The 144,179-nt window shown below is 36.0% G+C and overlaps 3 protein-coding genes across 4 annotated transcripts; 2 read left to right on the top strand and 1 right to left on the bottom strand.

Annotated features, from left to right (window-relative positions):
• Positions 1 to 31,640: 31,640 nt before the first annotated feature.
• Positions 31,641 to 45,563, bottom strand: LOC114180309 (FH protein interacting protein FIP2). Of its 2 annotated transcripts, XM_028066602.1 has the most exons (11): positions 45,365 to 45,563; positions 45,118 to 45,227; positions 44,247 to 44,381; positions 40,853 to 41,008; positions 40,646 to 40,729; positions 40,181 to 40,227; positions 40,028 to 40,101; positions 37,671 to 37,729; positions 33,616 to 33,675; positions 32,761 to 32,841; positions 31,641 to 32,022 (listed from the first exon to the last, which is right to left on the bottom strand). In XM_028066602.1, the coding sequence occupies exons 1-11, from the start codon at positions 45,411 to 45,413 to the stop codon at positions 31,969 to 31,971; spliced, it is 909 nt and encodes a 302-aa protein (XP_027922403.1). In that variant the 5' UTR covers positions 45,414 to 45,563; the 3' UTR covers positions 31,641 to 31,968. The 2 variants fall into 2 exon arrangements, with proteins under 2 accessions (XP_027922403.1, XP_027922404.1); XM_028066603.1 differs by lacking the exon at positions 33,616 to 33,675.
• Positions 45,564 to 60,835: 15,272 nt separating this feature from the next.
• On the top strand, positions 60,836 to 114,137 carry LOC114181179 (valine--tRNA ligase, chloroplastic/mitochondrial 2). Its single transcript, XM_028067540.1, is given in 28 exon segments — positions 60,836 to 61,094; positions 61,245 to 61,335; positions 61,665 to 61,791; positions 62,200 to 62,283; positions 63,410 to 63,504; positions 71,267 to 71,358; positions 71,751 to 71,804; positions 78,996 to 79,048; positions 79,146 to 79,207; positions 85,919 to 85,994; positions 86,512 to 86,595; positions 86,906 to 87,054; positions 87,137 to 87,254; positions 87,542 to 87,617; positions 87,620 to 87,657; positions 93,313 to 93,533; positions 94,787 to 94,876; positions 97,237 to 97,348; positions 102,659 to 102,769; positions 102,865 to 103,002; positions 107,406 to 107,456; positions 107,532 to 107,644; positions 107,746 to 107,899; positions 111,229 to 111,333; positions 111,463 to 111,564; positions 112,702 to 112,774; positions 112,905 to 113,071; positions 113,567 to 114,137. Coding segments are annotated over 28 exon segments (3,054 nt in total). The 5' UTR covers positions 60,836 to 60,925; the 3' UTR covers positions 113,816 to 114,137.
• Positions 114,138 to 126,814: 12,677 nt separating this feature from the next.
• LOC114181186 (serine carboxypeptidase-like 26) lies at positions 126,815 to 130,741 on the top strand. Its single transcript, XM_028067559.1, has 9 exons — positions 126,815 to 127,227; positions 127,317 to 127,412; positions 127,702 to 127,794; positions 127,882 to 127,967; positions 128,063 to 128,326; positions 129,802 to 129,929; positions 130,013 to 130,108; positions 130,221 to 130,326; positions 130,414 to 130,741. The coding sequence occupies exons 1-9, from the start codon at positions 126,873 to 126,875 to the stop codon at positions 130,642 to 130,644; spliced, it is 1,455 nt and encodes a 484-aa protein (XP_027923360.1). The 5' UTR covers positions 126,815 to 126,872; the 3' UTR covers positions 130,645 to 130,741.
• Positions 130,742 to 144,179: the final 13,438 nt, after the last annotated feature.

The following is a 144,179-nucleotide window of genomic DNA, read 5'->3' as shown; positions in this document are numbered from 1 at the left end:
AGTCATTTACCTATTCAAATCAAGAGTAACCATTTAGAATGCATGGAGCCTCTCATTTATAGTAGAGAGACACTCTTTAAATGTAATTGATGAAGGACCGTCTCGGATTTGGGGGGAAATTCGTCTGGAACGAAAATTGGTATGAACCCTAAAACGAAAAGGGGGAAAAATGGAAGATGTCGATTTTAGGGTTTTCGGAACGGGAGGAAATGACGCCACTTGGAGGAGGTTCCAAGATAAGTGATGAAGATCCGCCAGTTTGAATCAGAGATTCAAAGATAAGGATCGGTGGTTCTGAGGAGAACCTCGAGACTTGAGAGAAAACTCAAATTTTCATATAACTCAAATATGGATACAAATGTGTCTCACAATGGCTTATATACTGTGGGCCGAAACACCAAAAGGCCTAACACAACTAAAGGTCCGATAAAGCCCAAACAAAAACATTACAAAAATTATAAAAGAGTTCCTATTCTACGATCTAAAGCTAATCTGAGATCGCTCTCTAAAGGTCTTGGGCATGATTCCATCAACTGCTCTGACGATGCCGAGCCACGCCTCCATCATTGCCTCCAGGTTGGATATAATTCGACCTCGAATTTTAGCATTTTATTACCTACAACCAAACACACATACATAAGTGCTGAAAGCACACAAAACTAGAATAGTCTAAAGACAAAAATAAAATGCTATAAAAAAATGAGATTGGAATCATGGAAGAGGCCAATCTCTTATGATCAAGGTGCTTGCAGGTTGTCCTTCGGGATCAAAGATAAACCTGCGGAACACATCAAAGAGTTTCAACACAACTATACTATCCACAATGAAACAAAAAGGAAAAGAACCCCTAATAACTAGAACAGAAAAAGAGTATCCCTGAAATCCCTTAGGATTTTCATGATAGAACAAACAGATAAGCAGATGATTAAAGTCAGGTTCATGTTTTGTCAATGTTGTTGCCGCCTTTTCTATCATCCTTTCTTCACCCCATTTCTTATGCCATTGCTCCTTAATGTTTACGTCTTCCCTAGGCATTAAGACAAAAAGAGAGGGGTTAGTAAGTGTTCCCAATGAAAATGAAAAATCATGATGTGAATGGGAACAACAATTTAACGCATTATCATCCCCCTTTAAGGATTTCATCTCAACCATGCATGTTAAGGGTGTGAGGAGAGACTCCTTCTCGTGTTTCTTTCTTTGTTCTTCTTCTTCCTTTTCTCGTCGCTCTTTCTCTTCTCGCTCTTTTAGCTCTTTGTCTTTTCTTTCTCTAATCTCTAGGTCTTGTTTCTCTTTTAACTCTCTCTCTTGTCTTACCCTTTCCCACATTTCCTTTAGTGTTCTTTTCGCCTTTTCACGTTCCCTTTTTGCTTGTTGCTCTTGTTTGACTTCGAGCTTTTTCTTAACACTCCTTTTCGTCGCTTTCAAGTATAAAATGTAATCTTGGAGTTCCTGAAGAGTCATGTACTTGGCATTCCAATTAGGACATTGATAATTTTTGTGTCCATAACCTTCACACCTGGTGCACCTAATAGTACTTGTTGTCCAAACAAACTCTGCACCGAATCAAACAAAATTCTGCTACTGTGAGGATAAATAAGAGGCTGCCAATAATTGGAAACGTTGCCTCAACCAAATTATGCACATCAAAGCTACCAAAATGCACTAGAATCACGGCTTTGGTCAAAAAGACCTGCACCAACACATTCCAAAAAAAATTATGCACCAAATGGCCTAGGCAAGTTGCGGTCATGAAAATGTGGCTGCAGGGGCTAGTTTTGGATCAGCCTACGGTTGGCAACGCTGCTCTTCTCCGATTAGATCAAATGTCCGCATCAAACCTCAAATCCAGCAGCTTGGTAGGCACCGCTTGGACTTAAGAAAAAACTTCACGTTGGACTCCTAGTGCTAGCCAATTTGAATCTGCCAACGCTACACTGCAGAATGGAGCACTAAAAGACCACAATTGTTTGGCTAGAATGTATTGGAATGGACCAATGAGCGTGGATGTTGCCAACTTTACTGCACACAATGGTTGTTATAGTGTGGAGTTTTGGTTTCCAAAATTCACTAAGTGCTGCTCCAAAATCCACCACCGAAGGAACACCGAAAGAACTAAAGAGGTGTTACACCAAATTGTGCCGACAAAGAACAAAAAGAAGTCTTCAATTTGCTAATGACCACAATGACGCACGTGGCAGCTTAAACAAAACTGCACTAGGATTTTAGAAATCACTAAGTTACTGCCACCAGGTGAAATAAAGAAAGGGTTCTTGCACTACACAAAATTTATGTTTTCTCACCAATGCACCAATACAAGATATCCAATCAAAGCTTCTAAAAGATTAAGCCAATCCAACCAAAATTCACGTGAATTTAACCAATGAACCAGAAAAAAAAAACCTACTATCACCGCTTGTGAAAAAAAATTTTGCCTGCTGTTCCAGCTGCATCGTTTAGCTATCTTAAGTAGTCCCTCCTTTAACATCACTCACCAATCTGGTATGAAGTTTAGCTACAAGAATCCAAACTACATCAAGAATTCCAAAAGCAAAGAAATAAAATGTTGTAACCAATGAATCCTTACTGACTTTGCTGCCACAAGGTGGTTCTCGTTGCTACCACTTGGATGATGGGGCCAATCACGAGACAACAAAACCATTGCACCGCTTAGATGAATGAATTTTAGCAGCAACACAGGCTTGCTGCACAAAAAGGCCCTAAATGTTTGGATGTGCCAGCTAATTGCAACAAGCCAAAAGATGCTTTACAAAACTATTTTCCTCTGCCTCAAATAGCAACACGCTCACCACTAGAATTCAACACTTAATTTAGCCAATTGATGTTGTCCTATGCAACAAAATTTAATCCAAAGAAGGTTTATACTCTCATCGCCACCATGTTCTGAATTGCCACCTCCACCTTGAATATGCACTACTTTGTTATTGAGTAAACCAAAAATGTCTCAGTTGTTGCGACCACTACAAACAATTGCCAATGCCTACTTCACATGGGATATAAATCAAAGAATCCTATATCCAAAACTTCACTGCACCGAAAGGTTGCTGCCCCAAAGAATTATCTGTACCAGTTGTTCCACTTCAAAACTGGTCTAGTGGTCGACACCACATGGATCACACAAACACTGCTCCAAGGATTCAGAATAATAATTAGTTGCTACCAACTGAAATTATGCACTAGCTCTGCACTAGTTTATTGCCAAGAGCACTTGCAAAACTCAACATCAGAACATTCTATGATGCGTCCAACTCAGAAAAAAAAACTCAATCAATGCATTTAAATGAGATTGGGACACCTACAACAGGGTACCAAAATTACGAACTCCACTTTCACCAACTCAAACTGAATCCACACCTAAATATTGATTAGTTTTGATTGCCACCGCTTGAGTCAGATTCTTTGTTGCTATCTATTTAGAACTTGCTTTTAGCATCCAGGCTTGGAAATTCAACAAGCAACTTGTGTTGCCACTACTTCAAGTAACATAAATTCAAACAACTTATGTGGCATATTCGAACAGAACTCCACTGCACCAAGAATTCCAATCTGCTGCACCAATTGGACCAAAAATATTTGATGTGAAGGCACCACGATTCATAGTACAGTCACTCAAACTCCAAGCTACCAAAAACAAAATTGATTATTGTTGCTTGATGAAGTCAGCAGAAGAGAATAGATGTTACAGCAATGTGCTTAATTTGTTTCTTCTTTGCACCGTTTTGTACCCCTTGGCTTGAAGATTCCAGAAGTTTGTCTCGCTTCACTTCACTTCGGAATCACCAATAACAACATGCCAATACAATATTTCAAAGATAAGGATCGATGGTTCTAACGAGAACCTCGAGACTTGAGAGAAAACTCAAGTTTTCATATAACTCAAATCTGGATACAAATATGTCTCACAAGGGCTTATATACTATGGGCCGAAACACCAAAAGGCCCAACACAACTAAAGGTCCGATAAAGCCCAAACAAAAACATTACAAAAATTATAAAAGAGTTCTTATTCTACGATCTAAAGCTAATCTGAGATCGCTCTCTAAAGGTCTTGGGCATGATTCAATCAGTTGCTCTGACGATCCCGAGCCACGCCTCCATCAGTAATGAACATGCACGACTAAATGTAAATGAAATGCAAAGCTAAGCAAGGTTCATGCATCTAGATCCGTGAATGGTGGATTGGATGACATGTGGCAAGTCATTCTTCCCATGCTTTTCTCCCATGTGTTTAATAAGTGAAATGTGCTCTTTAGGAGGAGCTCTCGAACTAGCTTGCAAGGTGGGCTTGAATTGGCCCAATTTGAAAAACTAAAGACAAAGTACTTTGCAATTTATTTAGAAAGCAAGGCCTAAACAATTGGCCCCCTTGAAATCTACTCTACGACTTTAAATTAAGCCAGTCATATTTTTATGTATTCTTTAGCCCAAGAAAATAGCATGTGAAGCCTATAAAGCTTATTGGACTCTTGATGATCTAGGCCCTCTTGTATCTTCTTCATCATACTTCTAGTAATTGGTCCTTTGATTGAACTTGGGCCTTGGATTGGGCTTGAGCCTGATTCATCATTTGGTGAGACCATTGTGCATGGTTTTCTTGTCAAATATCCAAGGTCTCCCCAATAAGATATGATAGGCTTCCATAGGTACTACATCACATAGCACACTATCTTCATACTTCCCTATGGAAAGCTTGACATTCACTTGATGATTAACTTTCAAATCCCCATCTTCATTAAGCCAATGAAGTTTGTTAGGTTTTGGATGAGTGATAACGTTGTCGTTGACGCGTTCAAATTAATACTACTAAACTATAGCAACTTCAGTATTGCTAAGATAGTAGTAAACAAAATAGAAAGGGTAAAGTAACCCAAAGTCGTCTCCCAACAAACACGGAATTGATTTTTAACAAATTAGTTATTATAAAACTATATAGAAGAGTTAGTCAGTCAAATAAAATAAAAAATATAGGGGATTAAGATAAACAAAGATAGAAATAAAATTTAAAAGATAAAAAGAAATAAAAACAATAGTAAAGAAAATAGATTGATTCCATTGCTTTTTCAAAATAGATTCATCATCGGTTATCTAAAGATTATTGCTCAATTAATTATTGTTGTAGATTTGCAAATTAATCAATGTAGAGTCTCAATTAATTTGTTGGCGTTCTCACTTTTAACCAAAGTACAATCTCAATTAAAAGTGAGAACTTTTAGATTATCCATAGTAAATTCAACCAAAGTACAGTCTCAATCAAATTTACTATGCCTAATCATGTCTATTCTTTTATCTCCTCACCAAATAAAAAGCTTAATTAATCAAAGTAAAGTCTCAATTAATTTTTGTTAGAGTAAATACCTTTAATCAAAGTAAAGTCTCAATTATTGGTAAAAACTCATTTAATCACATGAAAGTTTCTAAATAAAATCAAAGTAAAGTCTCAATTAGATTTAAAAACCCTTGTACTCATATGATCAACATGCATATAGATTTAAAATCATTACTTTTTATGTGATTCAAAGATAAAAGACATAGATGAATGAAAACGTTAACAATAATAAAAAGAACGAAGAATTATTTCATTCTAACCTCAGAATCCATAAAGAAATTACAATGGAAGCAACCCAAGAAGTTTAACAATCCATAGAATGCAAAATAAAGAGAGAAGAATGGAGAGCAGAAAAGAGAGAAAAAGAAATTAGGCCCCCCTAAGGGTTCCTAAATTCCGACGTGCCGAGCTTGTCGTTTCTGTTTCTCCCTTGGTCTCTTTATATAAGAATTGGACTGGGCTTTTCCGTTGTTAAAATCTCTCAAATATCTTTAAAAATAAAGATAAAGATAAATATTTAAAAATATTTGGAGAGATATATACTATTTGACAAATATAATTGGTTGATAATATCAATATCTAATATAATTAAATTAATTAATTAATTAAAGATATATGATAAATTATCACCAATTAGTATTTGTATCAATTTTCCAAATCAACCCTTTGCAATATCCTTAAATTATCTTCTAAATAATCCAATATCTTCAAGATATATTTGTTTGTTGTGGAACTAAAAAAATTCAAGAAGATATTGTCATATTTAAAAAGATTTGGTAGTAATTATCTTTTAATATTTTATGATATAATTAAATAAGATAATTATTTAAAAATATCAAATAAAATATCTAAAGATATATTTTTCCCAAATTATCTTCTATCATAAAGATAAAGAAAACTGCAAGGTCCAATTTTTTTTTGTTGCTCTCTTCTTTGTTTAGTCAAACTACTTCACTTTTTCAAGTTTTTCTTGTCGTCTTCATGCAATGCTTGGCTAGGATTTTGTGCTTTTGATAATTTCTTATTCTTGGATTTATCTTTGAGGTGTCATGAAGCTTTAAATAATTTATTTCCACACCTCCATGAGTTCAACTTAGCTGCAAGTGCACTAACGCACCTCAAAATATCCAAAGAATATTTATGCAACTAAAAACCTATTTTTAACATGTTTTTGTATCTCATGCTCAATAAACCCAATAATAGAAAATCCCAATTAAATCAATTTTTAAACACACAAATTCAATTAAATACCCAGAATTAAACACTGAATGAGGGCAAAAATACGCATTCATCAATGAGGTAAGACAATTAAAGATAACTTGTCAACCAACCTAATGTTGCAGTAGTTACAACATGATCAACTATCCACAATTACAAAACAAGTGTTTTTCAAAATTTTACACCTTGTGTGATATATGTTTTCTCTTTGTGTTAGTGTTTGTGGACTAGGTTGATTGTTGAGAAGCTCAACTCTATCTCTTATACCAAGGTTTAAGCCACTTAATAATTTAGAAATGGTAATGGGCTCTTCCTCAATTATCCCCACCCTCATGATAAGTAACTCCATTTTCGGCCTATACTCTTCTACAAACACATTTCTTTGATGGAGTCTTTGGAGCTTGTTTATGAGCTCCCTATTATAGTATGAGGGATTGTGTCTCCTCCTAAGGGCTGACTTGAAATCATTCCAATATTCAATTGAAAGCCCATTACTCCTTAGCCTCTCTTGGACTATAGAAGTACACCAATACATAGCATACCCTTGAAAGCTTAGGATTGTTAGAGGCATTTTTCTTTCTTCATTAACTTGGTGGAAAGCAAAGAGTTGCTCTACCTTCATCTCCCAATCCAATAAGCTTCAACATCATCCTTGCCTTGAAAGTAAGGTAGATCCACTTTAACTTCTCAAGGAGTAGGGTTTCTTCTTTGTCTCCTAATGTGGGAAGGTTGTTAGTAATACTCTCCTAATCTTAACCCTTCCTCTTCTTCATAGATTGAAGCACCACTTCTAGACCCTTGCTAGAATTATTCCTGCTTTTGAGCTTATTTTGAACTTTCTCATCTCTTTTGTTTAAAGCTTTGATTTGTTCCTCCAAGAGAGCAATTTGATCATCTCTTTCAAGTTGGTGTTTCACTTTGTAAATTGCCTCTTGTTGCATCCAGTTCAAGTGATTTGATTTGTTGAGAAACATGAAGCTATGAATTGAATCCTCATAATCACTTGCACTATGTAGGGAGGGTTGCCTAGCCATGATTACTACTTTTGGAATCTTGATTTTAAAGACTAAGTCTAACTAAGAAACTCTAAAGTAGAAGTAGATAGCAAACTTCTTGAATTCTCTTCTAGGAAAGAGAGGTGAATCACTTAGATTGCTTAAGTACCCAATCTTTCCTAGCCAAAGGAATTCAAAGAATGTTGCACAAAACTTCTAAAGTAGAATTAGACACACATTAAACAAATTAAGAAAAAACAAGAATTAAATCTAAGTTATGCGGCCTAATTGGTGAAGCTTGTTGTTATAAGACACACTCATCGTCTACAAGTGCTTTTACTATTATTAGAAGTTGTAATTAAGAGATTAGAGAAAACCTAAGACACTTAATTAGTCCAAAAAGATACAAGAAAGAAAGCTTGAACAAATACAACTCAAATGAATACAATCACAAATTTGCACAAACTTTAAAGGTCTTCAGCTGTTTAACTCCATTCTTTTTCTTTTGGCTCACTCAAGTGTTTTCTTGGATTTCCCTTTGTTAACTTCACTTCTAGCTTGGATTTCCACTTTAGTTTCCACCTCCTAAGATGCTACCTTGAGTATTTGGTTACCTCCAAAGAGAACTTCCACGAACAATGTAACATCAAACCAAAGAAGCCAAGAAGGAAAAGCAAGAAAAAACTTAAATGAAAGAATTGTTAAACTCAAGTGGAATATGTGTGAAACATACTCACAGATTTAGCAAAGAAAGACAAACAAGAAATAAGGTAAGAAACAAGGTAAGCACACAAAAGATTTTTCCTAAAGATAGGTGCTTGATGAAGGCATGACCACCTCCTTAGAAGCTCCCTCAAGAAGGATCACTAGAAGCATGTCTAGAGGGGAGTCTTCTATTCCATCACCTTTATCTTTGTTTTGCATTACTTTAGTTTGAATTCCCTAAGTTGGATTCTAGTTGATTTATTTTGGTTGACTTGTTGACTTTGATCCAAAGTTGACCTTTGACCAAGATTAGATTAACTTAAACCAACATGCTAATCCTTGTTTGTCTTGTTTTGTAGGTAATTACGAGAAAGTAGAGCATGGCTAGGTGGCACTTGGTGATTGGAGCACTTGGATGAAGTGGAAGAGAGAGGAAAGCAAAAAGCATAAAGCATAAAGCAAAAGCAAAAGTAGACATGTACATTGTCTCCTTTTGCCTTTGTGGTTTATGCCTTAGAAGGTCACTTAGTCTCCTTCCTCTTTTGGCCTAGAATCCTCATCGGAATGCCTCCACCAATCATCTCCCTTCACTTGGCCAAGACTCACTCTCACATTAGGTTTAGGGTTTGCTAGTTAATCCTTTTTCATGTTTTTGTATTTGCTAAAGGACCCCTATGAACTCCTATTTAAAGGGTGCTCCTTGTCTTGTAAAAGGGTTGATCATTTTGTTATAAACTTTGTGCATTCAACCACCAATTTTCGTGAGCTCTCCTTCCTAGAAGTGAACTCACCTTTGCCTTATCTTGCTTGCAAGTGGCGGCACCATCACTCATCTCTAGGGCTTGGTTGGCTTAGATCCCCCCCTATGAGTGGCGTGCTTCTTCCATGCTTCATCTTCTATGCTTTCCATTTTTATTGTTTCTTCTTTCATTTTGCTCTTTAGTGTTGTTATTGTCGTGTGTGTTTAAGCTTGAATCCAACTTTCTTCTTCCTTTCATGAGCTTGAGAAATGAACCTTCACATCTAGATAGCATGCTATCTTAATATCCAGTGGGAATTTTCAAAAAGCTTTCTTAAACAACTTCACCATATTCATAACTCTAAAAGGAAACAAGATAATCCTTCATCAGTGCTAGAATGGATTGACAAATTAAAACAAAAAGCAAAATGTAATAAATTGCAAATAAGCTTGTTTTAATCTCAACATTGGACCCAAAACAAGTGAATTTATCCACCTTCATTAAGGTTAATTGAAAATAGCCTAAAAATGTACTTTAGTATGATTTTTCACAATGTTGTCAGACACAAAATGGAAACACATGCCTTCACTTCAACTATTTATTATTTGTTCATTGTTCAACATTTTTCTTTAATTCTTCTTTTTTATTTGTATTTTTTGTGAAGGTCTTACACAATTATAGTTCAAACAGTTCTGAATTTTCACATCTCAATTAATTATGATAAATTAAACAAAATAAGTGCGCAATTTAAAATAGATTACTGGATAAGAAAAAAAAAATGCAATTGCTAGTAATGATTCTAGTTCACAATTTTGGCCACTTTCTCTTAATCTTTTTGCACATTTCGTTTGGGCACTTTTTCTTTGCTCTTTTAGTTTGTTTTTCTTTCTTTTATATATTTTTATAATAACACTTTTAGGCACTAAAACAAAATCATCACTACCAAAGCTTCATCATGTAACATGTAATAAGATAGAAGGAAAGTTAAGGAAGAAAAAATTAAGAGTAACAACATGAAACAAACACAATAGAAACCTAACCTTTAGGAACTTGCTAAGAACTAATTAACAAGTATGAATTCAAATGCGAAAATTAAAAGCACACAAAGCACACTAGAAACAAAAAATGAAACTTATGTGATTAAGCAAGCACAAGAAAAATTCCCACCAGACCAAGGTTATATAGATGTGAATGTGCATTTACAAGGCTCCAAGGGATAAGAGAAGGTGTATTTTAGAAGCAAAATACTGCAAGAAAATAGAATATAAAAAAGCATAAATTGAAAGGCTAAAACAATGGAAATTAAGACATAATTGGACTAAACATGACTCTAGACAAAATACATAGATTAGAAAATTAAAATGACTCAAAATAGATGAAATAGAAGATGAACAAGACTCGAACAAAAATGTAAAAGACACATAAATTCACCATGGTTGAGCTCTTAGGCATAATGGTCGAACATTTCCAAAGGAACAATGGTAAGAACCATATAACCAATGAGGTGAAAGGAAGAAAACAACAAGACAAGCAAGGAAATTAATGGAAAACACGAAAATTGAAAGAAAACAAAAAAATGAACTTATGTCTCGAAGAGAAGCTTGATCAATAAAAGCTCTTAATACCACATGATGAATCCATCTTCAAAAGGAGAAGGCTTGAACATGAAATGGTGAAGACTTCCTTGGAATAGATGGAGTTGTAGAAGCTAGGAGAAAGGAGAACGGGGTGGTTTGGCTATGGTGTTTGGAGAAGTTCTCAAGTGAGGTTAGGCCAACACTAAAGGAAGGAGGCTAGAGGAAGCAACTAAGGGGAACTCTAACCTAAGTTGATTCATAAAAAGAGAGGTCTTTGGAGTCATCTCAACAAAGTATCTCTACTATATTCATGAATCAATTTACGATGGTCCTAAGTTCTTTATTTATAGCACCAAGTTATCTTAAACCTAGATGAGCAAACCTATAAAAGAGTCATCTTGGAAAACTTGGAGAGTAAGCTAGAAATCATCTCCAATGAGAGGTGGACATGTGGCTGCTACATGAGAGAATTCTCTCCACTTACGGAATGACACATGACCACTACTCTAAGCAAATCCTCTCCATTAGGAGAGTGCCACATGGCCACTACTCCACTCATGTCTTGCTCATCAAGTTTCAAGATGGGCTTGCCTAAGCCTAAGCCCAAATGCATCAACAAGCCCAAGCCCACCTCGAGGCCCAATCACTAGAAGCATGATGAAGAGGATCCAAATGGGTTTGCCTCAAAAGGATCAAATTCATTATGGGCTTTATATGTTGTTATCATGGGCTAAAGAAGACATCAAAATATGAGAGCATACATTATTGGATCATTAGAATAGATTTCATTTTGGGCCACATGTTAGGCCATGTTCTAGAATAAAAATACTAAGTACTTTGTTGTTTACTCTTCAAATTGGGCTAATACAAGCCCAATTAAACCCTTTGACTGAGAATGTGCTTGGAGGCAAGGCTTGGTGCACCTTTGTGCATGTAAGGAGAGTGTGATTGTCACATGGCATTAGATCCCTTCCTCATTTGCATCACACGACCCACCTTTGTGCTTCTTCTACAAGCTACATCTCCATTTCATTTCATGCTACATTTATCATTTCATTTGGCCAGCCATGATTCCTATAAATGGGGTCATTCTACTCTTGTATTTGGTTACTTTGGATTGGTAATAGACTAAGTGTTGAGAGTACTCCACCTATTGCCTCTAGAGTCACTTTGCTATACTAGTTTCTACCAAGAACTCCTCTAGCCTCCTTCCCTAGAATAGAATTCTCTTCTAGGTTTCCTCTATATTTCACATTCATTGCTTCAAGAGCCTCTAAGCTTGAATCCACTCGTCCATTCCAACTTCATTTCCGTTGCAACCATGGACCTTCCTCTCTCCATTTTCGTGCTTCAAGGTCCATCAACATGCCATCTACTTCAACTTTTGTGCCTAAAACAACCAAGCTGAGTATGTAGCTCTCTTTGTCGAGCTAGGCCTGGCTCGGGAGCTGGGAGTGAAAAAACTTTGCTGCCATAGTGACTCTTAGTCACGAACCTGGTAATAGGAAGCTACAAATCGAAGGAACTCTCCCTGCTCAAATACTATCATTTGGTGCGGAACCTTGCCAATCAATTTGACGAGTTCACAATCCATCATGTACCGAGGGAGGAAAATGATAGAGCAAATGTACTGTCCAAGCTAGCAAACACCAAGAACTCTGCCAACACCGGGCAATCATCCAGCAAACCCTCTCCAGCCCAAGCTAGGATTGCAAAGACATCTTGGAATTATATACACTAACATAACTCCTCTTTTATTTTCTATTCAGTTATCAACATCATACCACACCAGCCATCAAAGAATCATCATCATCATACACAAACTCTCGAAGGAGGCATTCTTTCTCACATTCGGCCTCTCCAACACCGGCCACTAACCAATTTTGCACAAAAATAAAATGTACATCTTTCTCATATCTTCATATTCCCTCGACATCATTTCAACCTGCATCCAAAAAATAATAATAAGACAATGACAGATGCTCATTACAATAATCTTCATTGTCATTCCTCCCTATCATCTTTCTCAACCCACCCCTAGTTAGAATAAAGAAACGAAAGAAACAAAGAGCTACGTGGTTCCTTATTTTCCATTATGGATGGAGATATGTAGGACTTAGGTCAATCCTTGTCGGGTTCGTTTCCCAACAAATCCAAATATTTGAAAAGAATTTTTCAAACAATTTTTAAAAGAACTATGTAACCCTAATTTTTTATGTTGAATGACAATACGTAAGAGCAAAATTAATCCTTGTTTGGCCTAAAAGACCAAAACCATATTTTTGTCTATTCTTTTCTTATTTCAGTTTTGGGGAAAATTATCGTTTTGAAAACCACATCAACTTCGTACATTTGTTTATAGGTATCGTCTTCAAACATATGCACTAAGATGTTAATACCTTCCCTACGCATAACTAACTCACTCTTGGACTCAAATTTTCTAAAATAAACTATGATGAGCCTCCAAAGTCTCTTTTAAAACCCATTTCTTTCTGGTTGGTCATCCTATTACGGTTTTGGTTGTGATAAGCTTTTAAGTGGTGCTAACTAGATTGTATTTAAAATAGTGTTATTGTATGTTCTCCTCTGGTCAAGTAGTCTTTACAGTGTCTTAGTATTTGTAGCTTCTCAGAAGGTCAAATCAGTGATTAATGGAGTAATGAATATGTACCTTTAATTACTGGGGTCCACGTCTATTTATAGAGCATTAATTATGTCTAGTTATTCTATGGGTCGGGCCTTGGCTTGGGCTTTGGCTGTTCATTATACTGAGTTTATTGGAGTGGTCGGCCTAGGCTTTAATCTACTTGAGTAGTCGGTCTAGGCCGGCTACTGACCTTGACGGCTTATGTTGGTTATATGAGGTGCAGGTTGTTCCTCTAGATGTTTAGGTTAGAACTTGGTAAAACTTGGGCTAACTCGGCCTAGGCTGAATACTTGACTGCCTTGGTATATATATATTGTTTACTTATTTGGTCGAGTTTGGCTAGGTGTGCTACATCGAGACCAGCTGAGGAGATAGCGGACTACATGGATAAGGTGACGCTTGTGCCTAACTTATCTTGTTTGTTCTCTGCAGGAACAATTGGCGCACACCATAGGGCACGAGACGAACACCTTTAGTACCCATTTTTCTCTGAAGATGGTTTCAACTCGTAGCAAAGCTATAGTGAACAAGCAGGCAGATGCTGGTCCCTCAGGACCTGCTGACATCACCCCTGACCTGGCCGCCATCCTAGACGGCCAAGCGAAGATGCAACAAGAGCTGGCAGATCTGAAGAAACGCAGTGCTGACGAGATGGAGGCGCTGCGACAAGAGAACTCTCGCCTTAGGCGAAAGATCAAAGTCGATCCCAACCTGAAGGGAAAATCCAAGGAAACCTCTGAAGCTACAAGGTCCCCGGCCTTCCAGCCCACAGAGGAAGAAAACGAATACAACCCCACTCCTCATACCTTCACCACTACCCAACAAACACCCCTCCCTTCCACCCATCCCCATACCGCAGCCCTAACCCCTGCCGCTACCCTCCCTACCACCCAGATCCCCTACAACATACCCACCACCCTACACACCACACATGTTCCACCATACAACCCACAATACCCTCCAACAAGCCATATCCCGCCTCACAACCTTACTTCCACCTTCCCCGCTATGATCACTCATCCCATCCCACCCCATCTGCTCCCTCCCCACCAGCCCAGACGCCGTCACCCCTTCACCGACTTCATCGCCAACACCCCTCTCCCCACCCAGTGGTAACCTTTCACCCTGGACCGCTATACTGGTGAAACCGACCCTGACGAGCACCTCAAAGTCTACATCACCCATGTCGCCCTGTACACGTCCCAAGATGTAGTCTTCTGCAAGGCCTTCCCCACCACCCTCAAGGGCCCTGCCCTAGAATGGTTCACAACCCTTCCGCCTTACTCCATTGACAATTTCGACGTCCTTTCCCACATGTTCTCCACCCATTTCGCTGGTAGCCGTCCACACCAAACTACCACAATCTCCCTCCTGGGCATTAGACAGGAACAAGGTGAACCACTCAGAGCGTTCATAGATCGCTTCAGTAAGGCAGCTCTTCGCACCCCACACCTCAACCAGGAGATGATCCTCTAGTGCATGGCACTTACCCTGCAACCTGGCCCTTTCGCCAACAACGTCTACCTTCACCCATCTGCCTCTATGCACAAACTCAAATTACGTGCAGCTGACTATGTCCGCATGAAGGAAATGCAAACCCTTCACACCAAATTCTGCAATGACTATGCAGCTACCACCGCCAACCCTACCTTGCAACCTCCCTGCCCTGATACCCGCCCGCGCGAGCCCCGCCAACCTCACTTCACAAGCTATGCCCCCCTTACCGTAGCTCGCTCCCGCATCCTCGATGAGGCCCTACAAGCTGACCTAATTCCTCCACCACGCAAGACAACCACCCCTCCTAACGCTAACATGACCAAATATTGCCGCTACCACCGCAACCATGGTCACACTACAAAAGAATGCAAAGCACTCCAGGATAAAATAGAAGAACTGGTTCGTGCTGGCCACTGTCGCCGTTTCATCCGTAGAGACGACCATTCCTCTTCCTCTCGATCCCGCTACCCCCCTCGATCCGACCACAGACGCCCTCAACATGACTCCCGTCACGACAGACCCCCCACCCAACCCACCAACCAAGAACCCAAACCGGCCCGCACCGACATCACCCCTGCCGACCCCCCCCCTACGCGGCACCATTAACACCATCTCTGGTGGCTTCGCTAGTGGAGGATCCACTTCTTCTGCCAGAAAAGGACACCTCCGCCATATCCAATCCATCAACCATATCACCCAATCCCACCACAGACACCACATGCCTCCTATCATCTTCACAGAAGACGACTTTCATGGCCTCGACCACCAAAAAGATGACCCCATGGTCATCACGGTTGAAATCGAAAACTACGCTGTTAAGAAAGTCCTTGTTGACCAAGGTAGCTCCATTGACATCCTCCACTGGGGCACCTACCAAAAACTCCAACTTTCGGACACCGCTATGGTCTCGTATGATGAACCAATATATGGCTTCTCTGGCGAACAAGTTTCCACCCGTGGCTACATCAACCTCCACACCATCTTTCGTGAGGGAACCCAAACCAAAACCATTCCAATTCGCTTCCTCATCCTTGACGCGCCAACATCCTACAATGTCCTCCTAGGCCGTCCTTCCCTCAACACCCTTGGCGCTGTCGTCTCAACCCCCCACTTGGCCATGAAGTTCCCTTCTCCTGCCGATGACATCCTTGCCATCCACTGCGACCAACGATTGGCACGCGAATGCTACATGGCCAGCCTGCGCCCACAACTCCCTATTCAACAAACCAACCACATTGAGCGACCACCTGGCTCCGGCATCGCACTGTCAGGCGAAGACCTGGACCCTAGAATAGGTCGAGATGTTCGTCTCGAGCCAATTGAGGAGACCTCCCCTTTAGAGCTTCCCAACGGCCACTCTATCAACCTAGGCACCGGTTTGAACTCTGACGAGCGTGTCATCATCACACTCATCCTCACCAGCAACACAGACCTTTCCGCCTAGTCAGCCGCTGATCTACCTGGGGTGGACCCTCTGGTGGCATCCCACAAACTATCCATCTATAAAGAAGCCCGCTACATATCCCAGAAAAAACGCAAACTTGGTGAAGAATGCCGCCTAGCAGCTAAGGTTGAAGCTGACAAGTTACTGAATGCAGGATTCATAGAAGAAGCTCAGTACACCACTTGGCTTTCTAACGTAGTCTTGGTGAAGAAAGCCAATGGCAAATGGCGGATGTGTGTAGACTACACAGATCTAAACAAGGCTTGCCCTCGCGATGCCTACCCTTTACCCAACATCGACCGACTCGTTGACGGCGCAGCAGGGAATAAAGTGCTTAGTTTTTTGGATGCATATTTCGCGTACAACCAAATCCCCATGCCCGTATCTGACATGCACAAAACTGCCTTGATCACGGACGATGCCAACTACTTCTATAGGGTAATGCCTTTTGGTCTCAAGAACGCTGGAGCAACCTACCAACGGCTGATGGACAAGGTTTTCAGTCATCTAATGGGACAATGTGTCGAAGTATATGTTGACGACATGGTTGTCAAATCCCCAAGTCACCACCAACATGCCGAGGATCTCTCAGCGGTTTTCTCTGCGCTACGCCAATACAACCTTCGCCTCAACCCAGACAAGTGTGTATTCGGCGTTGACCGGGGTAAATTCCTTGGTTTTATGTTAACCCAACGCGGCATAGAAGCCAATCCCGAAAAATGCAAGGCCATCATCGAGATGCGCAGCCCCACTACTATCAAGGAGGTCCAACGTCTTATAGGCCGTCTCACAACCATTTCCCGCTTCCTACTCAAACTAGCTGAACAAACCCAACCCATAGTCCAACTCTTAAAGAAATCCACCCGGTTCACGTGGACCGATGATTGTGAACAAATCTTCCAAAATTTGAAAACAACCTTAACCTCCCCACCTATCCTCCACAAGCTAGACACCCGTCAACCCCTCCTCGTATACATCATGGCCATTGACCACACCGTTAGCGCCGCGCTCGTCCAAGAAACAGACGGCACGCAGCACCTTGCCTATTTTGTGAGCAGAACGCTGCAAGATCCTGAAACCAGATATCAAATGGTAGAGAAGTTGGCCCTATCTTTGGTCCACGCAGCATGCCGCCTACGCCCATACTTCCAAAACCACAGCATAACCGTTAAAACCAACTACCCAATCCAAAAGATATTGCAAAAACCAGATCTAGCCGGACGCATGTCATCATGGGCCTTCAAGCTGTCAGAATTCAACATCCGGCTATGAACCCCATGGCCCCATTAAAGCCCAGTGTTTATTAGACTTCGTCAACGACCTCCAGCACACACCCACAGAGGACCAGTGGACGCTTCATGTAGACGGTTCCTCAAATCCAAAAGGTGTCGGCGCTGGCATCGTCTTAGAAGGCCCCAACGACATCCTCAATTAAAAATCCCTTCACTTTGCCTTCAAAACGTCAAATAACCAAGCCGAGTACGAAGCAATCCTCGCCGGCCTTTCCCTAGCCCGCGAAGTAGGTGTCAAGAAATTAACGTGCAAAACCGACTCCAAGCTCACTGTAGGCCATCTAAATGACGAGTTCCAGATCAAAGACCCCATCCTTCTACAGTATTACCACCTGGTCCGTGCAGTCATTCAATCCGCCTTCGAACAAGTCCGCATCGAACACATCCCAAGGACCGACAACATCAGAGCCGACATCCTCTCCAATTTGGCCAGCACCAAGTTAAAAAATCATCACCGATCCCTATTACAGCAAACATTATCTACGCCCCCCATCACATACACTTTTCAAAATTTAACCCACGCCCCAGCTGACAACGTCACCCCCTCCCAAAGCCATAACTGGACCACCCCCTATATCCAGTACCTCAGAACCGGCAACCCCCCTGAAGATGCGGACAAAACTTGGCTAGCTAAGGCCGCCAGGTACAACATGATAGGCGATGACATCTACAAACGCGGATACGGCCAACCCCTTCTCAAGTGTGTCACAGCAGAACAAGCACAATATATTATTAAAGAGCTACACGAAGACATTTGTGGCTATCATTCCGGCGCACGCACCATGGCTACCAGAGTTCTTAGAGCCGGATATTTCTGGCCGACTATAAAAGCAGACTACCAGGATTATGTCAGAAAATGCAAACCATGTCAGAAACATGGCAACCTTATTCACCAGAAACAAGAACAACTACACCACATACTATCCCCATGGCCATTTGCTAAGTGGGGAATGGACATTCTCGGCCCCTTTTCACCCGGCAAAGGGCAGGTGAAATTTCTAATTGTAGCCGTCGACTACTTCACCAAATGGATAGAAGCCAAGCCGTTAACCACCATCACAGCCCAGCAAGTTCAGCAATTTGTTTGGAAGGATATTATATGCAGATATGGTGTTCCACATACCATCATCACAGACAATGACCGACAATTTATCGACAAAGAGCTAGCCAAGTTCTACATTGGCCTAGGCATCAAGCACATCACAAGTTCTGTAGAATATCCACAAACCAATGGACAAGCAGAGGCGGCATATAAAGTTATCCTCGTGGAACTACGCAAGAGATTAGATACCGCCAAAGGCCGATGGCCCGAAGAGTTAGTAGAAGTGTTATGGGCTTACAGGTGCACTCCTCAATCATCAACAAACGAATCCCCATTCAGCCTAGTTTACGGTGCAGACGCCATGATACCGGTTGAAATTGGCGAACCATCCCTGCGCCGAGAACTATACGACCCAACCCACAACCACCAAAACATGGCTATGCATCTCGACCTCCTACCCAAACTCAGAGAAAAAGCCCAGCTACACAATTTAGCTGCCAAACAACGAGCTGCCAGAAAATATAATGCAAACCTATGTCCACGATCATTCGCCATCGGGGACTTAGTATGGATAATGGCCAGCAGTGCTAGAAAGAAGGATGGCAAGTTCTCCGCCAATTGGGACGGCCCATACCACATACGCGAAGATGTAGGAGGAGGAGCTTATCGCCTGGAACACTTATCTGGGGAAGAGATTCCCAACACTTGGAATGTATTGCACCTCAAATTCTATTTCAGTTAAATGTACGCTGCACTGAGCCGAACACTTGTAACCTTGGGTGTACTCTTTTTCCTCACCTGGTCTTTTTTCCCTAAGGAGGGTTTTGGCCAGGGAGGTTTTAACGAGGCACCCCTATTCAATAAATAAAATGAAGGGTTCTCAAATATACAACTTTTCTACGTTTTTACTCTCAACTCGTTTAAGTTTCCCACCCTTACCCCAAGTAAGCGGTCTGGGTCGAACACCCTTATCTTTTGCTTAACTCGTTTAAGTTCCCCACCCTTACCCCAAGTAAGCGGCCTGGGTCGAACACCCTTATATTTTGCTTAACTCGTTTAAGTTCCCCACCCTTACCCCAAGTAAGCGGCCTGGGTCGAACACCCTTATCTTTTGCTTAACTCGTTTAAGTTCCCCACCCTTACCCCAAGTAAACGGCCTGGGTCGAACACCCTTCACATATAATCTAACGCGCATTACATTCACCACAAATCATCAAAACTTATTATACACATAACATACATAACCATAATCGCATTTAACAAAAGTGTAAGAATGTACCAATGTAATGTAATGTACCAAATATTACAGACAAGCTCAAATAATATTCTCAAGTTAATAGAAACCAACATCCTATTGCACTGCATCAGGAGCCACCTCCCCGGCGTCAACCGCTTCATTCACCTCTTCAGCCGCCTTCTCCTCCGCCCTCTCCTCCGCCTCCTCACCAGCACTGCTTTCATCTTCCTTCACAAGCCTCCCATCAATAACATCTTTGTTGACATCAAACTTCGCGTCTGTAATATCAACCTCCCAATGGAAAAATGTTGCTTGACGTAGTCCTTTCTCAAAACCATTAATGTGTTCTTGTATGATGCTATTCTTCAGATCGTCCAGCTCACCGACAACACCGTCATACTTCTCCTTCAATTCGTCATAATCTTCCTCCAATTCCCCTATTCTCTTGTTCAATTTTTCCTCAGAATCCAAACAGTGGACCCTCCACGTTACCAACCTCTTTCTCTTTACCACCCAACTCTCCTTTGCCTTCTCCAGCACAACCTTCTCCTCCTCTAGCTTGTCGACTTTACCCTATAACTCCTCCACCTTCTCCCAGCCTCCCTCCTTCACCTCCCTCCGGTATAAAGACCCCACACGGCGGCTTAATATCAACGCTTTGCTCCCGAACTCCACCATAGTCCTCACAATATGGTCCGCCTCCATACTATCAATGGAATTTATAATGGTATCCGGGAGGTTGATCGCGATATCCTTTCTCACGGATATTTCTGGCAATTCAATTAAACCAGACTCCGGTCCCTTATCCCCATTGGCCGACCCTGCGCCGCTAGTCGACCCCGTCCCGAGCAAGACCGCCCTCGCTCTCTTCACGTCCTTCCCCTTGCCAGGTCGAGGCAGTAACTCAGCCTTCCTCTTCGTCCCACCATGTACATGTACTTCCACCACGAACTCCTTCCTCAGCGACTGAAAGAGCGCCAAGTTTTTCTCCCCTGACTGTGCCATGTGCCCTACAATAATATATTATAACCCAAATTAAAACAACTTAGAATCATTAACACAGTTTAAGTAACAAACAAATACCTTCAATATCTATAATCGGATGCACCGAATTATAAACTCTAACTAAGCCCTTAGTGGGCAACTTATTGACAAACTTCATTAAGATTTCCACCACCTCCTTATCCCCCGTCGATAACTCATCCATCCCCATATCCTTGTACCGAGAAGGGCTACTCGTCCAGCTAAATGGAAATTTTGTACTCCCATCTGCGTCCAAGAAATAAGGTTTGCCTTCTTCTTTCACAACAACCTTGAAGTACCCATCCTTGAAATGCTTGAAAGATTGGGAAAATGCGTCCAGTCTACTGATACTAGGACGACTTATCAAAGACAGCCAAGTAGTCGGCCGGCGGGGTCTAGTGTCGTAGAAGTACAAGAAAGCGTAAGGAGAAGGCTCCAAGTACAGAGATTGGCACAAGATGCGAAAGGCTTGCAAGTAGGCCCAACTATTCGGATGCAACTGTGTCGGTGCCACATTCAGTGCGCGCAATACACCTATAGTAAAACCGTCTAACGGTAGCCGCACATGTAGTTGAGAAAAATGACACATGTACATGTAGAAGAACTTCTCCGTAGCCCCCTCCTGCCCATGACATACTCGGTCAATAGCGCTAACTCTCTCTAGGGAAACGATGTCCCCACTTACACCCTTTGAGATGACAGGCGTACAGTTTAACCAGGAGTTCAATAGGCGAGACCACCGGAACAAAGATGATTGATTGCGGACGTCGGCAGCCGCCCACCCATAACCGCCTTTAGTCGGCCAGTCACTCTCGGCCAACTCCTCATGGGGATCTTCTCGCACCTCCCTCACCGTCTCCATGGGGATTACACTTACAATGCCTCCAAAACTTGTACCTCTTCATCAAACTACCTACCCCTACTTCTCTCCGACTCTATACTCTCACTAATAGATGTGGACAACGATATACTATCGCTACTAGACAAACTTGTTTTCGTGTTTAGGGGAAGATGTCGGCTGAAATTGGGAACTAGTCGGACAGTAAAATGCACACAAGATCTCTAAATACAAAACTCTCGCAAATGAACCAAGTAACCCCTCACTCGTTTTGAAATCTATATTTATAGGCCAGAATCCCAAACGATGAAAACCCCTTCTCGCCAAAACAACAACCCATACCAATCGACACCATCATTGCAAGAGACATGACTCTTAAAAATAACGGCGTCAGAACTTCCTGATTTGACCCCTGAACCCCTTCACCTACCTTCAGACGATTACCACTTTTTAGCCTTAACACTGTTCATCACACTTAGAGGCTGGAGGACTGGTGTATCACACCTAGCCGGTTCCGCTAGTATACCAACACATATTACCCTTGATCGACAACTCATATCGGACAAGGCTGGGGGATTGATGTACTATACCTAGCCAAACTCGACCAAATAAGTAAACAATATATATATATATATATCAAGGCAGTCAAGTATTCAGCCTAGGCCGAGTTAGCCCAAGTTTTACCAAGTTCTAACCTAAACATCTAGAGGAACAACCTGCACCTCATATAACCAACATAAGTCAGCAAGGTCAGTAGTCGGCCTAGACCGACTACTCAAGCAGACCCGGTAAGATTAAAGCCTAGGCCGACCACTCCAATAAACTCAGTATAATGAAAACTCCCCAACGTTCAATAGGTCCTAAGGGCCTGAGCTAGGGCCCAGGCCCACTTACAGCCAAAGCCCAAGCCAAGGACCGACCCATAGAATAACTAGACATAATTAATGCTCTATAAATATACGTGGACCCCAGTAATTAAAGGTACGCATTCATTACTCCATTAATCACTGATTTGACCTTCTGAGAGCTTTAACTTACTTGAGCTTCAGAGTTCCTTCTGCAGGTAACCCCTCCTGGGTCCAAGCCGACATATGCCAACTAAGGAGAGACCAGCTGAGGAGATAGCGGACTACATGGATAAGGTGACGCTTGTGCCTAACTTATCTTGTTTGTTCTCTGCAGGAACAGTTTTGTAATTTGATGTTATAAAAATAATTATAATTAATTAATACAAATTAAAAAAATATTAAAATTATATAGAATTTTAAATAAAAAAATTATGAATGTAAAAAAAACTATACAATTAAATTTTTTTAAAAGTTAAACAATTAAATTTTAAACAATTTATATAAAGTTAAAAAAAGTTTTAAAAAAAGTTTAAAAAAAGTGAAAAAAAAACACAACACACACGACACTGGTGTCATCCCTTCATTTTCAAGGCACCGGTTACGTAACCGGTGCCATCCACACACACACACACACTTGCACCGCACCGGTTAGCTAACCGGTGCACATATCTAGCACTATTTGGAACTTCATCCCCACCACACACGCCACCACCTCCTTCACCGCACCATCAGACTCCACCACCTCCATCCTCTTCCTACCCCACCACACCCAAGCACCTCATGTTCTTCCCCCTCCATGGATGCACTCAACAATCACACACACACCACGTTGTGTCCCAAAGTAACACCATCCATCACAAAAGGTTATTTTCGTAATCTCCCACATTATATACAAGTACCACTCACTTTTGCGGGGATGGATTAAATCATCCATCCCCCAAATCCGCTCTCTCATATCTCTTTAAATCCCACAAAATGAACGTGTTCAATCTACAAAATTCACTCTCCCAAATTATCTCGCACAGTTCCAACCTCCCAAACAAACATACAGTTACCTTATAATTTTTTAATAAAATTTTCATTTTTCCTTAATTTTGAATTTTTTTAAATATCTGCAACACTGAAGAATTCAATCATAAAAAAATTAAAAAGTTAGTCATTTGTAAATCAACTATTACAAATTATATATATATAAAATATTATTATTAGTTTTTAAATATTAAAAAATCAACAAATTTACGAAAATGAAATCATCCCGTCTTTTAGTTAGAGCGTACTTTTATGATTACGTATATTATTTTTTTATTCACTAATTATATATTTATTTTAATATACTTATGTACCCAAACTTAAGTAAAATATCATTATTATTTATATTAATAGTTAGTTATAGGATTATATAATTACTTTCAAAATTAATTATGATTTGTTTAAATATATGCCCGTTTAATATAAATATTGTATTGAATCTATAAAATCATAAGTATTGTTTGTTAAATAAAAATTAAAAACCTTAATTTGTCCATCTTCAACATTTGATATCAATAAAGAGTATTCTAAAACACCTTATGTACATTTCACACTTAAATTATGTTATTAGATAGCCAAATATACTTTGTGGAGACTCTAAAAGCATTGTCAACCTTCAACTTCAATTGTTAGCATACTTATCTTGTTACTTGGTACCCGTCTTCCTTTTTCTAACTACTCATCTTCCAAACATCGAGTGAGGTTATGCATACAGAAGACACTCCGACGTTCAAGTTAGTTGAGTGTGTCAACAAGTAATTAATGTAGTGATTAATGAAAACATAATTAATTTACCTCGTGTGACAAGTTATTTATATTACTATTTATGGGCCCTTACCTCCATGGGCCTGGGCCAAAATGCCAAATTACTTGTGGTCGATTGTGTCATGGTTGGCCAATCGAATTAATGCAATGTCACCCTTGTCGGATAAGAGGAGGCTAGAAACATGTCAGCTTAGTAGGCCGACATGTACTCGACCAACGGCAAATTTGTTCAAGTTCGGGGGTGACTTAGTGATGGAAGCATGACTAGGACAGCCATAGGTAATTCGGAGCAGTTGATGGAAGCATGCCTAGGTGATCGAGGTTGTACCCGAACAAATAAAATAGATAAATATGGTACTCAGGAGCTATCCCAAGGTCGTCTTCCAATGACCAATGTTCTCAATCAAAGGTTCTATTACAATACAAGGGGGTTATGGCAATTTCAACAGAATACCAAATTAATAGATTTCCAAAAGAGAAATGATAAACAGAGATTTAAACCGTATTGATTCCTTGATTCAAATGTCATTCCACAAATCATGGGTCACGAAACTAATAAGTTTTGTTCCTCTCTCAATTCACTTGAACATAAACCACTAAGTACAAATTAAAACCAACTTTCAATAAGCAATTAAGTAGTGCATACAACCATGAATATGTGACAATCATGCTACATTCACTAAGCATGAACACAGCCTAACTCAGAACTCATATACCCAATGATCCATTCAACACAGTTTCAAGAGGAAGAGAGAACATAAATGAAAATACCAAACAGAAACAAGACCTTAAAGCTTCATTACATTTTCTTCAAGAAGTCAATACACATAATTTAGCAAGTCAGGGAAATGAAGTTATAAAATAGTACAAAACGAAAATACCATAAGGAAGGTGAGAAAGTAAATCATAAACATGAATAATAAAACCATAACGGTGGTTACTTCAATGTCTCTCCAAGTGAAATTCAAAAATGTAAAAGAAGAAGACCCCCTAAATAACAAGGGTTCTGCCAAACTAAAACCCTAAACCCCAAATGTGGTCACATCACTATGCACCTCCAAAATTACCAAACTACCACTTTCAACTTTAGATTTACAAAAGTGTCACTTTGAGCCAAAATGTTGACCCATTACTAATGATGACATGGAAACAAAGGTTGAAGGACGCTAATGATGTGGCATTTCTCTCTTCAACCTAAGATTAATATCCAAGCCCAAAAATGCTTCACAAAAAACCTGAAAATAATTAAGAAACGAAAATTAGACCAAGTAAATCCAAATTAATTAAAATCAGAATTATTGGTCCAATGAAGCCCAATAAATGAAAATGCACTAATAGTAAACAATTAAGCGCTAAACATCCATCAAGATAGGTACAAAAGGGTAAGAAAATAGGGGAAAATAATGGTTCATCACCAGGACCTTCCTTCATAGGGATCTCAAAGTAGTTTTAGATTATAGAATAAGAACTTCTTATAATTTTGTAATTTTTTGTGTTTGGCCTTTATCGGGCCTTTAATCATGTTAGACTTTTTGTGTTTAGGCCCATAGTATATAAGCCTTTGTTAGACACGTTTGTAGACAAATTTTGAGTAAATGAAAATTTGAATATTGCTCTCAATTTCTCGAGGTTCTTCTTTGAACCATTGATCTTTATTATTGAATCTCTTATTCAAAGTGACGGATCTTCCTTACTTATCTTAGAATCTCCTCCAAGGGGCATGGCTTCATCCCATTCCGCAAATCCCTCAACTCAACGTCACTTGTCTTCCCCGTTGTTTGATTTTCGTTCAAGGGTTTTCGACACATTTTTGTCGAAGACGTGATTTCCACCCTCAAATCCAAAGTGAGGCGTTCATCACTTAGTCATGTATAGTACACTAGCCTCCAGTCTTTAGTATGGCAGATGTTGATGTAGGATTGTGTTGGTTCATTTTATACTTTTGAATATGGTGATAAGTTTCTTAAGAAAACCTAGTGTAAGATTCCTACTAGAAATTGAGATAGCAAGCTATCTAGATGTGAAGATTGATAACGCTATCGTTGACGCGATCAAATTAATACTACTTATCTATAACAACTTCAGTATTGTTAAGAAAGTAGTCAACAAAATAGTAAGGGTAAAGTAACCCAAAGTCGTCTCCCAACGAACACGGAATTAATTTTTAACAAGTTAGTTCTTATAAAACTATACAAGAGTTAGTCAAATAAAATAAAAAAATATAGGGGATTAAGATAAACAAAGATAGAAATAAAATTTAAAAGATAAAAAGAAATAAAAACAATAGTAAAGAAAGTAGATTGATTTCATTGCTTTTTCAAAATAGATTCATCATCGGTTATCTAAAGATTATTGTTCAATTAATTATTGCTATAGATTTACAAATTAATCAATGTAAAGTCTCAATTAATTTGTTGGCGTTCTCACTTTTAACCAAAGTACAGTCTCAATTAAAAGTGAGAACTTTTAGATTATCCATAGTAAATTCAACCAAAGTACAGTCTCAATCAAATTTTACTATGCCTAATCATGTTTATTCTTTGATCTCCTCACCAAATAAAAAGCTTAATTAATCAAAGTAAAGTCTCGATTAATTTTCGTTAGAGTAAATACCTTTAACCAAAGTAAAGTCTCAATTATTGATAAAAATTCATTTAATCATATGAAAGTTTCTAAATAAAATCAAAGTAAAGTCTCAATTCAATTTAAAAACCCTTGGACTCATATGACCAACATGCATACATATTTAAAATCATTACTTCTTACGTGATTTAAAGATAAAAGACATAGATGAATGAAAACCTCAACAATAATAAAAAGAACAAAGAAATTAATTGATCTAACCTCAAAATCCAATTAAGAAATTACAATGGAATCAACCCAAGAAGTTTAGAACTCCATGAATGCAAAATAAAGAGAGAAGAATAGAGAGAAGAAAAGAGAGAGAAAGAAATGAGGCCCCCCTAAGGGTTCCTAAATTCTGAAGTGTCGAGCTTGTTCTTTCTGCTTCTCCCTTGGTCTCTTTATATAGTAATTGGACTGGGCTTTTATGTTGCTAAAATCTCTCAAATATCTTTTAAAATAAAGATAAAGATAAATATTTAAAAATATTTGGAGGGATATAGACTATTTGACAAATATAATTAGTTGATAATATCAATATCTAATATAATTAAATTAATTAATTAATTAAAGATATATGATAAATTATCACCAATTAGTATTTGTATTAATTTTCCAAATCAACCCTTTGCAATCTCCTTAAATTATCTTCTAAATATTCCAATATCTTCAAGATATATTTGTTTGTTGTGGAACTAAAAAGATTCAAGAAGATCTTGTCATATTTAAAAAGATTTGGTAGTTATTATCTTTTAATATTTTATGATATAATTAAATAAGATAATTATTTAAAAATATCAAATAAAATATCTAAAGATATATTTTCCCAAATTATCTTCTATCATAAAGATAAAGAAAACCGCAAGGTCCAATTTTTCTTTCCTCTCTTCTTGGTTTAGCCAAATTTTTTCACTTTTTCAAGCTTTTCTTGTCGTCTTCATGCAATGCTTGGCTTAGATTTTTATGCTTTTGATAATTTCTTATTCTTGGATTTATCTTTAAAGTGTCATGAAGCTTTAATCAATTTATTTCCACACCTCCATGAGCTCAACTTAGCTGCAACTGCACTAACACACCTCAAAATATCCAAAGAACATTTATGCAACTAAAAAGCTATTTTTAACATGTTTTTGTATCTCATGCTCAATAAACCCAATTATAGGAAATCTCAATTAAATCAATCTTTAAGCACACAAATTCAATTAAATACCCAGAATTAAACATTAAATGAGGGCAAAAATACGCACTCATCAAAGATGCACTTCAAAAGGCTCAAGAGAAAGTGAGTGATGGATTGAGTTAAGCCTCAAATAAAAACAAAAAACATAACACAAATTGAATAGAAATAGAGGAAAACAACAACAAAATGGAAGAAATAGAAAATGGTAATGGAGATTTGAAGCACGCCACTCATAAAGGGGCCATAAAGGCTAACCAACTCTAGAGATGAGTGAATGGTGTCGCTACTTGCTAGGCAAGATAAGGCTAAGGTGAAGACTCCAACCCTATGGAGGAAGCTCATGGTTTTGGTTGAGCAAAACAAGTGTTAATACTCAAATTTATCAACCCTTTTACAAGCTAAAGAACACCCTTATATAGAGAATTCTAAAGGCCTCTAGGAAATAAACACAAGTTCAAAAGGATTACATAGCAAATACCAAACCCTAATTCTAGAAACATCTTCTAAAGGTAGCAAAGACTAGCATGGTGGTGGGAAACCTAGAGTCATTCTCGACCAAGCTTAAAGGAGGCCAAGGAGACAAAAGGTATAAAGGTACACTTGCTTTATGCTTCCCTCTCTCCTCCACCTAGGCTCAACATCATATTCATCCTCCACTAGGATTGCGCCACCAAATCCATGCTTCCTTAACCTAATTATTCCTTCAAAACACATAAACATAGATTAGCATGCTGGCTTAAGTCAAGTTAAACCTAGTCAAAAGTCAACAAGTCAAATAAGGTTGAGTCAACTAAGTCAACTTAGGGAATTCAAACATAATGGAAAACAATGAAATGATGAAGGATTATTGAATTTCCTTTCTAAACATGCTTAGTCTTCTTAAGCATGTGTCTCCATCCTTGGTTGGGGTCAGTCCTTCATTAGTTGTTGAAGGCTTGTAAAGAGATTCGTAGTGTTAGGCGTTGGTAGGCGGTAATTGGTTGTCAATATGATAACTTGTTGAACTTAGTACTCGGACCTCGGTTTGTTTGTAAAAAAAATTTATATTTCTTTAGCTATATAGCCCTATAGGTATAATAGCCTCCAGCCTCGAGAAGCGTAGCGATGAAGAGGTTGTAATGATGAAGTGACAGATCTGACATGGTGAGGAAGGTGGGGAGGTATGAGTTTGTTGGCACAAGAAACGAGGTAGGTCTAGGAAGTTCCAGAGTCGCGACCCTTGGCCTTCGTATTTGAGGAAATCTAATGGTTAAGAAGGATGGATGGTGATGACTTGGGCCCAACCAGAGGCCCAATCAAGGGTCCAATCACTGAAAGAATGCTTAGCAAAATACAAGAAGATATGGAGCATGAATATTCCAATCGGCTTAATGGTCTTCAAATGCTTTTCACTTAGGCCAAATAGGACATCAATAGGCTTTCAAATGAGCTAGTAGTATAGTTTTTATATTGAGCCATGCAATTAGACCATGCTTTCAATAAATGTCTTGCAAATAATGCGCCCATGAACCAAATCACCTAGCCTTTGAATTGGGCTTCTAATAACCCAATTAAAAGTGTAAAGCCGGTTTGCACCTAAAAATCCTAGAAGCTTCATCACATTGATCTCATTTAGCACATGCGCAAATGCATAGAAAATGTGACAAAGCACATGGGTTAGATCTAACTAATTTTGGCACCATTTTCCTTTAGCACATGTGAGGAATTTCAATTCCTTTAGGCGCCAATTCTTTATGGAGGATGGAGCCTCCTTCTCTTATAAAAGAAGGCCTCCCTTCATTGTAAAATCACTCTTGATTGTGTAAAGACATGTTGTTGAGATCAATCCAGAAAATTCCACTTGAGAGTCACTAGGCTAAAGCTTCCTTAGGATCCTCTCTAGCCACCCTTCCCCTGGGTGTCTTTCATCACCACGCCATTTCAACACCAAGTCAAGCCTTCTCTTCATTTGCTTTCTTATTATGCCTTACAGAGCTTCCATCCATCATTCTCTCAAATGGAGCTTCATTAGGTGGGAAGGTGAAAGGTCATGAGTGTTGGCTATAAATAGGAGGCTCATTTGCCCCAATCAGGCACCAAGTGATTGATAGATTTGCTTTGTTGTTGAGATCATTGTGAGAGAAGAGTGTTGTAAGTGTCGCCTACTACAAATTATGTCACATAATTGTTTGAATATGAGTGTCGTTGAGCAGTTGGATAATAGTAGTAACAGCAGCAGTCGTAGTAGCAGTAGTAGTCGGATGTTGACGTCCTATGCTACAATGTTAGTTTAAAAAATACCTACAAATTTTTTTAAAACCCGCAAGTACCCATAGATACCCACACACCCGCGAATATTTAAAAAAGATATATATTTTATAAAATTTTTAAATAAAATTATAAAAAATATAAATATAATTTTAAATATAAATTATAATATATAATTTATATTATATATAAATTATATATATAATATATAAATTAAAAACTAGGGACTTGGAAACCAGGTGCCTAGATTCAGAGAAGGAGGCCAAGAATAAAGAAAAGGAATTGAAGAAAGAGGTGGTTATAAAGAAAGAGACCCATAAAGGACTTGAGGCCAACTTGTTTGGGCTTCATAAGTCTATCATAATTGAGTCCACCAACAACTTGAACAAGGAGTTGAGGCAGTCCGAATTTCTATACCAAAATGTGTTGACTGAATTTCGACCGAGACCAACTCGACCGAATTTCGACTAAACCAACTCGGCCAAATTTCGATTGAGACCAACTCGACCAAATTTTGACCAGGATTGAAAAGGCTAAATTTCAACAAAGGCCAACTCTGCCAAATTTTAGTTGGGACCGAATTTTGGTCGACCTTTAGCTAAAGCCAAACCATCTCTACCTACTCAATCCAACTAAAAACATAAATTAAAAATTTGAATTTGATATTTTGAATTTTTCATATTGAAAATGTGAATTCAAAAAATGAATACCAAATCAAAAATATATATAAAATGTAGAACGAATTAAAATCCAAATTTAATAAAATGGATTTTAAATTAATTAAATTTTTAATAAAATAGATTTTAAATGAATTAGACAAGAGAAAAAGAATATTAAATGAATTTTTAATAAAACAGGTCAAGAAAATTGAACTTTTTTCCGCCCTTAGTTTAGTCAATTCATTTATGAAAGATAGATTTAAAAGAATAAAAATTAACAAATTGTAAACAAATGTTACGATTTAAATATCTATTTATTTCAAAAATATAATCCGATGCTACTTTTAATTTCTATAAAATTCCTTTGCGCTATCAAATATTTTGTTCTAATCTATGTAGTTTGTAAATAATTTTCCTTTTGTTGCTATAAAATATTTTTCTAAATAAAATATTTTTCAAAATGATGTATCAAAAAGAGAAGCAAATTAAAAAGTTTTTTATAGACCAAAGACAATATAGAAGTATATTTCAAAGATCAATAATATATTTAAGTTCAAATTTATTCCTCCTTTACTCTGCAAAAGTATTCTTATTTTATTGTAAAATATAATAATCTCTGACAATGTGTTCAAATCGAAAAAATTACCCAAAAGGGAACTTATCAGCCATACATGTCCATGCAAGCCAATCATGATTCTTAAATACGAGCTTTTAATTATCAACCAAGCGCTGTACACAACATAGTTCACATAGCAAATTAGTAATATTCTGGGCATAGGAAAAGCCAAAAGTCAGAATCAACACAAAATATGAACAAGAACAACATAAACAACTTATCTCACAATATCAGCCGCATGTTATTGTTGGAGAAGATCAGCAGACACAACCACAATATCAACCTCACAAGAAGCACTTATACTTACGCTCATACACGAGATAACTTTGAAATTCCCAAGTTCACTCATCTAGTATTGACATTTTATAGCCATATGGAAATTTTTTAATTTTTGGCACAAATATTATCTGATTGCTCCAAGCAAATTGGCACCATCAAGCCTCGCACCTTCCAAGTGCTGAGTAACATAAAAAGGAACGAAGAAAATGTGTTAGCTAATCGCACTTAGAACAGAATAATATACTCGCCATAATTTTCCACCCATTCTAAACATAGGGAGCCAACAACAAAAGAAGCATTAAAACAATGGGAATTTGAAGCCCTCAAATCTGATCTCGCAAGGCATTTATTCCGTTGCCTAACCTTGTGTTTGGAGAAGAGATTTTAACAATTCCAAGAAATTGAAATACATAGTATTTGAATTACTTGCAATTGAATTATCTTCATTTTTTAAATAATTTGTTTGGATGAAGTAATTAAAATATTTTAAATTTTAATTTTTTTGTTTAAATAAAATAATCTAATTTCTATTTTAAGCCAAACTTAACTCTATTCAATACAGACCGGTTCAACTCGACCTTCGGTCGGGACCAGCTTAGCTCGACCTTCGGCTGGGGCCGGTTTAGCTTTATGGACTTATTAACTTTTTTTCATCCTGGCTAATGAGGAATTCAACAACTTGTTTGTTTTTTAGTGAATTTCAAATTCTATTATTTTAATTATTTGAAATACCTCTTTAAAATTCTTCAATTTTAATTTCCTATTAATTTTTCTATCAAAACAAGTTATTTTACTTCAAAAAAATTCAAAATTTTCAAATAAATGAATTACTCTATTAAATTGATTAGCAATTTTACATATCATAATTAGTAAAGAAACTCATAAGAACTATGAAAAATACAACTAATTAACATACCGTATCTCGAAGATTAACATGACGGAGATAAGCTCGTTGCAGGTTTGCACCCTTCAAGTTTGCGTTGTTCAGTTTTGCCCCCTAAGAAAAATAGGGAATTGATTTCAAAGTAGGCAAAAATAAGATTAACATTTCATTTCACCAAGCCATAAACTAAATTGAAATGAGAAAATGAATAGAAAATCAGTAGTAAATTAAACTGACAAACTTATACCAAATGTAGGAAATAACTAAACTGGTATTGATGTTTATATCTGATCAGAGGGATACAAGAAAATACAACAGAAACAACAGTCCACACACTTCTAATCCATGTTGAGGTTCCTCAACATTTTTAGGATTATGTTATCTCATTAATAGCATGTCATCTTCGGTCTTTAATAACAAAATTATTCATTCTATTTTATTTGAATACTTTAATTTATTTGTCACATGGGTGTAGCGTTTTCAGATTTTCTCTTTGTATCTTTGACGTTGGAGCCCTTATAACATACATGAATTAGCTAGGATATGAATCGATCCTTTAGGCACTCTTTCTCATATTTCATTCTGAAGTCTTATGTTAAGATATAAAGTAAGCAGAGGTATTTAAATTTAGAAATAAAATATAATTTTATTAAACATAAGGCATTGATAGGGTTGGCGCGGGGTGTTATTCTCAGTTTGGGTGATGACTTTTAGTATTGATAGGATGCTAAAAGGCATCATCTATTTGGGCCTTAGACCAGTCAATCATTAGTATAGGATCATACACTCTAGATTAGCATCGGCTAGGCTACACTCATTTTCTCTTTAAGGTATGTAAAACATCTTTGACCCTATTATATATGCTCATACAGTTCCAGTGCATTTTACCTTCAAGTTAGCACCTTCCAAAACGGCTCCCTCTAGATTGGCATTGGTAAGATCTGCATTCTGACAAGTTAAAAAGACATTCATTAATCATTATCACATACTTTTAATGAAGACACGACATTAAGGCTACTTTTATCAAGATTCGAAATACAACCCATCTCTAAAAATAAAAATTATCCATGTGTTAAAATACATCATAACGAAAACACCGATTTGCAACTACAACTTGACAACTAGAGAGTACTTTTAAGCTTAGTCCATCACTTGCTCGATTTATAAAAAAATCCGTTTTTTCTTCAAAACTCAAATCCTAAAGATACCTCATCTAAATTAGCCATCACTGAATACAATTGTCTATGTGAGTATAAATAATAATTCATACATCTTGACTTTTAGGCATGCATGACAGCATTAGGATATAAAGTTACAGATTTATTCCAATCCATAGTTTCTACAAAATACCATGATTATTTTCATAAATGCCCTTCTGATTTTGAAGAGAGAAATAGAGGGAATGAAAATAGAAAATAAACAAAGTGAAACAAAAAATAAAATAGAAGAAATAAAACTGAATATTTAGTCTATCTGTTGTTGGTAGGGGGATCTTTGCTATCAAAGTTGGTTTAGATGGCACTATTGATCAAATCAAAACTCGCTTGGTAGTCAAATTACACTCAGATATTCAAATTAGACTAAGTGAAACCTTCTCTACCGTTGCTAAGATGGTTTCTGTCCAATTATTCCTTGCCATGGCTGGTTGCGCTATATATATCGGTCAGATGTCAAGAATGTCTTCCTTCATGATGATTTGTTGGGAGGAAATTAATATGGAGCAATCTCTTAGTTCTATTGCCTAGAGGGAGTCTTCCGAATCTAAAAATCTTTATATGATTTCAAGCAATGTCCTAAGACCATGGTTTGGTAGTTATATCATCACACAACTATTGGATGTATCCACTTAGTGGTACATGTTGATGACATTATTCTTACAAATAGTGATCATCATGGCATATTACAGATAAAACAACACTTGTGTCATCAAAAAGACCTTGGCAAAGTCATTTCTTACGTATTCAACTAGCACAATCCAACAATGGAATTGTCCTTTCTCAAAGGAAGTATGCATACTTTAGAGGAAGTTGGACTAATGAATTCCAAGCTCATTGACTTACCATGATCCCGATACTAAACTTATACCTAGTCAAGGAGAGCCACTTCCTAGTCCTGAATAATAATAGAGATTAGTTGGAAAATTAAACTATTTCACGATTAATTGTCCTAACATTTCCATTGTAGTCAGTGTGATAAGCCAGATTCTAAATTATTCATGTAAAAAACATTGAAATGCAATTGTTCGCATTCTGATGTATATTATGCCCCTAGAAAAGGTTTGTTATATGGTCTCAATAATCATACTTGTGTGTTATTTAGGTGTCAATTGGACTTGTTCTTCCGAGGAGATCCACCTCCAAATAGTGTCATTATTGGGGACAATTTGATCTCTTGAAAAAGTAAAAAGCATATTGTAGTAGCAACTGTTATCTGTGATAACCAAGCTACCTACATATTTCTTCAAATACAATATTTCACCAGAGGACTAAAGATATTGAGGTAGATTGTCACTTTATCCAAGAAAGATTGCATTTGAAGACATCACCACTCAATTCGTTGACTCTAATTTGTTGCCATATATCTTCACTAAATCATTGTGGGTCCGAAAATTTACTATATGTGTAACAAGTTTTGTTCATATGATTTATATATATATATATATATATATATATATATATATACACATATATATATATATATATGTATATATATATATATATATATATACATACATATGTATGTGTGTGTGTATATATATATATATATACATATATATATATATATATATGTGTGTGTACATGTATACATATTTATGTATGCAACACCCCTCTTTTCCAAAAACAGAAACCAAACCCCCTCCCTCTCATTTCCTCTGCAAACTCAACTCTCCCCTCTGTCTCCCTCTCTCTGATCCTTGCTGCTATCTCACCACCCTTGCTTCTTGATCAGGTTCTGGAGAGGAAGCCACACCTGAGCCTCCTGCTGCCTCCACTCATAGCCTCTCTTCTCCTAGGTAAGTCTCCCTTGTGGTTTAAAGTCCAATTTCGAAATTCAACTCGAATTCCTGCTTCCATTCAGAGTCTAACCAAGTGTTCATCCTTTCTATGTGGCTGGATGATGAATTCTTCTAGGTCGGACTGAGGAATTCTGCTCCCCTCTCCTAGGTTATCTTCATCCAAGCCTTAACTCAAAAATAGGTAAGGGAAGCTGACTTTTCAACTAAATTTAATGTGAATTGTGTTCATGAGTGATTTAATTGTGTGATTGTGTGTTTAATTGGTGTTTGAGACTGCTTGTGTGTGAAATTGGGTGGTGGATGATTCTGAGCGAGCTTGCATGTGAAGAACAGAGAGGATTTCCTGGTAGTTTCGCCCAGGCGAGCAGCACTCGCTTGAGCGAAAATACCAGAAGATCACCTCTGTCACTGCGCGAAATCTCGCCTAGGCGAGCTGGAGTCGCCTGAGCGAGATAACTTCTCATATAGGCAAGCCAGTTTAGCCTGAGCGAGAGTTCGCCCAAGATTTTTAATTTGCCACTGTATTAGGTCTCGCCCAGGCGAGAGCAACTCGCCTAAGCGAGATAAACTCTCTAGCTTAGGCGAGACCCTCTAGCCTAAGCGAAATTCCCTGCAAAAGTTAGTTTTCTCATTGTTTCAATTACATGATGCTATATTGATTGCCTTAAGACGATAATGGTTGATCTTGTATGTGATCCTTATGCATGATAGACAGTGTGATGGAATTGAGTGTGAATTTGATATGAATGAGAAGGGAAATTCTAAGGAAATGGTTTTAGTAAATGTAAGGGCATGAGGACACATTGGTGGCATCCTGGCGCTCCTAGTAACCATTAAGACTCAAGTAGAGTATGATGGATTACGTCGGGGGGAGTAGCAGGAGGTCCTGGTCTATGAATCCGATCCGTCATAGAGGTGATGGGATTTATCTTGGGAGTGGTTGGGTGAATACCCCTTGTGCCTAAAACTCTGCAGAGTTTGGGAACCGTCTCAAGTGCAAGTCACCGAGAGCTCCAATGCCGCTTACATAATCCGGATATTGAGTCTAGAATGGTGTGTGGCGTTATGGTTGGGATTAATTGGATGATTTTGATAATTGTGTGATAAATTCTGTTTTCTGCCTAAGTGTAACAATTGCATGATTTGCTCTTGGTTCAAGTTAGCTTACCCTTCTTGTATGTTGTGTGTTCCTTGTGTCTTCTATTTATGCAATGATCGTCCTTATTGAATGGCGTGAGCAGATATAGGTGCAGGTGAGGATACACCCCTCCAGGACAGGAAATGAGTATGTTAGACGTTCCAGTAGTTGTAGCCTTTTGTTTTGCTTAGCTGACCGGGTGTTTTGTAACCCTTTAGTAATATATGGGCTGTATGTATTGATCAGTGTATGTATGGTTATTTTGAGGATGACTGTATTATACATTATACTGGCCTACGTCATCATCTGCTTCTGAATTATTGAAATTTAAATGTTTTGTTTAATAGTATAAAAACTATGAAAACGGGATGTTACAATGTATATATGTATCTATGTGTATATATATATATATATATATATATATATATATATATATATGTATATATGTATGTATGTATATATGTATGTATGTATGCCTTGGCCCATCTCTTTGTATCTTCTTTGCCTTTGAGACACTTATATGCAAACATGCTCCTCTGTTGTAATAGACACAAAGAGAAATTATTTTTGTCACTTCACAATATATCTCAACAAAATAATTGCAGTTGTTCCTCTTTTAGATAAAATGACAACAAAACACATAAGGAATATATTTATCATTTAAAAAAGAGATATACTCAGATGAACCTCACATATAAGTTATAAGTGACAATGATTGGCACACAATATAAACAAATTAGATGACATAAACAAATTAATAATTGATTAGACAAGTAAAAGTTGGTGAACCTGTAGATGTGCTGTACGCAAATCTGCACCACATAAGCTAGAATCTACTAAGCAAGCATCTGCAAAATAGCAGTTTCAAACAAACTTCAGTTCCAAGTATATTATTGTTTGATATATCAATACAGGCAAATGCAAGTTGCAGTTCTCATTACATTTTTGTGTAACCAAGGGCATAAAGTAATCCAACTTGAAATATAGTGAAGCATTAAAAGGATAAAGCAATATATGTGGAAAGTCACCAAAATTGTGTTACACCTAACTCACTTTATAGGAATTGGAAGCCTCTTTTTAGGATGCCATAATTACAGCCTTAGGTGGAGGCTTAGTTCCACATCAACTAGAGATATAACATAAATAGAGTTTATAAATTTTGGACAGTACTTACCTTCTAAGTTGATTTTATGGGATTTTGTTCGATTCTTAACCTAAATTATACGAAGATATCAGAGTTTATCTTTGATTTATTATTAGCCACCTACATTTGCTATTTTCTTGATTTATTATTAATTGCAACAACCCTAACCCACCTTAGTTGATGCTTCCATGATTGTAGCCTCAAGGATAGCGGTGGTTTAGTCCCATATTGACTACAGATACAACTTAAACAAAGATTATAAAATAGTTTTGGCGGGATTGATTCAAGCTCTCATGAGTGCATAAATGAAGATAATGAGCTAGAACACGCTATACCTAGAAGATTTATAAGAAGTATGTCAAAACCAGAGGTTCTTAATCAACAAAATATTTCTCGTTCTTTCTTATTTTGTATTTGTTAGACTAATAATTTGTAAGGTTTTATTTCTTTTGGAGTGTAATTAGTAATTAGGTTTAGATGAGCCTTTTCAAAAGGAAAGAAGGGAAAAGAAGACGACACTCAAGATAAAAAGGAAAAGAAAATCAAAGAGTTAATATCCCCTCTCTTAAGAAAGGAGAAAAGAAGAGCTTAATTCCCCTCCCTTAGGTTCTCATATTTATAATGACATTGGTAATTTAGATAAAACAAATGAGAGGGAAGAGAAAAAAATAAGAAAGGCCATATTTAGAGTCCTAGGTACAGCACACAACAGTTTTTCACTGAAATTTATTTAAGATCAATTCTAACACTTCCTTCAAGCTAGAGCATACAAAGTATTTGTCAAGCTTAGAACAAATACATTCAATTTGAGGTCCTCTCAAGGATTTGATTAATGAATTTGCAAGATAATCATTGAATATGACAAACTCACAGCAAATTTCCCGGACAACAAGTTTTCCCAAATATAATGACAATCAATTTCTACGTGTTTAGTGCTCTCATAGAAAACTAGATTAGAAGAAATGTGGATAGCAATTTGGTTATCATAATACATCTTCATTTGCTGAATCTCACAAAAATCTAACTCTTTCGGGGATTGTTTTACCCTTACAAGCTCACAAGAGATGTCATTTCCCAATACTCAACTTTAGCAATTGTTCATACAACTTCACTTTGTTTCTTTTTTTTCCAGAAATAATATTTCGTCCAATTAAAACACTATTTTTTTGTAGAGTGTTCCCGGTAATAAAGATTGAACAAGCAGGGAAACAGTGGTTTGACTGTGTAAAAATAATACTTAACATTGGGTGTTTAGAATGATATAATACAGTTTTGCAGTTCTGCCTGACAAGACTTAGAGAGAGAGAGAGAGAGAGAAATAAGTTATGGGCGGTTACAAACTAGTGTAACCTCCAAAAATTACAAAATAAAGAGAAAAAAAAAACAGAAAAGAGATACAACTGAATAGAAAATAAGAGAATACAACTGAAAAAATTGGATTTTCATTGCATAATGTCTTTGTGGGTTTCATAATAAATTCTAAACTTAATTTGTTAGCAATATAAGAATGCACTGTGGGAATCAAAGGGCTTTTGGTGGGGGTAGGTGGAATATAAAGAATGCAGGTTTTATAAGAAAGTTAGCAATCTTGTAGACATGAAAACAATATGTTAAGAATTACATATTACCACAAATTGCACTGTGGGGTATCTTGGAATCAGTTCGTAAAGGATTTAAGTTAGGTTGATGAATAGAAAAGAAGTATCAAAATTTGTCACAGCGAAGTGTGCTTAAAATCATGAAGGGAACTCTAATACGGAGCTAAAAGATTAGTGATACTCTATGACATGACAGTGATTAATGAATGTTGGGACATAATATGGTTATGCCGATATTGTGATGTTTTGATATAGCCCCCCATGGATTGATCAATGTAGCCAACTCCACATAGTGCAAAAACGCTTGGTTGTGTTGTTGTGTATTGGCAGTAACACCCGTATTGATTTCAGATATGAGAACTGATAAATACTAAAAGGTACATAAAAATAAAATACGTGTACACCTTGTAGATTTGCACTCTGAAGGCATGCACCAGCTAATAAAGCACCACGAAGGTTTGCCCCAGTAAATTCACATCTTTCCTAGGCAAGAGTAAGAAATTTAGAGGCCTGCAAGTATGTGTAAAATGGAATGTAGAGTTTTCTGAGTAACTTACTCACGCAAAGTTGCATTGTGAAAAATGGAGGCCTCGGCATCAACATCCTATGAAATTAAATACGCACACGGAAAATTTATAAATTAAAATTAAATTTATATGCTGAAGTGATTAATAATATAGCCGAAATATACATTTTTCCAACTAAACAATATAAGCATGTAGTGTCACAAGTATTAAAAAGTTATCAAGAAAAAATTTGGTGATAAGATAGCAAAAACAATTTTTTGCCCAATGTTGTACTATACATCATTTATATTATTTATATTGTGAAGTTAAATATGGATATTATTGGTTTAGTCATTTAAAGTGGGATTTTATTGTCCTAAAGCAAACCAAAGAAAAGTTTATAAGTCAATGAAAGGGATTTTATTTCAGGTCTAATATGCAATGTCCAAATAGGCCGGATCTACTTTCCAAATTACTATCCTGAAGTATTGTGATTCTGGACAGAACCATACTTACTCGAAACTTTGCACATTGAAGGTTTGCTCGTGAAAAGAACACATTTTTAAGACAAGCATAGCTGAAATCCACATATGATAAATCCTGAAAATTCATAAGAAAATTACCAAGATAGTATCAAGATACCAGATATTATCCAGAAACACACAACTGCTTTATAAGTAAACTAAGATACTGCTAAAAGACATTCTAGGTCCAAGAAATTACCAGTTTAGAGAGGTCAAGTCCAGAAAGATTAACCCCTCGAAACCTTACTTTCTCAGATTGTATACACTTGATGATGTCTGTACGTGTCAACTCTGTATGGAACTCATCAACTTCCTTCTTTTTATTGAGGACAGCATATATTCCATCTATAAGCCCCTGAGGTTTACCATGTGATCACAGGTTAAAGGGTTTTAAAAAGGTGTGAAGTTTCAGTTCCTTTTCCATTTGGTAAAGTAATTGTGAGTATCTAGGCAGAAGGAATATGACAGATTTCAAGTTTGACATATATATACAGACACACACTTAAAGAATATAAGGAAACAAAGAATTATTTCATTTGTTACAATTACAGAAATAAGTGGCGATCTTATATAATCAGAAATATTGCTACAATTATAAGAATAATGAGTTGATCCCACACAATTTTGGAATATCTACAGTGTATATGTATTATTGGGAACTTTGTTACTTCTTTCTTTATCATATATTTGATATCAGATGACCATAAATTTTCTCTATTTATTATATTGATTCCTTTTCCTCAATATAAATAAATCATTCGTACTATCTGAAAAATGTATTGTTTCAGCTTAATGTTTCTGTCTTCCCTACAGTTTAACATGGTATATAAAGCCCTTTTCAAAACAATGTTAGCACCATTAGACCCACTATCTCTGGAGCATTTTTTTTTGTGAACCTTTCTCCAAGGTTTGCTGTCACTGTTCCAATGCCCTCTCATTAAGTTTTTTTTATTTACTTTTTCTCCTCAAACTTTCCAAAAGAGATGTCTTCCAATACCACATCAATCTCCAAAACAAATTCTCCCATCTTTTCTATCCATGTTGTTAGTTTTGAGAAGATGGACAGATCTAATAACTCACTCACTCCAACCTATTTCTCACCTCATGAGATGTGTTGGCCATGCTCTATATACCAATGACACATAACATTTCTAAGGTGTGTCAAAATCTCTTGACACTTGTTGCTCCACAACATCTTGAGGGTTCTATGTCTACTTATATTTGGTGGCTTCATGTTGTTTATATGATTTTAATGAGCTCCTTCCACCATCTGCAAATGTGAAGAAGGAACTTGAGAAGTACATTACATTCTTTGACCTTGGGCCTATATAGTTTGCCATGAGAGTATGTTGAACCCATGATCAGATTTTGGGATCACTAGTGAATCCTATTATCTCCTCAGTATCATCTACACTCGTCTGAATTTCACAAGAGATAAACATCGAGACACAAATTTCATTTGCAGGTGAAAACACTACCTTTACATCAAAGAGTAATAATTCAAGATGCTATTGAACCGGTAATTCTAAAAATTGCCCAAAATGTGAACATTGCCATCTCATTAGAGGTACAATTAATAGGTATTGAAAGTTGCATGGGCAACACCCTCATCCACACAATATTTGCCAAGCATCAATTACTGAATCACCAATTGCTCCTACATTACTAAATGATTCATCTCCAACAACATTTGAATACTTTATCAAATGGTGTGACACTCCAATCCATAAGTAGCATTGTTGCGATAACACACACCAGTAACTCATCTACTTGTCTCTCTTAATCTCCCTCTCTTGGTCCCTAGGTTATTGACTCATGCAACTAATTACATATCTAGTGATCGTTCTTTTTTTTTCTCCTCCTTTACTAATGTTGTCAATTTGCCTTTTATAATTGTTGTTAATGGTTTACAAAACGAGCTTGCGGCATTGGTACTACCCAACCCCTCTTATCCTCAATTGTTTGACTCTTTGTTGTATACCTAATTGGTCCCTTTCAATTTATTGTCTATGACGCCATTGACCCAATCCCATGATATTATCCTCACATTCAATAAAAATATTGTTATATTGTAGGATCAGATATCAGGTTGGTGATTGGCATCAAATGTGAGTCACAGTCTATACTATCTCCATCCAATACCATTGGAATGTGCATCAACAATATCTCCAATGATGATTCATGCACAATTAGGACATATCGGGCTAACAAAGTTGCACATGATGGTTTTGGTAGCACGTGTTGTTTACAAATTACATCCCAACTTAGTTGATTCTTACTTTTGAAAAGTCCCCTTTTCAGAATAATCACCCAATATTCCAAAAAAATACTCAAGTTCTCCTAACTCCTTCATATCAAATTGGACTGCCAAATTTTCCTTTATAGTCAATTTCTATATTTTATCATCTCCTACAAAATCATACAATGGAAAAGCCACGAACATGGGACTCACCACCACTAGAGCCATAGCTAGAAGAATAAATGAAGGTTGGGCCTCTACTGAAGATAGCAGACCCATGAATCTCTTTACATGGACCACCTCTTAATGAGCTTGAAGATTAGGCCAACCTAATTGGGCTCACACAACAATTTTGACGCTAAGGTGGCACACTTTATATCAAACAGATTTTGGTTTACACCTAACGCTACTAGTTTTAAAGTCCCTGCTCTTAGTAATGCAATCTTTGCTTTAAGCTGACCTTAGTTTGAGGATTTTTTTTAATTAACACCTTAAGAAGAAAGGATCATTCCAACATTTTGTACCGTATGATTAAGAAAAACAAAAAATGTGAAACTAGATTGGTTTGGATGCAATACAAATAGGGAGTTAAAGGTTCTCTAGGTATATCTAGTTTAGGGAGTAACTTTAGAGATCACCATGCTTCCATTGTGGGTTATTTCTTTTAATATCTTGGTCTTGATAATGCCTTATATGCAGAGGTGCGATGGGATTGATTCTTGACATGGAAATTGCTATCTGCAGAGGTTGGAATACCTCTAGATTGAGTGTGATTCTCAATTTCTTATGCAGGCTTCATCCATTACTTCTATTATTTTTTGGAATATTTGTAGTATATTGAAGAATCGTTTTTTAAATAGTAATATTATGTATATTCATCTTTCGAAAATTATAAAAAGAAGGTAATCAATGTGTTGATAAACTTGTTGAGTTTGCACCTAGGCCTCACGGTTATACTTTGTGGGTAATTTTGTTAGCTTCATTTGTTCTGAGTTTTTCAAGGTTAGATTTGATTTACCCTTTTATAAGGTTAGAAAATAGTGGATCAGGCTTGGTCTGTCCACTATCTTCTTTTGTATTTTCCTCTTTTTTTAATATTATGAGGTGCTACATATATATGATGTTCTATGTGGTGCCAACATAATTGGGATAACAAACAGTATAGTGATGCCTTAACCCTCCCATTTTTATTAACAAAAACTTGGCATGGTTTTAAATTCACAATTACAATCACAATATTACAGTTTCAAAGCGCAAATGTAATTTAAAACCACGTCGCCTAAAAGGGTATAAATTTCTACTTCAAAAGCAAATTGATAGAAATCAGATTCCAATAAAACAGAATAGTGCTTACAAGAAGTTGATAGTACTCAGCCTCCCTTAACAATTCCGAGTACTGATATTCTTCAAGAGTAGGCACCACACCATCCCTTAACCAATTGAGAATGTGCCGAAAGTGTTTACCATCCCTATCAACAAACACATACCCCTGCATCCATCGCCAATTACCAAATCAATCCATAACTAAGATTAGATACACAATTAGACAAACATGAAGAATTTTAATTTTAACAGCGATGGAGCATGTATCTAGGGGGTAACTTTCTTCTTGAATTCAGATGTATTTTGTGAAAAAGAAAAAATAAAGTTGTATTCGTAAAATAAATTGTGTTTATAAAATAAACTGGATGTTTGGAACTTCAGCTGTAATTTAATAAAACCCTGCTTTTCCAACACAAATAAGTTGATTTTGTGAATTGGAAAAGTTAGCAGTTTATGATTATTTTGTAACAGAATTTAAATTTTCAGCTTCATTCATATGAATACTATTTTTCAGAAATAAAAGCTGATGTTTTTGTTGCATCTAAACGAAACTATTTATGTTAAAATTACATTTCAGCATCCAAACAAAAAGCATGTTCTGATAATATTCAGTTGTAATAATAATCGATTACACATATAATGGACACACTCAAGTTAAAACGCCTTAGGTCTCTAAATCATAGCCAAAATTGATTTAAATTGATTTAAATCACTACATGTTGAAATACGGTAGATTCAATCTCTGATCCTGTATTCCCATTCGAACTTCACCAAGGACAAAACCCACCGCATTTCGACACCAAACCAATCAATTTTAATACGTATGGACAAAACCAATATTAACAAAATATTAAGAACCTTAAACACATTCTAACTTAATAATAACAACAAATTGCAATTGCCTTGTCAGAATCTTGGCACAGAGTGTGGCGGCCACTAAACATGGCGGCAAGCATTGAATCGGGCTCGCGCTGTGTGAGAGTGTCGGTGGTGGTGCAGAATTTCTTTCCACCTGGAAATACAATCAACGAAGGGAAGGAAATGAAGGGAAACAGGGTGAGAAACCGCGTCGTGTTGAGAGAGAAATGAAGGAAAACAGAAGGTGAGAAAATGGCGTTGTGTGAAGAGAGAAAGAAAAAGAGGGTTTACCGATGTTGAGGCGAACGACGGAGGATAAATCGGATTGGAGGTTCTTCATTGTGGCGAAGTGAACCGCAAAGAGAGAGCTACAACCACTTTAGTGTGTTTGGAATCAGATGGAAGGGGCATGATTAGAAGACCATGTTGGTCACAGAAGACAAAAAGTCAGGGTATTTTGTTATGTTTTTACCATTAGTTGTTAAATTTTATTAAGAGAAGCAGAAGAGATAAATCAAAAGAAGATAATGAATGATAGGATGATTATAAAAGTTTTTTATTTTCTGTTTTTCTCTTAGGAAACAAAGACCGTAACTTTATTTTCCTGTTTTAATTTTTAATTTTATATTTTTATTATATATACATTAGCGAAAATACATGTGTATTTATTTTTTTATGATAGTAAAGTTATAAAATTAATAATAATATTTTATTATTATAATTATAAAATTAATGATTATTATTATTATAATTATTCTTGAAGATAACTTTTTAATTACAAAATTATTAAGTTTGGTCAAATTTAGAAAAACCGTTAAATTAAAAAGAAGTTAGGTAAAATTGCTAAAATAATAATTTCAATTTAAAAAACTTTTATTTAAATAGTAAAGTCCGAAAGAAAATATGAATACTAAAAAGAGGTATCTTTATATATAGAGAGAGAGAGGATTTTGCATTTTGGTGTTTATATTTGTTTTTTAATTTTATCCATCAAATAATTTTTTTAAAATTGAGATATCAATTTTACTTTTTCAAGTGACTATGTCTTTAAATTTAACATTTTTTTATTAGATCCGTTTTTTTTAACTTAACAATTTAAATAAAAAATATTTACAATAAAATTACAAAAACTATTTTAATTTTATTATTTTAATATTAACAACAACAAATGTTACGAGTAAAGAAGACAAGTGTTATGTATTTTTAGATGGGTTAAAATTTGAAAAATACATTGTGTGTGTCAAAATACGAATATAAATATAATGAAAATGTTGAATTATCAAATTATCATTCAACTCCCTAAAGTTTTTGCTTAGTGTGATAGGATAATGACACGTGGCAACACATGGTTGGACAATTTAATTAGTGAAGGATTGCCACATGGCATGATCTGAGTCTCTTAATTTATGAGTGGAAAGAGGAGTGTAACTTACTAGAAACTAGGGGGTGTAGGCCAGAGTTTGTCTGGACCATTTGGAAATAGGGGAATGTATATGTAATTTAAGGGGTGCAAAAGTGATTTTTCCAGAACTTGCTAATTTTAGCCTTATTTAAAGGTGTTTTGTAATTTCAATCAAATTATTTTTCCACCTTAAATGAGCGCTTAATCTTAACTTTAGTTACATCAACAAACGTCAAAATATCCAAAAATAATTTATGCAACTAAAAATCACTTTTTAAGACATTTTTATCACACAAGCTCAAATAACCTAATCATCATAATTGTCAATTAAATCACTCTTTAAGCATACAAATTCAATTAAATACTCAGAATTAAACATTAAATGAGGGCACAAATATGAATTCATCAACCATCCTACAAGAAAGTTATGATACTAATGGGTGGTGTAACATCTCGTCCGGATATTACGAATTTAATAAAATAAAATAGAAATAATACGTCAGCGTCATTTATTAAAATCTCATTTAATAATAATACCTCGCTTCTCAAAACACGGGAAATGTAAAACTTCATTAAATTATCAATAAGTCCATAAATACAAAACTGTGAGTTTAGTCAAGTAAGCCATCATCGCCAAACACAAGTAGATAGGATGAGCTGACGTAAAACATATAGTGGATTTGTTTCTGTGTCTTTTGTTGAATCTTTTTCATAGCTCGATAGAGAATTTGATAAGTCAATGATTTTTTCCCACAGAACCTTACTCCATTTCCATCACATGGCCACCACCATGTACACCGATGCACCTAGTGGAAGTCTCGTTACCTTCCCTCCACATGGCCACCACCATGTATAGTAGGTACATCAGGATCCCTCCACATGGCCACCACCATGTATAGTAGGTACATCAGGAAACCTCGTTCCAGTTCTTCTCATGGCCACAACCATGTTGAAGGATTCCAGTTCTTCTCATGGCCACAACCATGTTGAAGGATTCCTTTGATCACCAAGGACTGAACGTACCACCACTTCCGTTTCCCCTCTCTACTTCACTCCCATTTCCCCTTTCACTCTCAAATTTCGTCCTCCCTCTAAAGCAAGAGTTAAATTTTAACTCACCAAGGTTCGAACCCATGACCTTCCCAATGCCAAATCAAAGCTAAACCACCAGGCCAACTTATGTTTCTTGCTAACACACACAATTCAAGCATTATCTCATACAAAAACGTGACCCAACACATTAAAACAATAATAACAAACACACACAATTGGCATACATAGGACTCAAACCCAAGTCCTCTCACACAAACAAAGTACTCTCAACCACTTGAGCTAGTACTTTTCCACGTCATACATAACATAATTTAATGTCATAAATGCATTACCCTCCCGCATTTATTAATTAATTAATTATTTAATTAATTAAATTCCGCGGATCTTACAGGTGGAATTATAGACAAATTAGAGGCCATGGATGAAAGGTTGCTAGTTGATCAATGATGCAAAAATATTGAGCAATAGTGGTATGAAAATAAGCAAATATTGTATGATATGTTGGAGGATGCAAGTAACAAAACTTTGTAGAATTACTTGTAACTATTAATACCACCCTCCAATCCTATTAAAGATTTCCTAAAACTCCATAATTTAAAGCACTTTGTTATGAAATAAAAGATATGTTTTTAAAGTTGGCCATTAGAGCTCAACAAATGTTTGAAGATTTAAGTCAACTAATTAATGATACAATTAGAAAGATCACTTTGGAAATTTTGATGAATATGATAACTGAAATGATGAAGATAAATAAGACAGATCAACAAGAAATCAATGAAATGAAACTTCAGATGGATACAGCAGAATCACATCACACTAAGATATCTACTGATATGTATGATGATGCTCATAGTAATATGACTATTGATGGACATATTAATTATACTAAGGATGTTGTTGAAGTTGATGAAGAAATTGAACATTCTTACACCAATATGTATATTGATGGATATGTTAATGATGCTCAATATGAATATAAAGTTGTACCTACTGATGATGATATGAGTACAAACGATCATTTTCAAAACCAAGTTGTGAGAATAATACAATGGAGGAACCAAGTGCAATTGAAGAAACAACAATATTGGAAGATGCATTTAAAGTATCTACTACTATAACTTACTTGATTAATGATAAAGCAGTAGAGTAAACTACTTCTGGTGTAATTCTTTGCTCATAGGATGAGATTACAAGGATTACTGATGATTTGGATAACCTCCCTAATGGACCTGATGATGCACAAATTGAGTTGAAGCCACACACTCCACACATCAAGTTTGTTGATGTAAACAATGAAAATAAATTTTTAGTGGTGATCTTTATTAACATGGCTGTGGAGAAATAAGAAATGTTGTTATAACATGAAAAGAGGTTAGATTCAAATTCACTTGATAGCATTATTGATAGAAAATTAAAATTGCATGCATATTTGTTTTCTACTTTTGATTTTAATAAAAAATTTAGAAATTTTTCAAAAATACGTGTTTATATTTTTAGTTATAAAAATAAAAATGTAAATATTAAAAAAATGTACAAGCTTACTTGTACTTGGAAAAATTAAAGAAAATAAATTTTGATATATGACCGAATTGAGCCAAAAGTCACATAATTTTTTGACTTCTTCCTAAAATAAGTCCATCAAGGACAATTTTTGAAATAAGTGTGGGAGAGACAACTCGTAGTAGGATTTTTTTTTTCTTTTCTTTTTCAATTTTTGTTTTTATTTTGATTTAAAAAAATTGTGATTTCTTTTTGAGAAAATTGTGAAAGAAGTAACTTTTTACTTGGTGAAACTTGTAAATAATATATTTCATAAGAAATCCACAAAAAAATATTTCCCTGTTTTCTATAAAACATATTGACATTGGATTGTAGGATTTGATTTAGTAACTGGATAATCATATTTTTGGGAAAATAAGAGTCATGTTGATATAAGTGAATTATTTATGTGATTTGCTAATTGAGTTTATTTGATAATTTATTGATTAAATCTTTTGTGAAAGAATTTGACCTTGTGACTCTTGAGCCTTAATGTAAAGGATGGACCACCATGTGTCATTCTTACTTTTCTTGAGTGACTTGTTCATGTTTTGTTTATACTCAAATATTTAGTTTGATTATTTTGTTTTGCAATTTAGGTGAATATGCATGATTAATTTGATCGCTTCACAACAACATTATCAACATGAAAGGGGAAGGGGAGACAAGTGTTGGCACGCCACTTAGGGGGGGGACACAAAGGCAAACCAACTCTTTAGATGAGTGATGATGCTGCCACTTGAGAGCTAGCTCAAGATAAGGCTAGTGAAATTGACACTCCTATGGAGAGAGCTCCTCACAATGGTTGAATCTAGGTGTATATAACTCAAATTATTCAACCCTTTTACAAGTTAAGTAGAGCCCCATAAATAGGTGAGCATGAGTGGTCTATAAGCAAAGAAAATATGACTTAAATGTGTCTCTACAAATACCAAAAGCTAACTTCTAGAAACTAGGTTAACATTAGGTTAAAAGAAGACAACTTTGGATGGAAATGGTGGCCTCCTCATGGTGTGTGTCCAAGGCCTTCATGGTGTGTGGCCAAGGTACATGTACCATGTGGTACATGATACACGTTGCTTTTGCTTTTTGCTTTCCTCTCTCCTTCGCATGTGCAAAGTTGTTTGGATGCAAGGTCATGCTCTCCTCCACTCCAATTATTGTTATCCCACTCTTAATTAGCATAAGTTTAACCTATAAAACAAACAAAGAAAAAGGTCAACAAGTTTATCAAAGTCAAGTCAACAAAAAGCAACTTAGGGAATACTCAACATAAGGTAATATAAAACAAAGAAATGGAAGAAGGATTATAGGCCTCCCTTGTAAGACCCGACGAATTTGATTAATTAAATAAATAAATAATTAATAAATGAGGGTAGTGAGAGACTTTATGGCAATTAATGCTATCTTTCATGATGTGGAAAAAGTACTAGCTCAATTGGTTAAGAGTATTTGGTTGTTATGAAAGGACTTTGGGATTGATTGGTTGTGTGTTTGAACCTTGATTGACATGAATTAAGTTTTCTTTTTGCTAAAATCATTTTTGGCATGGAAAATGGAATTCGATGGCCATTAATGAGTCTCTTAATTCCATTTTAATTTTTATGAACAATTAAGCATAGTTAAGTGAGTTTAAGGTGGAAAAAAGGAGAGGAAGAGAGAGAGCAAGTGAGGGACTATTTTTGGCAGCGTGGAGAGTGCGTTTTGGGCTAAGTAGAGAGAGGGTATCAAGAGCTTAGAAAGAACTTGGAGAGGAGACAAGGGTTGGAATGATCGTGAGCAAGGAGAACTCAAGCAATTTCAAATTTTGGCAAGGATTACCAGGTTGGGGGAGTTGTACCTCTCGTTTTTCTAGTTTAATTGCGTAAACATGTATACAATGTGATGTATGATTGCTTGATTCTCGTGTTTTCTGGAATAGGGTTGAGTTCTTGGAAATTTTCCAAAAATCACTTGGCGGGCCTTCGAAGCCGCCAAGCGACACATACCTTTTGATGTGCATTTCTATGTCTCTGATGGAAACCGCCTAGTGGTGATGAATTGCCGCTTGGCGATGCATGGATGTGTGGAATAGGGTTTTTTTCGTGAAAAAAAAATGTTGTTTCTCATGTTTTTCGCGAAGCGAGGACCGCCGGGCGATGGTTTCCTACGGCCAGGCGCCATATCTTTGGTGTATTTTCGCTGGGCGGCAAAATCTAATCACTAGGCGATTACGTTTTTGTGGTCTCCGCAGTTTTCGTAAAACTGCATTTCCCGATTCGTTAACCGTCCGATTTAAATGAAATTTTTACAAATGGTCCATAACATGTTGTTATTCACTTTTAACGGTGGAGATTTGATTTGGTGGTCAGTAGCTAGAGATATATGTTACTCATGATTGCTGGCTTGGAAGTCTTTAAAATGCATGAATAAACTCTTGATAATTTCAAGTAACTACTAATGTGGCATGAAGCATGATTGAGTTATGTTGTAAGTGTCTTGAATTGGAATGTTCCTTTGGGTTAGTCACATGTTGAGAATTGGTTTATTGGTGAATGCATGTGTATCAATATAAATTAAATTGTTGCATATGAGGTGTGAAGTTCTATATTAATTTGCATTGGTGCATAGAATCATGTACTTAAGTTGTTAGAGGGTTGTTGCTTTATATTTGATTTGAGCATGTGTTATTCATAAGTTGAAATTGAATGCTGCATGGATTTAAATGGTGGAGTATATATATGAATATATAGGGATTGATGCATGTGATATATGGTGAATTCTATTAATAATTGAGTAATGGCATGATCTCAACTATGAACCCATTGGGTATATGAATGTGTTCAATTGTGATTCAATCATGCTAATATGACTACATAAGTGTGGTTGATATTTTGGATTGCTTGTGGATTGTTGGGTTCATTGAGAACCTGTTCAGTGCCAAAAATTAGTAGCCTTAACTCTACTGGTATGGCACCTGGCGACGTGGGGCGAGTCGCTAGGCGATAGCGGCCAAATAGAGGCCACTGGGATAGCTCGGCGCCTGGCGGCAAGGGTGGTTCTGCCAGGCGACTATTGTCAAACAATGGCTCTGTTTTTGTCTGGCGCTTGGCGAAGAGAGGGTTTCGCCAGGCGGTCTATGTTGTGATTTCGCTTGGCGATGCTTAGGCAGCGCCAAGCGATATCATATAGAGCAGTGTGGTCTTTTGGATTGTGTTTTGTGTGTTTGTGATATGGGACTTGGACCAGGAGATGCTTGTTTGTGTCATGAGCGGGTAAGTTCATGGATGGTGGTGAACACGTGATAATATGAACGGGGAGGTTCATATTATTATGCTCTCGTGTGAGGATACGAGTGGGGAGGTTCATATGTTCTGTGCTCAAACTTGAGGGTTGTTGCGAGCTGGGAGGTTCGTAGCTGTTGGATCACGTGTGTTGGACTACGAGCGGGGAGGTGTATAGAGTTGGACTATGAGCGGGGAGGTCCGTAGAGTTGGACTACGAGCAGGGAGGTTCATAGAGGCAGGACCACGAGCGGGCAAGTTTGTGGAAGTATTATATATCCTGAGTCCATGGTCAAGTAATTGCTTGGTGATTGGGATGTGTGTGACCTACGAGGCTTTGGGTGAAACCTTAAGGATGAACTTTGTTGTAGCATTCCTTGAGTTGTGGCTCGGAATGGTATCCCTTGAGTTGTGACTCGGGATATTGGGTAAACATGTGGCATTTCTTGAGTTGTGGGTCGGAATGACATCTTTTGAGTTGTAGCTTGGGATGGCGGATGAACACAAGGAACTCTTAAGTTGTGGCTCGGGTTGGCGAGTGTTGTCGGTGTGAGTGTGCAAGTTGTGGCTCGTACGGATGGGTCCAGATAGATTGTCCTCCTCAGTATTTGGCTGACGAGTTGGTAGTCTTGGGGCGTTACGAACTATGTTCGTATTGGGAACTTCACCTAGTGTTACGGAGTGTGATCCGTAACATGTTTCTGGCACATGTTCTACAAGTTGTGGCTTGTAAGTGGAGACAACAAAGGGTATCTTGAGGTTAGAATCTAAAGACGTAGAACATGGATAACATGGTGGTGGCCGTATGGTATGGAATCAAAGGATAGAGTTCCTTTGATGAGTGTATGCATATATATAATTGAATTGTATATATAATTTGATATTGTTAGCTCACCCTATCTGCTTGTGTTTCGCAATGATCATGTAATGCGTTACACGGGAGCAAATAATGTTGCAAGTGGTTCTGGTGGGACATAGCATCAGAGAGAGGGCTAGCTGGGAAAAGCTTTTACCGAGTTTTTATTATTTATGGATTTAGGATATTTTGTAAAATTTACTTTTATGAGACTTGGAAGTTGTAGTAATATTTAAATTTTGCGGATTTTAAATTAATAAAGATTTAATAGAGGTTTTCCTTTTCCCTCGTTTTGGAAAAAAGGCAATTTAAATTAATGTGTTTATATTATCGATTCTATTTATTTTATTTTAAATTAGTAATATCCGACCGGAATGTTACATCCCTTCTAACCATGCTTTTTGTTATTCTTCTTAGAAGGTCCTCTATAACTTCATGATGAGTTATGAACTCATCATTCTTCTTCTATATAATCAAGAGATAATCCTCTATCACTTACCTTCACCATTTTGCAAATGCATTCCATACTTTAATGTACCTATCCCAACTTGTCTCTTTGCAAATGATCACCACCTCATACGAGTACTTCTACCACAACTTCTCGAACAATCCACACACATAAAAAAATGTTCACCACTATCTTCACAATAGAAAAACTTTCAAATAAAACATTTAGAGATAAAAGTACAATTCCAAAAAATATGGACCATTGGTAAAAATTGATAGGTGCAAGAAGTAATTACGTTGTGCTTATACCTTCCGTAACTTATGATCTATTTGCTCCTGTAAATGCATATATATATATATATATATATATATATATATATATATATATATATATGTAAGGCCCATGAAAATCCACCTTATTTTTCTGCCCTAAGATTAGTGGGCCTAAGGCCGGCCCAACGCATAAAGTTCTCAGGTCTGCCCTAATTCCACACTCACCCTCACTCTTGCAGAAATCAGCAGTCGTCACCCCTTCCGCACTAGAGCTCTGCTAGGGTTTGTCCTTGTCTTGAACCAGTTCGTCCCAAGAGCTCAGCTATCGATTTCTACCCCATGTAAGTAACTCTAAACTTATTGTACTTACCTCCTAAAACTTTACTTTCGTTTTCCACCGATTAAAGTCTGAAAATAATCGTGTCCTCCGCTGTTCCGCCAGTTCTTAGGTCCATCACTCGAACTGCCGTGCTCCAAGGTCCCGCGTCGAAGTTCTGTTAAGCCGCTTTCCAGGTACGGGAAGTTAGGGTTTCAGCTAGGTTGTTTATTTTCTATCGTTCCTTGAGTTTATGAGCTGTTTGCATGGATTAAATCGTTGTTCTGGATGTGTGGGCTGTTTTGTATGTTTGGTTGGACGAAATGATGGATCTGTTGTAGGTGAACCAGGGCGAGAACTGTTAATCTCGCCCAGGCGAGTCGGGCTCGCCTAAGCGAGTCTGACGATCGCGATAAGTCGCCCAGGCGACTTGCTCAGCTTTTGAGCGAGCGAACCACTCGCCCAGGCGAGAGGGATCTCGCCTAAGCGAGAGGGATCTCGCCTAAGCGAGATCCCGCAGTGGTTCCTGTTTCCTCGTTTTGAGCCCTCGCTTGAGCAGAGGGGGACTCGCCTGAGCGAGGTGCTGGGCGAGACAGCGCAGTGGCTGGCTGTTTGTTTGTCCCTAAATGATCTGTCTTGGTTGAGTATGATGGTATGATGAGTGATATATGTATATATAATGGGGCATGAGGTATGTTTGGCATGATTCATGAATTGCGTACGATGGTTTGGGTATGTTATTGGCATGTGAAATGAATGAGAGGTTTGGTACTAAAGGAACCTGGTATTAATGTGAGACGAAGCCCTAGACTCATTGGGGTGGTGATGATCAGAGGCATAGATTTGAGATGTGATGCAGATGAGGAATTGATTTCAAGGGTTGATATGAAATTGTAAAGTATGATTTAATATTCTCTTATTGCTGAATTATGAATGATTGGTCCGTGTCAGCGTGTAATTCCTTGAGGTCTCTAGGTGGGACCTCTGGGGTTGCGCTTCAGTGGTCGGGACGTAATTCCATGGCCCCTGTTAGTGGGTGCCCATGGTGGTGCCCCATCTGTATAACTAGGTAAGGATTCAAGGTAAGGACTGCATCCTGACACTCTAAGGGGCCAGTTAGTCTCACTTAGAGCAGACTGACTCCTGTGGTGAGAGTAGCAGGAGGCCTGAAATTCATTTAGGGCTAACCTTGTGGTGAGGGAGATTTGATTTATCGTAACACTTGTAACACATAGCTCGGAGATGAGCAGCTCAGAGTTGAGCAGGGATATTCACCACAAGTGCAAGCATCCGCTGAATCCGACCAAGTTATACGTATCCGGATGAGTCGAGTCGAGTCGTAGTGTATTGAATGAAGAGTCATAACATGTTTGGTTGCTATGTGGATATGAGATGAGAAAAATATATTTGACTGCATGATGAATATGTTGTTGGCTCTAGCTTACCCGTTTTGTTGCATGGTTGTGATGTATGTGGCTGTTCTCTTTTGCGATGATCATCAACTTGGTTGATGGGAGCAGATGGGCGAGGTTCTCATGGGCAACAAGGGAATGGCGACTCCGCTACTTAGCCATCTGGGCTGGATCTCACACTTCTTTCTTTCGTGTTTTCTTTAGGGCTATGGCCCCTGTATTCGTGGTTTTTAGATTGTAACTTTTAGTTAAACAGCTATCCTACATTTGTTGGCATCGTGGTGTGTCTAGTTTTGTAGGGGTGATGTTGGGAACCCCAGGACTGCGTTGTTATGCTATCTTATGTGTGACGTTTCCTTTAATTGCGTTTATAAATTAAATGGGACGTTACAATATATATATATATATATATATATATATATATATATATATATTACATAGGAAGATGCGTATATAGTTTTATTTTTAAATAAATAACTCTAATAAAATCATTAAAATAATAAATAAAATATATTTTTTTTTAGTTTTATTTAAATTTAGTACAATTTTACTTTATATTTCTAAAAGTTATTTTTATATTACATTCATAATACACAAAAATAAATTATTTTAATATATTCTCTTATTTAATGTAAACAATCTATTTTTCCCCTTCATTTACTTTCTTTTCCGGTACCTAATACGAAAATTTTACCAACTATTATTACTAGGGTGTGTTTGCTTCTAAGACTAAATTTGTGAGAGAGTGAGTAGATTAATTTGAGGGGATGGAAAGAGGAAAGTGAGGTCATTTGTTCCAAAGGATGAAGAGGTGAAAGTGAAAAAATTTGAAGATAAAATTTGTAAAAATTTGAGGATGATTTGATGAATGTGCTAGATATAAAATAATGTTTAAAAAGATAAAATTGTTAGATTACAATTTTCCCCTATGATTAAAATTAGTATAAAATAAAATATAATAATTATTATTAGTTTTAGTATTATTAATATTATCTTTATTAGTATTATTGTAACATCTCGGTTGAATATTACTAATTTAAATAAAATAAAATGGAAATAAATACAAACTTACATTTATTATTATTGTCTTTCCCAAAATCGTGGAAAATTTTAAACATTTATTAAACTCATCCAATTGAACCATAATGTTCTAATAATACATAGTAGTTCATATTCCAGTAAAAATACGGTTTACAAAAATCTAAAAATAAAATGATAGTAACTACCATAAAAGGCTTTCTCATGCTAGCCCCTCTCCGACTTTATGTCGCACAAGCATCACCTGAAACATTATCTGCTCCCGTGTGACAAGTCACACGATCATCGCCAAACACACACAGAAAGGGTGAGCTCATAACAATACAAATATACAATAAAAAAATATAGATTTACCCCAAACTACTTTATTCCATCTAAATTACTTAATCTTAACAATCGATACCCAAGGATTTCAGATCATTACCTCATTATACAAATGAAACTACTAATCCATTTACCCATACAATTACTTAGCCATGGACCCAGGATATATCATGCTTCCACGAACCTGCCCGCTCGTGGTCCAACCTCTACGAACCTCCCCGCTCGTAGTCCAACTCTACGGACCTCCCCGCCCGTAATCCAACACACGTGATCCAACAGCTACGAACCTCCCCGCTCGCAGTAACTCTAAAGTGTGAGCACAGAACATACGAACCTCCCCACTCGTATCCTCACATGAGAGCATCATAATATGAACCTCCCCGCTCATATTATCACGTGTTCATCACTAATCATGAACCTACCCGCTCATGACACTATCAATCATCTCTTGGCCCAAGTCCACATCTCAACACATCTAAACGAAATTAAGAAAAGCATATTGCACTATACAAGATACACACTCAAGCTGGTCTTGGGGATTCCAATGCTTCCACGAACCTGTTCGCTCGTGGTCAAACTCTACGAACCCCCTCGCTCGTAGCTCAACTCTACGGACCTCCCCGCCCGTAGTCCAACATGTGTGATCCATCCAGCTACGAACATCCCCGCTTGTAGCAACTCTCAAGTGTGAGCACGAAACATACGAACCTCCCCGCTCGTATCCTCACACGAGAGTATCACTAATATGAACCTCCCCACTCATATTAACCATGCGTTCCATCACCAATCACAAACCTACCCACTCGTGATACGATCAAGCATATCCCAAACCAGGACCAACACCACAAGCCATACAAAATATATCACAAACGCACCCTGCCACTGCACCAACCTAAGCGTTGCCAGACGAATTGGCAGTGCAGACTGTTTGGCGATTCCACATCATCGCTGAGCGCCATAACACATCGAACTTCCCTTTTTCCTACCATCGCTTGGCGATTTCCCTCGTGTCGCGAGGCGCTATACTAGTAGCGTGAAACTACTAGTTTAGGCACTCCAAAACGGATTCTTAACACATCAGTCACCCATGCTCACATCCATATTACCAAATGCATACTCATACACTACATCATGTTCCAAAATTACATCATCACATGTATCACAACACATTGACAACATACAATTATCAACATCATACTAAACATACATCATTCATCATTCAAACATAACAATAAAATGTATCTCAACAACATGTTATTTCACACGTATTTAAGTTCATTCCCATCGTAGTAAACATAAATCCCGCATGTAACAAGAATATGCTACCATATAAAATATAATTTTTTCGCATATTTAAAATAATTGATAACATCTTCCAACTTTTATCAACTATAAATTATTTTAATAATCACCAAATCAGATTAAACCTAATAAACTAAACATATCATTATCCAATGATGCTATCATAAACCCTTAATCACTTGAAATTATATTTTTATATTATAAAACCTTAATCAAAACCAAACAAATAAATATATACTTCCACAAACCAAATAATAATCTTTAATAAAAACAAATAACTAATATTATATTAATATCATGCCCAAAGTAATAATATAACTCTCGTACATTTAGCCATTAACTAAATCAAAATAAAATTCTAACAATTGAAGTTTATTTATTTATTCATTTTATATAATAATAATTTCTCAGGTTTCTAAACAATTTACAAAAATTATACATGCTATCTTTTATATTATATGAATTCGCATACAAAGCAAAAAAAACTACTTTTATTATGCTCATATATAATTTAATTTGACGCCACCTAACAAAACCATAATGTCACCTGAAAATTTAAACTATTGCCAAACTAAAAAAAATTATACTCCCACACTTGCACGTTACTTATTCCCTTATTATTATACATATTTATACATCATAATCCTAAAATATATATAATATATTCATCTGCATTTAATTTCCTTTTCTTGAAAATTGTATGATTTATTATAAACTTTAAACTAAACAATATTCCCTGTAATTTTCCAAAACCTAATAATCGAAAGATTTACTTATGATGCATAAAAGAAACATCTATGTACACTCATCCATCAAACCAAAAGTAAAGCAAATCACCAATCCTACAATGCTTCATTCACTTCTGCAACTCCAAACATCTTAAACCGTTTTCTCCAAACTAATATATTATAATGCATTTGTCACGGCACATTTAGATGTATAATATATATATATATATATATATATATATATATATATATATTGTATTTTCAGTGCTCTCACATTCTCCATTAGCATATAGAATTATATGTCCAATATTTTATTAAAAATAATAAACAATTAAATTAACATATAATTGGCACATACATGACTTGAACCTAAGTTCTCTTAACACAATTAAGTACTCTTAACCACTTAAGTAAGTACTATTTCTTATCTTTTTTTTCCACATTAATTAATTTAAGGATTCTTGCTGTTGCATTTATTAAATAAATATTTATTTATTTTTCCCGGGTCTTACAATTATTATTATTATTTTTAATATTATTAGTTTTAACATTATTATATTACTATTATTATTTCCTTTATTCTATCATAATAATTAATATATCTTTTATTATTAATATATATATATATATATATTACTTTTCAATAATTTACATGATATGACTGTTGTTTCAAATTAATAAAAAAATAAATACAATATATATTCGCCTAAGTCCACAGTCATTTAAGTTCGCATCTTGCCTAAATTCGCATTTGGAAAGGGACAATTTTCGGATGAAATTTTTTTTGACTTTATTTTAAGAAAAAATCACGTAAAGTCATTTGACTTTATATTTTATTACATTTTGTTATATTATATATGAGAGAGATAGAAGATATGAATAAAATAAAATAAAAAGTTTCTCGTGTAACATATCTTGTATCTCTTAAATTTTCATCATCCCAACAAATTCTAAACACTCATAATATTTGATATTATAATTATATGACTTATAATATTCCATATTATAATATGACTTTTAAAATTTCATAAGTCCGCATGAAAAGGTCAAGATCAAAATGCAAATTTAAAAGAATGTTTACTGTATGTTATTATATGTTATACATAACAAACAGATAAAAGAAATATATACTTAGCTTTTTAATAATTTAGAGTATAACATGAATTTTAAAAATATTTTTTTATTAATAAAAAACCATTTAGCACTCATATCATATGTAAATATTATGGACAAAAACGTCAAACTCATGTGATGACATGTCTTTCCTTCTTTATCTCTTCAAAATGAAATGATAAGAATCTCGAGGCCTCCTTCAACTCCATCTTCCTAAATAAGCTCAGATGTCATGAAGCAAATACTAAAGTCACCCTTAAATTCATCCTTGCTCAACCATCTACTCACCCTCCCTCAAATCCATCATTGGAATAGACAAAAGGACTTTAGTGTATTCACTTTTTTATAATTATAAAAATAAACATAAATAATATTTACAATTTAATTATAGGTAATTTTTATTTATTTTGTTGATAATTTTATTTATTTAATTTCAAAAAATAATTAAACTTTTGTAAAATTGAATAATTAAAAAATAATTAAATATTGTAAAATTGAATAAAATGTAGACTTAGAAAGTAAAATTGAAAAAAAGTATGAAAAAAAATTCTTCTTTATATAATAACATAGATAAAATAAAATAAGAGATAATTGTTTTAAATTAGCGAGAGAAACTATGAATAGCGGAGTTTCCCTTTTTCTGAAATTTAATAAGAACTGAATAAACATAAACTTTTGTAAAACATAAAATATTTGTGAATTTATTTTATCCCGGGAGGTGTGGCATTTCCCGTCCTCATCCACTTGTGCTTCTTCTGTTGCTGCTGTGAAGTGAGGCCGTCAACCATGTCCACGATGCTCTCTCTATCAGCTTCTTATTACTCCTCCTCTTCTTCTCGTCTCTTCTGCCCCTTCTCTTCTCGCCTCTTCGGCCCCTTCTCTTCTCGCAACTCTCTTATCTTTTTCCCTCATGCTCGTCGCATTCCTCTCTCTCGCACTCCTCGTAACCTTTCAGGTTCTCTTCACCTAATTCCTCCTCCTCTTTCCGACTGCATTATCTCTTCGGTTGTTACTTTCTATATGACCCCATCTTTTCTTGCATTAAGGATTGGTTTAACGTAGTTAAGTTTAACACAGTGAAATTCATTTCTTTGTTGTGTTTCAGCTGTTGCGTCAGAACAAGAAAATAGTATCTTTAAATCTCCGGAGATTGCCAAGTCCTTCGACTTTGCTGCGGAAGAACGCATATACAATTGGTTTGTATGCTTATGAAATCAGTGATATGCTGTTTTGGCACAACAAAAAGTTATTTGGATGTTATTTCTGCCGCGGAAGGACTTTGCGAGATACAAGCTTGTGCTTTAAAATTGTTTATTTTTTATCCCTTGATGTTTTGTATTGATATAAAATTTGGTTCTAGCTGTTTTTGTGCATTTTGGAGTCTTAGTAATTTCATTCTTGGTTTCCCTCGTTTCTGTTGGCTTTTAAGTTGTAAGGGTTCTGACTTTCAAAGTGCACTACAACATCTCGTATTTTTGTATGTTTTTATTTGAGCTATGTTATGATTGTGATTATTGGATGTTAGGTGGGAGTCTCAAGGGTATTTTAAGCCGAACTTTGACAGGGGAAGTGATCCTTTTGTGATACCAATGCCGCCGCCTAATGTTACTGGTTCTCTGCACATGGGCCATGCCATGTTTGTGACACTTGAGGTTTTAATTTTTCATTTAATTTCTTGTCCATGCATGTTATTTATGTAGACTATGTAACAAACAGTAATGCAGTTAAGCGTATTTTCTATATTTTGGTTCTTAAGGTTTCATCTTTTTTTCTATGATGTAGTAAGGTAATTATAACAATGAATTTCCGATTCAACTCATTCAACATTTTTAAGACATATATTCTTTTGGTTGGTTGCTTTGTTATCTGTGTGCATAGGGTGTTTAATATCAAATAGGGGAAAAAAAAGAAACAATGTTATTTCTTTCCTTTTTATGTTTCTCTCTTGTCTCAAATTGTTAAGTGAGACCGAGTTGTGGGTGCTCTGTAAACATTTTACAATTTATGTGTGTAATTTATGTATGTTTTTCTTATCATGCTTATCCATATATCTCATGCAGGATATTATGATTAGGTACAACCGCATGAAGGGAAAGCCAACGCTTTGGCTTCCAGGGACTGATCATGCTGGAATTGCAACTCAGGTTTGTTAATTGTTGTGCTGGATTTTGTTATTCATTTTACTTCTCTCTCTGTTTGTTTGTTTGTCCCTCTATCTATCTATCTATATAGCAGAATAAGATGTAAGACATTTTTTCTTTCTAGGCTTGACTCTGACCATTATTTTTGATAGACTTTGGAGTTGTTTTAGGGAGTTTACTGAAGATAATTAGTTTTCCATGTAGTTTGGATGTGTTCTAGTGAATTTGCTTTAGGGCTTCGACATGATGTTTTTAGTGATGGCTTGTTGCTGTTGTGAATTAGCAGTAAATTGTAAATACTGGGTGTTTAAATGAAAATAATGGACCTCTTCTTAAATTCTACAACTTTTGGTAGGAAAAGGGAAGAAAAGCTTTTGTAGGAAGAGAGTTGAAAAGATAAAAAACTACTGTTATCAATCAAATGAATTCACATATTTACAAAACAGTTAGAGAAGACACTTGGGGATGATGTCACAGTGACAACTGTGTAACTACGTGAACAGAAAAGCAACTGATTGAACAATTTTCAGGTGACAAATGTGTAACTAACTGAACTACAATCCACAAGAGTCAGTAAGGATGCTGCACTTTTGCTATAATTATTAAGGAAAATTAATACTGTTCTGTTTATTATGAGATAATATTTTAATGAGCCTTCTAGTGGATGTACATGACTATGATAGTTTGATAAGTTCTCTAGTATATCTGCCTTATTCTTTTATTGGATTCCTTTTGCTTCTCTTATGTTCTTGTTATCAACGTTTTTATTGAAGAAAAGAATCCTAGAAAATGTGTAATGTTAACACTGATTTATTTTTGCTATTGTTGGATTTCGAGTTTTGTGGCCAGATTTATTGCAGGATATCTTTGTCTATATGAATTTCTTCTTCAGTTTTTTTTTTTTTATTAAAATTTTAAATGCCTCCTATTCTTCCCAAGGTCCACCTTGACAATTATGTCATTCAACATTCAATTGTTTTGCAGTCTCTTACTACACAGTTTTATATTGCAGTCTCTAACTACACAGTTTTATATTGTCAGATAGAATTTTATACCCCGTCCTTGTTTTTCTTATGTCATTCAGTTGAATATCTTAGTTTCCCACTCAATTTTGTTTTCTTTCTCCCAGTTGGTTGTTGAAAGAATGCTTGCTTCCGAAGGAATAAAAAGGACTGAAATGAATAGAGATGAATTCACAAAAAGGGTTTGGCAGTGGAAAGAGAAGTATATCTTCATATCCTTGCTTGTTTTTCTTCCATCTGCATTTTTTGTTTATGTGCAGCCAGCCAATGAATTGCCCATATCAAAAGAAGGGACTGAATCCCATCATTTCCTATCACAAGAGATTAGAATCTGCAAAATTGTAAAAACCTTTGGTGTATGAACTATGTAAAAGGATAAATGTTAACAGATAAGAATCTGATCTAAAAAGATAAATGTTAACCATTTCTCAATATTTAATGTCTAAACTATGATTTTCTCTAATATCCTAGTTCCACTTCCGTAATAATATAGTCTTACAGGAAAGTGATTTGGACCACTAACTTGGATAATCATATATGTTCATTTATTTGAGTTTCTCTTACTTGAGACTGAGACTTTAAAATATATGAGTAGTGGACAACAGTACCACTCTCCTCCTCTTCTATTTATAATGAAGCAAGTACATATGAAAAGACTACTCTAAGATACTAGGCATGATTAGATGCAGCAGTAGATATGGCAGTAGTGGGTTTCCCACACCCAACACCCTATACATAGGGTTAATGATACAATAGGTAATAATTCTAACACTCCCCCTCAAGCTGGAGCATACAAATTGTATGAACCAAGCTTGGAACAAATGAACTCAATCCGAAGTCCCCTTAATGACTTGGTCAACACATCTGCAAGTTGGTCATTTGACCTAACGAACTCAGTACAAATTTTCTTGGTCATCAATTTTTCTCGAACAAAGTGGCAGTCAATTTCTATGTGTTTAGTTCTCTCATGAAACACTGGATTTGATGCAATGTGGAGAGCAGCCTGGTTGTCACAGTACATCTTCATGGTCTGAATTTCACAGAAGTTAAGCTCTCGAAGAAATTGCTTTACCCATATGAGTTCACACGTGAGAGACGCCATTGCCTGATATTCAGCTTCAGCGGTGGATCGAGCCACTACATTTTGCTTCTTACTTTTCCAAGAGATAACATTTCCTCCAAGGAGGACACAATATCCCGTAGTAGAGCGTCTGTCAATAGGAGAGCCTGCCCAATCAGCATCACAGTACCCAGAGATTTGAACATTTCCTTTATCTTCATATAGCAAACCTTGTCCTGGAGCCTTCTTGAGGTACCTTAAAATACGGATGATGGCATTCCAATGTCCAAGACATGGAGTCTGCATAAACTGGCTAACAATTCCAACTGCGAAAGATAGATCAGGCCTCGTAATAGTGAGATAAATTAACTTTCCAACGAGCCTCCTATATCTCTCTGGATCGGAGAATAATTCGCCTTCTTCTGTTGTTAACTTCTGATTTGGGTCCATAGGACTCTCTACTGGTCTGCAGTCAATCATACCTGTTTCTTGTAATATATCAAGAGCATATTTCCTTTGAGAGATTACAACTCCATCTTTTGACTGAGCTACGCCCAAGAAGTATTTGAGGCTTCCGAGATCCTTGGTTTGAAAATGTTTACACAAGTGCTCCTTCAGTTGAGATATTCCAGTAGTATCATTTCCTGTAATAACAATATCATCAACATATACTATTAGGTAGACACATTTCCCAGGAGAGGTATGTTTGTAAAAGACTGAGTGATCTGCCTCACTGCGTCTTAACCCAAATTTCTGAACAATGGAGTTGAATTTTCCAAACCAAGCTTGTGGTGATTGTTTGAGGCCATATAAAGATCGATGCAATTTGCATACCATACCAGACTCCCCCTGAGCAACAAACCCAGGAGGTTGCTCCATGTAAACTTCCTCCTCAAGATCACCATGAAGGAAGGCATTTTTGATATCCAATTGATGAAGCGGCCAGTGACGAATTGCTGCCATTGCAAAGAAGAGGCGAACAGTAGTCATCTCGGCCACGGGAGAGAAGGTGTCACAATAGTCAAGGCCATAAACCTGAGTGTACCCTTTTGCAACCAATCGGGCTTTGAGTCGATCAACCTGACCATCGGGGCCAACTTTAATTGCATACACCCATTGACAACCAACAACTTTCTTACCCGAAGGGAGGGGCACGAGCTCCCAAGTATGATTGCTTTCAAGAGCCTGCATCTCTGCAATCATGGCTTGTCGTCATCCAGGATGATCAAGTGCTTCATTCACATTTCTGGGAATAACAACAGAAGACACTGAGGATAAAAGTGAACAATAGGAAGGCGATAATCGGTGATAGCTAAGAAAATTGTAAATGGGATGTGGATTTCGAGAGGAACGAGTACCTTTTCTGAGAGCAATGGGCCAACCTGAATCACCTTCACCAGGAGTCGTGGGATCAAGAGACGAGAGAGAAGAATCTGAAGTAGGGGATTCACCATGTTCTTGAACAACTGGACTATTCGTCGGCATCCTATGTTGGAGAGAATCAATAGGTGGAGATGATGGCTCAGGAGGACTTTGGTCGAGACTACAGGGACATTGGAAATATTGTACTCAACGACGGGAATAGGAAGAACCTGCTGTATGACATGGACATCTTGAACAGATGGAGAGAAGTAAGGGGTCTGTTCAAAAAAAGTATCATTGGCAGACATGTAATATTTCTTGGTTTCAGGAGAGTAACATCGATACCCTTTTTGAAGTCGTGAATAGCCCAAGAAAACACATTTGAGAGAGCGAGCAGAAAGCTTGTCTAACCCGGGAGACATGTCATGAACAAAACATACACAACCAAAAACTCTAGGAGAAGTGTGAAAGAGAGGATTTTCTGGAAACAGAATGGAGAAAGGGACCTTATGATTGAGAGAGGAAGATGGCATCCGATTAATAAGAAAACCTGCAGTTAAGATGGCATTTCCCCAGTGATGGACAGGAACGTTGGTACTAAGCAAAAGGGTACGAGCAGTTTCAACTAAGTGTCTATTTTTTCTTTTTGCTATACCATTTTGTTGTGGCGTATGAGGACAAGTAGACTGGTGCAGGATACCATGGGAACTCAAAACATTAGAAAGAGCAGACGAAAAATACTCTTTGGTATTGTCACTTCTTAAGATTTTAATTACTTGACCAAATTGATTCTTGATTTCATTCAGAAAGGATGTGAAGAGGGATAATAATTCAGAACGATCTTTCATAAGATAAATCCAAGTACATGTCGAATATTCATCAATGAAAGTAACAAAATACCTAAAGCCAAAAGATGAGACACGACTAGGTCCCCAGATATCGGAATGGATGACAGAAAAACTAGAAGTACACTTTGATTGAGACCTTTTAGGAAAGGTAGATCTAACATGTTTTCCTAGTTGACATGACTCACATTCTAAAGTCTGGAGACGACTAAGTTCAGGAAACATTTTCTTTAACTTGGACAGGTGAGGGTGACCAAGCCGATCATGTAACATTTTAGGATTGGGAGCTGCAACACATGACACACGTGGACGAGATCCAAAATGGTATAATCCGCCCGCTTCATATCCTTCTCCAATCTGTCTCCCCGAGCCACGCTCCTGTATAACAAAAGATTTGTTATCGAAGGTTACAGAGCAATTCAATGTTTTGGTTAACTGACTTAAGGAAATTAAATTGAAAGGACAATTAGGGACAAAAAGAACATATTTTAGATTTAAGGACGAACATAAGATGGCTTGACCGACTCCCTTTGAGGATGTTTTAGAACCATTTGCGAGGGTTATAAAATGAGATTTTTCTTGGAATGAAATGGTTGAGAACAAGGAGGTATTACCAGAAATGTGATCAGAAGCACCAGAGTCAATTACCCATGAATTGTGACCTTCCATGGATTGAGAGATGCAAACAGTTGATGTACTTGGAGCTTGAGATGACTGTGCCAAGCTGTTGGATTTGAGGCGTAGGTACTCTTGATACTCGTCCTCAGTGAACTTGGAGTCAGTAGTCTCTGCCTGGGAGACATTGGTTGTTTTGGCAGGAAATCCATGTAAAGTGTAGCAGTTTTCTTGGGTATGACCCATCCTTTTACAATACGTACACTGAGGACGCCCACGACCTCCACGTCCACCTCCTCTAGTTACACGACCTCCTCTTTCTCGGGTGGCGACCATGACAGATGGTTCCATTACAGCAAGAGTTTCTGGAGTTTGAAGAGTTGGAACACGTATCATGCGGGAGATCAAAGTTTCCATGGAAGGAATCTCATGAGAGGTCAAAAGCTGATCTCGGATATGATTAAAGTCTGGGTGTATAGCGCGGAGGATCATTACCATATAGTACTTGTCAAGCTTTTTCTTCATTTCATCTAGAGAGTCGACTTCCAAGAACATTCGAAGTTCTTCCACAACAGCTTGAGCGTCATTCATGAATGACATCATATCATGGTTAGTCATTTTCATAGATGCCAACTTGTTCGCCGAATCATAGAGGCGTTGAATATCATTTGCATAGATATTCTAAGTTCGCTTCCAAAACGAGTGGCAAGTTTTGAAGGCCTGTAGGGACATCAAAAGTCGTGGTTCCACCGACTGCTACAATAGAGCACATAGTTGGAAATCTGCTTGTTTCCACTGTTCAGCTTTTTCAGAAGGTACGTGACTGCCATCTTTCTCAAGGTGTTCGTGGTGTCCTTGACCGAGAAACCACATCTCGACGACAGCGGACCAAGATAAGTAATTTTGGCCATTTAGTTTCTCGGACGTAATGCAGGGGCTTCCGGAGAATGAAATAGCACTCCCAGTACCTCCAGTGGCCATGATATGATCAAGAGAATAAACAAAAACAGAGAGGATCTCGGAAAACAGTGAAACAGTGACGATTTTCGAATTTGAAAGTGACGATTTCCACAAGAGGTGCTACTGGACTTCACCGGAACAGAGATTTGAGGGTCAAAACGGGTAGAGGCTCCGGCTCCGGCGACGGTGGTGGCGCGACGACGAACTGGCGACTGGAAGGCGGCGCGTGGGCAGCACGCGCCTGACTGCAGTGAACAGAGATGACGCGCGTGTAGGCGCGTGGCGACGGCGCTGCCTGCAACACCGGCGGGGTTGGCTGTCGCGCGGAGAGGCGATTCAGATCAGGTGGTTTCCGGAAGGAACTGCGTCGGTGGACAGCGGCGGACGGTGGCGGACAGTGTTGAAATGTTGTTTGACAGTGTTGGGTAGTTCACAAACGAGGTTAAACGAACTTGGACAGCCGCGGACAGTGGCGGTGACTAACGGCGATCAACCGCGGACAGCGGTGACAGACCAGATGAGACAGAAACCAGAGCGAGATCGACCCGCTCTGATACCAACTTGAGACTGAGACTTTAAAATATATGAGTAGTGGACAACAATACCACTCTCCTCCTCTTGTATTTATAATGAAGCAAGTACATATGAAAAGACTACTCTAAGATACTAGGCATGATTACATGCAACAGTAGATAGTTTCCCACACTGAACACCCTACACATAGGGTTAATGATACAATAGGTAATAATTCTAACACTCTTGTTTATCTTTTCCTATCTTAATAAGATCTGGATATCAAAATCTTGATTGTAGATCCTTATTTTATTAAGAGAATTTTTAGATAGGATTTTGTCAAACGTGTAGATAAGCTGGTAGTTTGCTACCCCTATTTGAGGGAATATTCATGGGGTTGGATGGTCACAAAAGGCAGGGTAGTAATAGGAGAAACGGGACATTATTGTTAGTTGGTTAGAGCCTAGGGGTGGATAGAGAACTTTTCTCTGAGGAGACAAGATCTGGGTTGTTTTTCAAATACTTGGGTAATGTTTTCTGGTTTCCTAATGTTCCTGCCAGATGATGACCAACTCGAATTTCTCACTGCTTTTCTGTTTTACCTTTTCTCCTCTATCACTTCGTCCCTTTATCCTTAGGTTTGTTTGGCCCCTTCCGCTTTCCATGTGTAGTCCCCATTTCTCTTGGTCATAACCTCCTTTGGTTTCTTACCGTTATAGCACATGTCTTCCTTCTAGCCCCCCTTAGGCCTTTCGCACCATTGGGCTCTCCTTTGTCCTGGGAGGGGTATTGGGCTAGGCCCAATATGATCATGACCGACCACCTAAGAGTGCCTCAAATAGTAGTTTAGCAACTATCCAATAATAATTTATCATATGGTGCCACAGTTCCTCATTTATTTGAAAATATAGGAGAGGGCCATTGTATGCAACCTTTCCCTTTATATGCCAAGGTGATATTTCCGGACTCAAACCCATGACCAACTGAATTTGAATTGAAGCGTTTTGAGCAAGTGTTCTATTGTAAATAAGGGACTATTGGGATAAATATCCTAATATTTCTTTAGTAATTAGGAAAAATATCCCTAAAATATACACTATTGCTTGTATATGTTGATGACATGATTATTGCAGGAGATGATGAAATAGAAAGTTGACTCTAAAAGAAAAAATTGGCTGCTCAACTTGAGATTAAAGTCCTGAGAAAGCTTAAGTGTTTTCTTTGAATAGATGTTACTTATTCGAAAAGGGGGATTTTCATCTCCCAATGAAGATATTTACTTAATCTCTTCAAAGAAATAGGTAAGATGGGATGTTGGACCTAAGGATTGAGCAATATCATAGATTTGGAAGTGAAGAGAGTTCTTCGGTAGAAAAAACCCCAATATTAGAGATTGGTTGAAAATCTTATTTATTTATCACAAATGAGACTAGACATTGCTTATGCAGTTAGTGTTGTAAGCTAGTTTATGCATGATCTGAGAGAAAGACACATGCATGCAATTGAAAAAATTCTTCATTACATGAAGTCAAGCCCATATAAGGGGCTACTATGGAGGAAAAAGGGAAACTTTGGCCTTGAAGATATATACTAATGTAGACTTTGCATGTTTCATTATTGACATAAAATCTATCTCTAGATGTGGTGTATTCCTAGGAGAAACTGTGGTGTGACTTAGGGAAGCCAAAAGTAGGATAGGGCTTGTAGTTCAAATGCTTGAGGTGTGTGTCAAGGATTTTGGAGGAAAATCATATTGGATGACCTTAATATATAGGTTGAGATCCCTATGCAATTGAAATGTGATAACAAGTCCACCATAAACATTGCTCATAATCCAATATATGATAAGACCAAACATATGGAAATTGACAGACACTTCATCAAAGATAATCTTGGGAGAGGCCAGATGGTTACAAACCATGTCCCTATAGGATTTCAATTAGTTGACATCTTCACCAAGTGACCTCCTCTGGGCAAATTCCAAGATTTTGGAGGCGTGTTGGGGATGATTGATATTCATTTACCAATTTGAGGAGGTGTGTTCTAAATAGCTGACTATTGGGATAATTTATCCTAATGCCTCTAGTAATTAGGAAGCATATCACTAGAATATACGCATTCATTTCCGCGTGTTTTATTTCCTTTTTTAAGGGAGTGTGATAGTTACAAATAGAGGAGTTGGGTTGGGAATCTAATTATCTTGATTCCTGTTAGAATATAATCAGTGATTACATATTTCTAGGAAATCAACCGTTACATGATCTCGTAAATTAGGATGATTGATTCCATATTATTATGTGCCTTTATTGTAATTGATTCTATTCAATAGTATAAATACATATTGTGTGCTCTGCATTATACACACAATACATTCAGAACATATACAATTCTATAATTCCAAATAATAAAATATTTCTTTTCTCCCTCATTTTTATTGTAACATTCAACTATAATTAACACACAATCGGTAGATTGAATCATGACGGTTTTGCATTTTGTAGAAATAGATATTGCCTTGGATTAACTTATTAGTATAATATTGTTATGATATATTTTTATTCTTCCTCTCCATCCTTCTCAATCTCATAATATTTGCTTACTTCATTCAGATATGGTGGAACTATCACAAACCAGATCAAGAGACTTGGTGCTTCTTGTGATTGGTCTAGAGAGCACTTTACACTTGATGAACAACTAAGTCGTAAGACAATTTTCTACTTGTTAAAACTCTCACTAAGAAAAGTCTGTAAGCATATTTTGGAAAACTTATGGTCTCTTAACATACAAATATGGACAGTTGGTCCTAATTTTAATTTTTTGATAACTGCTTTTATTTAGTGCTATTATTACTTTTCAATATCCGTTAAATTTAACTGATTTTTATCATATGGTCTCTTAACATACAAATATGGATAGTTGGTCCTAGTTTTAATTTTTTGATAACTGCTTTTATTTAGTGCTATTATTACTTTTCAATATCCGTTAAATTTAACTGATTTTTATCATTGATGTAGATCCAACTTTGTTGCATAGTTAGCATTTGTTTATTCATGCCATGATATATACTGATACCTCACCTTATAATTTGTGCAGAAGCTGTAGTTGAGGCATTTGTTAGACTTCATGAGAAAGGTTTGATTTATCAAGGTATATAATGAAGTTACAACATAGTATATTTCATTTACACTTCTGTTTTGGTGTTAGTTTGATTTAGCTTACTTTTAAGAAATAATTGTCCGTGTTGGTGTGAGTTTTATTAGAATATAATCAGCTGTTACAAATTTCTAGATAATCAACCGTTACATAATCTCAGAAATTAGTATGATTGATTCCTAATTATTAGGTGTCTTTATTGTAATTGGTTCTATTCAATAGTATAAATACATATTGTGTGGTCTGCATTAGACACACAATACATTCAAAATATATACTCAAGCAACCGAAGTATCAATTGCAGCGTGCTCAAAACAGAATGATAATCAAGCTAATTAAAAGAACGATTAAGTCCAAATGACTCCACTGGTAGAGACGATTTGAGCACAAACTGCAAAGTAGACATCTAGCTTTGACGAAATATATGGAGATGTTTCAGTGACAAAGAAGGTTACTACACTCCACATGACAATGGCCAGCGTATATCATCTTGGCTGGCAGCAGACAAAGGGCAGTAGTCAGCTAACAACAACTATGGAGAATAATATTAAATGGAGGTTCACAACCACATAACTTCAATTAGGATGAATCAGTCCAAGAAGATTGCCATCAACGACATATGGTGGCCAGCAGTGGCAAACAACAATAGATTATGACAGAGAAGATTATCATCAACGACAAATGGCAGCCAACAGTGGAGGACAGCGATAAACTGCGGTCAGACAAGATTACCATCAACAATGGATGGTGGCCTACAATGGCTGACAGCGAAAACTGCGGCAGACTAGATTGTCATTTCTGAACGGTGTGGACAATGCCAAATAGACTAAATTCCAGTAGCCAGGCTCGAGACAAATAAGCTATTCCTTGTAGGCTTGACAAATTTCCCAAATCACTGGGAGTAGACCAGAAGCAGACTCCCCCTCACGCTGTGAGCAACCTTCAACCCCATAATTTTGGTTGTGAAATTCCTTGGTTGGCTCAGAACTTATCCAGATAGTTGGTAGCAAGATAAGCCAAATCCCAAGTGCATGATAATTGTGTTATTAAGGAAATAAGTTCTCTTCTGATAGAGATGTCAATATCTCTAGCTTTGTGAACATGAGAATGATTCGTGATAGGGTTGTTCACTTGGAGAGTATACGTGCAAAGATGCACATAACATGTTGAGCTCGTTTGACACCCTTGGCAAAGACAGAATACCTCATGCCTTCATATATTTGCAGAGGAGATTAAACTGCATTTCACATGATGAAGGTACTCCACATGTGCTAGTGAGCTTTGTACAAGAAGACACATGGTTGTGAAAATATTTTTGAGGGCTTGATAAAAAATGGAGAGGCAAAACGAAGGAGTTGCGAGGAAGAAGATGATGGCTCAGGCATTGAAGCTGTTACCAGTGACAAACCTGGTTGCCATCAACAGTGACAATAGACTCAAATTTGTAGTGACATTAGGATAAGGAGAAAACAAGGAGATCCACCAAACGACTTCGAACAAAATGAGACTTCACACAACACCTTAGACTGGAGGCAATAGCGTGTTACGAGCAGAGAAAAAGATATATTGCAGAAACGCAATAAACAAGAAATCATAGGGTTCCAAGAGAGAGGAAAAACTTAGGACACCCACCAAATGACTTCGAAACTAGGAACCAAGGGAATAAATGGACTCAGCTTACTCCGGCGAGTCGTACGATGATGACATGAAGAAGATCAGACCACTGGAAGACGGCGCGTGAGACTTACGCGCTCAACAACGGCGAGAAGAACTGGCACGCGTGCCTTGATCCCGGTAGGGTTGGACGTCGCTTGAGGAGGTGACCCTGATCTGGTGGTCGTCAGACGGTCGCCGGACATAACTGCGATGATAATCGCGGGCGGACGGCGACGGTGGAAGGCGGCAGACAGAGGTGCACTAGTAGAGAACAGTGGTTCACATTGTTGAATAGATAAAAAAAGAGAGTGGGTAGCTTTAGATAGTGATGAACTGAGTTGGACGGCGCTGGCAGGTGGCGGCGGCAAACAATGGACAACAATGAAAATGCGGTGGACAAAACTGAGATTAGGAGAGCAAGATCCACATTGAGATACTTCATACATGAGTCTTTGAAAGACTTGACTCCGGCAGTCGTCGGCAGCCACTGGCCGTCGGCGAGCAACACAAATAGGACCGAGAGAAAATTAAACCACTTGCTCTGATACCATGTGAAAATAAAAGAATAATACACAATTGGGGGGTCTTTAAAAGATCTCTCTCATAACTTTCTATTTATAATGATAAAATATGATACAATGGAAGATGAAAGATCAAAAGACTACTCTAAATACCTAGGTACAACTCATGGGGTGCACTAGACTCATAAGTGTAGCTGGAAGTAGTTCCCAACATACCATGTGAAAATAAAAGGATAATACACAATTGGAGGGTCTTTAAAAGATCCCTCTAATAACCTTCTATTTATAATGATAAAAACTGTTACAATGGAAGATGAAAGATCAAATGACTACCCTAAATACCTAGGTACAACTCATGGGGTGCACTAGACTCATAAATATAGTTGGAAGTAGTTCCCAATGCATCACTCCCTATTTTAGACTTAATAATTACTCTAACATACATAAATTTGATAATTATTCCAACAGGAAGCAATAGCCTACAAGTTTCAATTACCTGTCACAACTAAGATACATCTAGTTTTCCGTGTATCTTACTAAAGACGGTTGATAGAACACTTGAGGAGGGCCTGATACAACAGACTTGAAACCGAGACTTTGAAACATATGAGTAGTGGACAATAGTACCACTCTCCTTGTCTTCTATTTATAATGAAGCAAGTACATATGAAAAGACTACTCTAAGATACTAGGCATGATTAGATGCAGCAGTAGATATGGCAGTAGTGGGTTTCCCACACTCAACACCCTATACATAGGGTTAATGATACAATAGGTAATAATTCTAACTCTCCCCCTCAAGCTGGCATACAAATTGTATGAACCAAGCTTGGAACAAAAGAACTCAATCCGAGGTCCCCTTAACGACTTGGTCAACACATCTGCAAGTTGGTCATTTGACCCAACGAACTCGGTACAAATTTCCTTGGTCATCAATTTTTTTCGAACAAACTGGCAGTCAATTTCTATGTGTTTAGTTCTCTCATGAAACACTGGATTTGATGCAATGTGGAGAGCAGCCTGGTTGTCACAGTACATCTTCATGGTCTGAATTTCACAGAAGTTAAGCTCTCGAAGAAATTGCTTTACCCATATGAGTTCACACGTGAGAGACGCCATTGCCCGATATTCAGCTTCAGCGGTGGATCGAGCCACTACATTTTGCTTCTTACTTTTCCAAGAGATAACATTTCCTCCAAGGAGGACACAATATCCCGTAGTAGAGCGTCTGTCAATAGGAGAGCCTGCCCAATCAGCATCACAGTACCCAGAGATTTGAACATTTCCTTTATCTTCATATAGCAAACCTTGTCCTGGAGCCTTCTTGAGGTACCTTAAAATACGGATGATGGCATTCCAATGTCCAAGACATGGAGTCTGCATAAACTGGCTAACAATTCCAACTGCGAAAGATAGATCAGGCCTCGTAATAGTGAGATAAATTAACTTTCCAACGAGCCTCCTATATCTCTCTGGATCGGAGAATAATTCGCCTTCTTCTGTTGTTAACTTCTGATTTGGGTCCATAGGACTCTCTACTGTCTGCAGTCAATCATACCTGTTTTTTGTAATATATCAAGAGCATATTTCCTTTGAGAGATTACAACTCCATCTTTTGACTGAGCTACTTCAATGCCCAAGAAGTATTTGAGGCTTCTGAGATCCTTGGTTTGAAAATGTTTACACAAGTGCTCCTTCAGTTGAGATATTCCAGTAGTATCATTTCCTGTAATAACAATATCATCAACATATACTATTAGGTAGACACATTTCCCAGGAGAGGTATGTTTGTAAAAGACTGAGTGATCTGCCTCACCGCGTCTTAACCCAAATTTTTGAACAATGGAGCTGAATTTTCCAAATCAAGCTCGTGGTGATTGTTTGAGGCCATATAAAGATCGATGCAATTTGCATACCATACTAGACTCCCCCTGAGCAACAAACCCAGGAGGTTGCTCCATGTAAACTTCCTCCTCAAGATCACCATGAAGGAAGGCATTTCTGATATCCAATTGATGAAGCGGCCAGTGACGAATTGCTGCTTTCAAGAGCCTGCATCTCTGCAATCATGGCTTGTCGCCATCCAGGATGATCAAGTGCTTCATTCACATTTTTGGGAATAACAACAGAAGACACTGAGGATAAAAGTGAACAATAGGAAGGCGATAATCGATGATAGCTAAGAAAATTATAAATGGGATGTGGATTTCGAGAGGAACGAGTACCTTTTCTGAGAGCAATGGGCCAACCTGAATCACCTTCACCAGGAGTCGTGGGATCAAGAGACGAGGGAGAAGAATCTGAAGTAGGGGATTCACCATGTTCTTGAACAACTGGACTAGTCGTCGGCATCTTGTGTTGGAGCGAATCAATAGGTGTAGATGATGGCTCAGGAGGACTTTGGTCGAGACTTGGAGTGACAGGGACATTGGAAATATTGTAGTCAACCACGGGAATAAAGAAAAACAGAGAGGATCTCGAAAAACAGTGAAACAGTGACGATTTTCGAATTCGAAAGTGACGATTTCCACAAGGGGTGCTACTGGACTTCACCGGAACAGAGGTTTGAGGGTCAAAACGGGTAGAGGAAGCTTTGGCGACGGCGACAGAGGTGGCGCGACGACGAACCGGCGACTGGAAGGCGGCGCGTGAGCGGCACGCGCCTGACTGGAGCGAATAGAGATGACACGCGTGGAGGCAAGTGGCGACGTTGCTACCTGCGACACCGGCGGGGTTGGCTGTCGCACGGAGAGGCGGTCCAGATCCGGTGGTTTCCGGACGGAACTGCTTCAGTGGACAGCGGCGGACGACGGCGGACAGCGACGGAGGACTGCAGACAGTGGCGGACAGTGTTGAAATGTTGTTTGACAGTGTTGGGTAGTTCAGAAACGAGGTTAAACGAACTTGGACAGCCGTGGTGACTAAGGACGATCAACCGCGAACAACGGTGACGCACCAGATGAGACAGAAACCAGAGCGGGATCGACCCGCTGTGATTCCAACTTGAAACTGATACTTTGAAATATATGAGTAGTGGACAACAATACCACTCTCCTTCTCTTCTATTTATAATGAAGCAAGTACATATGAAAAGACTACTCTAAGATACTAGGCATGATTAGATGCAACAGTAGATATGGGAGTAGTGGGTTTCCCACACTCAACACCCTATACATAGGGTTAATGATACAATAGGTAATAATTCTAACAAGGAGAAAGGTAGTGAAGAAGACCATGTTAGTGTAAGGCCCATTGTTTGCAAGTGAAGAAAGAAATCAGGCCCAGAGAATATTAATTAGTTATGGGGTAATGACGTGGCAAGGGATCTTGAATTAGTGGGAATTCAAGTATTTGAGAGGGGAGGAAAGAGAAGGGAGTACATGGGGAGTTTGTTATGCAATAGGGTAAGGAGAGTTGTCTCTCTAGAGGAATCATAGACTCTGGAAAAGATAATATACCGTGTTAAGCTCTGGTTGCTCTTTTCACAGATTCAATAATACAATTTCCATATACTATCTTATGTTTTTCTATTCTGTTTTGTATTGATTTTCCTATCATATATCTATCAAAGGCTGTAGGGAATTATAATATGCAGGCGGGAATACCACTAGAGTTGGCTTGTGATGATGGAGTAAACCTAGAACCAGAGGGTATACTAGTAAAAAGAGTGATTAAAGATGGTGCCGACATTCTTAGTCAAGGGCTTATACAATGGAAGGGCCAAGGTATGGAAAATGCTACATGGGAAGAGGAATTTTACATCAAAAGTCAGTTCCCTCACTTGAAAAAGCAGGTATTGATAGAGCAAGGGATGTGGGCCTAGATATTGGCCATAGGCCCAGGGTTTGGAGGGTGTACTAGAGGAGAACAAAGGGGGTGAAGAGGATTGCTGAGGTAGGAAAATATGTAACAAAATCAGTTAAGGAGTGAGAAGGATAGGGGGAATATAGTGAAGTAGGAGAATAGTTAGAGGGGAGAGGAAATCGGGAAGGAATGTTGTATTCTTTGAAAGGAGCTTGCTTTGTGGTAGTAGGATTTGTTAACCCTACCGTATTTTCTGATACTTTTCTGAATAATAATACTGGAATCTAGACTTGTTTCATCTATATTGCTATTCTCTTAATTCAATTTTTAACCCTAACAATCTTCAACATAAACCATCGTCTCTGATACCACTTTAGTAAGTGGGTTTTTTGTCTAACCGAACCTCACAAAACCTGCTTGTAAGGTGAGATTTGCACCCATCTTATATATATTATGATTTGGTTATAGTTTTGGTTGATTTGAAATTTCCAACATATTTTCTTACATGAAGGAATGAACATTCGAGCGTGATATTAGATATTTGTGGTTGTCCAACATGAGCACAATAATCTCGCCCGAGTTGGTCTCCAAGACAAACCATTGTCTCTAATACCACCTTAGTAAGTGAGTTTCTATCTATCTCAACTTCACAAAACCTGTTTATAAGGTGAGGTTTGCATCCAACATATATATTATGATTTGGTTATATTTTAGTTGATGTAGAATCTCCAACATATGCTCTTACGTTAATGAATGAACTTTTCGAGCGTGTGATTAGATATTTGTGGGTGGTTCAACATGAGTGCGATAATAGGTGACACAATAGCCCCAACGAACTTGCTTGAGTAGGCTCTAAATGGCTCCCAACCTTAATTATGGAACAAAATAAAGAATTATTTTATTCATAACAATTGCCCCAATTACATTCTCATGATCTGTATTTATTATAATCAAAAACCTTGGAGAAATGAAATAAAAATATGCTGAGATGAATAGGAAGATTCTGAAGATATGTTTTCCTAACTATTATGGAGATATGATACTATTATTTATCCTAATAATCTGCTATGCACAAGAGGGATTTCATAGGCATAACGTATAATGCTCCACTGGATATGATAAAGAGGGTGCTGTAAATTATGCTAAAAGTGCAATATTCTTTGCATCCACTCCCTCAATGTTGAACTTCCTGTGTCTGCTTCAGGTTCATATATGGTAAACTGGTCACCTACTCTACAAACTGCTGTATCTGACTTGGTAAGTAACTTTTCATTTAGATTGTATTGTACTATTGTTTGTTTACTACTTAATTGGTTTTTGAATGTTCTGATTGAACCTTTGCTTTTATGGTTAGGAAGTTGAATATTCAGAAGAGTCTGGATATCTGTATTATATCAAGTATCGTGTTGCTGGAAGGTACATTGTGGATATATATATATATATATATATATATATATATATATATATATATATATATATATATATATATATATATATATATATATATATATATATATATATATATATATATATATATATATATATATATAAGAAAGTTCATGTTTTCATAAGGTTTTTATTCAAATGAATAGAGTTGGCAATAGCATGCTACTGTAGCCACTTGACACCTATGCACTGCTAGAGTGTCAGACAGTTCACTATCGCTGCTGTACAATTTTTATTGTTTCCCAAATCCTGAGAAGTGCTTCAAATATTAACATTAAAGGGACATTTTTGGAGGTAACTTTAAGTAAAAAATGGGTTGGAGCTTGTGGAAAATGCCTTCAAAGTTCTTCACTATTGTTGAGAATAAAGAAAATAGAGTTTGAGATTAATCTCCCTTGTGTATAAACTACACATAGGGTAATCTATTTATAATAGAGGTACAATTAAAAAGAGTAACTGAAAATAAATAGAGTAAATAGAAGATATTGTTTGATATTGTGATTAACAATATCTAACAATATCTTAATAATATCAAACAATATCTAAACAATATCTAACACTCTCCCTCAAGCTGGAGCATACAAATCGTATGTGCCAAGCTTGTTACAAATATAATCAATTCTATGTCCCCGTAAAAACTTAGTAAAAATATCTGCTAATTGATCACTTGAATTAACAAACTCAGTCTTGATGTCTCCAGACATGATCTTTTTCCGAATGAAATGACAATCAATCTCAATGTGTTTGGTCCTCTCATGAAAGACAGGATTAGAGCTAATATGAAGAGCATCCTAATTGTCACACACAAGTGTCATTTGAGTAACATCTCCAAATTGTAACTCTCTAAGAAATTGCTTGAGCCAAACTCTGTATTATGGTTTTGCACTGGATCTTGCTACAACACTCTGTTTTTTACTTTTCCACGAGATCAAGTTACCACCAATGGAGACACAATACTCAGATGTAGATCATCTATCAGAAAGAGATCCTGGCCAATCAGCATCTGAATAGCAACCAACTCTTATATGGTTATTAGAACCATATAACAAGCCTTTTCCAAAGGATCTTTTAATATACTTCAAGATACGAATGATTGCATTCTAATGATCTTCACATGGGGAATTAAGAAATTGGCTTACCACACTGATTGCAAAGGAAATGTCAAGACGAGTAATGGTAAGATAATTCAATTTTCCAACCAATCTTCTATACTGCTCAGGATCAGATATAGGCTCCCCCTGATATGGTAGAAGTTTAGTATTGGGATCCATGGGTGTATCAACAGACTTTGAACTCATCAACCCGGTTTCTTCCAAAATATCCATGACAAACTTTCTCTGAGATATAACAATACCATCATTGGACTGTGTCACCTCAATACCTAAGAAATATCTGAGTTTGCCAAGATCTTTGGTCTGAAAATGGTGACAGAGATGATGTTTCAACTGAGAGATGCCATGGTTGTTACTTCCTGTAAGAACGATGTCATCAACATATACTATCAAGTAAACACATCTAGTACTCGAGTGTTGATAAAAGACAGAATGATCTGCTTCACACCGAGTCATACCAAATTGCTGAACAACATTGCTAAACTTTCCAAACCAAGCTCTAAGAGATTGTTTTAGGCCATATAGGGATTTGCAAAGACGACATACCATCCCGGAAGACTTCCCCTGCGCAACAAACCAAGGAGGTTGCTTGATATAGATTTTTTTTTGCAAATCACCATTGAGGAAAGCATTTTTAACATCCAATTGATAAAGACGACATTGTTGAAGAGCAGCCATGGTGATAAATAAACGAACATAAGCCATATTATCCACGGGGAAAAGGTATCTCCATAATCCAACCCAAAAATTTGAGGCGAGCTTTGAGGCGAGCTTTGGCCATAAGACGAGCTTTGAGGCGATCAATAATACCATTAGGTCCAACTTTGATAGCAAACACCCACCTGCAACCAACAACAGATTTCCCAAACGGTAACGGGACCGGTTCCTAAATTCCACTATTATGAAGAGCACTTAGTTCATATGTCATGGCCTGACGCCAACCAGGATATGCTAAAGCGTTACAGACAGTTTTAGAATGGTCACAGGAGAAAGAGAAGAAAGACATGTATAAAAAAGTAATGACAATCGATGATAACTCAAAGCAATATAATGGGGAGAGGGATTACGGGTAGACCGCATACCTTTTCAGAGAACAATGAGAAGGTCAGACTCAGGTGTCAGAGCCGGAGGAGACAAAGTAGTTGGCACTTGAGTGGAGTCACATGGTGGTGGGAGTGATCGATTTTGGCGACTATAAACCTGAAGAGGTGGTGGAGGAGAAGCTACTGTGGAGTAGGAACCGAGGTTGAAGAAGACACAGTAAGAGGGTCACAAACAATAGGAACAATAAAGGTACTAGGAGAGTTGTCAGGATTGGATGGAGGTAGAGGTGAAGATTGACTCTTAAAATAAAAGGAGAACTCATCAAAGGTGACATTTGCAGATACAAAATAATGGTTAAGAAAAGGAGAAAAACATTTGTATCCTTTTTGTGATCTTGTAAACCTTAAGAAAATACACTTATGTGATCTAGGAGAAAGCTTGTCAAGACCAGGACTAAAATTATGAACAAAACATGTAGACCCGAAAACTCTTAATGGTAAGGGATGAAGAGATTCATGAGGGAATAGAATGAAATGAGGTATGTTATTCTTTAAAACCAAAGAAGGCATACGATTAATGAGATAACAGGCAGTAAGAATGACATCATCCCAGAAACGTTCAGGAACCTCTCCATGAATTAAAAGAGTGTGAGTGGTTTCAATAAGATGTCTATTTTTACGTTCAGCTACACCATTTTGTTGAGGGGTATAAACACAATAAGTTTGATGCAGAATACCATGAGAAGCCATAAATTGTTTAAAAGAATGAGAAAGTAATTCATGGCCATTATCACTGCGCAAAACTCTAATAGAAACACCGAACTGAGTTTTAGTTTTATTTAAAAAAGATTGAAAGATATGGAATAATTCTGCACGATGTTTCATTAAAAATATCCAAGTACATATGGAATAATCATCAATGAAAGTAACAAAGTATTTAAAACCTAAAGTAGACTTAACGTGGCTAGGATCCCAAATGTCAGAGTGAACCAAGGCAAAAGGGGACGAAGCATCACGTGTTATACTACGAGGAAAGGAAATACGACTATACTTGCCTAATTGACACGACTCACAGTCCAAACGAGACAACTTGGACAAGCAGGGACATGCTGCTGTAACTTGGCAAGGCTTGGATGACCTAACTGAGCATGAATAAGAGAGGGAGACTCCATAACTGCACCAACGTGTGTAGAGGGACGGAGATGATAAAGACCATGAGACTCATATCCTGTGCCAATCACCTGTTTCGAACTCCGATTTTGTAAACACACAAAATTGTTGGTAAAAGAAACAACACAATCAAGAGAACGAGTTAGACGACTAATGGACAACAGGTTGAAAGGAGACCCAGGGAGATAAAGAACATTATCAATGGTTAAAGAAAGGAAAAGTTTAACAGTGCCAACACCATGAAATGAGACTCTAGAACCATCAGCTAGTGTAACAGAAGGTAAAAGATTAGTAACGGATAAAGAAGAGAACAAATATTTGTTACTGAAACTGACACTCCGGCGACGGCGGCTCCAACGGTGGTTGCGGCGGCGGCAGAGGCGGAGGCAACGGCACCGGCAACGAAAAAAAAAAATACCTTAAGCTCTGTTACCATGTTAAGAATAAAGAAAATAGATGTTGAGAATAAAGAAAATAGGGTTTGAGATTAATCTCCCTTGTGTATAAACCATACATAGGGTAATCTATTTATAATAGAGAGAGGTACAATTAAAAAGAGTAACTGAAAATAAATAGAATAAATAGAAGATATTGTTTGATATTATGATTAACAATATCTAACAATATCTTAATAATATCAAACAATATCTAAACAATATCTAACAACTATCATGTTTTACTTGTTTCCTCTCTTGCCCTGTGACCCTTTAGTAACATTTTGGCCAGTCGATAGTTTTTTTTTACTTCTTTGGTTTTAGTTCTTGTTCTTATTTTTTCTCTTGCAATCTTGTTCTCATTGCTCTCTTATTTTGATAAATCTATATTTTCTGTGGTTCTCATTGCGTTGGGTGATAGTGAATTGCACTTTGTGAATGGTGAATTATTCTCAGTTCTTAATTCATTTGTTCAATTGGGCTTGGCGATAGTGAATTGCACTTCATGAATGGTGAATTATTCTCAGTTCTTAACTCATTTGTTCAATTGGGCTTTACGATAGTGATTTGCACTTTATGAATGGTGAATTGTTCTTAGTTTTATTTGTTCAAATTCAATTTCTGAAGTATATGCTATTGTGGCTTCTACTTTGCTGTCCTTTCCAACAATTGTTGAGGAACTTATTTGAATTACCTTCACTTGAATAAATGAGATGAAAAAAATAGTGTATATTTTTCTTACACCATTACGTTTTTACTAATGTATTTATAAAATACAAAGAAGAGGAAAGGTATTTTCCTAAAACCCTAACCGTAAAGTTGAGTTCACATACATGAAAAATAATAAAAGAAAACATTACATTTCAACATCTTCCTCAAGCTAGAGCATTTAGATCATATGCACCAAGCTTGGTATATATAAACTGAATCCTAGGCGCTTTTTATAGATTTAGTTAGAATGTCTGCAAGTTGTTCATTAGAGTTGACAAACTCAGTAATAAGATCCTTGGACAAAAACTTCTCTTTAACAAAATGACAATCAATTTCTACGTGTATTGTTCTCTCATGAAACATCGAATTGGAGACAATATGAAGAGAGCTATTTGATTGTCACAATACAACTCCATCCGCTTATTTTCACAAAAATTTCAACTCTTGAAGGAGTTGTTTAATCCACACAAGTTCACATGTAGCTAGGGCCATAGATCGATATTCAGTTTTTGCACTAGTTCATGAAATAACACTTTGTTTCTTTCTTTTCCAAGATACAAGGTTCCCTTCAAGCAATACACAATATCTTGTAATAGAACATCTGTCAATTGGACAACTAGCTCAATCTACATCATATTACCCTACGACTTGAGTACTTTCCTTGTTCTCACATCAATCCCTATCCTAGGTTTCTCTTACATATATGAGAATGTGAATCACATTATTCTAGTGATCCCACTGGAGAAGAAGGTTCAGGTCCTATTATAGTAAGATAAATGAGTTTTTTAACCAACCTTTTGTATCTGTCTGGGTCTGAGAAAAGTTCACCTTGGTCTCTCATTAATTTCTGATTTGAGTCCATAGGACTATCAGTGGGTGATAGATAATGACTCCAACGAATGCCCAAAGATAACGGAATAGCATGAAATATTTTTTTATGTGTTGTGAAAACGAAAAGATGAGTGAACAAAATACACAGAGTTACGCAATCCAATTGTTCACCTTGCTCACGAATGGCTCCCCCTCCAGCTAAAAAGGTCTGACACTCTCAAACTTCACCTCCCCACCCCCTCTCTCCTACCGGAGATCTCTCTTCATCTCTCCTGACTGCCAACACCTCCTCTGGTTGTAGTTGTAACTCTAATTCTTCATTCAATAAGCAGGTAATGGTTGGACTTCCATTGCAACCGAAATAATAGGTTTCAGCAAAGATACATAAAAAGTTGGATGTACTTTGCTACCTTGGGGTATTTTCAATCTATATGCCACCTCCCCAATTTTTTCTGTAATTTCATAAGGTCCATAAAATCTAGGGCGGTTGAATCTTCAGGTACACTACATCTCTCACCTTATAACTCACTTCCCTCTTATGCTTGTCGGCTTGTTGTTTGATGCGCTTTTGGCTTGAGCCAACTGGTCCTTCAATAATATGCTTAAAATCTCATTCCTATCTCTATCATCTAAGCAACTTCTTCTATAGGAGTGGTTGAGCTATCTCCTCTAATCAAAGGAGGAGAATCCCTTCCACAAAGCGTGGAAATAAGATAGAGATGAAGACGCCACAATCTAGCAAATTGATGAGTCAATGAAGATTCACCACAAAAATATCATTTTTTGATAAGAATCAGTGTTCTGCGACAAGAACCAAAGAGAATCCTCTCTCAATGAATTCAAAATTCAAATATGAACTCTCAAAAGCTTTAGGCTATAGTTACCATATTGAATATAGTAAAACTAGGTATTAGATTAATCTCTCGTGTCTAAAATACACATAGTGTAATACCTTTATAATGAAGAATGATACAAGTATATATGGCAACCAAATATAAATATGGTAAATAGAAGATATTTTTACAAACAATATCAACAAAATCTACCAATATCAAAGAATATCAATGTTTCCATAAAATGCAATATATCTAACACAAGTCATTGTTTTATTTCTTCATTTTACTTGAAAATTTCAGATTATTGGCACACAGAAATGTACCTTAACTATTACATATGTCTGCTTGTGTGTGAGATGTTATTGATCATTAGACGAGAACATATGAATTAGAAATATTTAATCTTCAATGCCTATTTCAGTGATGATAGAAAGCTGGTGTCATCATCTTTCTGTTTTCTTTTAATTTCATACTCCGTGGATGCACCTTTTTTGATTTTCAATTACTGTTAGCATTGATGGTTTAGAAATTACTTTTTTTGTAGGAGTGACTTCTTGACTGTGGCTACAACAAGACCAGAGACTTTATTTGGTGATGTGGCACTAGCAGTTCATCCAGAGGTAGGATAGATAGATTTCTTGTTCTCGTAGGGTTGAGTTGAGCAGTAAATTATGCTGTGTTAATTGGGGGAACAAAGTTGAACATTCATATTTCCTTTCCCTCTATAAGAAATAGAATTTTAAATTGGAATTACTTTTAACTATCTTAGTTTGATAATTGTTCTGTAGAATGGATGCTTGAGAGAGTAAGCTCCCGGCAGATTTTTGTTGGATTTTAGGGGCTTCGTTCGAGAGAGGTGGGGGATTGAATTGAACTATTACCAGATTTCGACATAGAATAATAAATTAAATGATTATTGAATTGATTGATACACCAATACATATCAACACTGAATGCATTTTATGTGATGCATGAACTTCATGCAGCTATAATTCTAATTGGATACATTAAATTCTAATCCCATTTAATGAATGAATTAATTGAAATCATGGAATTTAATTTTTACTATATTGAAAAAGAAGTATATTCAATGCCCTAACTTATAATCTAAAATCTTGTAGTTTGCACTAACTGCAGGACGATCGATATTCCAAGTATATTGGTATGATGGCAATTGTACCTCAGACATTTGGTCGTCATGTTCCTATCATTGCTAACAAGGTATAAAAGTTGCAATTTGTTCAACAAAGTAATTTTAAATTATTCTTTTAATGCTTGATTATTGTTTGTTCTAATACAACTAGTACAATCGCAAATTGATAATACGCAATGTTCTAAATAGATACTTCTTAATTCTAACTTGTATTTCTTTCAATAATATTTCCTTGTTACAAATTTAAAATTTTTAATACATTTTCTGAATATGCCTTCTTTTGCACAAATGATTTTGCAACCAACAATATTTCAGGGACTATACTAATGTGAATCCTTGTCATTATTAATCTATATTGACTCGTATTATGTGTCCCAGCACGTGGATAAAGATTTTGGAACTGGAGTGTTGAAAATTAGTCCAGGACATGACCATGATGACTATTTGCTAGCTCGCAAGCTTGGTCTTCCGATACTTAATGTGATGAATAAGGATGGAACACTAAATGATGTTACTGGGTTGTACAGGTATTCCTAGAACTATTTTGCTAAAGTTCTTGTTTATCATAAGTTGTTTTGACTAACATTAATTTAATATTTATAATACCAGTGGACTTGATCGTTTTGATGGTCGAAAAAAACTATGGGCAGAGCTTGAGGAGACAGGATTAGCTGTGAAAAAGGAACCCCACACATTACGAGTTCCGAGATCTCAGCGAGGTGGAGAAGTAAGAAAGCATGCTCTTAGTTGATAACTTGCATTATATTCTCTCTTTGATTTGTGTTGAGAAGAAAGAAAATAGGGTTGGAGATTAATCTCCCTTGTATATAAACCACACATATAATAGAAAAGAGTAACTGAAAATAAATAGAGTAAATAGAAGATATTGTTTGATATTGTGATTAACAATATCTAACAATATCTTAATAATATCAAACAATATCTAAACAATATCTAACAATTTGTCTATTGTTAAAGTTTTCTAATTGTGAACTTTTTTAATTGTTGAATTAGGTGATAGAGCCACTTGTTAGTAAGCAGTGGTTTGTGAGTATGGAGCCTCTTGCTGAGAAAGCACTTCAAGCAGTTGAAAAAGAGAATTGACTATAATTCCTGAAAGATTTGAGAAGGTTCGCTCATTCATTGTTTTGGATGTTAAACTATAGAAAAGAGGGATACATTGGGCTGAAACTATGTGTCTTTTAGACAGAACGGGTGCTTTATTATATTGAGAAAACAATATATTAAATAGAGGAGATTTGATATCCTCTAATAATAAGGATAAGGTATGAGAATAAATAAAAATCTTCCTGTTGTAAATAGCGAATTATCAGGATAAAAAATATTCTCAATATCTCCATAGTAATTAGGAAACAATATCTTCATAATCTTGCTATTTATTTCAGCATATTTCTTTTCTTTAAAGGTTTTGGTTAGTGCAATAGAGATGATAAGAATGTAATTGGTGTGATTGATATCAATAAAATAATTGTTTAGTTTTTAGGTTGGTGTCATAGTATCTTTGTGAGTTTTGTTGAACCTATTGTACACCCGCTATCGAGCTATTGTCGCATCACCCATGAATATTTAGTCTCATGAAATGTTCATGCTTCAGTATGAAGGGTCGTTTTGGAGATCCCAGTCAACTAAAGATAAGTTTAATTTAAAATATAGAAGTGTAGGCAAACTTCACCTCACCTTCTTAAATACCTATGTATTTTTCTTCAAATCATCAAGGAAAATTATTCCACAATTATATCTTGTTTTGTAACATGGTCTTAGAACTCTAGGTTTTCCTGGAGCTCTGGTTTCGGTTCTTGCTTTCTGTGGCCTTCATTGCTACATTATTATTCATCATAGTCGACAACCTTCATTGCCATTTTATCTTTAGAGGAGCATCCTTAATTGCTGCAGTTTTCTGTGCTCACATTCATCAAACCTATTGTTGATCTCTTCTTCCCAAAGACTAATTCTACACCAAAAAAGGAGGATTCCAATTTTTCACAAAAGATGGCAGAACAAGACTAAAGAATCTCCAATGGTGGAAGGTCTCAATAGAGAGGAGATAAAAAGACTAAAAACTCTATTGCAGATGTTACCTTCCTTAAAACTAAGTCTTTTTTCTCTGAAACCACATAACAATGTCCAGGAGATCTTGATGACCAATCTGAGTCCTTTATTATGTCTGTTGAGAATAAAGAAAATAGGGTTTGAGATTAATCTCCTTGTGTACAATTAAAGAGAGTAACTAAAAATAAATAGAATAAATAGAAGATATTGTTTGATATTGTGATTAACAATATCTAACAATATCTTAATAATATCTACAATGTCCATAATTGAATCACAAACCCAAGAAATTAACTTTGGGTCATAATTAGAAGCTGAAACTGATACAAATTTCTCCACTGAGACCACTGGAGTACAAGGAGAAACCACCCACTGTACAAGACCTGTCCCAAGAGATGGTTCAAGATTTAGCAATGTCTACACAAGGAGAAAGAGCATTGCAAACATGCTGCAACTCCATGAATTCAACCCTAGTTCTGAGGGAGAAAATGCAGAGAGATCTGAACCAAACAATGAGGAAACACTTGACTCTAAAAATGGCCTTGATCTTCCAATAACCATCCGGAAAGGCACCAGAAACTGCCCAAAAAAACATTTCTATCCTCTATCGAATTATGTTTCTCTTGATAGATTATCAAGTAACCATAAGAGCTTATTGTTAGCATGAATTCTGTTATTTGTAATAATGTTGCTTAAGCTTTAACAAAGAAAAGAATGGAGAGATGCCATGAAGGTGGAGATGGAAGCATTGCAGAAAAACCATACCTGGGAAATCATGGACAAACCTAAAGAAAAGAATATTGTTAACTGCAAATGGGATATTCACGATAAAATATAATGCTGATGGATCTCATGAAAGGTACAAAGCAAGGTTTGTGGACAAGGGATACACTGAAGCTTACGGATTAGATTACGAGGAGACTTTTGCACTGATCGCCAAGATGAATACTTTAAGGATCTTGCTGTCCTTAGCTGCCCACTTTGATTGGAAACTTCTATTTTATGATGTTAAAAATGTGTTTCTTCATGGAGATGTAGAGGAAGAAATCTACATGAATATCCCCTAGGTTTGAAGGAGACAGACAAAATAAGGTGTGCAGCTCTGAAAGGCACTTTATGGATTGAAACAATCTCCTAGAGCCTAGTTTGGGAGGTTCTCCAAAGCTGTGAAGAGATTTGGCTAAGCAAAGCCAAGGAGATCACACATTGTTTACCAAACATTCGGAAAAATGGGAGGTAACACTTTTTTTAGTTTATGTTGATGACATTATAGTAACTGACAATGATGAAAACGAGAAGGAGAAACTGAAACAGAGACTCTGATCCAGGAATTTGATCTAAAAAAACTTGGAAGATTGAAGTATTTCCTAGGGATTGAAGTAGCATATTCTAACCAGGGAATCTTTATATCCCAACAAAATATATAACTGATTTGTTGATAGAGACAAGAACTATTGGGTGCAACAAACCCACTTCAACTCCGCTGGATCCTAATCACAAGCTACGTAAAACTGAAGAGGAACCAAAAGTAGACAAAAAAAAGATGTACTAGAGACTGGTTGGAAAATTAATATATCTAGCACACACCAGGCCAAACATTGCCTATTCGATAAATGTAATCAGCCAGTTCATGCATGAACCGAAGGAATCTCATCTTCAAGTTGCTTACAAGATTTTGCACTACTTGAAGGACAATCACAAAAAGGAAATTCTGTTCAAAAGGAATGAACAACTTAATCTTGAAGCCTACACCGATGCAGACTATGTTGGTTCTCTTGTTGATAGAAGATCAACAACGGGATATTGTACTTTCCTGGGTGGAAACTTAGTGTCTTGGAGGAGTAACAAACAAAACATGGTGGCTTGATCTTCAGCTAAATCAGAATTCAAATCAATAGCTCATGGAATATGTGAGTTATTATGGATAAAAATTGTCTTAATTGACTTGAAGATTAATTTGGCAGGTCCCATGAAACTCTATTGTGACAATAAGTCTTCAATAGACATTGCACACACTCCCACTTGGACCAAGGTTCAAGATAAGACTAAAAAAAAAAGAACACTCAAAGGTGCACCAAACTCAACACTCAAAGGGGCAATAAACTCATGGCTGAAACATAAGTCTATATTCTCAATGTTCATCCCTTTACAAGAGGTGAGGTGGTTCCCATATATAGGCCTGGGTAAGGGACCTAGAGGGAATTACAAAGCATGTTTCTAGAAGTTAGGGCAACCTAGGGGGTCACAACCTTGCCTCTAAGAGCAAGTACTTCTAGAAGGTCAAAGATGACCTCCCTTGGCTTCAAGATCAGTACCGTGTGTGTGAGCCATTTGTCCAAGGTCCTCTCCTCTAAAAAGGAGTCTCAACATCAACTAAGGAGTGTCCAAGAGGAAACTTATGAAATAAAAGAGGCAACATATGTCTAGGTACGCTAATGAAAGAAGAATGGCTAAATAAAAAGAAGAGAGTAAGGAGGAAATTTACCTTCTAGTTATGGTCCTTGTGATCCTCCTAAGAGGGTCCTCTTCGTCTTCATGAGGAGTCTTGGGCTCATCAATAAGTATGGTGCAATCCTTATATTACAAGTCAGTTTTATAGAGTTGAGTTAGGTATAAACCCTCATGGTGTTATAACCTATCCCAATCAAGTTCTTTGGGGCTATTATGCCACCGCTAGAGTTCCTTTTAGACCACTCAAATATATAATCTATGAAGCAATGACGCGACAACTTTGTTGTGCTTCCCCACTTTGGAAGTGTCTTGGACATGCAGTCTACACGTGCACGATGTTCGACATGGTTTATTAAATTGGACATGGTGGTGATTTTGGACACGGTGACGCGGTCCACTCCTTGGACACGTGTGTCATTGAAGAATCACACAAAAGTGAATCCAATCTAGAAGATATGAAAAGGCACAAACACCATATTTGATTCATAGAACAATCACTCAAAAATAAAAACAAAAGAAAAGAGGAAGAAGAATTTTTTTTTTGAATTGAGGAGAGAAAGAACTGATTGTTGCAGGTATAATGAAAAGCTACGAAAGAAGAAAAATTGTTAAATGTGCTGCTTGTGCACTTAGCAGCTTGCACACCTGCTCTCTTGAGGAAGGGAGGCTGGCACATTAAAACTGTTTTCTTGTTTTAAAGGAAACCTCTTATTTTCAACTTTCCTTTTAAGTAAACTGTTTGCTTTTTCCTTCCATCCGATAATAATTAATTTAAAAATAAAATATTCAAAGTTTTTTCTTATTAGATCCCTGAATCTTTGTGTTCTTGTCCCCTATCCGTACTTGTGCTTCATAGTATATAATCCCACATTCAAGATGTTCATTCTTTGATGTAAGAGTTGTGTTGGAGATCGCACATCAACTAGGAATAAGGTTAGATTATAATATATAAGTGATTGTAATCCTCAGTTTATAAGTCAGTTTTATAAAATTGAGTTAATAATACATATATACAAATTTGTCAAACTTGAGTGTTTGCATAAACTCGTTTGTAGGTTCATAGCTCAACTCGTATAAGCTTCAATTGTAAACTTGTGAGAGTTTACTTCACATTAAAAATATATTAAAATACCTATAAATAATATATTAATTTAGATTTATATTATGCTATAAACATCTTTTTTATTTTTTTTACTATAATGTTATTGTTATCATTGTGAATCATATTATATATTATTTTTAAGTAGTTTTTTACATTTTTCTCGCACTATTATACTTTTATCCTTACTCTAGTTGATTAAATTTATATTATGCACCAAATAAGAAAAAGGTGTTGCACTTAAATGGAGGCCCTACTATCCAAAATAGCAAGAGGGGAATAAAAAAAAACTAAATGGAACGCACTAATTTGTAGCTCGTGTCGCCTATCTCTGAAACGGACAAGAGAAAGGAAATATGAGGTGGTGTTATTAGGACTACAAGAAAGAATTTTTGGAGGAGATGGTGCTCCTATTTGTTGTTCTTCTCATTTTATGCAGTAAAAACCTTCTATTACTTTCTCTTTTCCAAGAAATTTGGTTCGTAACCGTAATTTACTCTCCAATAGAGATTTCATGGATAGGTCAGTTAGCCTATTCCATTAATTGGTGTTCAAAATCTTACAGTTCTGCCAAACAGCCAAACTCATTTGGATTCAAACAACAATAAGATGCATTTTGACTTGGTGAAGTTTTAGAAATAGTCCTTTACACGTAAGCCGAAGTATGTTTCTTCCACCTTCCCTGAAATTCATCAGTGCGAGAATTTGGTACATTATGTCATCTAATCACGTGGGCTGGGCAGTCCATGCCCTAGTTTTATTAGAACAAGTGTCGCAACATGCGACATGTTATTTGTTCTAATGACCGTCACATGAAGATCATGATCCAGAAGTTCTGGTGGAAGCTATAGGCTAATCAAATTGCTCAAAACCCAATGGTTTTTTGCCATCAAGGTGTACCTCCAGAAACAGTGCTCAGCGTGCGTACAGATCCTTATCTTTTCATGACACTTCTATCTAAACCAAGATCTATCCATGACAATAATGGCTTTTTTCAATGGTGAACCAGCCACACAGATTTATGTGTAACATCATTCCTTCGTGTATCTCTTTCATTTTGGCTTTACAATTTAGATTATACCTTACCCTCTTCCCTGTGTCCTTTCTCTTGTTATTAATTGTTTCTGAACAAAAAAATAATACAGAGTAATTATGATCATGGCAGATTTACAACCATTGGCTCTCCAATATTAAGGATTGGTGTATAAGCAGACAACTATGGTGGGGACACAGGATTCCTGTGTGGTACATTTCTGGAAAAGACAATGAAGAGGAATATATAGTTGCTAGAAATGCTAAGGAAGCACTTGAGAAAGCTCGTAAGACATATGGGAAGGATGTAGAAATATATCAAGATCCTGATGTTCTTGATACTTGGTTTTCAAGGTAGTTTATTTCATATATCTCTTTCAATTTTAGATGCATCTGCATGACTTTCTTTTTGTACATTCTAGAAATGAGAATTCTGTCTTGTATCTATCCAGTGTTTATAAATGTATTTAGGTTTCCATTTTGCACAATATAATGTATGGGGATTGAGTGTACGCCATGGCATTTTTTATTTATGCTGCTAAACATACTGTGTCCTGTACTTGGTAGATAGATTCACACATTTCTTTTTTGTTTTCCGCTTTGTTCTTTTTTTGTGCTCCATATTTGTGCTTTTTATGCCCCATCCCCTCACATGCATTGAGATTTATTCTATTGCCTCACCAATTACAGATAATTGAAGTCTACGGACTCTCTCTCTTCTTTTCTTCTTTGTAAATGGCAATTTTCCTTGTACTTTTCTGACAAGAAAGACAACAAACAGAAATAGGGAGTGGAGAAAAGATAATAGGCACAGGAAAGAAGAGAGCAAAATACTATCCAAAAGTTAGAGCATGACACCATGGACTTCCATTTCTATTTCCAAATTCTCTATAAGATCTCCCCCATTTCCTCTTTTCTCCATATCACAAATTTCTTATAGTGTGTTCCCTATTTCCTCTTTAGTAATTTCATTAATGCTTGTAATGATGTTTCTAAATATGCATGTTGAGGGATTTGGCATCTTTGCACCTTTTATTTCCTCTTAGTTTCTTTACTTATTCAAATATACTCCCATCTATTTGTAAACTCTTATATTCATGTTTGTGTATTATTAAAAAGTTCTACATGTCTTGTAAATTTTGTCTTTCGGCGTAAAGTTGTTCTAGAATTATGTATTTTCTTCTGCTAATCGGATTATGTACTTTGAAACGGGTGAATGAAAACAAATGGTATGTTTCTTTTTGGAAGAATTGCTGAAAACTTTTGGAAGGATTTTTCATTAGGCATTCATAACCTAGATATTAATGTATAAACTAAAGAATATTTTGGTGTTGTTTGAGATTTTTTGTTATGACAATCATTGGTCTTCTATAAAGTATTTTGCTTAGCATATTTTCCTTTGAGTTTCAATTTTTTGAGCTATCATGTGTACGTTAATTGTATTGAAGTTGATCAAATTGTTTGATAAAATTTTAAATTATTTTTTGGCAAAATCTTAAACCTTATGTGGTCATTTTCAGTTTGAAACCTGATTTATTGGACATGTTAAATTTCTTGTGATTTTTCTGTTACTTTTTTGGGCTAACTATAAACTCATCTTTTATCAGTGCACTTTGGCCTTTTAGTACCCTTGGATGGCCATCCACATGTGCAGAGGATTTTAAGCGATTCTATCCTACTACAATGCTTGAAACTGGGTATGTGCTTCTAATTCTTAATGCCGGTAATGATTTTATTTGATTGAGAAAAAAATGAAGATCAAAGTGTGTTACCCTCTGGAAAATATAATGTTGATATAACTTAGCCTTGAAACAAGCTATTCTACAATACATGTCATCATGTTGCTGACTAAGTATTTATGTCATCAAAGTGTGTTACCCTCACGAGTCACGCACCAATCGACAATCCTCCAGGTGGAAACATTACTTGTCCACTTTGGAATATCCACAATCCTCCAGGTTTCAGAGACAACATACAACTCTAGAGTAAACTACATTGCTTCTTTATATGTGCTCGTGCCCATAGTTCTAGTGGCCATGGTGGTGTTTTGCTAACTTTCAATGTCAGAATTGCCTCAAATTCAGTCACACTACTTATGTATGTATTTTTCGTTTTGATTCATCCTTTCAACCCCTTGAATTTTTTGTTCTCTATGATCCGACCACCAATCAAACTCTACACGTCTCTACCATATCCTCCATACTTCATCTCAATCCCGTTTTTTGCCAGTCTTGCTATTGCTCCTGCATCTACTTGTCTTGCCTCCAATGTGCCCACTACTATGCTTGCCAATTCATCCTCTCCAAACCCTTCTACTACTTGGATCCCTTATTCTAGAGCCTCTTTCCATGTTATTGGAGAAACTCAAAATATTCAATAGTTCAACCATTTTGATGGTGTTGATCAAATTTACATTGGCAACAATGAAGGTTTGAATGTTCTTGGTCGCTTCAGTTCTGTCTTGATATTGTTTGGCATGACCATGTGTGAGGCTGATCATTCTCTCTGCTCCTTTCATTCCTTTTTTGGCAAGTGTGTTTACCTTGTTGTTTCTGTTGATGACATTATCATCACGGGTGATGATCAGACTGGAATTTGACAACTCTAAGAGCACCTTTAACAGCAATTTCATACTAAAGATTTGGGTCCCTTAAAATATTTCTTAGGCGTTGTGGTCCTTTTGATATTCTTATGGATCCCAATATGAAGCTTCTTCCAAGTCAGGGGGAGCCATTGAAAGACCCAAAAAGATATCGTCCCCTAGTAGGTAGACTCAACTAAGTCACCATCACTAGACTTGACATCACTTTCGTGATTAGTGTGGTAAGCCAATTTCTAAATACTCCTAGTGATAGCCATTGGGATGTTGTGACATGTATGCTTCGATACATAACAAAAAGCTCAAGGACGAGGATTATTGTATGAAGACAAAGGCAGTACTAAGATCACTTGTTACTGTAATGCAGATTGGGTAAGATCACCATCAAATAGAAGATCAACTTCTGGGTACTGTCTTATTGGAGGAAATCTTATTTCATGGAAAAGTAAAAAGCAAAATATACTTGTCAGATCTAGTGCAAAAGCAGAATATCGTTCCATGGCAGTAACCACTTGTGAGCTTACGTTGATTGTCATTTCATTTGAGAAAGGATTGTTTCTAGAGACATCGAGACTGAGTTCGCTAAGGGGACCTTGAATTGATTATATTTGTAACAAGCTTGGTACATACGACTTATATGCACTAGCTTGAGGGGAAGTGTTAGATATATTGTGCTTTATGTTAATTAGGGAAACAAAACATTTATTGTTTATTGGGGAAACATAGATATTGTTTGATATTGGTAGATATTGTTGATATTCTTTGTAACAATATCTTTTATTTACCATATTTATGTTTGGTTGTCATATATACTTGTATCACTCTTTATTATAAATATATTCACCCTATATCTATTTTAGACACAAAGGAAATCAACCCTATGTAGTTTTTCTCTATAACAAGAACAATCAAATTCTCTAAATAAGGAAATAAAAGTATGCTTAAATGAATAGCAAGATTTTTAAGATATTGTTCTAGTAATTACTAAGGAGATATTGAGGATATTTTAATCCTAAGAATCCTCCATTTTTGAAATTTCTAATTGCAACGTTGGCTGTAATGCTTTACTCTAGTTCATTTCATATTTATGATTTTAGTCTTAGAAATTTGCATTAATTATGATTTTGGTTCCCAAAACTTTAAAGTATCTTTTCTAGCTCTTTAAAATTTTAAAAAATATGGTTTTAATACCTAAATACTAGATTTGGAAGACTAAAATAAACTTTTTAGGATTTAAGGTTTAAGGACAAAAAAAAAATGTTTTTAGTGCTTAGGGATTAATCTCGTAGTTTTTCTTTCAATTTTAAGGGACTAAAACCTTTTTAAAATTTTGGTCTAAAACAAAGTTATTCCAAATTTCAAGGATTAAAAGCATAATTAAATCTATATTCTATTTCTCTACTATTTATTTCGTTGTGTAGTTCTTATAAAGTGATACTACTTTTTACATGTTGGCAGGCATGATATATTGTTCTTTTGGGTGGCAAGAATGGTGATGATGGGGATTGAATTTACGGGAACCGTTCCATTTTCTTATGTTTATTTGCACGGGCTCATCAGGGATTCACAGGTGATTTCAAGTTATACATGTATTTTGGTTTCCAATTTTTTGCACGCTACAATTTCTTGAGCACCTCCCATAGTATATTTGCTTTGGAACAGCTTTGCAGAATGTACAAAACTCATGTTCCAAATGCAAGGGATGTGCCACAAGAAAATTGTGGAGTGTAGATAGAAAATTACTATGGTGTTACCAAATCTTGTATTTTATGTAATGGCTTTGTAAATTGAAAAACTTTATGATACTATTGCTTAATGAAATATATGGAACAGTTCAAACTTGGCAAGTCATGTGCTTCCCTTTTTATTTTGCATAGTCAAAACTTATTTTGCAAGTGTCAGGTATCAGCGTTTTTATTGGTTTTGAAATATTGATATGTTCAATTACTATACCAGCGATGTCATGAGATAACTCTGAGCTCTCTAATCTTCTAAGGTTTAACTTGCTATGTCTCTTCGTTTAGGGTTCTCCTCTTGGTCAATACAGTTGAAAACACCTCAAGTGTTAGGCATCAATCATTTTAGCTGTTTTGGAATCTTGATTTGTTCAGCATCAATAAATAGGATGGAGAAATAGAGTGTATTCAAGCTAAAATTTTGTTCTTTTCATTGATGTATATATAGGAGTTTACAAAATAAGGCAAGGTACTTACCTTAAACCCTAACCCTGAGGCTGGATACATTGAAAAGAAAAATAATAGGTCGCATGCATTATGAAGAGTTGCCTAATTGTTAGAATACAGTTGCATCTCCTCATTTTCACAAAATTTTTACTCTTGAAGGAGTTGTTTAATCCCCACAAGTTTACATGTAGCTATGGCCATAGGTCTAGCTTCAACTCTTGCACTTGATCGAGCAAAAACAATTTATTTCTTACTATTTCAAGCTATAAGATCTCACGTCAATTTGCATCATAATACCCAAAGAGTTGATTATTTCCTTTACTCTCATACAACAATCTCTATCCTATGGTCCTTTATAGATATTTGGGAATGTGAATCATAGCATTGTAGTGATCAATGTTAGGGTTTGTTAAAAGTGGACTTTAAGCCTAGCTCAATCCCACAAAACTGGCTTATAACGTGAGGATTGCACCCACTTTATATTGTGAATTGGCCTTATCTCTAGTCGATGTGGGACTTCCAACACACCCTCACGTCGAGGTATATTCATCTCATGCGTGGGACAAGAAAGTAGTGGGTGGTTTGTTAGCGGCCCGAGATAGTGGGTGGCACAAAATGTCCAAGAAAGTTCGCTAGGATAGACTTTAACTTGGTTCTGATACTACTTGTTAGGTTTACAGAGAGAGTTTCACTGGGGAGATACAATACCAATGAGACCTGAGCCCAACCACATAAGGTATTGACTCAACTCCCATTGGGTAAGAGAGATTAGGTCTTTGTTATAGTGATGTAAATGAGTTTTGCCACCAACTTGCTATATCATTCTAGTTTGGGAAAAGTTCACCTTGGTGTCGCATCAACATTTTGATTTGGATTCATAGGACTATGAGCAGGCTTTCAATCTATGAAGCACAGACACGAATACGAACACAACATGGACACGAACACGAGGATACGACTAAATTGTAAGAATATAGGACACGAACACGACAATATATGTATATATATATATATATTAAATGTACTAATAATACTTAAAAGATTAAACCTAGGACGAATGACTAGGATTGTGGCCAACGAAATATACAGTAAAGCATATATATGAGTAACATAATATGAAATTTGAATTAATAAAATAATAAAAGGTATACAGGACATGTTATTTTGACGGAGGAGCTCCTTCCAAGCTATATGACTAAAGTCAAGATGGAGACCTCCAAGGAAGATGGGTGTTTGGGGTGGTGAGATAGTGGCTCCTCCTCCTAGCTATATGACTCAAGCCAGGGGAGAGGCTATGGTGGTGTTTAGTGTATTCTCAAGAGAGTTTGGGCCAACTCAAGAGGAGAATGGCTAGAGGAGACCACATGGGGTGTTTTAGCCTTTTGGTGACCAAAATGAGTAGTATGGCACAATTTCGGCAGCATAACATTACTCAATTCATAAGCGAACATGGGGTAAACACCTCTATTTATAGAGTTAGGTGTCTCCAAAGTAGACCAAAAACCCTAAAAATGCTACCTTGCACCAAACCCTAGAAATCCCATCTTGGTGAAGGAGAGCATGACATGTGGCATTCTCCACTAGGAAAGTGACACATGGCCACTACCTTTGTAAGAAAACTCTCCACTAAGAGCTTGCCATGTGGCCACCATGTCTAAGCTAGGGTACAAATTTAATCACCTAAGTTTAGCTTAAGTTAGGCACAAACATTGTCCTAGAACTTAAGCAAGATTATTCAAAAGCCCTATACTATTTGGCCCTTAATACAGGGCCTAAAAGAAATCCTGCACTACATGATTTTTAATACAAGGTCTAAATTCCTAATCTACTAGAGATACTCCAAAATGGCCCAATAGATAGAGCTTTGTTTTACCTTGCATAGATGATTGTAACTCTTCTTGAAAGTGCTTGGGCATGGCTAGGGGGTATGCCATCATATTTTCCTCTTCCTTTTTCCTTTCTTCTTTCTTCTTTTTCGGTGTTATTCTTCATTGCTTTATGCTATGGCTGCAATAACCAAGTTTTTCCTCACTTCAAATCTTACTTCTTTTCTTTTTTTATGCATTTTTAGTGTTTCCGGTGTTATTCTATCATTTCTAGATTTTGTCCGCCATTTCCTTTTTCATAGCTTGAGACTATCATTTATGGAGTTTATGTGATTTTTCGATTCTCCTTTTTTTTTTAAATTGAGTGTATGATACGTGTGTCCAAATGGTGGACCGTGTCATCGCAGCAGTGTCCGAAGAGTTGATTGTGTCTCACCTTTTGAACCACATTGGACAGCGTATTATCGTTCACATGTTATGTGCGTGTTTGCGTCAAAGACGCTTCGGAAATACGGAAGCACTTAATGGTAGTCATATCTTAGCCTCATATCTTGCAATTTGGAAATCATGTCTCCTAAGTGTCAACAACATATTTTCTTTGTCAAATGATGACACTTTCATTAGATAGCCTAGATCTTTGGTTTGAAAGGAGCTGAATAAATGCTTTTTTAATTGGGCAATTTTAGTGATATTAGTTCTTTTAATAAAAATCTGATCAACATAGACCATATGATAAACACTCTTCTTAGGAGAAGTATTTCAATAAAACACTAAATGATCTCTCTCTCCATTTCAATCCAAAAATCTGCACAATATGACTAAATTTATCAAATCAAGTTTGAGGTGATTATTTCTGGCCAAAGAGAGACTTAAGTAATTTACAAACTGAACTAGACTCCCTCTAAGCAACAAATATGTGAGGTTGCATCTCTTAAATTTTCTCTTCCCTATCACCATGAAGAAAGACATTTTTTAATGTGAAGTAGGTTAAAAAACCATTGGGAAATGGGAACTATAGTAAGGAAAAGACAACCAGTGTTGATCTTAGACTAAGAAGAAAGAGTATCATAGTAGTTGTGTGGCTATAAATCTAAGTGTATCCCTTTAGCTAATGGGTGAGCTTCAAGTCCATTGATTTCATCAATCATTGTGGGAAGTCTCACATCGAAAAGTGATAAGGCCAATTTACAATATATAAGTACGTGCAAACTTCACCTTTCAAGCTAGTTTTATAAAGTTGAGTCAGACTTAAAGTCCACTTCTTATCATGGTATCAGAGCCATAAGTTAAAGCCTATTTTAGCAAAAGATTTATTTGTTGGGACTATTATTACATCCACTATCATGCCAATGTCTAGTCTCATGCACGAGATGCATATGCCTTGGTGTGAGGAGTGTGTGTTGGAAGTCTCACATCGGCTAGTGGTAAATTCAATTTATAGTATATAAATGGGTGCAAACCTCATGTTGCAAGTCGGTTTTGTAACGTTGAGTTAGACTTAAAGTCCACTTCTTAACAATCATGGCTTTTCATCATCTCAAATGACCAGAGTCTCATGAACGTTGTTAGGAACAACAATGGTGGACAAGCAAATAAACCATGATAAGATAAAAAATTTTAAACAAGATGTATATTGGGAGTAGATCAAATATTGTTTTTGATAGCAATAGGTCAAGCATGATCAAAGTCAGGAAAAGACAAGGAGGATGAAGGATCCATGGTATGGGAATTATGCTGCACCAAAAGGGAAGCTATACTAATTGTAGATTTGTTATCACAATATAACTTCAAAGGTTCATCCCACTTTATCTTCAGGTCTTTGGGTGTAAACTTCAATCATAGAAGTTGACATATTCCTTGGGCCATTACTTGAAAATTTGCTGCAGCACTTGATCTGGCTACTACATTCTATTTTTGCTCCTTCCAATTATTGGGTTTCCACCAAGGATGTTGCAGTATCCGGTAGTTGATCTCCTATCCACAAATGACCCCACATATCAAGAAAAAGCTATACAATGGCTTGATTAGGAACCCATATGTGTCTAGTCAAACTCAACTTGCATATATACTCACCAAAGGGTTGAACTGCATTAACTTTGAAAGAATTATATTTAAGTTGGGAATGAAGAATACTTACTCACTATCTTGAGGGGGATTGTCAAAATGATGCTGCTCATTATGTATTTTAGGAAGCTTTTTATTTTACCCTTGCTATAATTGTAATCTTTGTTACAGGATTGTCTTGATATAAGAACTACGATAGTGTATTTAAAAACAATCCCATAATTACAAGGATTTGTTTCCTTAGAATTAGCTCTCTATATTTCTTAAATAAACAATAGGCTCATGTATTTATACGTCTAGTGACCTAGTTATTGAAATATAGAAGAAATAAATTATTTGTTAGAAGTCCCATATCGACTAGAGATAAGACCAATTTATAGTATATAAATAAGTGCAAACATCACCTTACAAGCCAGTCTTGTAAGATTGAGATAAATCCACTTCATAACATTATTCTTTCTAAATCTGAGAGAAGTAAAATAAGGAAACCCAAAGTATACTAACTTTCTTAATTGGGTATCATCATATCTATGTATTATTTTAATATATAAATTGAGCACATGCTTTTGGTAGAAATTCTAAGTGTATGAAAAATTACAAATTGATTTTATAAAACATAAAACACTAAAATTATTTTTTTGTCAAAGAGCATGAATAGTGACACACTTAGTTATGTAATTGTTAGGTTTTTTAAATATTTTCTACAAAATCATTTTGTAAACATGGCTGGGTTTTAAACTTATGAACTTTAAGGTTTAACCTATGCATGTCTGTAAACTGATTATGTAACAATTGTATTATTTTCAGGGGAGAAAAATGTCTAAAACATTGGGAAATGTAGTAGATCCCCTTGACACTATCAAAGAGTTTGGGACAGATGCTTTACGTTTCACACTAGCTTTAGGCACAGCTGGCCAGGTTTGTTTTGCTGTATTCTAATTGTAGACCGTTGTTTATTCCATGAAAAAATTGATTATCTTAGATGCAGATGGCATGCTATTTTTCTCTTCCAGGACCTTAATTTGTCGACTGAGCGGCTGACCTCCAACAAAGCCTTCACAAACAAATTGTGGAATGCTGGCAAATTTATATTGCAGAACCTGCCTAATGAGAATGATACTTCTGCTTGGGAAAAAATATTGTCTTATAAGGTAGGGACAGTCTTAGCATCAAAGGATTGGATAGCTAACCCTCTCCCCTATTTTTAATGACTTGTACAGGTTTAAAAGGATGACATCCCAGTTAGCACTTTGTAAATCCCCTCTTTCTTATTTCGTCACTTTCTATAAAAATCTTATGTTCAACTTTTTTCTCTTTAGATAAAAGAAGAAATTAATTAAGATGGAGAGAAAGTTACAAAGGGAAAGGAATAGTACAAAGCACAAAAAAAGGAGAAAAATGAATGTAAAATCAACTAGTTGCATCAAACTGTAGCACATGTTGGACATTGTAACAAAAGTTAGCCTCTTCCTACCTAAAACTAAGAATTAAATTAGAGACCTCAGATACGCAACATTCAACGTGAATATTGTTGGTAAAAGAAACAACACAATCAAGAGAACGAGTTAGACGACTAATGGATAACAAGTTAAAAGGTAACCTAGGGACATAAAAAACATTATTAATGGTTAAAGAAGGAAAAAGTTTAACAGTGCCAACACCATGAGATGATACTCTAGAGCCATCAGCCAATGTAACAAAAGGTAAAGGATTAGGAAAGGATAAAGAAGAGAACAAAGATTTGTTACCAGTAATATTATCAGTGGCTCCTGAATCAAAAACCCAAGAACCATGAGAAGAAGATTGGGTCAAACTAGCAAAAGATGTGCCTGTGTGTGCAATAGACGTAGTGGAACTAGAAGACTGTTGATCCTTATACCATTTGAGAAATTTGTTGAACATAGCAGGTGTATCGGATGAAACAAAAAGAGGATCCCCAGAAGACTGAGGTGTGGAAAGATCGTTCTGAACAACTGCAGCAGATCGAGGAGGAAGACCATGTAATGCATAACACTTGTCAATCTTGTGACTTGGCTTGCCACAATGTTCACACTCATGTAATGCATAACAATAGTCAATCTTGTGACCTAGCTTGCCACAATGTTCACACTTAGGACGCCCTTTTCCCTGTTTGCGAGGGCGAGTCCGTTGAGATGCCAATGCAGAAGAATTATCAACAAAAGTAGGTGTATCAGTGTTGGGTTTTTCTGGTACACGCAATAGAGTAGAGCAGGTCGATGTCAAGGTGGGGACAACTGGGGAACCCAAAATCTGATCACGAATATGTGAATATTTATCAACAAGTCCGTATAATGCCCCTAGCATGAAGAACTTTGGTCGTTGTGCGATCTCTGTGGCAGGGTCGGGGAAAGGAGGCAATAACTCATTGAACTCATGAAAAAGAGCATGAATTTTGCACATATAATCAACCATAGAGGCTTGATGTTTAGAGGCAAATAAGATTTGCAAATTGAGAACAGACACCATAGAGACGTTGAGTATCATTGGTGTATAATAACTTGGCATGCTCCTAGATTTGAGCATACGTTTCGTAGGAACAAAAAATCTGCTTTAGCGAAGGAGTAGGAGTATCCTTGAGAACCACACATAATTGAGCATCAATTGTGTCCCAACAGACATGCTCAACAAGAATGAGAGAAGGTGCTTTTGGGGCAAGATGATCAAAGATACCTCTGACTCTTAAGCCATAATCTAACTTCTAATGACCATGTGGCATAATTAGGGCTAGTTAAGTTGTCAATGGATAAGTGCACATTAACATAGTTAGTGTAGACGGAAGGATCAGATGTAGCACTTGCAAAAGTGGAAGTAGTAGAAGAAGCGGAAGAAGTGGAAGAAGTCATGCCTCAAAGCAGAAAACAAAGTTGCAATCAGGTGAAACCTGAAAAAAATTGTGAAAGAGGCTTAGGACTTAGGGCTAAAGGCTAAGGGTTTAGGAAAGAGGAACTACTGCAAGGATCCCTTCTAAATCATGGATCGTCTAAAGCTCTTGATACCATGTTGAATATAGAGAAAATTGGGATTGAGATTAATCTCCCTTGTGTATAAACCACACATAGGGTAATCTATTTATAATAGAGAGAGGTATAACTAAAAAGAGTAACTAAAAATAAATACAGTAAATAGAAGATATTGTTTGATATTATGATTAACAATATCTAACAATATCTTAACAATATCAAACAATATCTAAACAATATCTTAACAATATCAAAAAATATCTAAACAATATCTAACAGTTATTAATAAAATGATTTTTTATTTCCTTACATTTTCCAACAAATGGTATATATCTTTTTAAAATCATGAAATGCATAATTAGGAATAGATAGGGTTGTTGAAAAGCTTTTGGGAAAACAATCATCAGATCCTTCACTTATATAAATCATAAGTTGTGAATCAATACAAAGGGAGAGAAAAATTTTCAAGAACTTGAATAAAAAAGGAATGTTACCTTGGAAGTGAATCCAATCGAGTGGAATGTCATTTGATGTGAATCCCATCGGGTAGAAGAAAAAAGGTGACATGGTTTTTATTGAAGCCCAATTGTCATAATTTCAACTCAAGAAAATGGGTCACTTGCAGATTTAGATCGGCCAACAAGCATGTTTATGGCTGCACTATTTTAGTTTATTTTATTTTTATTTTTGTTTCAAATAATTGTGGGAATGAGATGTTACAATACCAACCATGTGAACGACTAGCTATAAGTGGTGGGTTGAATGCTATTGCTTTTAGGTGACTTTTGGTTGCTACATTTACAGTTACAATCAACTATTAAGTAGTGGGATCATTATTAGCTTAAGTGGATTTTAATTGCATTTGATCTTTTGTAATTCTGATGGCTAAAGCTTGTATATAAGCTGAACCATTTTTATTGTTAAGAAGTGAACTTTAAGCCTAACTCAACCCCACAAAACCGGCTTGTAAGGTGAGGTTTGCACCCCACTTAAATTGTTTTATCTCTAGTCGATGTGGGAGTTCTAACACATCTCCCTCACGTCGAGGTATATGCATCTCGTGCGTAGAAATAGAAATTAGTGTGGTCCGTTAGCGGTCCGATAGCATGTGGAACAGAATGTCCAATAAATCTCTCTAGGATAGGCTTTTTAAACAATGGCTCTGATACCATGTCAAAAAGTGGACTTTAAGCTTAACTGAACTCCATAAAACTAGCTTGTAAGTTGAGATTTGCACCCTAGTTATATACTATGAAATTGCCTTATCTCTAATCGACGTGGGACTTTCAACATTTATCAATGAGAAAAGTTGAGTTTTATTTAGAAATAATAAAATTGATCTCTTTTATCTTAGTGAGAGTGATTCTCCTATGTTCTTGAGTGATTCAAAAATCCTTGAGTTTTATCAAAGGTCCTTCATCCCTTTGTGTGTTTAAACTCTTAGGCTTATCTTCCATCCTTGGAAGTGTGACGTCTATCATTCCACCCCATTTCTTATCTATTTCCCATTTCTCATTTTAAATAATGTTTCAAATTTCTTGTTTATTAGCATTCCAACCTACATAGATCCGTAAAATGAACCCACCCCTCTGGATTCACATCAATCTCTTGATTATTGGGATGATGTAATCTAAAGTTAAATGAAAAGATAAAAGCAATAATAATGTAAGAGTAATATTAAATCAAATATAACAAAACTCTCAACAAATTTCCATCAAACCTCATCCCACCTGTCATGGTTTTACTATCAGAAGACACTTTTATATACCTCAGGATTCAACCAAAGTACCACAATTACATTTGCATTAAGGATCAAGGAATTTCCTCATGACGCATAATGCAAATGATATGTGAAGTCTAGTTATGGTAAGGTAATTTGGCTTTTTCGCGAGAGTTTAGTATTCCTGGATAAAGGATGGGCTTCCCTTATGATATGGCACAAGTTTTGTGTTGCTAACTTAAGAATTATACTTGTTACTTAAAAGCTAGAATAAAAGTTGTCTTCATGCCCATTATTTATATAAACAGAAGGAGAGAATCCCTTGATTATTATACAATCGAACATTAAATGAAAAGATAAAAAGGGTAATATTGTAAGAATAGTACTAAATGAAATCAAAATAAATCTTTGTCAAATTCCCTCAAATCTTCAAAGACTCTCAATATGAATATTAGTAGTTTAAGAATTATACTTGTTGCTTAAAAGCTAGAATAAAAGTTGTCTTCATGCCCATTATTTATATAAACAGAAGGAGAGAATCCCTTGATTATGATACAATCGAACATTAAATGAAAATATTGTAAGAATAATACTAAATCAAATCAAAATAAATCTTTGTCAAATTCCATCAAATCTTCGTGGACTCTCAATATGAATATTAGTATTAACTCTACAGACATGTGAAAGTGAAGCAAATAATAAACTAGGAAAGTTAGTATGATCAATTTATTGTGACATTTATCATTTTAATGCAGGATGATTAGTTAATATTCGTCCTGCAGTTACTTCTGGCTTGGCGGATGTTTGCTTAACACTCAACATATTGTCTTACTAAGACTTTTTTTGTGTCCAGTTTGACAGTGAAGGCACTGTGGTTAATCTTCCTTTACCTGAGTGTTGGGTGGTAAGGAGTTTTTGTTTTTAATTTTATATGTTGATAATGTTGCTTGGCTGTGATAATATTGATTCATTTTTTTAGGTGTCAAAACTTCATTTGCTCATTGAATCTGTCAGTGCAAGCTATGACAAATTTTACTTTGGAGAAGTAGGACGAGAAATATATGACTTCTTTTGGGCTGATTTTGCTGATTGGTATGTTGCTTTTATACTAGTTGTACTATGTGTTTGTGTTTCTATTGGTGATCTTTGTGGGTCTTTGCGTTGGTTTTGAGTAATGTTCTCTGATCTTTTAGGTACATTGAGGCTAGTAAAGGGCGTCTTTACCACTCTGGAGTTGGAGGCAACTCTGTTGCTTCGGTGGCACAGGCTGTTCTGTTATATACTTTCGAGAACATACTCAAAGTTCTGCATCCTTTCATGCCATTTGTAACCGAGGAGCTGTGGCAGGTAAATTTGATGCACTCTATATATAATGCAGCACAAAAAACAAAGTTATGGTGATGCTTTTGTATGTTTCTACAATTTCTTGCTTTAAGGTTGATGGGACTTATTATTAAACATATCTCTGATGATGTTTTCAAGTCTTTGCCATTCAGTTAAACTATGTTGTCTATTCAGTCAAACTATGTTGTCTCCTAAATAAACAAATATGCATGAATTGAATCTGAAGAAGATTAGGCTTCTCAGAATCACAATTGGGGTTTTTAGCTTCCCCTTTAATAGCAATTTTTTTAGGGTTGTTTCTTCAAGTACTTGGATGTTGGATACTTATCTCATACGAATAGTAAAATTCTGTCTTGTAAACTGTAGATGCATGTTTCTTTGATGTATAGAAATACCGTATATGCTAATAAGCCAGTTCAACACACTTCCTCTAAATCTGTGATTTTTTTTCAGAGCTGCTTTTTACAATCTTGCACCTTTTTCAGCATCTGTTTTATTTCCACTGATTGTTTGATACTCCATTCAACTCGTCTACCCCATCCTTTACAAACAAGAAAGAAACTAACTGTATATACTAATATTTGAACTATTAAAAACAATAATATTTTTTTATTGATAATAATTACAACAATTACATTGCTATCATCTCTATTTGTAATAATCAAATCCTTTAACGGAAATAACAATATGCTAAAATGAATAAAAAAATTTTGAAGATATTTTTCCCTAACTATTATGGAGATAATGAAAATATTTTTATCCAAACAATTTGTTATTTACAACACTCTCCCTCAAGTTGGTAAATGAAAATCAATTATTCTTAACTTGCCTACAAGAAGATCTTGGAGTTTGCCCCTTAGTGAAAATGTTTGCTATTTCAAGCCCTGTAAGGACATGGGATATAACCACTAAACCCCTTGTCAGGACTATCTTTAATGAAGTTCCTGTCAATTTCAATATATTGGATTCTGTTAGTGATTTCGTGTTAATTAGGGAAACATAGCATCTACTGTTTATTAGGGAAAATAGACATTGTTTGATATTGGTAGATATTGTTGATATTGTTTATTGCAATATCTTGTATTTACCATATTTATGTTTGGAAAATTGAAGTACTTTCTTGGGATAGAAGTAGCTTACTTGAAGAAAGGGATATTTATCTCCCAACGAAAGTATGTTATTGATCTTCTCAAAGAAATAGGTATGATTAATTGCAAGACTACTGGAGTTCCTATAGAACAAAACCATAGAATTGGGAGTGATGAAGGTAGTCCTACAATAAATAAAGGCCAATATCAAAGACTTGTTGGGAAACTCATCTACTTAGTTCACACCAGACCAGACATAGCCTATGCTATGAGTGTTATAAGTTCGTGCATGCATGATCCAGGGGAGAGACATTTATAGGCTGTAAACAAGATCCTTCAATAATTGAAGAAAAGTTCAGGAAGGGGATTACTGTTTAAGAGTATTGAATATAGGGATAATAGGGATTGAGATTAATCTCCCTTGTGTAGAAAATACACATAGGGGTTGTAATTATAATAAAGAACATATGGGCTAAGCCCAAAATACATATGAAGAATAATAACAATAGAAACAGAAAATAAGATATTAAAGATATCTTAACAAAGAGAAATGAAAAATTAAAAATGGAAGTATATATTAATACGGATTATGCAGGGTCTATCATAGATCGTGTTAATTAGGGAAACATAGCATCTATTGTTTATTATGGAAAATAGACATTGTTTGATATTAGTAGATATTGTTGATATTGTTTATTACAATATCTTTTATTTACCACATTTATGTTTGGTTACCTTATATACTTGTATTACTCTTTATTATAAATACACCCTATGAGTATTTAAGACACAAGGGAAATTAACTCTAGAGTTTTTCTCAATATTCAACAGATTCTATCATGCTAATGGCAGACTTGTTATTACATGAGGATGTCGACCTTTATTTTAAGGTCATCAAGTATTCATCGAGAGTCCTACACACACATCTTGAGCAAGGGCTCAAAATTGAACTTCTGTACCACAACGAGATACTCTATCCTATTGTTTGGTTCTCCAAGTCACTAGACATCCTCCAAGAAACATGAAGTACTCAGAAGTAGATTTTGTCAATGGCAAAACCTACATAGCCTGCATTAGTATATATCTTAAAGGTCAAAGGGTCTTCTTTCTTGAAAATAGCCCATTTCCTGGGTTTGACTTCAAGTATTGAAGAATTTTGCCCATTGCTTGGCTGTCTTTTTCTTGCATCATGCACCTAGCTTACCATGCTGACTGCATAAGCAATGTCTAGTCTCGTATTTGATAAATAAGTTTTCCTAGCAATCCTTAATATTTTTTTTATAGGAGAGTTCTCTTCCCTTCCAATTCTATGATTTTATTCAATAGGAACTCATGACATTTTTCATCCCAGCTCACCAATTTCTTTAAGGAAATCAAGTATATATTTTCTTCGGAAAATGAAAATCTCCTTTTCTGAATAAGCACCTCTATTCCAAGGAAATATGTATGTTTTCCCATAATTTTCATTTTAAATTGGGCTGCCAATTCATTTAAAAATTAATTTCTATGTTTCATCATCTACAATAATCATGTCATCTACATGGACCAACAATAATGTAAGTTTACCTATAACAAAGTTCTCTATGAATAAAGTATGATCTCCTTGGTTTTGCCTATGTCCTAAGGTAACCATTGCTTTTGTAAATTTCTCAAACCATGCTTTTTACAATGCTCGTAAATATTTCTCTTCCCAGAGTTTCAGTATTCTTCATCAAACATCTTGCTTTTGCACACCACAAATACAAAATGTATCTAATAGTAATTATCAAATCCTTTAACATGAGGAAATAAAATATGTTGAAATGAATAGGAAGATTTTGAAGATACTTTCCTAATTACAATGGAGATGTTGAGAATAATTTTATCTTAGTAATATGCTATTTACAACACTGATATTTAGTAATTTGCATCCTTTGTAAAAGTTCGTTTTGCTAGAATTTAGGTCCCTAATTATCTCTACTTTTGATTAATAAACAAAGATAACACACTTGTGATAATATCCATGGAGTTTGTGTTTCGTATGTTAAATGCATATTGTTTCTAGGAAGCGGTACACACTAACTCTTTGCCTATATGGAGACTCTGCATAAGAAGGAAAGTCATTTCTACTCGATCAATTCCAGCCAATCTCCCTATTTTCTCTCTTTGTATACCTGCCTTTAAATTCAGCAGTATTCTATCTCAATATTTCTTTAACTATAAGATGGAAATGCTATGATATATATTTTTTTCTTTTGCCAATAGGCACTCCCAAACCGGAAACATGCTCTTATTGTATCACCTTGGCCCGAGACTCAACTTCCAAGGAACATTGGCTCTGTAAAAAAGTTTGAAAATTTGCAGGCTTTGGTTAGTTTATATCTTTATTTTCTTCTCTTAACCTTTCCAATATTTCTTTGGAACATGATTCATTTACATAATCATACTATTGGTTAGTTTATGTCTTTTTATTGTTATTTTCTTTTTTTCGTTTTCTAGGTTAGAGCTATCAGGAATGCTCGAGCAGAATATTTTGTTGAGCCAGCAAAACGTATATCAGCATCTGTGGTTGCAAACAAAGAAGTTATAGACTATATTGCTGTAAGTGTGGTTACTCCTCATTTCTCTACCTACAATATTTAAGAAAATGAATACGAATTGCAATTTTATTTATCATCATGTGATTCTTTTCTTTATTTTAATATGTAAATCGTAAGTATGCTTTTGATTTAGATTTTGTTATGATATATGGGGGTAGGAGAAATCAGGTATAGTTAGAATATTAATGAGTTAATTAGATACTTATGGTGTTAGGCATAAATAGGTCTTAGAAAAAAAGATTAAAAATGTGGAAGAGGTTCTCATTATTTCAACCCACTGAAAACAGTGAGGAAATGGAGCATTTTATATAAGATGCATTTTGGATACAAGTGTGCCCATACATATAACAAACTAACAAAAAGGACAGCTGGCACAACAAACAAGCGAATAATCTAGGATTAAAGAAAAAGTAATATGTTAGGTTTCTTGATGATACAAACTTGATCGCGTACAGAACACAATCAACACACGAAGAACACAAACACAAACCTCTTGTATTATTTCTCCAAACACTGAACACGTTCAGGGAAACTATGTTCCCTCTCAGGACTTTCTGACTCCTGTTTACACAAATCAAACAGAAAAACACCTCCTCCCTCCAAACAGAAACTCCTTCTTATTTATGTAGTCCTCCTAAAAACAAAGACTCACATCTCCCACCAAACCACTAACTGCCTACACCCCCGACCAACTAACTGTCTATATTTTTCCTTCTAACATACACCTTTAGTTTCCTAACATAATATTTTCCTATTACACGTTATTGTTCCCTGATAATTGGAAATAAGGATTGGTGAGGGGGTGTTCATTTTAAAGATTGAGCATTAGCTCTTTGCGAAGTGAAGAGGAAATCCTTAGAGGAGAGAGTGTTCTATTTTTCTTTTCTTTTTCATTCTATCCAATAAAATTCTTTATTTTCTAACTCTTTCCAATTCTTGGTTCCTAACCATTTCCTCTTTACCTTTTCTTCTTTCCGTCTACCTTCTTAAAAATTAACCTGCCCCATATTTGGAGGAATCATTTTATTTCTGGGCAACACGGGAACTGTAATCTTGATGCAGTTAATAGATTTTCCCTCTGCTCTTGTTCTTGAGATATATACAAAGTAATGTTTTGGTGTATCTTATTTTTCATCAGGAAGAACGAGAGGTTCTAGCTCTTCTCTCTCGGCTGGATTTACAAAATCTTGAATTCACAGATTCTTCTCCAGGCATGATTTCTACTGAACTTTTTGCACTCCATGGTTGAAAATTAAATTTGTATCATTTTTCTTATGTCAATTGTTTATTGGCTCTAAATAAATACTGGTGGCTGAAACAATGTCACGTAATATACTTCAGGAAATGCAGATCAGTCAGTTCATCTCGTGGCTGGAGAGGGACTGGAGGCTTATCTCCCTCTGGCCGATATGGTTGATATTTCTGCAGAAATTGAACGACTTTCAAAGCGTCTTTCCAAGATGCAGAAGGAGTATGATGCATTAAAATCTAAACTCAATTCTCCTCAAGTATGAAACGATATATTTCTTACCCTCATTATTTTAATGTGCACAAACCCTTGTTCCATGACTTATTTATGCTGCTAAAGTATCAAAATCAGATAATATAGATAGATACGAAATGATTCTAAACAAAGTGACCAAAGGTAGCAAAGTAGTGTTCCAAATTTTTTAACAGTATTTTGTGAGTGTTCCATATTTTTTTAACACTATTTTTTAAGATAATATAAAATCTAAGATGAAGTGTTTGGATATCCGAAAACAACTTGGAGTATTTTGAAGTATCCAAATCTCACATTGAGAAATACAATACAGTATAAGGATGACTTTTTCAGTATTAATTAAAATAAACTACTGAAGTTGCTGAGTATTGCCTGGTAATATTTTTGTTTAACGGCTTTCTAGTTTCCTCTAGTACTAGTGCTTTTATAAAATTATTCTAACTTGTATGCACAAAAATACAACAGTGTTTGCCAAATTTCTTATTGCTGTGACTTGCTACAGTTTGTAGAGAAAGCACCGGAAGCTGTGGTCCGCGGGGTGCAAGAAAAAGCCACAGAAGCAGAAGAGAAGATCAATTTAACAAAAAAACGACTTGAATTACTGAAATAACGTTCTATTATTGTCACAATAGAACGTTTCAGCTATCGATTAAGGCCTGTTGTGTCCAATTTCATGCCTTGTTGTGGACAATCAACAAGCAACAAAATCGCAGTCTCTCTCTACTTGGCATCATCACAAGGGAATAGATAAACAGCTTCTTGGAATTCTTCAACAGTTTTGCGAAAAAGTAATACCTTTTAGTGCCAAAACATTTCGGTTCAGATTATCGCAGATACCATCAACATTTATTTATTATACAATCACTATAAACAAATTGAATATATGCTGCTCTGTTGAGTTGTCTGTTTCAGATTCGGTTTTAGTTCGTAGAAATTTTAGGGTTGATATTGGAGTAACTGAGCAACTTTTGATTGTCAATTCAGTAAAACACAAAAATACAACTTAATCAGGAAACTTGGATAATTGTTAGCCAGACAGAAGAATAAAAAAAAACGCGAGGTATTTCTTTTACCATCTCCGTACTTTCTTCCATCTTCATAGAAAATATACAAAAATGCATGAAGTTTACTTAACTTTAAGGTATATTTAAAATGAAGTTACAAAAATGTGTTAGTTATAGAATATCTTATGTGCATTAATGCTCGTGAGTTTACTTAGCTTGTTTATTTTAATTTAATTTCATATTACACCTCTTCACATTTTAATATATATATATATATATATATATATATATATATATATATATATATATATATATATATATATATATATATATATATATATATTTGTATACAAGATGGGAAAGAGATGATAAACTGAAAGATATAAAATGTTATTGTATATAAAGCTAAGTCTAAGTTTATTAGTAGGTCAAGTACAAATTTTACTAAGGGTATTGATTAGACGACTAACCTATAAAGTATTAAAACTTTATCTCCGAACAAAGAGCAATTATGAGCTCAAAACTACAAACATTGAGATGTGTTTATCTTCATTAAGATCATCTAAATTAAGTGGATTATCTAAATGATTGTGTTTGACTAGTGCAAGTGAGTGCATATAGTGGAGATCGTCAATCGTTAAATGTACATTATTCAGTGGGAGTTATATGGGAATTTCTTACTGCACCCGATGTTTTTTTCATGCACTCCATATTTTTTAAAATTCTAATTATTGTTTAATTATAGTTTTGGATCGTACAATATGTAGATATTTCAAATTGTATAATCTCTAATAAAAATTTATATTTTGGATTTTTCAATTCATAAAAATTATTTGGTAGACAATCTGTAATGCAAATTACATTCTAGATTATACAATTTGTAATAGAAAATTACATTTTGAATTATACAATCCGTAATACAAATTTGGAAGACAATTCGAAACACAAATTACATGTCAGATTATATAATCTGTAATGCAAAATTACATTTTAGATTATACAATCCATAATACAATTTTGAAAGACAAATTCGTGAAAGACAATCGCCCTAGTTGTTCACTCCCGTCGCTCCTCACTTTCATGTGAAATGGCCTAATATATACACGACTAATTTTAACGCTTTGTTTGGGATTTGCTCTAGTCTAAGCTAGGGATGGCAACGGGGCGGGACGGGGACGGGTTTCACTATCCCATACCCATTCCCGTAAAAAAAGTTCATCCCCATACCCAAACCCAACGGGTATCAAACTTTTATCCCATCCCCACCGGGTAATGGGTATAATCTTGTACCCATACCCGTACCCGTTTTCTTACTACTTTAATATTAATTTTAATTAATTTTTATAAAATAATAAAAAATTATGGTAAAGGAAACATAATATTATCAAATATTCAATATTAGGAGTATGGTTATTTTTTCGATATCAAATACTTTGAAATAAATTATAATTGTTTACATTTTATATTAAAATACCAAATAAAATTTAATGAGAACCAAAACATTTATTAAATTTGCAAACATTAATGAAACCTAGTTGATAAATTTTAAAAATATTTTTTAAAAAATATAAAAGGAAAAAAAATTCTTAAAAAAATATAAAAGGAAAAAAATATTTAAATTAAAATATATTTTAAATGTTTGTTTACTTCAGTTTTTTAAATTATAATGAATCTATTTTTTATACACTAATAAAAGTTATAATACATCACTTGATTAAAATAACGCAAAGAACAAATAATAAATATAATAATAAAATTTTAACATAAATCTTGTATCTTTTAAACCACAATATATGTTGGATGGTGGTAAAAAAATATTCATGGCAATTACATTAAATTTTTATATTGTAGTAAATAAAAATTATTTATACAATTATAGTGAAAAAATTAAAGTATGATTGTAATGAGTTAGAAAATAAAAAATAATTAGATAAAATTTATCGAAATAGTATTCTACATGATGAAAATAAACAAAAAATATAAATATAAAAAAATTAACAAATGTGTCTTATAAACAATTTGGAGACTATTGGAAGGAATCACACAAATGAAAACAAATATATAATTAAAGGTATGATAAGATGAAAAATATCTTAGAGATCTAAGAAAATTTTTCAAATATCAACATATATACTCAATGTTTGATAAAAAAAAATGACGCAAAGAACAAATAATAAACATAATAAAATTTTATCATAGATCTGGTATTTTTCAAACTCCAATATATGTTGGATGGTGATAAAAAAATATTCATGACAATTACATTAAATTGTTATATTGTAGTAAATAAAAATTATTTATACAATTATATTGAAAATATTAAAGTATGATTGTAATGAGTTAGAAAATAAAACATAATTAGATAAAATTTATCGAAATAGTATTCTATATGATGAAAATAAACAAAAATAAAAATATTAAAAAATTAACAAATGTGTGTCTTATAAATAATTTGGAGATTATTGGAAGGAATTGCACAAAGAAAAACAAATGTATAATTAAGGGTATGATAAGATGAAAAACATCTTAGAGATCTAAGAAAACTTTTCAAATATCAACATATAGAGAAATAACAAAAATTGTTTTAGTGAAACAAAAGAGTTATTCAAATGAAACAAAAATTAATAATAATAAGTATTTTTTTATATTACCTAGTAAATGAAATGTTTATGTTATTAAACACTTAAATTGAGAGTATTAAATATTCCCATGTGAAAGGAAAATATACAATAAAAAAAATATTAAAAAGTAATAGAAATATTCAAATGTTAGACATAAATTTTTTTTAATTGACATACATCATTTTAACATAATTACATAAAGGTTGTGATAAAATAAAAAATATATTGAAGATGCGAAATGAGTTTCATGACAAACCAAATATTTAGAAGAAATAAAAAATAAAAATCATCCCCATTTAAATTATTAAAATATTTACAATTAATTAAGTAACCATATATATATATATATATATATATATATATATATGTATGTGTGTATATATATATGTATATACATACATACACATATATATATATATATATATATGTATATATATACATATACATATATATATATGTATATGTATATGTATATATATACATATACATATATATATGTATATGTATATATATACATATATATATATATATATATATATATATATATATATATATATATATGTATATGTATATATATATATAGGGTTACTTAATTAATTGTAAATATTTTAATAATTTAAATGAGGATGAGGATATGGCGGGGACGGGTCTTATGGCGGGGATATATTCATCCCCATCCCCATCCCCATACCCAATTGAAAAAATTGGAGATTTCCCATACCCGTACCCATACCCAGTCAATGCGAGGATTTCCCGTCAAAACGGGGACGGGTTCGGACAATACCCACGGGGACGGGTTTGTTTGCCATCTCTAGTCTAAGCTCAAAATTGATTACACGTAGCTTCGGGGAAAGAAAAAAGGGGTTTTGCTTCTCTTGTGAGATGAGAGCTTTCTATGCATAGTGCTAGGAGAAAGAGGGATTGTGAAGGGTTTATCAGTCTTTGCACCATAAGTCTTTGCACCATAAGTGTCGATGGAGGAAAGGGCTTGATTGGAGGAAAAATATGGGTGAAAGTGGATGTGAAGGAAGAAGATGGTGTTGCCGAGAGGAGATGGGGAAGAGCACTGATGGAGGTGGTGGTGAGAGAAAGTATGCATATGCGATGGTGTAGGAGGAAGGAGTGGAGGAAAGATGAGGACAAATTTTGTCCTTTCACTTTACAAAGGAGGTGTAGGAAGAAATACCAATGTTATCTTTATACTATAGCATCAACATCAGATTTTATCTAAGAAGGACATGATAAGGAGAGATTTAAGAAGGAGAGAGCTACTCTAGAAATCATTTATAAAGAGCTACTAAAGAAATCATACAATTGATGGAAGGATAAGGAAAATTTAAGAAGGAGGGAGCTACTACTAACCTTATCATACATAAAGAGAATGAATCTTCAAATTATTTTACATTTCTATTTTTTTGGGCATCAGGCTTCCATGGTAGATGAACATGGAGAGGGTTTCCGCAAGGCTCTCCATTAGGCCTTTTTCTTTTATGGTACCCTTTAAATGATGAGTGCTTTGATGTGGGAAAAGACGTGTATCAAACATCCCTAGTATTGATTGAGTACATATGAGGACAACCTTGCTACTCTTTCGGTCGATGCTCAACTTGAGGAATATACTGTCGAGAATGTTGGGGATGATAACGTTGATACTAGACATGGTTCCACTTTTGGTTAGTCTTTTTTTGTTGAACACGTTTTGTAAGCTTGCAACTTGTTTTTTGTAGGGCTAATTATGATACCTTTTTATGTTCTTTTATAGGTACCTTTTGTTAGTTGATATGGCTTGGACTTTGTAAGAATTTGTTATGACAATGAAATTGACTAACATTTTGCCATTTTTAAAATTATTTTCATATTACTTTGTTATATAATATCACTAAATAGTTAGTATCGACTTAGGCGACTTTGACTTACATTAAAATTGTCTTTTTAGTTGTTCTTGGCTAAGGGAATTTGGACTATTGTCCACTTGAATAGGGTCATTGCTCTAGTGTCCTTCATCTTTAGGTATTAGGAAACTAACCTGGTGAACACATGTACTTTACCTTAGATCCATTAGGCATACGACCTATTTGTTAAGGCACAAAAGGAAGATTATTTACATTCTTTAGTCCTTACCTTCTCATGTACATATCATACAAGGTGTCACAAAAATGAGCAGAAAAATAAAACAAGAGTGTCACGTTTTGAGTTATTTATTTTCTTGCAAATCATCAAATTCATTATTTTAAAAAAAGAATGTTTCTTTTTTATATTCTTTCTACTTATTATTTTTGGGAAAATTAACATTTTGAAAACCTTATCAATTTCGCACATCTAATTGAAGGTAGCACCTTTCCTATGCGTAACTGACTTCCGGGCCCAAAATTTGATTTTTCGCAGACTTGCTTTATCTTTATGGTTTTCCATAGTTTCAAAAATAAACTATGGTGATGACTCCAAAATCTCTTTTTAAACTAGTTTCTTTTTTGGCCTGTCGTTCTGTCACGATTTCGGTTGCGAAACTTGTCCATATGGAGTGTCTTCTAGCCTAGGCAAAGAGGCACCTCCACGATACCATCTATGAAAGGATGCCTCATTGTGCCTAGGAGCATTGTGGACCTATCAACGATTCCAACTGTGTGTTGGTTTGTTCCTTGCTCGCTTCTTTCTATTGTTCCTAATCTCATCTTTAATGCCCATATCTCCTCCGTGTATTCGACTCTACGCTTCTTCAACTCAACCAACTCCCTCTACAATTGTGCACTCATCACCATAAGGTTCGAATCCCCATTCACATCATTACGTCCGTTATTCGCTCTAATCCTAGTGGACACCAGACACCATGCTTAGAGTGCAACTCGACCCATAATGGATGCCAGATGTTCTTGCTAGGCTGAGATGTATCTAGAAGCACGCAAATCTTCTTATTAGGTCTAGATGTAGTTACATGTGTATATCTTCCTTCTCCTTTGCACAAGAACCTTCCACTCTACTATGTTGTGGTATCCTCTTCTAGTGTGACCAAGATATCTCAAGTGTGGGTGTCTACAAAGATACTCTAACGATTAAGTTAGGGAAGTGTGACAGAGAGAATAATGCAATCATGATCAGTGGCATACCTCATGAACATTAACTATTTATTGTACCTGTTTGGGCCTTGTCCTTATTAGGCCTAGGATTCGTAGGTTTACTCCTTTTTAGGGTTTCCTAAGTACGATTATCCCTAACTCATTCTAATTTAAAGATGGTTTATACTTTAAGCCGATGTTGCTTACATGGATGCTTATTCAAATACCTTTACATTGCCATGTTAGGCGAGATGTATCTATCCTTGGGTCTTCCGTGTGCATTGGCTGAGGTGCTCTCATCTCGAGGTCTTTAGTGGGTTTTGGCCAAGGTGTCCTCGTCCAACCACTATAGTTTGTAATCCCTAAACTTGGATGAAAAATTAGAATTCATCATTATCTCAAACTTAAAAAAATGAATAGATATAGTTTTTATAACCCAATAGTGATAAATTTGTTTACTTATTAAATGGTGTTCTAGGCTAAACATATCACATGTTGTAAACAGTTCAAAAGTCAACTTAAAACGTCGTTTGAAACATTCAAAAAATTTAATTCAGTTAGGTTAGAAGAATTATATTTATTCATTTTAAAGTTTAGGAACCAAATTGTATCAAAATTTGAGATAAGAACTACTTCCAATTTTGCATCAAAATTTAAAGACTAAAAATATATTTTACATTTTTTTATTATCTCGATGGTAAAACTTGAAAAGTGTAATGTATTGATATAATCACCGTGATTATTCAATTGCATGTAGCTATGAGCAAACCAATATAAAACTTTTATATGCATTTCTTATTTCCTCTTTCTTTGTTGTTATTTCAGCTTATTATTTTAATCTTGTATATTCTTGCTTCTGGAATAAATTTCTAAACAACAACTGAATGTCAATTGAACTTATATATGATTTCATTCTAAAGTTTTTGAAAAATATGTGATAGTTTAATTTACCCCTTTTAAACTCAGTCGTTTATTCTAGTAATTCTTGACACAAATTGTTTGGACGCACTCACAGATAAAAAGAGATAATAGAAAGAAAATAAATTTATGAAAAATCCGCTGTATGTTTAGTGTACTCTTCACAATAATATGATACATACTCACACATGTGACTCTTATATACATTTATAAAGAAAAAATTGAAATTGAATAAAACTAAATTACATCACAATAACAATAAAAATAATATCTTAAATTATTTTTGCTTTTATTTTTATTATTACCTTTCCTAGTTTTGATATTTAGCCGTGAACAACCAAGCCTCCCCTAATATTTTTAATCCACGAATCATTCTCTTGGATAAATAACCACCACATGCTTCAAGTTATCATTTTTATTATCTTTTCTTGGAACTTGTATCTGAGTTTAGTGCTCGTGTTCCACACTTCTATAAACCAACCGCATTGGTTCTCACATGATTCTCCAACAAATCATGAAATATTCCCTATTGCATGTTGATTTGCTTTTGTCCACTTGGAACCGGAGAAGGAGGTCACTCAACAAGTTGCTCATATCGTTAAACTCAATACTATAGAGAAATTATTGGTCCCACAATTTTGACGGATTAACCTCACATAATTAATTTTCTTCCACTTATGTAATTTTCTCTGTTTGTCAAAATAAGTTGTGGTCTACATGCCAGTCCACGAGCTCGATAAAACAAGATAGGTTGAGTTATAATTTTTAATCTGTCACTTCGTTTTATATTACATTTATATATATATATATATATATATATATATATATATATATATATATATATAAATATAAAATATTATTATATTTTAAATAATTAACACTTATAAATTAAGTTCAAGTTATTTATTATAATAAAATAATTTAACATATAAATGTAATAATTATTTTAATTTATATAATTAAAAATATTAATTAATCGATTCAAGTTTAGAAAATATTTTAATTTATTTAATTAAAAATATTAATTAATTAATTCAAATTTAGAAAATATTTTAATTTATTTAATTAAAAATATTAATTAATCAATTCAAGCTTTTAAAATATTTATATGGTTAAATATGCTTTAAGTATTTATTTCTAAGTATATATATAAACAAATTTTAAAAAAAATTAATTAAAAAGAAGTAGCAAGCAAGCCCGCTAGTCTGGCAGAATAAATTGTAATTTTTAGTCCATTTTTAGTGGCAGACCGGTCTAACTTGACACGTTTTTAGTGGTCCAAGGACGGGTTAGGCCAAAACGAGTCAAACTAGTCAAAACGAGCCAGATTGGCCCGTTTTCTCATTCTTAATTTATGTCATTCAATAAATAAATGTTCTATTCACTATTACCTTTTCAATTTCATTATGCTTGTAAAACATCTTTTCTTTTCTTCAACCCCAAGTTGTTTATCCACCTTTCTAACTCAAATTTCATCCCTTTCGTGATAAGAGGTCGGAGTTGCAATCACCACGGAATCCTCTGTGAGTCTAACTGAACGAAATCTCCTTTCGAGTAAGTCAAAATTTCATCTCCCTTCAACACTCATTCTGTTTTGGGTACTGCATGTGGTTTCCCTAGGTTTACATGTGTTTCTAGCAACTTTAGTTTCACTCTTCACTAACTAGTGTTTTTTAGTTCGGTTCCATTGTCTTTTTGTTGTCGATAGGTTGAGGTAGAACTTTTGAGGTTCAAAGTCAGTTGGGGCTTTTCGCATGTTTGGTCAGTTTTGTCAGGTGAGAGAAGCTAACTTAACTAATTTCCTGTGAAATTTCGTTCTAACATGTTAAAATGGGTGACGAGTTGTATTCTAAATTGTGGAATTGCTTGCTTAGTGTACTTGAAGGGTTGATTTTCACTTAAATTAGGTTCAATGTGAAATCTATTAAATTTGGTGTTTAAGATGCTAAATGAATGAGTTAATTGCGTATTATTTGTGAATCTGTGCATAATCATGGTTAGTGTGCATTGAGTTTGAGAATATTATCGTCATGTTTTCTTGCACTGCTTGCCATCCGTCATACCAATTCCCCTTTATGAAATGTTCTCGGATGCAACTTGGAGTTATATCTTCTTAACGCTTTTTGCTTAGTTGTTTCTTCCCATATGTGGGCTTTTTGTCTTTTTTCGACTAGTAGGTCCAAGTTCATATTGAGGCAGCTATCGTTAAGCTCTTCAATGTAATGCTTTCGTCATAGAGATGGTTCTCTAATCTAGACTAGGCTGATTTTCTTAGCGGCCTTTGCTTCCCATTGAACTATGCTTGTCTTATGCTTGATCCCAATGTCGTTATAGAAGTCACCTAAGCCTTTGTCAATGAACGGTCACCCGTTGTCTATAATGATAGTGTGTGGGATGGCATATCGGCAACCGACATTCTTCCACATGAATTGTTATACTTGTTGCACCGTGATAGTTGCCAATGATTCTGCTTCAATCCACTTAGAGAAGTAATCAATGCCCATAAGAAGAAACTTGATTTGGCCTTTATCTAACACATTATGAAAATGTATTATGTTGAGATGACTTTATTATGGATGAACTGAAGTTATGTCATGTCATATGGACACCATTTCGATTCATTTCATTACAGAATACAAAATTAATGACTACTTCAAGTATTTTAGAAAAACTATTGTACCACACCTAGCCGGCCTAGCCAAACACACTTCTCATCCTTTGCCGCTATAGCTATATCGTTTTTAGCTCCTCGCCCTTACCACAAGTAAGCGGCCTAGTTCGACTACTCCCATTAACCAAACAACCAACAACAATAACACATATTCAGACAAATAGATATAAAACATAGCGTATAACACGCATAACAATATCGTCAAATAATCGCGTTCCTATCATGAATGCTATCGTCAAACAACCACAACAAATATATCCACAAATATGCATCACATTCAAAAGCAATGAAAAATATTCTACGAGTTATTACAAACTTAGGATTCATTAACAATAGGAATCATAAAACTATATCCTAAGCCGCCTTGTCGCCTTCACCCTCCACGGTCGCCCCCGCATTCGCGTCTTCATCCGCCATGGCCTTCTCTACCTCCTCTCCAGGGCTGCTCTCGGCTTCATCGATGAGCTGGCCGTCCACTACATCTTTGTTCACATCAAATCTTGGATCAGCCACATCAACCTCCTTGTAGAAGAAGGCTGCCTGCCTCACCCCTTTCTGAAACCCATTGATGTGCTCTTGAACGATGCAGCTTTTCAAGTCCTCGAGCTCCACTTCCACCCCTTCATGTTTTTCTTTCAATTCATCATAGTCCGCCTTAAGGTCAGCTATTCTCCCCTTAAGCTTCGTCTCTGAATCCAAACAGCGAACCTTCCAGGTCCCAAACCTATTTTTCTCCTATTTCCACTCTTCCCTCTCCTTTTCCTATGCAACTTTTTCTTCCGCAAACTTGTCAACCTTCCCTTGCAGATCCTCCAACTTCTCGCGATTCCCTTTCTTCAGCTCTCTTCAGTACAACGACCCAACTTGACGACCCAATATTAACGCCTTGCTGCTAAACTCCACCATTGTCCTCACCAGGTGGTCCGACTCCATACTACCAATGGAGTTAATCAATGTCTCCGTCATGTTAATCTCAATATCTTTTCTAACGGTCGTCTCCGGCAACTCAATCAGACCGGCTTCCGGCCCCTTAGCACCACTAGACAACCCTTGCCCCAACAAGGCAGCCCTCACCTTCTTAACATCTTTGCCTCTGCCAGGCCTGGTCGGCAACTCGGCTTTCCTTTTGGTGTCGCTGTGTACATGCACCTCCACCAACAACTCTTGTAAATTTGGGACCTCAGTGTTTCCGGCCGCTTTTGCTTTAACCGCCTTCTCCTTCCCCAGCGCTTGAAAAAGGGTCAAATTCTTCTTCCCAACTTGAGTCATATGTCCTGCATTGAACACACCAAAGTTCGATTAGTTTAACTTAAACACATTGAAACAGTTGAAATCACAAACAGATACCTTCAATATCAATTATCGGATGAATCGAATTATAAATCCTAACTAAGCCCTTAGTGGGCAGTTTATCCGTAAACTTCATCAGTACCTCCAGCACCTCCCTATCCGCCGCCGACAACTCATCGGTACTCATATCCTTATATCGCCAGGGGTTACCCGTCAAACTAAAAGGGAATTTGGAACTCCCATATGCGTTGAGGAAATGCGACCTCCCTCCTTCCTTCACTACAACCTTGAAAAACCCATCTTTGAAGTGTTTGAACGATTGTGTAAATGCGTCCAACCTACTAATACTCGGCCTGCTCACCAAGGATAGCCATGTTGTCGGTTGTCAGGGCTTCGTATCGTAAAAGTATAAAAATGCAAGGGGAGACGGCTACAGATACAACGATTGACAAAGAACACGAAAGGCCTGCAAGTACGCCCAACTATTCAGATGTAGTTGAGTAGGTGCTACGTTTAATAGGCGGAGCACTCCCATAGCAAAGTCGTCTAACGACAACCTAACATGCAATTGGGAAAAATGGCACATATACATATAAAAAAACTTGTCGGCAGCTCCTTCTTGCCCATGACAAATGCGCTCAACAATGCTACACCATACCACGGTCCATGTCCCTTGTAATAACAGGAGTACAATTCAGCCATGAATTCAGCAGCATGGACCATCGGAACAATGACGACTGGTTTCGAACATCAGCTGCAACCCAATCGTAACCGGCCTTGGCCGGCCAGCTACTTTCCGCTATCTCATCGGGAGGGTCTTCCCTCACTTCAGTTATCGTCTCCATCAGAATTCTCCCCACCACAGCCATTGGGCTAACACTTCCATCCTCAAGATGCCTACCTACATTCTCTCTAGACTGCATACTCCCACTACTTGACGACGACAACAACACACTATCGCTAGTACTAGACATACCTTTTTTAGAATGAAAGATGCCAGCAGATACAAGAGACTAGTCAGACAGTTCTAACGCACGCAAATATCTGATTTCAAAATTCTTACAAATGAGCCAACAAAAAAAAAACTCTCCACGCAATCCACATATTTATAAGCGATGATTCCAAACGACACAACATTTTCCCACCAAAAGTCACAACCCATATGAAGCATCACAATGCACACTAAAGGTTACAACCCTAAAAAATGACGGCGCAAAACCCCTCTGATTAGACATCTGACATCTGCCACCCTTTCACCTGCCCCAAACCTATTCGGATACCAAGCCTTAACACTGTTCCTCACACTTAAAGGCTGGGGGACTGGTGTACCACACCTAGCCGGCCTAGCCAAACACACTTCTCATCATTTGCCGTTATAGCTATACCGGCAAAGACTAGGGGACTGGTGTACCACACCTAGCCGGTTCAACCCGACTATAGCCATAAAACCCGCCTATATAGCCCCTAAAGACGCAAGTAATCACCATGTATGAACGATTAACAGTACCCGGCCTAAGCCGATAACTTAAGATGATTAAGCAAGAATTTGACAAATTCAGAGAATTACCCGCAGGGCCCCTAATGGCCCACGATAACCGTTCTAAGAGGCCTGACCCAAGACCCAGGCCCACCTACGACACAAACAGGGACCCAACCCGTGACGTGGCTAAGCATAATTAATAACCTATAAATGCGCATGGACCCCAACAATTAAAGGTATGCATTCATTACTCCCCTAATTACGAGATTTGACTTTCTAAGAGTTTTTGCTGACTTGAGCATCAAAGTCTCTTCTGTAGGTAATCCTTTTCGGGTTCAAACCAGTCCACACCGAAATATCCACAAACGACATATACCAGCCAGGTGGAAGCTTGCTGAAGAGATCACAGATTAAAATAAGATAACACTTGTGTCTGACCTATCTTATTTGTTCTCTGCATAAACAACTAACATCTATCATGACTTAACACGATTTAGCAAAGGCAGGATGATATTTTATAGTTGTGTCACAGTCCCAAATGAATTTTTTTTTTTAATTTTCACCGTAAACAGTAAAAAAACAAACCCCAAAAAAAACTATGCTATGTTAGAAAAAAATCTATTGTCTTGGATAAATAACCACCACATGCTTCAATTATCTTTTTTATTATCATTTCTTGGAACTTGTATTTGAGGGTGGTGCTCGTGCTCCAGACTTATGACACTTATATAAATCAACCACATTGGTTCTCACATTATTCTCCAGCTAATCATGAAACATTCCCAATTACATGCTGTTTTGCTTTTGTCCATCTTTGTGGGAATTGGCTTAGCTTATCCCACAAAGGAGCAGTTAAGGGATAGGATTACGAAGCTGCCAGGACAGCCAGAGAACGTGGTTCTTTCTCAGTACTCGGGATATGTGACTGTGAATGAGGAAGCTGGGAGAGCATTGTTTTATTGGCTGGTAGAGACACAACCCAGTACTTCAAAGCCACTTGTTTTGTGGCTTAATGGTGGCCCTGGATGCTCCTCTATTGCTTATGGAGCAGCTGAAGAAATTGGTCCTTTTCGAATCAATCCTGATGGCAAATCACTTTACTCCAATCCTTATGCTTGGAACAAATGTAAGGGAAGTGTTTTTTTTTTTCTTTTTCGATGGTTGGTCATTATTATTTCCTACGATATGTTTTAATTTTCGTTTGTCTCCCTGCAGTGGCAAATATACTCTTCCTCGATTCTCCTGCTGGTGTTGGATTTTCATATTCCAACACGACATCAGATCTGTATACCGCAGGTGACCAAAAAACAGGTACGCAGTTGCACAGTTTGCGAAAATGCTTGCTTGCTGATGGAGGATATCTCACTTATTTTAAGTGCCGAAACATTCGTATAATATATAAAATATACAAGTAAACATTTTGTAAAGATTGTTTGACTTTTAAAATAGTATCAGATTAATGAGATAGAGTCCGTCTTAATAAAATCTGATCTTTTGTAATCTATTATTCCACGTTTAATAAGATGTATCACTAATATTCTTGGGACTGATTTTGACATTTTTATTTTTTCTTTTTTCTTTTCTGGCTTGCAATTTGCAGCTGAAGATGCATATATATTCCTTGTTAATTGGCTTGAAAGGTTTCCTCAGTACAAGCATAGAGATTTCTACATTGCCGGAGAAAGTTATGCAGGTCCAGTTTCATGAGTAAAATACTAGTTTTCCTCCTAAGATTTACCCTCCAGAACCGTTAACTGAAAGCTTTACAAACTCATTTCAGGCCACTATGTTCCTCAGTTGTCTCAAGTCATTTATCGCAAAAATAAAGGAATCGAGAACCCGGATATAAATTTCAAGGGGTTTATGGTGAGCTCGAAGCATTCATGATCTATGCCAATGAAATATGAAAAAACAGCGATTTAAAGTCTTGACAATGTTTAATTGGGTGTGATGACTCTCAGGTTGGAAATGCTGTGATAGATGATTACCATGACTACATTGGAACATTTGAGTACTGGTGGGTGAATGGTTTGATTTCAGATGACACATATAAACTGCTGAGAATTGCGTGTGAGTTTGATTCTGCTCAGCATCCACCACAGAAATGTGTGGAAGCTTTTGAACTTGCAAGTGTTGAGCAGGGGAACATTGATCCATATAGCATTTATACCCCCGTCTGCAATGCTACAGCTGCAACACTCAAACGCCGTTTAAGGAATCGCTTAGTAAGTATCAAAGGTCTTCCTTTAATATCACTAACATTTTAATTCATTATTCATATTTTTAAGATATTAAGATCTCCCTTTTTATTTTTAATCTCAAGTATTAAATTTATACCATATTAGGATAATAGTAAAATATTATAAGAATTAGGTATTAATCTTGTAATCTTGGGTATTACCTGTATTTTAACATATTATCTTCAGATTAAATGGTTTGAAAGCCAGTTGAAGAGAGATCACGTGGTTGGCAAAAATAATGTAGAATTGGATAGAGGGTTAGCTTCGAGTCATAAAAAATTAATTTGATGATTAAAAATTATAATAATGTTTATATATTGTAAATGACCAAAATGTTCAGAAATTGTTAAGGTGAACCAGAAGATCTAAAATTGTTGTGAAATCTCGGCAGCTAGTATATTATTGGGAGAAGCTTGTGGACCTCTGAAGCATGATATTTTGGCTGTGTTTGTTTGAGTAGAAAATGACAAAATAGGAAAAGGAAGTGGAACTCAGTAGTTTGAAACAATAAAAACGTGTGAAATTTATAATATCAGTTTGAAATTATTTATAATAATATAGAAAGAACATTTCATAATATCAAATTTATTTTTAATTATTTTATAAATAATTTATTTTTAACCGTTATTCTGAAAATTTTTTTTGTTTTAAATTATTATTTTAAAAACTTTTTTTTATATATCTTATTTTTTTAATTTTATATTAAATAAATATTTTAAAAATTAATTAAATATTTATTATTTATTTTAAAACTTTTTGAAAATTAAAAAATACAAATACACATGTATCATGACAACGCTATATGTTCGCTAGTTTACTGTAAAAGAAGAAAGAAGTTTATTATAAAAGAAAGACAGGAAACATTATTTTTAATATTTTATCAGTAAAAGTATATATGTTATGCATTTTTTTATTGCAAAATAAATAGTAATTTAAAAGAATAAAATAATTTTTATAATTTATTAAATAATGAAATTTAAATTAATAATTATTTAAAAGATAAAAATAAAAATATAATAATTATATAAAAAATAAAATTAAAAAGAAAAATAAGAAAATTTTCTTTATGTACAAAAATAAATATTTGCTTTTAAGTTAACTTATGAAAAAGTTAAAACACAAATAACTTTCAATGATATTCACGTGCATCCTGGTCTCTGCAAAAGCATCGGTTGGGGAGTGTGGTATCCAAAACCTGTCTCCAGCACATCAACAATTCGAACAAGAGAGGTTTTTAATAGACGGCGACGATAATAATAATAATAACAGGTGGTACGATTCTCATTGAATTTGGAGTTTTATTTTAATTAATTTATTAAACACATTACATATTTTAAAAATAAAAATTTGAATTTAACTGAAAAATGGCATTATATGTAGTTATATATAGTTTTAATTGGAAAATAGCTTCATCTGTTCTTAGATTGGACTAATTTGAAATTATTGATTTCAAAACTCAGGGAAGGCTGTATGGAGCATACGATCCTTGTACTGAGAGGTACTCTGAGGTGTATTTCAATCGTCCAGAAGTTCAGAAGGCTCTTCATGCCAACGTAACTGCGATTCCTTATTCATGGATCGGATGCAAGTATGTTATATAATTTTCATTTCATCATAAGTTTATATATAGTTGGTTTATTTTTATAGTTGACTTAATTGTTTTATTAACAGTGATATCATCGTGGAGAATTGGGGTGATTCTCCACTTTCTATGCTTCCAATATATCAAGAAATTCTTGATGGTGGCCTCAGGATATGGGTCTACAGGTATTCTTCAGATATTAACTTATTTTAATGCTTGCTTGGAGTGTATTATTTTTACATTAATGCATCTATGAAAATTTATTAATACTTCCTAATCAATTTACTATATCTGTAGTGGAGACACTGATTCAGTGGTGCCTGTAACCGCGAGTCGGTATTCAATTGCTTCATTGAACCTACCTACCATCATCAACTGGTACCCTTGGAATGATAACGGCGAGGTATTCAATTGGTTCTGTCGTGTCTTTTGTTATTAGCTTTCCCTTTTAATAAATAATATTTAAATAAATATTATTGTGGTGTGAAAGGTTGGTGGGTGGAGTCAAGTTTACAAGGGACTTACATTGGTTGCAGTAAGAGGGGCAGGACATGAGGTTCCACTTCATAGACCTCGTCAAGCTTTTACCCTTTTCAAATCATTCCTCCAGAACAAGAACCTGCCATTTTCAACTCAATCGCTCAACCCTCATAAACTTAGATCAATTAGGCCCAAAACAAAGATCACTATGCCATCTTCCATGCAGGACCCTCCTATTTAGAGTTCTGTATTTCCTATTATGTAATAAAACACTCCTTCTATCAAGGGGATCGATCACTTCATTAAGTAATAAAATTATAACATCTTATTACTATTCACTATGTCATTTTTGCTAAGTTGATTCCATTGTAATAAACAAATAGGTCGAGAATGATTTCTAATATAGACAAAAACATTGAAAACCTATGTTGTTATAGTGATGATCAAATTTCTAGGATTAGAGATTTAAATAATGATTTTCTGATTATCTATGGTGTATTTAGATTATAGGTAATGAATATTAAATGATTATGAATAATTTTTATATTTCAATACTTATTTAAAACCAAATATACTAATATTAAATGAAGTTTATTTCTTATATTTTTTACTTCAAGTTTTTAGGCATAAGTGTGTCTCTTTAAAATAGACATCCTTTGATCATTAACCTAAAAAATGTGCAAAAGTTAAATGTAACACCCCATTTAAATAATATCCTTAATTTAAATGAAATGCCACACCGATAGAGTAAAAAAAACAAATCTAGAAGTATAACCACTACTCCTTACAATATCCAAAAAAAATTAGAGGAAACCAAGGCACACCACGATACCAGATACAAAGTATAATACAAGAACTTGACAATAGTTATTAAAGTATTAAAGGAAAAAATAGTACATGGGCCATAGCCCTATGAGAAAGCCCAAGACAGTAGAATCCAGCCCATATGGGCTATGCAGCGGAACCATCACCTCCCTGTTGACCCTGGGTGTTCCTCGCATCTGCTCACATCAATAAATTGATGATCATCGCAAAAGGAGAAGAACCACACACAAGCAATCAAACAAGCAAAAGGGTAAGCTGGAGTATAAAACAATTTATCATATAGTTACATGCTATTTCACATTCCAATCAGTATATCTCATCCAAACATGTTATGACCTTTCAAGCAATACACTAAGACTCAGACTCGACTCATCCGGATACATATAATTTAGTCAGATTTAGCGGATGCTTGCACTTGTGGTGGATTTCTCTGCTCACCCCCGAGCTGCTCGCCCCTGAGCTAAGTGTTACAATGTTACAATGTCTCAACCCCCACACACAAGGTTAGCCCTTAATGAATTTCAGGCCTCCTGCTACTCTCACCACAAGAGTGAGACCGCTCTATGTGAGACTAACTGACTCTTTAGAGCGTCAGGATGCAACCTTACTTTGAATCCTTTCTAAATTATATAGATGGGGCACCACCATAAACTCCCACTAACAGGAGTCATGGAATTACGTCCTGACCAATGAAGCACCACCATGAGGTCTCACCTAGAGGCTTATAGAATTACGTCCTAACAACATACCAATCATATTCAAACAATCATGTAATATTTATCATGCTTATAAATCTCATGCCAACCTTTATAATCCATCCTCATACATGTTCCATGTTGAATCCATTCCAAATCATCCTTCCCAATCCATGAATATAGAAGTGTAATTCATACCGACACCATGCCACTTTGATTACCAACCATCTCATACAAGTCACATGCCAAGGTCATGTTAAACTTATCAATCACAGACCATAAACCATTCTACTCATACCCATTTGCCTAATTCATGCTTTTAAAAGTAATTGAATCAATCCAAGGGTTCAAGTTAAAGTAAGGAATTAAAACTCTACACTAATTCTCGCTTAAGCTAGACTGATCTCGCTTAAGTTAGACTGATCTCGCTTAAGCTAGAAATTCTCACTTAAGCTAGACTGATCTCACTTAAGTTAGAAATTCTCGCTTAGGCTAGACTGATCCCGCTTAAGCTAAAATCTCTCGCTTAAGCTAAACTGACAACTTTTCATTAGTTTCAACATGTAAAAACACAAAATCCCAAACAACAAAAATTTAAGAAAACACAAGCACGTTGTATAAAACATTATCATCATATTTCATGCTTGAAAAGGGTGAACAAATCAATCATGGGAGAATACAAACACTTTAAACAACTGTGTTGTCAATCTCGCTCAAGCTAAGGAGCTCTCGCTCAGGCGATAGGGTCTCTCGCTCAAACGAAAGGTCTTCGCTTAAACGAGATTGAAAACAAAGAGTACTTCGAGTTCTCACTCAAGCTAGCCCATCTCGCTCAAGCGAGAGGCCTTCACTCAGGCGAGCACTCGAAACTAAAGGGGGCGAGTTACTGTCATTCTCGCTTAGGCGAGAGCTCTTTGCTTAGGCGAGAGCTTCCCGTTTGGGCGAGAAACAGCTCGCTTAGGCGAGCATAGTAGATCTCACCTGCTCTCACGCATGCAAAGCCAAAAATCCATCCAGAAACAATACACCAATTATTTTTACACCATCAAAAGCACATCAAATTATCAAGAGCACCCAACAGAATCAAAACAGGCACATTACTTATAAAAACATGAAAAAATCCTAGCTTCCCTCACCTGGACAGATGCTAGTGAAAAGCATAGGCACCTACGACAACGAACCCAACAGCTCCAGGAGCATACTCAAGAGGTGGAGCAGAGAATGAGGTTGAGCTGACTTGAATTTGAATGAGCTTTGAGCCCTAGCAGAGCACTGTTTGAGGGGAAAAGAGGAGTAAGGTAGCTGATTTTGCAAAGTAGGCAGAATATGAGAGGGTTAGGCTGGTTTAGGGGTGTTGGGATGTCCTATGGGCCAGCCTTAGGCCCAACTGACTAAGAGAGGCCCTTAAATTTTAGGACAGAATTAAAGTAGGTCTTACATTCTTCCCAACAACAAAAATTTTTGACCTCGAAAATTCATCGACGAGATGGGAAGAAAACTATGTTTTCCTCGTTTTATCTGACAACCACCACTTAGACATGACTAATAAAACGACTCCAACACCTATAGTAACTTGAAATTTGCCTCTGTGCTAAGCGATATGTGTTCAACTATGTAGATTGGTTTAGTCATTACTCTCGAAGTAACTTCCAACCTACAACCTTAAAACTGGGATGTTCCTTCTTACTTGCCCAACCAACTTGTATTTGATATACCGACTCGTCTACCATATGCTCTCCACTACCTTTTGTAGGTTTTTATCAAAGTCTCAAATGACTTCAAGTCTCAAACTAAAGCATTTAGTTATCACTTCACATCACTTTTTTCTCTCCTTTAAGTATCACTCCACTGACTTGATCACTCTTGAGTTCTGGCCTACTGCCCCACCATCAACACTCTTGCCACTTTTACGTATAACGACACTCATAACATTTTACTTCCTTTGCTGGCTTCAACCAAGGCAACAAAGTTCCCTACCGAGTTATTCCAGTTCCAATTTAAAACTATCAACTGATTCCATTGCCATATCGTTTTAGCATCCTGTCCTCATTTTTTATCCCTTAACTCGTAACCATCATTCCAATAAACCACAGAACCATATCTTCCATTGACTCCAAATGTTTAGTCTGTTTTGCACCAAGCAACTCTACGATACACCTCAAACTAAGATTGCCCAATTTGGCTTTATTTTTTTTCCAACCTCTTTGACAAACTCACTCGTCCTAGTCGAATAACTAGACCAAGGAAATCTCTTCACATCTCCTCCTCCCGACTTAGACACTTACTTCTCCATCAACTCTTACTCTTACCCTATCAAGCCTAGATCTTGAATTCTCTTATAGAAATAAACACCTACCCTTATTTCCTTACTTCAAGGTTGGTACCCTAACTTGAAAACATAATTCAAGAAAAGGCTTTTGAAACTTTAAAACAAAAATTGATCAATGCACCACTCTTAGCCCTCCCTAACTTCTCCAAAACTTTTGAAATTGAGTGTGATGCATCCAATGTAGGCATTGGGGCCATGCTTCTCCAAGAAGGGCACCCCATAGCCTATTTTAGTGAGAAACTCAAGGGGGGTCACATCAACTACTCCACCTATGACAAAGAGCTTTATGCTCTTGTGAGAACTTTGCAAACTTGGCAACACTATCTTCTCACAAAGGAGTTTGTGATACATAGTGACCATGAGTCACTCAAATTTTTTAAAAGCCAAGGCAAGTTAAACAAGAGACATGCTAGGTGGGTAGAGTTTTTAGAGCAATTCCCATATGTGATCAAACATAAGCAAGGAAAGGCTAACATTGTGGCGGATGCACTTTCAAGAAGGCATTCCCTTCTTTCAAATCTTGAAACTAAATTTCTTAGTTTTGATCATATTAAGGAATTGTATTCAAGGGATGTTGATTTCTCCTCCATTCTTAGTGAGTGCCACCAAGGGGCTTGCAAAGACTTTTACCTTCTCAATCAATATCTTTTCAAAGGTAAGAGACTTTGCATTCCCCAAGGTTCCTTAAGAGCCTCACTCATTAGAGAGGCACATGAGGGAGGATTAATGGGGCATTTTGGGCCAAACAAGACTTTGGAAGTCTTGAAAGAACACTTCTATTGGCCTCACATGAGGAAGCATGTAGATAGGCATTGCAAAAGCTGCATAGCATGCATGAAAGCCAAGTCTAGAGTCCAACCCCATGGTCTTTACACTCCCTTGCCTATCCCTTCCAAGCCTTGGGTTGACATATCTATGGATTTTGTCTTAGGCCTCCCAAGGACCAAAAAAGGTAGGGATTCCATTTTTGTAGTGGTGGATAGGTTCTCTAAGATGGCCCATTTCATTCCTTGCCATAAGATTGATGATGCAACTTATATTGCAGATCTTTTTTTCAAAGAAGTGGTAAGACTACATGGCTACCTAGGTCCATTGTAAGTGATAGGGACTCCAAGTTCCTAAGCCATTTTTGGAGAACCTTGTGGGGTAAACTTGGCACCAAGCTTCTTTTCTCCACCACTTGCCATCCCTAAAGTGATGGCCAAACCGAGGTGGTTAATAGAACCCTAGGGCAAATGCTAAGATGTATGATAGTGCAAAACATTAGAGGGTGGGAGGAACTTCTTCCCCACATAGAGTTTACCTACAATAGGGTTGTGCATTCCACTACTTCTCATTCCCCTTTTGAGGTTGTGTATGGGTTCAATCCTCTAACTCCCTTAGACCTCCTTCCCCTTCCCACTCATAAGGCATGGACTTGCCAAGATGGTGAGGCCAAAGCCAAGTACATCCAAGACTTGCATTCACAAGTCAAGGAAACCATTGATAGAAGAGTTAAGAAACAACAAGAGGATGGTAATAAGGGAAGAAAGGAAGTCATCTTCCAAGAGGGAGATTGGGTTTGACTTCACTTGAGAAAGGAGAGATTCCCTACTCAAAGGAAGTCTAAGCTTCTCCCTAGAGGGGATGGCCCCTTTCAAGTCATTATGAGAATTAATAACAATGCTTATGAGTTAGACTTACCCCTAAGCTACAACATAAGTAACTCATTTAATGTTTGTGACCTTTCTCCTTTTGATGTAGGGTTTAAGAATTCGTGGTCGAATTCTCTCCAAGAAGGGGACGATGATGAAGGCGTGACCACCTCCTTAGAAGCTCCCTCAAGAAGGATCACTAGAAGCATGTCTAGAAGGGAGTCTTCTATTCCATCACCTTTATCTTTGTTTTGCATTACTTTAGTTTGAATTCCCTAAGTTGGTTTCTAGTTGACTTATTTTGGTTGACTTGTTGACTTTGATCCAAAGTTGACCTTTGACCAAGATTAGATTAACTTAAACCAACATGTTAATCCTTGTTTATCTGGTTTTGTAGGTAATTAAGAGAAAGTAGAGCATGGCTAGGTGGCACTTGGTGATTGGAGCACTTGGATGAAATGGAAGAGAGAGGAAAACAAAAAGCATAAAGCAAAAGCAAAAGTAGACATGTGCCTTGTACCCTTTTGCCTTTGTGGTTTATGCCTTAGAAGGTCACTTGGTCTCCTTCCTCTTTTGGCCTAGAATCCTCATGGGAATGCCTCCACCAATCATCTCCCTTCACTTGGTCAAGACTCACTCTCACATTAGGTTTAGGGTTTGCTAGTTAATCCTTTTTCATGTTTTTATATTTGCTAAAGGACCCCTATGAACTCCTATTTAAAGGGTGCTCCTTGTCTTGTAAAAGGGTTCATCATTTTGTTATAAACTTTGTGCATTCAACCACCAATTTTCGTGAGCTCTCCTTCCTAGAAGTGAACTCACCTTTGCCTTATCTTACTTGCAAGTGGCGGCACCATCACTCACATCTAGGGTTTGGTTGGCTTTGATCCCCCCTATGAGTGGCGTGCTTCTTCCATTCTTTATCTTCTATGCTTTCCATTTTTATTGTTTCTTCTTTAATTTTGCTCTTTAAGTGTTGTTATTGCCGTGTGTGTTTAAGCTTGAATCCAACTCTCTTCTTCCTTTCACGAGCTTGAGAAATGAACCTTCACATCTAGATAGCATGCTATCTTAATATCCAATGGGAATTTTCAAAAAGCTTTCTTAAAAAACTTCACCATATTCATAACTCTAAAAGAAAACAAGATAATCCTTCATCATATTAGCACAAGTTCGAATTCAAACCCAAATGCAAAAGTGAACTTCACCACTCCAAAGCGAAAATTCTAATATTTACTTCAGAATAAATCTATAACTCTTCTACCATTGAGATTCCTTGTGTCTATTTTTCACTTGCCATTGTCGTATAACTCTGATTCACATGACACCCTACCCTCATCTTTCAGCTTGATCCACACTTGTTACACTACTACTGACTTATCTCTTTAAATCAAAGGATACTACTTCGTTGGGGATCACATCTTCTAAGAATGAGATTAAGAAAACAACCAATTCACCCTTGAGACTATATCCCAACTTTGCAAAGGAAACAATTCAAATTGGATTTGAATTTAAATCCATTGGTCACCATGAAACATGAAACACACCCGAGTAAACTTCACTTGACTGCAATTGTAGCAAACCACCATCTCAACCCCAACTCCCTCTTGCAGGCACCCATGACTCCTCTACCATATGGGCGACACCAAGAGGTATACCATCCCAAACAAAACCAAACCCATATCCCAAGCACCACTTTTATACCTTGTATCCTCGAATTTGATCATTTGCGCTAATCATTCGAGCACCTACTGATGAAGGATTATCTTGTTCCTTTTTAACATTATTGAATATGGTGTGAGTTGATTAAGAAAGCTAAGTGAAATCCCCACTGGACATTAAGATTGCAAGCTATCTAGATGTGAAGGTTCCTTTCTCAAAGCTCAAGAGAAGAAGATGATGGATTGATTCAAAATGAAAAGGAAATGGAAAGCACATAAACCATAGAAAACCAAGAACAATTAAAGGAAGAAGAAAACATAAAATGGAAAGGAAAAAAATGGTAAAAATATGAGAAGCACGCCACTACAAGGCTAGGCTAGAAGCCATGACAACCTTGAAGATGAGTGGATGTGTGCCGCCATTTGCTATGAAAGATAAGGCTTAAAAGTATTCACTCCCTAGGGAGGAAACTCTCACAAATGGTTGAGACACAAGAGTGTTTTTACTTCAAAATCTTTAACCCTTTTACATGTCTAGGAGCACCCCTTATATAGAAGAGTTTAGGGGCCTCTAAGCAAATAAAAGATACCTAAGGATGTCTCTACAAAAACCTAACCTTAGCTTCTAGAAACTAGGTCAAATAAGGTTACAAAAATGAGAGACAAAAGAGCTAACTATGGTGTGTGCAAGGCTAATTTCGTTCTAACACAAAAGGAGACAAAGACTGTGTCTCATATGTCTCCAAAAAGTGGCCAAAGTGTGCTAAAAACAAAGGAGACCAAAGGTACATAGGTACACTTGCTTCATGCCTTTTACTTTATGCTTTATGCCTTTGCTTTACTCTCTCCTCCACATCATTTATGCTCCCCAATCACCATGCGCCACCTAGCATTGCTTTCTTACTCCTAATTAACCTACAAAGCAAATAAACATAGATTAGCATGTTGGCTTAAGTCAAGTCAACTATAGTCAATAAGTCAAACCTAGTCAAAGGTCAACAAGTCAACTAAAGTTTATTCAACTAAGTTAACTTAGGGAATCAAAAATAGCAAACACAAATGAAAGGGATGAAGGATTAGTGAACTTCCTTTCTAAACATGCTTAGTCTTCTTAAGCATTTGCCTCCATCCTTGGTTGGGGTCAATCCTTCATCACCTACTATCTATATACCATTTCAATTTCTTCAGACTCTTACTAAACACTAAAATATCATCAAAATATACTACAACAAACTTACCAATACAATCTCTCAAGACATGATTCATTAAGTGCATGAAAGTACTTGGAGCATTGGTTAGGCCAAAGGGCATAACTAACCATTCATAGAGGCCAAATATGGCCTTAAAAGCGATTTTCCATTCATCACCCTTTTGGATGCAAATTTGATGGTAGCCACTTTTCAGATCAATTTTGGAAAATATATTTTGTCCATGTAATTCATCCAACATGTCATCAAGTCTTGGAATGGGATGTCTATATTTTATGGTGATGTTGTTGATGACCCTACAATCACAACACATGCGCCACTTAACATTTTTCTTGGGCACCAACAACACAAGGACAATACAAGGACTCAAACTCTTTTGCACCCAACCCTTATCTAAAAAATCATTCACTTGAGACTCGACTCATTCAGATACATATAATTTAGTCGGATTTAGCGGATACTTGCACTTGTGGTGGATTTCTCTGCTCACTCCCGAGCTGCTCACCCCCGAGCTAAGTGTTACAATGTTACAATGTCTCAACCCCCACACACAAGGTTAGCCATTGATGAATTTCAGGCCTCCTGCTACTCTCACCACAAGAGTCAGGCCGCTCTATGTCAGACTAACTAACTCTTTAGAGCGTCAGGATGCAACCTTACCTTGAATCCTTACTAAATTATATAGATGGGGCACCACCATAAACTCCCACTAACAGGGGTCATGGAATTACGTCCCGACCACTGAAGCACCACCATGAGGTCTCACCTAGAGGCTCATGGAATTACGTCCTGACAACATACCAATCATATTCAAACAATCATGTAATATTTATCATACTTATAAATCTCATGCCAACCTTTATAATCCATCCTTATACATGTTCCATGTTGAATCCATTCCAAATCATCCTTCCCAATCCATGAATATAGAAGTGTAATTCATACCGACACCATGCCACTTTGATTACCAACAATCTCATACAAGTCACATGCCAAGGTCATGTTAAACTTATCAATCATAGACCATAAATGATTCTACTCATACCCATTTGGCCAATTCAAGCTTTTAAAAGTAATTGAATTAATCCACAAGTTCAAGTTAAAGTAAGGAATTAAAACTCTGCACTAATTCTCGCTTAAGCTAGACTAATCTTGCTTAAGCGAGACTGATCTCAGTTAAGCTAGACTGGTCTCGCTTAAGCTAGAAATTCTCGCTTAAGCTAGACTGATCTCGCTTAAGCTAGAAATTCTCGCTTAGACTGATCTCGCTTAATCTAAAATCTCTTGCTTAAGCTAAACTGACAACTTTTCACTGGTTTCAACATGTAAAAACACAAAATCCCAAACAACAAAAATTTAAGAAAACACAAGCACGTTGTATAAAATGTTGGCATCATATTTCATGCTTGAAAAGGGTGAACAAATCAATCATGGGAGAATACAAATATTTTAAACAACTATGTTGTCAATCTCGCTCAAGCTAAAGAGCTCTCGTTCAGGCAACAAGGTCTCTCGCTCAAGCAAAAAGTCTTCGCTTAAGCGAGATTGAAAACAGAGAGTACTTTGAGGTCTCGCTCAAGCTAGCCTATCTCGCTCAAGCGAGAGGCCTTCGCTCAGGCAAGCACTCGAAACTAAAGGGGGCGAGTTAATGCCATTCTCGCTTAGGCGAGAGCTCCTCGCTTAGGCGAGAGCTTCCCGTTTGGGCGAGAAACAGCTCGCTTAGGCGAGTATAGCAGATCTCACCTGCTCTCACGCATGCAAAGCAAAAAAACCTATCCAGAAACAATACACCAATTATTTTTACACAATCAAAAGCACATCAAATTATCAAGAGCACCCAACAGAATCAAAACAGGCACATTACTTATAAAAACATGAAACAATCCTAGCTTCTCTCACCTGAACAATCATATTACGACAACGAACCCAACAGCTCCAGGAGCATACTCAAGAGGTGGAGCAGAGAACGAGGTTGAACTGACTTGAATCTGAAAGAGCTTTGAGCCCTAGCAGAGCACTGTTTGAGGGTGTCAACACCCAATTTCGTCCGGGTGAATAAATTTATTTTCAAAATATAAAATTAAAAGTATAAAATAAGGTGAAACAAAATTTTCTTTAAATATTTTAAAACTTTAATTTTAGAAAAAAAAAGAAAAAAAAGAAAAAAAAAGAAAAAAAGAGAAAAAAAAAGAAGAAAAAAGGAGGAAAAGCTCAATTTGTTATTAATTTTCATGAGTTCAATAACTCAAATATTTTCTACCTTTGTTCTTGATAGAGAAATTAATTATATAATAATAACAATTAGAAGCAATATCTTTTCATATAATTAGAATCAATATTACTGACCTTGATTGATTGATTTTGTGCTCTGATTTGCTGCGATTTGATACTCATAATTTGCTACTATCATGACCAATTCCTTCCTTATATTGTTCGTTACAATTAAGGCCGAGATTGCATTGATATTACAAGGTGTGAGTATAAATACGCACTCTGTCAGGACCGAAAAAAAAATTCTCTACACTACTCTAATTCTTTCCCATCACCACTCCCACAGAAACACCTCTTTTTAATCTCTCTTTAAAAAAAAACATATTGAAAGAGGTAGAAAAAAGAAAAAAAACATTCTCTACACTCTCTCTTTCTCTCATTACCACCCACATAGACACCTCTCATCTTTATCTCTCTAGAAAAAAAAACAAAAAATATTAGAAAAGGAGGTAAAGAATAAGAAAAAGAGAAAAGGTGAGGAGATATTAACATTTTTTAAGGTACATAACTGCTAGTTCATTTTTTTTTCTTTTGATTTATTTTTATCAATTTTTTTATTATTCTTTTTAAATCATTAAATTTTTTTTTCCATTTTTTGTGTGTCTGTTCAACCGCTCGTGTTGCATGGCACCTATTCTAGACTTTCGTTCCTTTTTTTTTCAAAAAAATATATATCAATCTAAGAATAAAATATAACTTTATTTGTTTACTCTTTTATATCTATTTAGTTGCTCACGTCGCAATGACATCCACAACTACTCTAAACTAACTTTAAAAAATATTAAAAATTTATTAATGATTAAAAAATAAAAAATAAAAGATTAGAAAAAAAAAATATTTGAAGTGTCTATTCGGCCACTCGCGTCGCATGACACCAATTTTAAAATAATACTAAAATTTAAATAAAAAGATTTTCAAAATTATAAAACAAATTAAATTATTTTCAAATAATTTTCCAAATAGATTTTTTAAAAAGAACTACGTAACCCTAACCCTAATTCTCCATTCACATGGAGATACGTAGGAGCGATGATTAATCCTCGTCGGGCCAAAAATTCAAAAAAATAGTTTTGTTTTTTTGTACATTCTTTTATTACTAATTTTGGGAAAAATTAAATATTTTGAAAAACCACGAAACTTTTGCACATTTAATTAAAGCTACCGTCTTAGGACGGGCGTTGTGGGTGCTAATACATTCCCCACGTGTAACCGACTCCCGAACCCAAATTCTGGTTTTTTGCAGACCTTGCTTTTTTTTATGGTTTTCCGTAGTTTCCTATAATAACTATGGTGGCGACTCCAAACTCTTTTTTTACAAATAATTATTTTTGTTCGTCGTCCCGTCGCGATTTCGGTTGTGACAGAGGGGAAAAGAGGAGTAAGGTGACTAATTTTGCAAAGTAGGCAGAACATGAGAGGGTTAAGCTGGTTTAGGGGTGTTGGGATGCCCTATGGACCAGCCTTTGGCCCAACTGACTAAGAGAGGTTCTTAAATTTTAGGACAGAATTAAACCGGGTCTTACATTAAAAGAAAAAAGAAATCTTCACACCTTATTAAAGAGATGTTCCTCCTTCGTGTAAGAATACCAATCAATTTATTGCTCTGCTTAATATGTTATTTAGTTATTATTGAAGGCGAACATCTTAATTTACGAATTTCCATTCTAACAATTCGAAGCTAAAAGTCATGATGTGAACTAATTAAAAACTTCGAATAATTAATAGGTTTTGCTTCCTGCACTCTATCATTTTCTTTCTGTACCTTATTATTTTTTAAAATTTTGTTTTAACCTTTGTGGGTTTTATTTGAATTTTGTCTCTACGAAGGAGACAATGGTTGCATAGGCTGGCCTATTGGTGGTCATTTCAAGAGTGGGGCAAAACATAACAAAGAATGTTGAGGTATGCACTGTTTTTCGTTGAGCATTTTCGTTGAAATGGTGGTTTTATGTTTACCGAAAATCTAAATTCGGAAACATCGTTCCGAAAACATTCGCATAAGATTTTTTTCGGAATATTGTTTCTGAAGGAATACATTATTCCAAAAAGTTAAATCCGGTTAAGGTTGAGCAATGTTTCGAAAACTTAAATCGTAATTTAGTGTATTGTGTAACATCCTGCCAGGGTGTTACTAAAAACACATTTAATTTTTTTTTCTTTTTTACTTTCAAAACAATTTGTTTTACAACTCTAATACCATTTTTAAACAACGGAAAGCCAGAAACTTTCTTCACTTTATTAAATACTCATAGTTCCATCAAACCAAGCATTAACCAGAAAAGCTTATATCGTTTCCAAAAACAATCCTTTTTTATTACAATTTCAAATTCAATTAAATAGTTTTTCCTCTAAAGCAATCTCAAAGCTCCCGTGTAATCAACAAATTATACGATCATCACATCTTGAAACCACAGTCACAATGATCATCACATCTTGAAACCACAATCACAAACATAGAAGAATTTTAAACAAAACATCACTTTGAATAAAATATTACTCAATACAATAATGACAAAACCATCTCACCCAAGCATTTACAACAAACAACCACATGACATCACACAATTAATCACAGTAATTGTTATCTTATCCTACAACAACAAACCTACATGTAGTCTCATCCCAAGAGATTCAATAATAAATATAAACATAATTGAAACACTATGTTGTTATATTTGATGAACAAATTTCTAGGATTAGAGATTTAGATAATGATTTCCTCCTGATTATCTATGGTGTATTTAGATTATATATTAAATGATTAAGAATCTTTTTTATATTGCAATGCTTACTTACAACTAAATATATCTTTTATTATTTGAGAATAGACATCTCTTTGATCTTCAACCTAATTGAAACTCGTTGTTAAAAGATGTGCAAAACTTAAAAAATTGGTCAAGTATGTTTTTAGTTCCTAAACTTTTAAGTGAAATTGAAATTTGTTCTTATTCGAAACTTTGATACATTTTGGTTCTCAAACTTTAAAAATGAGTGGATATAGTTCTTTTAACCCAATTACGTTAAATGTTTTTGACTTATCAAACATGTTTCATGCTAGTATTTGAGTTGTTTACACTATTTGACACGTTTATACTTTAATATATGCTAGGAAATGCATTTATCATGTCAAAAATATTTAACGTAATTGGGTTA

Source organism: Vigna unguiculata, chromosome 4, assembly GCF_004118075.2.
Source record: "Vigna unguiculata cultivar IT97K-499-35 chromosome 4, ASM411807v1, whole genome shotgun sequence".
NCBI classification, from domain to species: Eukaryota; Viridiplantae; Streptophyta; class Magnoliopsida; order Fabales; family Fabaceae; genus Vigna; species Vigna unguiculata.
This window is presented reverse-complemented; position numbering and strand designations above follow the sequence as displayed.

What these genes read in the sequence shown, in the direction of transcription:
- LOC114180309 (XM_028066602.1), bottom strand. Translation starts at nt 45,413, where the DNA reads ATGAAGAACCTCCAATCCGATTTATCCTCCGTCGTTCGCCTCAACATC. An exon ending in GACTTGACCTCTCTAAACTG is followed by an intron (nt 40,730 to 40,852) that starts GTAATTTCTTGG and finishes ATGAATTTTCAG; the next exon opens with GATTTATCATATGTGGATTT. An exon ending in TGGAAGGTGCTAACTTGAAG is followed by an intron (nt 32,842 to 33,615) that starts GTAAAATGCACT and finishes TATTTTTCTTAG; the next exon opens with GGGGCAAAACTGAACAACGC.
- LOC114181186 (XM_028067559.1), top strand. Translation starts at nt 126,873, where the DNA reads ATGAAACATTCCCAATTACATGCTGTTTTGCTTTTGTCCATCTTTGTG. An exon ending in GCCGTTTAAGGAATCGCTTA is followed by an intron (nt 128,327 to 129,801) that starts GTAAGTATCAAA and finishes TTCAAAACTCAG; the next exon opens with GGAAGGCTGTATGGAGCATA. An exon ending in CTCAGGATATGGGTCTACAG is followed by an intron (nt 130,109 to 130,220) that starts GTATTCTTCAGA and finishes CTATATCTGTAG; the next exon opens with TGGAGACACTGATTCAGTGG.